The sequence below is a fragment of the Chelonoidis abingdonii genome, chromosome 1 (assembly GCF_003597395.2).
Source record: "Chelonoidis abingdonii isolate Lonesome George chromosome 1, CheloAbing_2.0, whole genome shotgun sequence".
Lineage (NCBI taxonomy): Eukaryota > Metazoa > Chordata > Testudines > Testudinidae > Chelonoidis > Chelonoidis abingdonii.
The window spans coordinates 16,187,444-16,311,886 of NC_133769.1; the positions used below are offsets into that span (position 1 = coordinate 16,187,444).

General features: G+C 44.4%; 3 protein-coding genes, 1 long non-coding RNA gene and 1 pseudogene across 5 annotated transcripts in view; 2 read left to right on the forward strand and 3 right to left on the reverse strand.

Annotated features, from left to right (window-relative positions):
- Positions 1–16,895, forward strand: part of OPTN (optineurin) — a 36,986-nt gene extending 20,091 nt beyond the window's left edge. For both annotated transcript variants that reach the window (XM_075064261.1, XM_032798322.2), the window contains exons 10-14: positions 2,771–2,864; positions 3,787–3,945; positions 4,719–4,849; positions 15,515–15,597; positions 15,913–16,895. In XM_075064261.1, coding sequence (XP_074920362.1) covers positions 2,771–2,864; positions 3,787–3,945; positions 4,719–4,849; positions 15,515–15,597; positions 15,913–16,037 — 592 coding nt within the window. In that variant the 3' untranslated portion in view covers positions 16,038–16,895. The remainder of the gene's footprint in view (positions 1–2,770; positions 2,865–3,786; positions 3,946–4,718; positions 4,850–15,514; positions 15,598–15,912) is intronic.
- A 10,696-nt stretch (positions 16,896–27,591) lies between these two features.
- Positions 27,592–57,348, forward strand: MCM10 (minichromosome maintenance 10 replication initiation factor). The gene is made up of 20 exons (XM_032798310.2): positions 27,592–27,710; positions 30,887–30,941; positions 32,300–32,632; positions 33,726–33,830; positions 34,524–34,661; positions 35,221–35,395; positions 36,529–36,694; positions 38,145–38,312; positions 39,281–39,397; positions 41,517–41,716; positions 42,938–43,038; positions 44,104–44,214; positions 44,301–44,418; positions 44,888–45,107; positions 45,928–46,069; positions 48,513–48,631; positions 51,911–52,024; positions 52,920–53,065; positions 53,535–53,577; positions 55,414–57,348. Exons 2-20 carry the CDS (start codon positions 30,935–30,937, stop codon positions 55,495–55,497), a joined length of 2,607 nt encoding a protein of 868 aa, XP_032654201.1. The 5' UTR covers positions 27,592–27,710; positions 30,887–30,934; the 3' UTR covers positions 55,498–57,348.
- A 17,191-nt stretch (positions 57,349–74,539) lies between these two features.
- Positions 74,540–87,207, reverse strand: LOC116835465 (phytanoyl-CoA dioxygenase, peroxisomal-like; annotated as a pseudogene).
- Positions 87,208–87,372: 165 nt separating this feature from the next.
- UCMA (upper zone of growth plate and cartilage matrix associated) lies at positions 87,373–100,368 on the reverse strand. Its single transcript, XM_032798305.1, has 5 exons — positions 100,237–100,368; positions 99,641–99,706; positions 99,424–99,519; positions 93,282–93,380; positions 87,373–87,908 (listed from the first exon to the last, which is right to left on the reverse strand). The coding sequence occupies exons 1-5, from the start codon at positions 100,292–100,294 to the stop codon at positions 87,811–87,813; spliced, it is 417 nt and encodes a 138-aa protein (XP_032654196.1). The 5' UTR covers positions 100,295–100,368; the 3' UTR covers positions 87,373–87,810.
- A 7,691-nt stretch (positions 100,369–108,059) lies between these two features.
- Positions 108,060–120,584, reverse strand: LOC142047790 (uncharacterized). The gene is made up of 3 exons (XR_012657040.1): positions 119,589–120,584; positions 109,334–109,417; positions 108,060–108,245 (listed from the first exon to the last, which is right to left on the reverse strand). It is a non-coding gene; the product is annotated as an uncharacterized LOC142047790 (long non-coding RNA).
- Positions 120,585–124,443: the final 3,859 nt, after the last annotated feature.

A 124,443-nucleotide genomic window follows, 5' to 3' on the forward strand; every position in this document is an offset into this window, starting at 1 on the left:
GCATGCACTCAACTTTATACAATCTGTTTTACAAAACTGGTTTATGTAAAATCAGAATAATCCTGTAGACGTACCCTTTATAATATGTCTAAGGAGTAACTGAATCTCAGATGTGTGCATATTCTTCCCCCCCCTCCCCTCCGTTAAATTGAACTTGTAGAGATTAATCTGAACTGGAACCTTGGATCCAGATAGCCTCAGTTTATCAAAGTTGACCTTTCAAACCTCTCTCTACAATAGGCCCAAAGTGGATCTTCACATCCAAAGATCCCCAACCTTTGTGAAAATCCCAGCTCTAACCTCTGACTTGTGCTGTTCTCTAGCTGTATACAGTTGTACTTTGCCGTCTCAGGGACATGTTGCTGATCTAAACAGATCCCTGCCTTCAAATATTGGGTACATTAACTTACTGTGTCCAGCCTGAGGACAGAAACACAAACTGGCTTCCCATGTTGGCTTTTTTCTTACAAAAGGTGAAGAGAGAGATACTTTGCCTAGCCTGTTACTGTATTTTACTAAGTTCTTCCTATGGAGCTGCATAGGAAGCCACAATGCATTTTTGAAAGACTGCACTTGGCTAGTTAGCCATATGCCGTCCCCAGAGTGTAGCATGGTGCCCATCTCCCAGTCAGCAGGAATTTCTGCAGGTTGGTAGTTTTGTCCAGCAGCCAGTTAGTAATTTCACTTGCCTGGACTGAGTTTAACTCCCCAGGTTGCTACACAATAGGCATTTTCTTCACTTGGCTTACAAAAGAAAATGGAAACTCAACTGAATTATTTTTTAAGGATAAATTTGAGGAACCTTCCTTCTGATGGTTACATCCAAATGATGGCTACATGTGACCAGCCATAAAACTGAACTACTCCAGTCTGACAGACATAGATGCAAATTTTAGGATAGGCTGTGAGGGGCCTTGAAAATCAAAACAAGCAGTTTATGCTTGCAGATACTGAGCAATGTCTACCAGGCATTTCAGTACCAAGGCAGATCGAGTGGATTATAATAGGCTCTTGTGAGCAGTTCCCTAATTTGTCACTTCTTTGGACTCAAGAGCCGCAATCAGTGATATGCAGGGCTTGAACACAGTTATGTTAAAGAAAGGCTTGGGAACTGAGCATTGCTCTGGTGAGAACAAGACAGTACCCTGGATACTGTCAAATGTTTGTAGACATGTTCACGTTGTTACTGGAAGCTCTCTGGTCATGAGCACAGTGCTCTAGAGCAGTAGTTTCCAACCTGGGGTCACAGACAAAGTGGGTCACAACCCCATTTTAATGGGCTCACCACGACTGGCATTAGACTTGCTGGGGCCTGGGGCTAAAGCCCAAACCCCATCACCCTGAGGCCAAAGCTGATGACTGAGGGCTTCAGACCTAAGTGGCAGGGCTCTGGTTACAGGGCCCCTGCCTGGGCTGAAGCCCTGGGCTTTGCCCCCTCCCAGCTTGGGCCAGCAGGACTCAGGCTTTGGCATTGTTCTCCCCTCCAGGGTAGCAGGGGCTTGGGCAGGCTCAGGCTTTGGTCCCTTCCTGGGGTCACGTAGTAATTTTTGTTGTCCAAAGGGGGTGCAATAAAGTTTGAGAACCCCTGCTCTAGAGGAAGCAACCCAAATGGCCCAGATGGCACCAGGAGAGTGGATGAAGTCTCATACACTCTAAGGTCAGAAGGGACCATCATGATCATCTAGTCTGACCTTCTGCACACTGCAGGCCACAAAACCTCACCCACCTACTCCTATAGTAGACCCCTAAACTCTGGCTGAGTTACTGAAGTCCTCAAATCATGGCTTAAAGACTTCCAGGTTATAGAGAATCCACCATTTACACTAGCTTAAACGTATAAGTGACCCAGGCCTCATGCTGCAGAGGAAGGCAAAAAAACAAGTTGCTCAGAAAGAGTGAGAGAAGAGGGCATGGGAAACACCAATGCCTCCAAACTCTGCTGGGGTCAGTGTTTTAGTAAGAAGCACCACAAATAATCATTACAAAACAATTAAAAGCTGTTAAGAAGCACTACTTCAAAAGCTTAGCTCAGTCCTTTTTATTTAATGAAGAGATGTTAAAGAGGTGACTGTTCCATGGTCTATAAGCACCTACCTGGATAGTATATGGCAATTTTAACAGAAAAAAGCATAATGAGATTGAATGGCTGGAAGCTGAAGATAGACAAAGTCTGACTGGAAATAAGGGACAAATTTTTAACAATGAGGGTAAGTCACCACTGGGGCAGTTTACCTGGGGACATGATGAATTCTCCTTCACTTGAAATCTTCAAGTCCAGACTATCTTTTCAAAATATATGCTGTATCTCTCACAGAAGCTATGGGCTTGGTGCTGAAATTATTGGGTGAGATTGTTTGGCCTGTACTCCAAGAGGCCCGATTTAAGTGATCAGAATGGTCCCTTCTGGGCTTGAAATCTGTGAAAAGACCAACACCAGAGACTTAGAGAGAGTGTATGGTGAGGGGTAGAAGGCTACATTTTATCATCAGACTGAAACTCCGTTTGTAAGTTGTTAGAGGTTTTAGTGGTTTTTTTGTTTTGTTTTTATTTTCCTGTAAAAGTAAAAAGTCAGACTGGGGAAAATTCTAATAGTTGATAGTCCTTCAGCTTTCTGGATTCTGGATCAGCATGTCTTAAACTCTGGGGATTTGCAAGTTTGACAGGGAGGAGTGATGAAAAATGCTAAAGTGGGAGCCAGTGGAACAATTTAACAAAATGGAAGATGATAGAAGGAGCTATTCAGATGTAATTTTTTTTCCCCTTTAAACAGGGCAAAATTTTCTGACTTGCAGCATACGTACAGCAAGCTTCTCCCTGAACTCAGTGATGCAATGAAAACCATTGAAGAACTAAAAAATAAAGAGGTAAACTGGTTATGAAGAGAAATTGCAATGAATTTTAGGGGAGAGAAATGAATGTGGGTTGTAACAATATTGTGGCCAACGACTTCATGAGTTTTCAGCTTTACCATACACAATAGCCACATAGATTCCATGGTCGTTAGTAAGGACAGACCTTGACATCTGCTGCTCCAAAAACATAAACGCCACCTCAGCTAAAGATGAACACATCTCTACTGTGTTAGTGCTGATCATAGAATATCAGGGTTGGAAGGGACCTTAGGAGGTCATCTAGTCCAACCTCCTGCTCAAAGCAAGGCCAATCCACAGACACATTTTTACCCCAGTTCCCTAAATGGCCCCCTCAAGGACTGAGCTCTCAAACCTGGGTTTAGCAGACCAATGCTCAAACCACTGAGCTATCGCTCTGATATCCTCTGTAGGCTGCAAGCTATGGCAATGGGACACAATTGCATACATTTCAGCAATTCTTAGTCTATCCCAACTCAAGAGCCAGAAGTTAAGCATCTAAATGTTAGTGTAAACTTAAGAAAGTAAGGTCTTTGGAGCAGGGATCATCTTTTTAGTTGTTGTTTTACAGTGCCTCGCACAGTCAGGTCCCAATATATGACTGGGGCTCCTGGAATACATATAATAAAGTACAATACATGTTGCAGTAGCTGGAAGAATAGGGTTAATTAAGCCTTAGCTTTGAACTTGGTTGCTTTTCCCAGTACTTTTAACAGAGACCTTACTCTTCACTTAAAAAAAAAAAAAAAAAAAAAAAAGGAAGATCTCCTGCATAGACTGCATAAAGAGATTCCTTTTGGGCTTGACACAATGGGAACTGTATATCTGGAAGCCGGAAGTAGCCTTGAGCTGACTGATTTTTGGGGGGCGGGAGCGGGGAGGAGATCAGGCCATTTAAATGAATTCTTCCTTGCAGTTGGCGAGAGTGGATAAGGCGGTGGTAGAGGACCTGAATAAAAAGCTAGAGCTGTTGGAGAGAGCTTTGGCTACAAAACAGCTACAGATGGATGAAATGAAGCAGACCATTGCTAAGCAGGAGGAAGACCTTGAAACCATGGCTGTCCTCCGAGCTCAGGTACGGGGTACCCTTCAGAAAAGTCAGGGAGGCTTGAATAGTTCTCCTTCCCACTGTTCAGAAATTAGAAGAAACACCCTAATGGCTTGAGCAATTGCTCTGAATAATTTAAAACAGACTTAAAAGAGTCCAGATATATAATTATCTTTTTGAGGTTCCCCTATGGATCCTTGTAGATTCTATACTTCTATGAATTCCCAGCAACCATTGACCTTAATGGATGGGATTTCTGGGAACTAAATGAGTCTGGAACATGACACAATTTTGCACCACCAATAAAAATTTGGTAGCTGATATAGAACAAAAATATTCTATTTTCAATTGCCTCCCTTAATGTTAGAGTGCTGGATTTAGTCAAATTAAATGAGGTCATGGATGTAAAGTGAATAGGAAGAAGGCTGGTCTTGAACTGGAACTCTGGAGTTCTGGGACCAATTTCTGGCTCTCCTAGAGATTTTCTGTTTGAGTTTGGACAAGTCACCTGGTCACTGTCTTTGCATCAGTCCTGCTTGTAAAATGGAGATGATAATGCCTGATTCCTCCCAGCCTCTCTTTGCTGTTAGCTATTGGGTCTTGGACTATGTCTTCCCGTGTCTATGTGCAGCTTCTAGCACAATGCAGGCACTGATTTTGGTTGGGGCTTATAGGAGTTATTGCAATACAAATAACATACTGGTTGGCAGTGTTGGCAAATGGGATTAATTTGTACACTGATAGAGTTAGATCTGATCTAAATAGTAAATGCTGAACATGATTTTATTTTTTCTGACCAGATGGAGGTTTATTGTTCTGACTTCCATGCTGAGAGAGAAGCAAGAGAGAAGATACATGAGGAAAAAGAACAGTTGGCTGTACAGCTGACATACCTACTACAAGAGAAACATACTCTTGAAAATCTTAGCAGGTGAGAAACTGATTAAGGGAAATTCCAAATATGCTTCTGACCCAGTTGTCTGGATCGTCTTATTGTCTCTTATGTTGGAGAACTGGCTAGGGGCTCGTTAAAATCAACATTGGCTTTAATGAGTGTTTGAAGCCACAACACACCTGTGCTTATCAATAAAGGTTAAAAAAAAAAAAGCTCTAGGAGCCCGAGACTTGGCTCTATAGTGAACTAGCTGATTTAAGCAAGAAATTAGCCAGATGACAGAACAGTGAGTGTGCGTGTGAGATTGATCCAAAGAGCTCAAAGCACCAAAATTAATTAAGCCATATGACCCCCCCTGTGAATTATGAAAGTATTCTACTTACTTGAGAGATGCGGTTAAACTCAGTGGGTGAAAACCTGGCCCCATTGATTTCAGTGGGGCCAGAATTTCACCTAAGGACTCTCTATAAATTGGCTTCATCTGAAACCCCATTTATTCAAATTTTTCAGGTCTCTTCTAAAAACTAAGTCAATAGATATAAACAGAAAGGTCTTCACCGAGTTACATAAGAACAGCCATATTGGGTCAGACCAAACGTCCATCCAGTACAGTATTCTGTCCTCCGACAGTGGCCACTGCCTCAGAGGGAAAGAATAGGCAATCATCAAGTGATCCATTGCCTGTAGACTCCTGTTCTTCCTCTTAGGTTAACTTCTCTAAGAGGAGAAAGCCAAATTGATATCTAAGCTTTTATTTTATGATGGTAATAATTATTTGTACTTGCATCATAAGATTGAAATTTGGCCCAGACGCAGGAATAAAAAATTTGGATAAGTAAGCCCAATATAAGTTAAATTCCCCCTGTGCTTTCATTTGAATAGTTTTTTCTTTCATTTCTGTCCTAAACTATAATACTGGTTATTCTGTGATTACTGGTACTGTGCTGCTCCCAAGAGACAGGTGCAGATCAGCCAGGGGTGGAGTGATATCTGGATGTGTATATAGTCTATGAAGTATAGTTTTTAAATACACCAGAATAGAGGCTCAAACTAAATATACCCCAAATTAAAAAAAACAACAAAAAAAACCAGGACCAAAAAAATGCCACTATGGCTAAAAAAGCAGAGTGAAAGAGGTGGTTAGAGGCAAAAAGGCATCCTTTAAAAATTGGAAGTTGGATCCTACTGAAGAAATTAGGAAGGAGCATCAACTCTGGCAAGTAGAGTATAAAAGTATAATTAGGCAAGCCAAAAAGAAGTTTGAAGAGCAACTGGCAAAAGACAAAAAAATAGTACGCTGTTAGTTTTTAGAAGTACATCAGAAGCAGGAAGCCTGCCAAACAATCAGTGGGGCCACTGGACAATAGAGGTGCTAGAGGAAGACAGGGCCATTGCAGAAAGCTAAATACATTCTTTGCATCTGCCTTCGCTGCAGGGAATGTGAGGGAGATTCCCACACCTGAGCTATTCTTTTTAGGCCACAAATCTGAGGAACTGTCCTAGGTTGAGGTGTTGATAGAGGAAGTTTTTGAAACAAATTGATAAGTTAAAAAGTAATAAGTCACCAGGACCAGATGGTGTTCACTCAAGAGTTCTGAAGGAACTCAAATGTGAAATTGCAAAACTACTAACTGCAGTATGTAATCTATCACTTAAATCAGCTTCTGTACCAGATGCCTGGAGGATAGCTAATGTAATGCTGATCATTAAAAAGGCTCCAAAGGGGATCCTGGCAATTACAGACTGGTAAGCCGAACTTCAGTGCCAGGCAAATTGTTCTTTACTGTACTTTCAGTCAGAATGATGACACATAAATGAACACTATTTGTTGGGGGAAAAGTCAACATGGCATTTGTAAAGGGAAATTATGCCTCACTAATCTACTAAAACTCTTTGAGGGGATCAACAAATGTGGACAAGGGTGATCCAGTGACTGTAGAGTGCCCCTCATGGGATAAGCAGAAAGGTTCCCTCGTGGGACAGTAACTAATTAAGTGATAGGAAGCAAAGACTAGCAGGAAATGGTCAGTTTTCAGAATAGAGAGAGGTAAATAGTGGTGTCCCCCAAGGATCTGTACTGGGACCATGTAATTCGGTTGCACTCACTTCTTATGAGCACCCCCTGGCCAAGTGCGTGTGCCTGGACACTCACTCTCTACCTGTTTGTGGTGAGCCTTGGATGACTCAGCCCTCTGGCCAAGTCGTACACTGTCTGTGAGATAAAAGCAAAGCAAACCCCTGTCAGAGTACAAGTCCAGCTCTGTAATGTGCGTGTCTGTCCCTGCTCTGAAATCAAGCAGTGCCCCAAAGCTGCTTCCCTGGAGGCAATGTCTTCGCCCTCCTCGGGCCTTTCCAGCCATAACTCTCCAGCTGGGCCGCTGTAGTTCAGTTCCCCCCTTTGGGGGTGCCTCAATGTCCAGGCTACTTCCGCCCCCCCTCCCCGGTGGCTTCGAGGAGGTTGCGGGGGGACCCAGGCCCACCCACTACTGCAGGTTCCAGCCCAGGGACCCTGTAGATAGCAGCTGTCTGCTGTGTCCCTTTATCTAAGTTATGCTGCTGCTCTAATTCCCAGGGCCACTTCCCTGTGGCCCTGTGTTGTCTTCACCCTTACCTCAGGGCCTTGTCCTGATGGTGTTCTCGCAACCAGCTCAGGCCTCCTTCTTGGTCTCCCCGGCTTCTGGCAGCACTCTCTCGTCCGAGGTCCTGCCAGCCCACACACCATCCATGCTTGTCCAGGTCCAAGAAGGAAGGATAGCTCAGTGGTTTGAGCATTGGCCTGCTAAACCCAGGGTTCTGAGCTCAATCCTTGAGGAGGCCATTTAGGGATCTGGGGCAAAAATCTGTCTGGGGATTGGCCCTGCTTTGAGCAGGGGGTTGGACTAGATGACCTCCTGAGGTCCCTTCCAACCCTGATATCCCGTGACAAGGAGCTGAACTCACTCTTGCTCTGCAGCTCTTCTTGTACTGACCTGTTGGATCCGGATTGGCTGCTTCTCACACAGCCACCTTAGGCAGCTTGGAGGACCTCTCTATTGCCCTTCGCTGGGGCAGGCGGTAGCAGGGGGCCTCAGGGCATAGTCCACCCCCTCACACACCTCCCCTTTCAGACAAGATTGAAGTGGTGCTCTTGCAGGTAATGTCTCTGCTTACCCAGCCTTTTGCCCTAGTTTCATAGGGTATTTACTCTCTCCAACCTTTCTGTCTGAAGAGTTCCTTTGCCTGTACCCCCATTTGTCATGGTTCTCCCTTCCTGGCCTCTCTTATCCAGGGAGCTTTAGTAGTCCTTGCCCTGGTTTTTCAGGGTTTCCCTGCTTGGCCTCTCTGCCTGGAGAGATTTGGCAGTCTCTCACCCAGTGGATCAGGGTCTTCTCCCTCAGTCCTTTCTACCTCTAGAGCTATTTACTTTCTGCCCTGGTTGCTCAAGGTCTTCTCTCCCAGGCCTGTCTACCTGGAGAGCTTTTATAATCTCTGTCCCTTTTGGTCAGGGTTCCCTCCCAGGCCTCTCTGTGAGGAGAGGTTTTCCAGATTAGGCTCCTTCCTTAAGTGGCTCTGTGACACACCTGTCAATTATGCCCTGCTTCTTCAGGGTACTTCTCTCCCAGGCCTTTCTACCTGGAGAGCTAGTAATGGTAATCTCTGCCCTCGTGCCTCGGTTTCTCTCCTAGGCCTCTCCACCTGGAGAGCTTTTAACAATTCCTTGCCCCAGTTAGTCAAGGTTCCTGTCAGACCTGTTTGTCTGGAGAGGTTTTCATAGCTCAGGCTCCCTGGGAGCTCCTTTTATTCGGTGCCAGCCTATCTCAAAGGTGGGCTCGACCAAAGTTACTCATTAGGCATATTCTTTAGCCAAGGGGGAACTTCTTGCTTAACTGACACTAGGAAGTTAACCAGGTCCTTGGCAATACCCCTGTCTTCCTCAGATAAATATGAAGTGACCGCAGCCTGGGGTCCCTCTTTTTGTAGGTACCCCATACAGTGAATATAACCTTTCATATTCAGTGGCATGTCGTAATCTGTCACGTGCAGGGCGTTCAAATCTTCAAAGCCTTTTATCGACTCTAGGGTGGTTACCAGGGCTGGGTTTTCCCCTGAAATAAACTCCCTTACTGTGGCCTCCTGATCAGGAGAAGAGTCCTTCCGAATGCATCTGCTTGTACATGCTTCAGAGTTAAGGATCTCTCCATTCAGGTTCAGGTTTCCAAAGACCAGGGACTGTACTGTTTTGCCAACTGCTTTCAGTACCTGGCTTAGCAACACCCACTTTGTTCTTTCCGTACCCACACTATTGTATGAATAACATCCAGCATGTTAAGACCACTTTTACCTTCCTTTTTCCTCTGGGAAGTGCTTCTCTTTTTAGCAGAGATCTGCTTGTGGCCTTGCTCTGTCACCACTTCAAGATTCTGGGGGTTTATAGCCAGAGTCAGGCAGCGGTCCTGCCTCAGTTCCTGCGACACGTTAGGTACATTTCCCCATGTTCTCTTCCCTCATGACAGAGACTGGGTCTTGCCTTCAGCAAAAGGGCTATTCAAACCCCATGACTGTTTTCCCATTTCTGTCCTGTGGGCCTCAATCCTGCTTCTTTGTCTAGCCCAGCTTTGCTAATTATGGGGAGGCCTGGGTCTATGATAGTATGAATACTGCCTTCCTGAGTTAGTTTTTCTCAGGGAAGTACCTTCTTATGTGACCCATTTTCCTCGTAATGGAAACCAATTGTCCCTGGGGCAGCCTTCCAAGCCCTAAACTGAGTCCTGATGATCCTCTGTTCCACCTTCACTACAGCCTGAGCCTCAGCCATTTGTGGCTGGGTGTCTTGGTCAGCCTGGCCTTCACTGGTCTCGATGGCTCTCATGGCAAGTGGTCTTGTTTTACAAGCCATGGTTATATCAGGATAAACACATCTCACCTTCCCCACTTGTCCATAGTACCTGCAGCTCCATGGTGGGGTCTTCCCACTCTTTCCTTTGCGGCCTCTGCGGTGGCTGAGCCTGGCTGTCATGGCTGCCAAGCTGTCTGCTGCACCTGAGACTGGTGGTCCTGGAGTTGCTGCTATTAAAGTCCCTCCAGGGTTTTGCCATGCTGCTGCTGGGCAGCTTGCTGGGACTTTGTAGCTCCTGCCATCTGCCGCTGCTGGCTGAGGGCTCTTATCTGCACTTCCATGATCCCGTTGTGTGCAGGGGCTGGTCTGAATAAATCAGTGTAACAGGGCTGCACTCACCTCTCACAAAAATCCCCTTACCAAGTATGTGTGCCTGCACACACTCTCTACCTGTTTTTGGTGGGCCTTTGCTGACTCAGCCCTCTATCCAAGTCATATACAGTCCATCTGTGAGATAAAAGCAAAGCAAATCCCTTTTGGAGTCCAAGTCCAACCGGGGTTTCTCAGAGTGCCCTCTGTAAAGTCTCTCAGTTCATCCTCACTCCAGAATAGAACGGCGGCCCAGGGCTCCTTCCCAGGAGACAATGTCTACACGCACACACCCCCACCCACACCCCCAGGGCCTTTCCAGCCACAACTTTCCAACTGGGCCACTGTAGTTCAGTTCCCCCCTTTGGGGGTGCCTCAATGTCCAGGCCACTCTCACCTTGGGGCTTATGGGGACCTGGGGAGGACCCGGGCCCACCCACTACTCTGGGTCCCAGCCCAGGGACTCTGTAGATAGCAGCTGTCTGCTGTGTCCCTTTATCTAAGTGACTCTGCTGCTCTGATTCCCTGGGCCACTTCCTCACAGCCCTGTGCCATCTTCACCCTTACTTCAGAGTCTTGTCCTGATGGAGTCCCCGCAACCAGCTCAGGACTCCTTCTCACTCTCCCTGGCTTTTGACACCACTATCTCATCCGAGGTTCTGCAGCTCCCTCAACCAGCCACACACCATCCATGCTTCTCCAGTTCTAGCAAGGAACTGAACTCGCTTTTCCCCTGCAGCTTTCTTATATTGACGTGCTGGGCCCTGATTGGCTGCTCCCCGCACAGTCACTCTAGGCAGCTTGGAGGCAGAGTGTGGCAGGGCCACAAGGCCTCCAGCAGAGAGCCTCAGGGCCTAGTCCACCCCGTCACAGACCAGTACTGTCAACATTCACAAATGATCTGGGAAAAGGTGTGAACAGTGAGGTGACAAAGTTTGCAGACGATACAAAATTACTCAAGATGGTTAAGTCCAAAGCAGACTGCAAAGAGTTACAAAGGGATCTCACAAAACTGGTGACTAGGCAACAAAATGGCAAGTGAAATTCAATGTTGATCAATGCAAAGTAATGTAGATTAGCAAACATAATCCCAACTATACATACAAAATGATGGGATCTAAATTAGCTGTTACCACTCAAGAAAGAGATGTTGGAGTCATTGTGGCTAGCTCTCTGAAAATATCTATTCAATGTGCAGCAGCAGTCAAAAAAGCTAACTGAATGTTAGTAACCACTAGGAAAAGTATAGATGAGAAGACAGTAAAATGATAATGCCGCTAAATAAATCCATGCTACTCCCACACCTTGAAGGCTCTGTGCAGTTCTGGTTGCTCCATCTCAAAAAAGATACAGTAAAATTGGGAAAAGTACAGAGAAGGGTCATAAAAATGATTAGGGGTATGGAACAGCTTCCTTATAAGAAGAGATTTAAAAGACTAGGACTGTTCAGCTTGGAAAAGAGATGTCTAAGGGGGGGATATGATAGAAGTCTATAAAACCGTGAATGGTGTGGAGAAAATGAATACAGAAGTATTATTTACCCTTTCACGTTGCACAAGAACCAGGGGTCACCTGATGAAATAAATAGGCAGGTTTAAACAAAAGGAAGTACTTCTTCATACACTATCAACCTATGGAATTCGTTGCTAGGGGACGTTGTCAAGGCCACACTATAATAGGATTCAAAAAAGAATTAGAGAAATTAATAGAGGATGGGTCATCAATGGCTATTAGCCAAGATGGTCAGAGAGACAACCCCATGCTCTGGATGTCCCTAAATCTGTGACTGCCAGAATCTGGGAGTGGATGATGGGATGGATCGCTCGATAAATTGCCCCATTCTGTTCATTTCCTTCTGAGGTATCTGGCATTAGCCTCCGTCAGAAGACCGGATATTGGGCTAGATGAACCATTGATCTGACCCATTGTGGCCATTCTTATGTTCTTATGCATGAGATCTTTGGGATTCCAGTTTTTATTCAAATCTAACAATAAAAAAATGTAAAACATTGTTATTGATAAGTAGGGCTGTCAAGTAATCGGAGGTAACTCATGCAATTAACAAAAAAATTAATCACGATTTTAAAAAATCACAATTGCACCTTTTAGCAAAAGATACCAATTGAAATGTATTAAATATTTTTGGATATTTTTCTACATTTTTATATATATTGTATTCTGTGTTGTAATTGAAATCAAAGTGTATATTATTTTTATTACAAATATTTCCACTGTAAAAATGATAAAAGAAATAGTATTTTTCAGTTCACCTCATACAAGTACTGTAGTGCAATCTCTTTGTCCTCAAATTGCAACTTACAAATGTAGGTTGGTTTGGTTTTTTGGCTATGTAACTGCACTCTAAAACAAAACAATTAAAACTTCACAGAGCCTACAAGTCCACTCAGTCCTACTTCTTGTTCAACCAATCGCTAAGACAAACAAGTTTGTTTATATTTACAGGGGATAATGCAGCACTCTTCTTATTTACAATGTCACCAGAAAGTGAGAACAGGCATTTGCATGACACTTTTGTAGCTGGCATTGCAAGTTATTTACGTGCCAGATATGCCAAACATTCATATGCCTCTTCATGCTTCAGCCACCGTTCCAGAGCACATGCTTCCATGTCGATGACGCTCGTTAAAAACATGTGTTAATTAAATTTGTCACTGAACTCCTTGGGGTAGAATTTTATGTCCCCTGCTCTGTTTTACCCACCTTCTGCCATATATTTCATGTTGTAACATTCTTGGATGATGACCCAGCACATGTTGTTCATTTTAAGAATACTTCCAATGCAGATTTCACAAAACATAAAGAAGGTACCAATGTGAGATTTCTAAAGATAGCTACAGCACTTGACCCAAAGTTTAAGAATTTGAAGTGCCTCCAAAATCTGAGCAGGACAAGGTGTGGAGCATGCTTTCAGAAGTCTTAAAAGAGCAACACTCCGATGCAGAAACAACAGAACCCGAACCACTGAAAAAGAAAATCAACCTTCTGCTGGTGGCATCTGACTCAGATAATGAAACTGAACATGTGTCGGGCCACACTGCTTTGGATGGGTATCGAGCAGAACCTGTCACCAGCATGGACGCATGTCCCCTGGAATGGTGGTTGAAGCATGAAGGGACATACGAATCTTTAGTGCATCTGGCAAGTAAATATTTTGTGATGCTGGCTACAACAGTGCCATGAGAACACTTGTTTTCACTTTCAGGTGACATGACAAACAAGAAGCATTATCTCCTGCAAATGTAAACAAACTTGTTTGTCTGAGCGATGGACTGAACAAGAAGTAGGACTGTGTGGACTTACAAGCTCTACAATTTTACATTGTTTTATTTTTGAATGCAGTGTTTTTTACATAATTCTACATTTATATGTTCAACTTTCATTATAAAAAGATTGCACTACAGTACTTGTATCAGGTGAATTGAAAAATACTATTTCTTTTGTTTTTTACAGGGCAAATACTTGTAATAAGAATATAAAGCGAGCACTTACACTTTGTATTCTGTGATGTAATTGAAATCTGTATATTTGAAAATGTAGAAAATATCCAGAAATATTTAAATAAATGGTATTATATCATTTAACAGTGCAATTAATCGCGATCAATTTTTTAATCGCTTGATAGCCCTGTTGATAAGTTATACATGCATTTGACAGTATCTGTGTGTTGGCAATGCAATCAAAGAGAGATGAAAATTTGAAACCAAAATCTCTCTGCAAACATTTCATATAATTGTACTCTGCTGTGTTCAGAACACTGAAGACAAATAGACATAAGAATGTTTAGACATTAAGGCCAGAAGGAACCATCATCATCTAGTCTGACCTCCCGTACATCACAGGACATAGAACCTCACCCCCACGCCCTACTTCAGTAGTTCAGCCAGAGACTACAGGCCTATTTCAGAAGTCCTCAAATCTTGATTTAAAGACTTCAAGTTACAGAGAATCCACCATTTACTCTAGTTCAAACCAGCAAGTGACCTGTGACCAACACTACAGAGGAAGGCAAAAAACCCCAGACTTTCTGCCTATCCGACCTTGGGGGAATTCCTTCCTGACCCTAAATATGGCAGTCATTTAGACACTGTGCATATGCGCATATGATGGGCAAGCTCCACCATCCAGACACCTAGGAAAGAATTATCTGTAGTAACTCAGAGCCCTCCCCATGTGGTGTCTCATCTCTGGCTGTTGGAGATATTTGCTAATAGCAGTTGTGGATTGGTCATATGGCATTGTAAGCAATCTCATCATACCAGCCCTTCCATAAACTTATCAAGCCAAGTCTCTTTGCCCCCACTGTTCCCCTTAGAAGGCTGTTCCAGAACTTCACTCCTCTGAGAGACAGAAACCTTTGCCTAGTATCACGCCTAAACTTATTGCTGGCCAATTTATATCCATTTGTTCTTGTGCCTAGATTGGACTTTAACTTAAGCAACTCCTCTCCCTCCCTGGTGTTTATCCCTCATATGTATTTAGAGAGCAGTCGTATCTCATTTCATCCTTTGGTTAGGCTAAGCAAGCCAAGGTCCATAAGTCTTCTCTCATAAGATTCCTCTGGTCATGCTAGTAGCCCTTCTGCACCTGTTCCAGTTTGAATTCATCTTTCTTCAACATGAGAGACCAGAATTTTACATAGTATTTCAGATGAGGTATCACCAGTGCCAAGTCCAATGTTACTAATGCTTCCCTATCACTACTGGAAATACCTCACCTGAGGCATCCTAGGATTGCATGAGCCTTTTTCATGGCCACATCACATTGGTGGCTCGTAGTCATGCTGTGATAGACCTTGGTGCATTGGTTGTTTTTCTCCTCTGTTGTTTACAATTTATAAGTCCCCAATTTGTAGCAAGAATGCGGGTTAGTCCCTAAGTGAATGACCTTGCACTTTTCACTGTTGCATTTCACCCTATTTCTATTACTCCTGTTTTCAAAGTCATCCAAATCTCCTTATATGATGATCTGGTCCTCTCCCTATTGACACTATCTCCCAGCTTTGTTCCCCTGCAGACTTTACTAGTACACTTTTTTTGTGCCAGGCCATTAATTAAAATATAAAATAAGATTTGTCCCAAGACAAATCCTTCACTGGTAACCTCCCTCCAGCCTGGCAGTTCATCTTTCAGCATAACCGATTGTAGTCTCCCCATTTCCTTACCCACCTTTCAGTTCACATATTAATCCCCATCTTCTCCAAGACATGTAGCCCAAAATATTTTCCTGTATAACTTTATCTTTTAACACTTAAAATTGTGCATTAAATGATTTGAGGCCTTAGAATGTTACAAAGGACAGAGTTCTCAGCACTCGTCCCAGGCCAGAAGCTTGTGTGTTGATGCCATACTACTTTAAAATTCTTCCCTTCAGCAGTTCATATCAAACAATCCTTCTGCTTTCCCTGTTGTTTGAAGTTAGACTAGATTTCTCTTCCTACCAGGCTTTGTGTGTGTGCTTGAAAATAAGCACCCTCTTAACTTCTTTAACCTCTGCAGAAGCTCCTTGGTGGAAATGCAGAGTCGTCACGGAGCCAGAGCATCAGTGGATCAAGATCATTCACCTCATCTTGTACAAAGAGGTAAATTAATAGATGATGATTGTTATGAGATCAAATCCTGGGCCTGGGCCTGGCCCTTCTGTCCCCAGTATAAGCCAGCTTCGCATTGCTGCCAGGCCAGTCAAGTGGGACAATACTGAGCACTCTCAGGACTGCTCCGTCTTAGCCCAGCAGCCTGCAGGGCCTTTTTGTAACTGAAGATAGGCCAGCAATTGCAACTCCCTAGCTACAGTCCACAGGACTATCAATCTGGCATCTTTTGCCAGCACTAAATTCACATTTTCACAAAAGAGTGACAATCTAGTTTAACATAGTTTTAATTCTCTTTCTCTGCAGGAAGTGATCCTCAGGACTGGCGGGAGCAGCAGAGGAATATTCCAGTACATTCCTGTCCCAAATGTGGAGAAATTCTACCTGACATGGACACGCTTCAGATCCATGTTATGGACTGTATCATCTGAATGCTGATCTCCAACTCTTCATAAATGGAAATTTTCAACTGCCAAGCAAATGCATTCTTGCCCTCTAGAATAGGCGCTGATCCTACTCCCTGTGAAGTTTTACAGGGTTATTTTCCACTGATTTCATTGACAACAGGGCAATACCACTTTTTCTTTAGCATTTCCATTTGCTTTAGGGAAGAGAGAATTTTCATTTTGTAAAATGAGTTGCTGATTTACGGAACTCCACATATGTCTGCTGCAGTGGAATCTTTAATCATCCTCTAACAACAAGCTCTACTTCTCATAGTTTATGATCACTCAGCAGAGAATCATTCTCTGCTATCTGACTGAATTCAGTCAAAGGGGAAAAGATAGATACACTTGATCAGTTTATATATGAGAGATGAAGTAGGGGGTACAGGGTTAATCAGGAAGCTAACTCATGTTTGAGAAGCTTATAATAAAATGGAATAGTTTTGTATTCATTACACACTTGAAAAGAATCCTGCTCTTGCGCTGAATAGCAGTTTTATTGAATTCCCTGCAACCAGGCTAATCTGATGTTAAATTCTTGATAACTGTAGTTTGTGTACTCTCTGCTTTAACCAGATGTGGGCAAAGTGTAAGATTAAACTGGTTGGGTCTGAAATATGTAGCTGCTGCTATATTAAAGTCATTTGGTTTTATAGAACAATATACAATTTAAAGAAGCTGTCTTTACTCCTCTCAATTGTAATAAATTCACCTGAACTTGTACAGTAGATCTCAAAATATTTTGCTGGAAACAGGTATGGTAGATGTAACTTAATCATTTAGGAGAGTTAATTGAGTTTCATGTTTACGAGACAAAAATAAATCTGTTGCAAAACACAAGAACCGACTTTGCAACTTGTGCATATTTTAGATCGGGGTCGGTAGCCTTTCAGAAGTGGTGTGTTGAGTCTTAATTTATTCACTCTAATTTAAGGTTTTGTGTGCCAGTAATACATTTTAAAGTGTTTAGAAGGTCTCTTTCTATAAGTCTATAATATATAACTAAACTATTGTATGTAAAGTAAATAAGGTTTTTAAAATGTTTAAGAAGCTTCATTTAAAATTTAAATTAAAAAGCAGAGCCCCTCCGGACTGGTGGCCAGGACCCAGTGTGAGTCCCACTGAAAATCAGCTCATGTGCCGCCTTCGGCACTCGTGCCATAGGTTGCCTACCCGTTTTAGATCGTCATTATATTCTGGATTGGCTTTTCGTCCATATGTATTTCCAGTAGGAAACTGTGTTGGGCTGGGTCTTTTGATGCTTTCAGAGATGCGTGCATGTGTTCTTAATTTTTAGATTTGATATTATATAAGCAATCACCATCTTCCTCGGGATTGTGGTAGGATTCCAGCTCAGCTCCTCAGTCGGCTGCTTTTGTTGAATTACCATTGAAATCTAGAATGCAAAATCTACTGTGACAGCAAAAAAAAGAAAGGGGAAAAAAAGCAGCAGGATCATACATCAAATAATGTGAAGGACTACTGGAATGAGGATTGTAATCGGGGGGGAAAAAATGGAAATTATATTGAGCTTGATCTTGTACTCATTATTCAGATGAAAGTCCCATTGACTTCAAATGGGATTTCTCCCCAAGTAAGAACTGCAGGATTAGAGCCCTGTCGGGACAGCTGATCGAATTATTAAATCTATTGCTATAAACTACCAATCCCCGAACTTGGACCATATTTGGTAAATGAGCACCAATGATAAACATGCATGCAATGCAAAAGGAATGTAATTTGTATGCAAACAGTTGATATCCCGTAGTTTTGAATTTTGGGTGTGAAGAATTGGCAGAGATGGGAGGCCAAAAGATTCTTGCGGAATCGATGCAGGTACATGGAAGAACTTTGAACACCCACAAGGAGGTCCGCCACACCCCATCCTCTTGCTATTTATGTAAAGGAGGTGTTAATTTATTGCTTGCATTCAGCCACTATGAATGACAGATCTCTAGCCCCTATTGGAATGGCTCTGGCTTGGTTCATTACATTGTGTGTAGAGTTCTGTGTGGATACAACATTTGCATCCACATCTGATCCACAAACATGGTCCACAGATATAAAGCAGAGATCTGCAGATTTGCAGGGCTCTATTGTGTGAATGTTCCAGATATATGTTGCTTGAAATTGGTGGGTTGCACAAAATCATACTTCCAGCTCCAGCCATCAGTAAGACAGGACACTAATGACCTCTCACAGTGATAGCTCAATTAAATCCATGCTACAAAATGCAAGTATCATTGATGGCTAATGGGGGCACTGTGGTTTGCCCTTATTTTTGAGGTTGACCATTAGGTAATAACCATAAATGTTCCAGTCCATTACTGCTCACATTAGTATTGTTCAGTAGTATTGTTAGCTGCTGTCATTAGAAAGACTGACTTCACAGGTGCTGAACTTCTGTTGCAGTCGGTGGAAGCTGTGAATACTTGGACCTATGAAAAATCAAGCACACAGGAACATGTACTGCAGTAGGATGACATGCCATCTGGTAGAGAAGGCAGTACTTCTACACCAATGTGAGGAACAATGTGCAAGCAAAGCATATTTTTTTTATAACTGATACTTTGCACTTGGTGTACGTTTTCATCAAAGGATCCTCAGGATACTTTACCAACACTGAGGCCAAGTCTACACTACAAAGTTTTTCTGACGCAAGTTACATCGGCATACAGGTGCCACAGTTAGTATATTGCTTGTCATATGCATACTTGGCTCCTGTCGGCGCAGCACTTATTCACCAGAAGTGCATGTGTCAATGCACAGTGTGGTGCACCATGGGTTGGTATCCCATTGTGCAACCCCCCACCAGCGTGCTGTCTTTTGGGTAGTTTTGTCAATGCATGGCGTGGTGGGGCAGAAATGACTTGTGCAGTGGTGACTGGAAGCAAGGGGTCTCATAATGTTCTTCATCTCGTAATATTATCTCTATCCCATAATTTTCATGCCTATTTTCAATTTCCCACAAATCCATGTGGGACTTGTCACTGTCTTCAGTCTCAGGAGTATGGAGACTGCATAGCTCAGCATTATTGTCATAAGTGTTGCAAGCATAGGACACATTGTCCTCCAGTATTCACAGAGCCTTAACAGGAATCATAGGGAACATAACGATTTCCTAGTGGTCAGTTTGCTGTGGGACACAGAACCAATTCAAGGTTGTAGGTGACATGCCCAGAGCAGCTGCAAATGGTGAAGTGCCACTTCTAGGCCCAAGAAATGAGCACTGACTGATGGGATCATATTGTAATGCATATTCTCAGATGTGTGCTAAGCTCCCTCAGCCAGCCCACACACCATCCATGCTTCTCCAGTTCCAAGAAGGAGGGATAGCTCAGTGGTTTGAGCATTAGCATGCATATGACAAGCATGCTAAACTTAGGGTTGGGAGTTCAATCCTGGAGGGGGCCATTTAGGGAACTGGGTTAAAAATCTGTCTGGGAATTGGTCCCCCTTTGAACAGGGGGTTGGACTAGATGATCTCCTGAGGTCCCTTCCAACCTTGAGATTCTATGAATTACTTTGTGTCTGTTTTGCAAATGAGGAAACCCAGGCACTAAGCAATTTAAGTAATGCTTCCAGATGCATTCAGAAGTCATTACTAGAACACAGGACACCTGGCTCTCAATCCCTTTGTTTGGTAGCCAAAGATGTTACTTCACTCATATTTCCTCCATAAATTCAGGTCATTCTATTGTTGACCAAAATGTCTCTGAAGGATCATCATAAGCTTGGCCATAACCTTCTCCAAGAATTCCTAGTGCCTTTGGCAGATGCAGATTCTGATAACTTTTGAATTAGTTCTCTGTGACAGTGGGACTTATGGTCTTCCTTCCTTGAACCCAATTTTATTGTGGTAGCCCTGCAGTTGTTAGAGATTCTGCATTGATAGCAATTTGTTTGAAGTACTGTCATTCAGCCTTCTTCTGATAGAATCTTAATGGAGCTGATTTAATAAAAGGAGCATTAATCATATCTGGAACACAGAAAATCAGTGCAAAAGGCCATTGTGAGAATTACCTATTCAACGATCAACCCAATGATGACAATTTTTAAGTGGTTTGAGTTAAGTGGGGAGCTCGCTGTGGAGTGCTTCTGCAACGGCCATGTCTACACAGCAGCAGCATAACTACGGGGCTGTAGCTGTGCTGCTGTAGCACGATAGTGTAGATGCTTCCTAGATTGATGGAAAGGGTTTTTCCATCAAGGTAGCTGATCTACCTTTCCAAGAGGTGGAAGCTAGGCTGGTAGGTACCTAGCTATGTGTTCATTGGCAATTAGGTCAGCTTAACTATGTTGCAAACAAACAGTCCAACAACCAACTCAGAGATGGACAAATTGTACCACGCACCAAGTCCTGTTACCTTCAAGTAGAGTGTGCAGCTATGCCCTCTGTTAACTGTGTCTGTTTGCTGCTCTTCTCTGAAACAGTTACCCCAAGTTTCTATATTTGAATTACTCCCTGCTTGAGCTAGTTTAGCTAGAGTGACAGGCTAAATTTGAATTACAAAATTCTATCTGTAGAATGTAAGAATGGCCATACTGGGTCAGACCAAAGGTCCATCTAGCCCAGTATCCTGTCTCCCGACAGTGGCCAATGCCAGGTCCCCCAGAGGGAATGAATAGAACAGATAATCAAGTGATCCATCCCCTATTGCTCATTCCCAGCTTTTGGCAAACACCACAGTTTTCTCTAGGCTGATTGTGAGGCCAAATGATTTTGATGCTTCAGCGAAGTGATTGACAATGCACTGGAGATCTCCCTCTGTGTGTGCTAGTAGGGCACAATCATCCACAAAGAATGCTTCTCTTATTAGTAGTTCTGTTACTTTTGTTTTTGCTTTAAGCCTTGTAAGATTGAAGACTGAGCTGTCATGTCTGTATCTGATGTATATGCCTCTGTTGAGCCCCATCTGTAGCATGGTTGAGAACTTGAGTGTAGACATGATTGAACAGTACAGGGGCAAGGACACAGCCTTATTTGACTCCCTTTGAAATGGGAAAGGAGTCAGTGACCTTGCATTCCCTCATGAAATAAACAAATGATCTCTACCAGTTTTGGTGGGCAACCAAGTTTGCTGAGGATCATCCATAATCCTTCTCTATCCAATGCTTTTGTCAGATTGATGAAAACATTGAACAGATTAATGTTTTGTTCCATACATTTTTCTTGTATTTGCCTGATACTGAAAGTCATGTCTATGGTGCTATGACCAGGTCCGAATCTGCACTGAGTCTCAGGTAGATTGACTTCAGAGATAGATTAAATCAGTCAGTTCAGGAGGACATGAGCAAAGATTTTTCCAGCGACAGGTAGGAGAAATATCCCTCAGTAGTTATTGCAGACAATTTTCCTGCCTTTATTTTTAAATAAAGGAATAATTGTGGCATCTTTAAAGTCTTATGGCATTTCTTCACTGTCCCAGATGTTAGAAAGGATCTTCTGAAGTGTTGTTACCACTTTTGGGCCCACAGATTTATATATTTCTGCCAGTATTCCATCTCTGCCCAAGGACTTTCCTGAGCGCATCAAGCTGATTGCCTTTTCTATTACTTCAAGTGAGGGTCCTGAGTCAGGATGGTGCTGAACAGGCTTTTGAGGTATCTGGTTAATAGCAGTTGTTTCAGTTGAGGATGTTGTGTTCATTAGTTGGCTGAAACGTTCAGCCCATCTCTGTTACATGTCATGTTTGTCTTTGATGACTGTCCTGCCATCAACCATCATGAGCGAACCTGTGCCCACCTTTAAACGTCCATAGACTAGCTTCAAGGAATCAAAGAACTTCTTTGTTTCATTTGTTTCTGCATACATTTGAGTGTCTTCTGTTACCTTCTCCTAACATTTATCTTGTATCAAGTGTAGTAGTCTTTGTGCCTTGCTTTGCAGGTGTTTAAATCTATCTCTCTTTGAGGTAGACTGCCAGATTTGGAAAGTCTCATTTTTTTCTTTCAAGAGTACTCTGATTTCATCATTTTCATTAAACCAGTCAAGGTGAACCCTTTTCTTCCATCCAAGGACATTGGTTGCAGTTTTTTGTACTACTGCTCTGAATTCCTCCCATGAGAAGGGTTATCACCAAGGCTGGTTTCTACTGCACTTTGTAGCTTGTCTTGATAGGATGCATGGTTTAGTTTAACGATATCAGGAGACATCTTGGTTGTTTTTGGGCGTTTCAGGCATGTGGGTATAATGTGTAGATTCAGTATTGACCTAATTCATTCTATGATCCATCCAGTATTCTGCCCACGCATGGCTCTAGTGTTCCTGACGTCCCTTATATCACATAGTCGGACAATGATGTAATCTACTAGATGCCATTGTTTGGATCTGGGCTGCATCTTGTAGTTTTATATTTGTCTGCCTGTCTGAAGATGGCTATGTTCTGCACACTTACTTAGGAGTAGGAGATCATTTTCGTTCATTTTTTCCAGTGCTATTTTTTCCAATGACACCTTGCCAGTTGCTGTTATCTTTACCTTCGCTTGCACTAAAATTTCCTAGGATGATTAGTTTGTCACTTTCTGGTGTTGACTTTATGAGAGAGTCGAGATCAAAGTAGAACTGTTCCTTAGCATCATCAGGGTTTGTTAAGGTGGGTGCATATGCACTGATGATGGTAGCAAATCACGACTTATTTAGTGGTAACTGGAGTTTCGTGAGTCTTCCATTAATGCCTATTGGAAAGTCTTCAAGACATTGAAAGAGTTTGGTCTTGATGGCAATTCCCACTCCATGGATTCTATCTTTGTGTGTGTGTGTTTTTTTTTCCCTTCCAGACAGTTCTGTAATAATGCTCTCATCTTCCAATCTAGTTTCACTGAGTGCTGCAATGTCAATGTCATACTGGGCTAGCTCTTTTGAAAGGAGAGCTGTTCTTCTTTCAGATTGAGAGGTATCGTCTTTGTCTATCATAGTCCTAATGTTCCAAGCAGCAGTCTTTAGTGCTTTTTTAGTTATCTTTGGTTTTCAACTGTGTTGAGGATGATCCACCAGCCGCAGTAAACTGGCCAGATTTAATTTGGGCAGGCAATGTTTGAGGCACCTTTTCTAGCCCCTGCCCTTACAAAGGGAGGGTAGTGCAATCCTAAAAAGGGCTGCTCTGTCACCTGGGGTGTTGCCGAGCTTCCCTGCTGCCTGTGGATCAGGGATGGGCGACTAATGTCCCAGGCTGCCTGCATGCAGACTTGTGGCTACAACTGCCAGGAATCATCTTCACCTGTCGCTTTACCACTCCCCCCTCGCCACAGGATTTTTGAAGAGAGATGTGCATGAATGACGTGTGTGTGAAGTTGATTAAAATGGGAGAGTCATTGCACTGGGACAATCCCATTCTCTCAGCTGCTGAAACTTGGCCCCGTGGCACAAAGGCTGTTACAACTGGAGACTTCTTTAGCTTCAGTGGATAGCCAGGACTTCTGTAATGCCCCATCATGACTTTCACCTTCCACAATACGTTGCTGCACTGCTTTTCAAGCCATTGGACCAAGATATGGTCTCTTCCGCCTTGGCTACCAGAAAGTCTTCGTATACTTGGCAGGGCAATCCCTAAATCACCGTCAGTTTCCACACTTCCGATTACCCTAACCTGGTTTAGCCCACCTGCCGAGGCAGTTTACCAGGGTGTGGCTGCTGTCGCATACTTACAGCTACTTGGTGCCACAGGTGAGAGTTGGGTGTACAGTGAGGACCAAAGAGGAAAAGAACCACTCCAGGAGTACGGCAGTTCGAATCACCCAAAGGTACTACCTCTCCCATACACCCCATTCTGTTCCTTACTGTAGTTTCAACCAGTTTGTCTGGTACTGAAGTCAGGATTACTGGCCTGTAATTGCTGGGATCCCCCCTGGAGCCATTTTTACATCACATTAACTAGTCTCCAGTCATTTGGTACAGAAAGTGTACCAGAAGTTCCTTCAGAACTCTTGGGTGAATACCATTTGGTCCTGGTGACTTATTACTGTTTAATGTATCAGTTTGTTCCAAAACCTCCTCTAATGACACCTCAATCTGTGCAGCAGAACTGCAGTGGTTCTTCTGGCGGACCGAAAGGTGGACATTTGGTGACATAATCTAAACTACCATTTTTGCCACAATGTATTGCTTTTGAGGAAAATGTTGAAACAAACACACTCACAAGTGAGAAAGTGAAATATGTAGCCACATTCGTGTGTTTTGTGCATGGATGAGTCCTTGGGGTGATCAACCTTGGATTATTAGGAGCATTGTCCATTTGTAAGAAGCATGATTCTGTCTAATATAGATAGGGTTGCCAGGCATCTGGTTTTTGACTGGAATGCCCGGTTGAAAAGGGACCCCGGAGGCTGTTAAAAGTCCGGTCGGTGGAGCAGCAGGGCTAAGGCAGGCTCCCTGCCTGCCCTGGCTCCTCGTGACTCCCAGAAGCGGCCACCATGTCAGTCTCTTTTGCACAGGGGTGGCCAGGGAGGCTCCATGCACTGCCCCTACGCTGAGCGCTGGCTTCACAGCTTCATTGACTGTGAACTGCGGCCAATGGTTGCTGCGGGGGCAGCACCTGTAGACACAGGCAGCGCGCACCACACACAGCTGCCTGGTCACCCCTGTGCCTAAGAGCCAGATATGGCAGCCGCTTCCAGGAGCTGTGCAGAGCCAGGGCGAGCAGGGAGCCTCTCTTAGCCGTGCTGTGCCACCAACTGAGAACAATCTCAGGTAAGCGCCACCCAGCTGCAGCCTGCATCCTCAACCCCCTACTCCAGGTAGGAATCCTCTCACGCACCCTAACTCCCTCCCAGAGTTCGCACCCCAACCGCCTGCCCCAGCCCTGAGGCCCCTTCTGATCCTGCACCCCCTCCCACACCCCAAACCTCTGCCATGGCCCTGAGTCCCCTCCCATGCACAAACTCCCTCCTAAAGCCTTCACCACCTCCCACACTCCAATCCCATCGCTGAGCCCCTTCCTGCACTCAAACTCCTTCCTGGATTCTGCACCTCACACCCCCTCCCACATCCCAGCCCCCTCCCCAGCCCTGAGCCCACTCCTGCACTCTGAACCTCTCAGCCCTAGCCCCACCTCAGAGCCCGCATCCCCAGCTGGAGCCCTCACCCGCTCCCACATCTCAACCCCCAGCCTGGAACCCAGAGCCCATCTGCAACCATAACCTCTCATTTCTGGTCACACCCTGGAGCCCACACCCCCAGTCAGAGCCTTCACCCCCTCCCACACCCCTGCCCCAGCCCAGTGAGTGAGGATGGGGGACAGTGAGCGACAGAGGGAAGGGGATGGAGTGAGTGAGGGCGGGTCTTGGAGAAGGGGTGGAACAAGGATAAGGCCTCGGGGAAGGAGCAGGGTAGGGAGTGGGGCAAAGGTGCTTTGTGCAAGGGAGAAATTGACTGAGGCCCCAAAGCTACACATATTCATTGGCACTATTCATATGTGTGTTTTCAGGATCTTGCCTGAGTATACATGCGAAATGTTGAAACAGACTGCTGTCATAAATAGATAGCTAAGGGTTAATATTTCTTTTACCTGTAAAGGGTTAACAAAGGGAACCAAATACCTGACAAGAGGACCAATCAGGAAACCGGATTTTTCAAAGCTTAAGGGAGGGAATTTGTGAGGGTTTTTTTTGGTCTTGGGTCTTTGTCTGTTATGTGCTCTCTCAGCTATGAGAGGATCTATTTCCAGTCCTCCTTATCTTCTGTTTCCCAGTTGTAAGTACAAGGTAGCAAAAGTATAGTTTTTAAATTGTTTTGCTGCATTTGCATCTGTGTATCTGTCTGGTGGAGTCTTTATGTGTATTTGGCTATAAGTACTTTAAATTGTATTGTTTTTGGGTAAGGCTGTTTATCCCTTTTCTATTGTTTATTCATTTTCTATAAGGAAAGCCCTGTATCTTAACATCTAGGTTACAGAGAACTGTTATTCTATTCTTTCTTTCTTTTTTTTATTAAAAGTTTTGCTTTTTAAGACCTGTTGATTTCTTTTTCTAGTTGACCCACCAGGAAATTGGTGGGAGAAAGGAAAGATGGGGGGGGGGGGGGGAAAAGCTGCTCTCTGTGTTTAACTCTCTAGTGTCCCAGGTGGGAAGAAGCTATTGGGGAAGAGAGATAGAATCTTTTATGTTTCTTGTCTTTGAGGTTTGTCTCTTTGGTGGAAGAGAGGAGACCTATTTCTGGTATGTGATGTAAAGAGGTTGCATCAGTCACTCTCAGGTTAGCCCAGAGAGGAATTCTGGGTTGGAGGGGGTGGGAATGGTTATTTCCTTTGTGTAAGACTCAGAGCCTCTGAGTCTTGGGGTCCCCAGGGAAAGTTTTGGGGGAGCAGAGTGAGCCAGACATGGAAATTCTTGGCTGTGGCAGCAGATCAGATTTAAGCTGGTAAAGCTTAGAGGTTCATGCTAGCTTCTCAGTTTTGAACGCTAAGGTTCAAATCGGAGTAGGAAAGTACGAATGGTGCAGCGAAGTGGAAAAGATAAGAATCCAAAAGCCCGTAAGATTATTAATTTGCTCTCGCTAGCTGGTTATAAGCAGGGAAGGGTTTATTTTTTTAAACTGCAGCCAGAGAGTTTTTTTTCCTTGCTCCCTGCTAGCTGTGCATAGGGAGGGCTATTAAAGGTAACGACGGTGGTTTGTTAAACAAAGCAGCCTTAAGTGGTCAGCAAGCACTCCAGCCAGACACATTTGTAAAAAAAAATTTCTGGAAAATTCACAATGCAAGCAAATTAGAAAATGAGATTTTTTTTTCATTCATTTCAATTATAATAATCCCTCGGTGCTACTTTAAATAGGCACAATGTAACCATCTCCCTTGGAATTACAGTTGAAGCATAGCAAACTGCTGATGGCTGGCTTGCCGATGAGCTGATCTGGGTTGCAAAAATTGTACAGAGTTGGGGAATGCTGACGTAGGCGGATGTAGGGCAGGGGTTTAGGCCAGGTGCCATACAGCTCCTCAAGGGCAGGGGGTATCATACTGGGGTGTCAAGCAGTTTTCCAATGAGGCACAGAGGTTGATGTACTGGAGGGCCATGCAGCTGCCCTTGGGGCATGGTGACATATTGAGATGCTGCAGCACGCCACTGGGCATGGGTTTGACATACATGCAGGCTGTCGCACTGCAGTAGGGTAAGTGTGGCAATCAATATGGCAGCCCTTCTGCATTGCACCACTGCTACACTTTGTGACGTGGGGCAGTCTGTAGGGTGACCTATTGGTGTGATGTCATCACCCTGCTTTCTGTGACATCGGCAGGCAGTTTCCCATGACATCATCATTAAGGTCAGCGGCTAGTGTTTTTTGCCCTGGGAGTTAGCACCAAGGCTTTTAGGCGGAAGAACGGGGAGTTCAAGACAGGCATTTAAGAAACATTAGTACCAAAGAGCCACCCCTCGAGCAGTAGTCATGCCTACCCCTAAGCAAGATGGCATCACTGGCTTCACAACGCTACTCTACCATACGCAGGGCTGAGCCGCCCCTAATAAAGATGGCGCAGATCGCACGGCTTGCTATTCTGCGGGCCAGAGACACATTACGCATGCGCAGCACTCCAGCTTCTGTCACAGGCGCGGGCACGCGGCAGCCGAGGAAACTGCGACTGCGTGTGACCCGAGAGGCGAGGGGGCGGGGCCTAGTTAGAATTTTGGCGGGTGACCCGGCTGAGGGGAGCGGAGCAGGGCGCGGTAAGTGCGGGGGCCTGCCCGGAGGAGGAGGATCTGGGGTCGTTGGGGGGGTGTCTCTGGGGGAGGAGAGATCGCGGGGGTCAGGGATCCGTGAGTGTCCCAGGGGCGGACGGGGGTCGCCGGAGAGGGGTCTCAGCGGCGGGAGGGGGTCGGAGTTGTGGGTTCCCGGGCAGGGATCTCTGAGGGCCGAGAGGGGGAGTCCACTGAGAGACGGGGTCTGTGCTGGGGGGAGGGGTCCCAGGTGGGGAAGGATCGGGGGTCTCGTAGGGGGAGGGATCCCCTTGTCATCTCAGGGGGAGGGTAAGGGGGGTCGCTGAGGGAGGAGTCCCGGGTGGGGAAGGATCGGGGCAGTCAGGGGTAGGAGGGGGCTTCAGGAGGAGAGGAGATCAGGGTTGTGGATTCCCGGGGGGGGCGGGGGAGTCCAGTGGGGGACAGGTTCCCTGCTGGGGGATGTGGGGTCGGGGTGTGAGGGGGCTCTGGCGGTGCCCGGGGAAGGGAAGATGCTGGGGGAAGAGTTCTGGGAGGTGTCTCTGTCTGAATGCTCGTGAGGCTGTGACCTGGGCGTGGCTCCACTAATTAGCTGGGTGGACCCTGGAGAAGATGCACATGTAAGATGAGGTGATGGCCTTGGGAGAAACAGGAGGTAGGTGGGAGGGGGCAGTTGGGTGAGAAGAGCGGGTGGGGGGAATTTGGGACGTGCAGGGCCAGAGGAAGAGATGACTTTCCGCAGCTCCAGGGCTGCGGCTGCCAGGTAGAGACTGCTGTCCTTCCCAGCCACAGCGGGGAAGAGAGGGAGAGACCCCTCTTCTTCCCAGCCCCAGCTTGGGGCCTGTCGCGGCGGGGGGAGGGCACATCCTTGGCGTTAGAAAGATAAGTTTACTGATATTAAAATATGAGTTTTGCGCTTTTATTTGTAGAACAAAAAAGTTAATAATAAAGGTTTATTTTATGTAGTGCTTTTATTCAAAGCACTTTACAATAGTTAGCTAACGGTACAAACAACATTTGGAAAGATCATTAAGTGGTCTGCAGAGACCCTCAGCAATTTTTAAGTGGTTCGTGGGGAGGGGGGAAGTTTGAGAGCCACTACATATTTAGCAGCCTATTATGTTTAAGACCTGAGGCTTGAGGGGGTATCCCTTCCCAAACTCTCGTTTGCCTTAAGTGTTAGAGCTCTGGGTATTTTGTATCCATATAAATGTTTAATTCCTTTTAAATCATACTAAATTCATCTGAAGAGAACTTTGAAAGTTATAATTTCAAGTGTTTATAATTCCTTTTCCTGTGCTACACCAAAAACATTCACCTACCTGTGTGATGGTAATAATGTGTCGGCCACTGTAGTCTCTAAGCATTATTAAGGCTATGTTTTAGTCACAGGTATTTTTAGTAAAAGTTGCGGACAGGTCATGGGCAATAAACAAAAATTCACAGTCGGTGTCCTGTCCATGACTTTTACTAAAAGTACTAATGAATAAAACTTGAGGGGGGGGGCTGCCCAGCGGTGAAAATTCCACCCCCCTGAGAGATGTACATATACCTACCTAACCCAAGGTGTAGACAACACGAGGCTGATGGAAAAAATTTTACATCGACCCTTCTCAGGGAGGTGGATGGAGTACCAACACTGGCGGACATAGGGAGTGTCTACACTGAAGTGCTACATAATCACATATCTTTGTGTGTGTATAAAAAACTATGCTACCTTATTTTAGTAGCTCTTGTTCTTCCTTCTCTCACTCTATTTTTTGTTGTCCCTTGTATGTTATCTTCTGACTTCAGGAGTTAAATTCTTTGGGGCCTGGGTCCATATCTGTTTTTCTCAGTAATGCTGCTAAGCACACTTTTGGGTGTTGCACCCCATTTTGTTTATCCCCTTGACTCTTTAGTGTGGACCAAATGATGTTTTCCTCATTAGATAAACTTTCCAGATTTTTGTTGATCTCTAAAGCAATGTTCAATGTCTGAAGAAATCTGCTTGTCCAGTAACCTATAAGAAGCGGTAGGAGAAACTGAGTTTCACCACCACTTATTTTCTGTCTAATTAATAATAATATCAAAGTTTGGTACTCCAGATTTCTGGAGAAGGGTCCATCTGTTTGAATCATCATATACTGAAATAAAAACAGGTCCATCTGTTTTAATAACTGTGTTGAAAGAAGCATGAGAAACCTAGAAAAAAGAAACAGATTTTTAAGAGTGAGAGTGATTAACCATTAGAACAAACTATCAAAGGAAGAGGTGGATTCTCCATCTCTTGAAGTTTTCAGATCAACATTGGATGCCTTTCTGGAAGATGCTCTGTAATCAAACATAAATTATTCGGTTCAATAGAGGAGTAACTGAATGAAACTCTATGGGTTGTATTACACAGGAGGTCCAAATAGGAGAGCCATTGGTCCCTTCAGGCCTTAAAAGCTATGAATCTATGAATGTGGTTGGGTGGTTTGTTTTTTAAATAAGGAACCTAATGTTCTGATACTGCAAAGAGCTCAGCATGGAGCTTAATTGACTTCAGTTCTTGACCTTGGGCCTGGATGTAGCTCACTGCAAGATCAGAATCTAAATACAGAAAAATGAAATGCAACATTGTAGAGGTCTTAAACCAAAATTAGAACTGACAAAAATAAGATGAGACACAAAAAGTAAGCATAGTGAATAGAGGAACTGGGAGAAGAAACGCTTGCTAAAGGGAGGTGGGCATAGTTTGTAAGTTACTTCTGAGTTACTTTGGTATAAATGTGAGCCCGTAATTCAGTGTCTAAAAAGTCACTGTGTATCCCTACAATAAGAAACCAATGTGTGCCTAGTTTATAGACTAAGAAATCATATGTACATGCAAAGTAGAGGAGATAAGCTCCCCATGCTAAGGGAGGCTGTGTTGTCTAATGGTTAAGTCGTGGGATTGGATTCTCATCCCTGCTCTGCCATTAATTTGCTATGTGGTGGTACAGAAGTGTAAATTATTTTCAGTTTGAAGCTTTGAGAGGATTATTATCATCTGTATGTAGGGGCCTGGTGAAATAATGAAGTGGCTGAGACAGCGACCATTGCTGTTTTAAATAGTTAAACACATTAAGAAATCTGCGATAATTTGTGTCCCTAGTTTATGCATTGAATCCTTGTTTTATTTGTTATGCAAGTTAACAATAGTGCTGCTTTTCTCTCCCTAACAGGTGAGATTCTTCCTTTGGGGACTCTGATGAAGCAGTCCTGTTGAAATCATGGATGGTGAGATCTGCAGTTTTCCTTTCCCCAGCCTTTCCTTTTGCATCTAGGGCCAATAAATGAGTGTAGTGAGTAAGTTAATGAGTTCAGAGAACATGGTTGTAAACAGCATTTAACTAGTGTAAAATTAAATCACAGTAATTGTTTATTAGCAGATGCTTTTGAGGTCCAGAGACTAAGGCTATGTCTACCCTTGCACTTCTGTCGTTAAAACATTTTTCGGTCGGGATGTGGAAAAAACACGCCCCTGACTGACAAAAGTTTCGCCAACAAAAGTGCTAGTGTGGACAGTGCTATGTTGGCGGGAGACACTCTCCCACCAACATAGCAACTGCCACTCTCTTCTGCCAGCACAGAGCGGCTACATAGGAGACTTTATAGCTGTAAGGTCTGTAGTGTAGACTTATCATAAATCCCCTACCAATCTATACAAAATGCCTCCATCAAAATCCTCTGTAATTGAGCTGCTTTGGCACATCTTCAGCATCAAAGGCTAAATCACACAATTGTTCTTTGCTCTGAATTTCATCTCCCCTCAGCCTGTTTCATTCCTCTTTCTCTACTCATGTTTCTTTATTGCCTGGTCCCTTCTGGCCTTGCACATATTTCCTTGGTGCTTGATTCCCTTCTTCCACAGACATGCTGCCCAGCTGCTTGGTTCCCATGCTTTCCTGAATATGCTCCTTCTCCTTTGATCCCATTGATATTTCCCGCTGATGACTGGCAGTTCCACCTCCACTATTGGGTCTGATCCCTTTGGACAGCTCCTGTTTCTACTTTTTCAAACCTGCAGACTCTTCTTTGTAATGAGGCTGCCAACAAGGAAATGCTAGCAAAGTGCGGCCTGCCAGTTTTCTGTGGGCCATTGATGGACCACAGTTTGGAAGCCTGTGCAATAAACCAAAAATTAATCTAGAACCAAAATAATATAGAGCATACCTAACAAGCTGTAGAAATCTCCTGTCATTCCCTGTGTTTCTGCCTTCAGCTACAATCTACCTTTCTTGATCAACATAGCTGACAATTTCTGCTCCTTACTTCATTGTTTCCCATGTAATTTTTTTTATACATAGCGAATTTTTTAAAGAAATAGTATCTCAGACACATTGTTTTACGTTAGACGAAGAGATTGGAAGCTATTCTATATTCCATTGTTGTCTTCCTTTGTCCAACAGCAGTTTCGCTTGGGGCTAACTTACGGTTTTATGAAAAAAAAAAAAAATCAGTGCTCTGATTACATCTAATTAGCGATTGACTTTTCTTTGTAATTAGATGTGATTGCAATATCTTGGGCACATATTACATTGCAGTTTTACTTTAATTGGGCTGCGGTGACTCTTGGTTTGATTGGTTTGTTCCAGGTGATGATGACTTGGAGCTGTTGGCCTCTCTGTTAGAAGAGAATGAGGCAGCTGAGGACGAGAATACTCCTGAAGAGACCACAGCTCACTCAGAGGAGTCTGGAGAACCAGATGAGTATGATGAGCTCTTTGACGCAGAGGATGATGCATCCTACACCGAGGAGGTTGATGCTGAGGAGAGTGAAGCCAGTGAGCAGAAGGAAAATGCATCTGCATTGTTTGGAGATGTGGATGACCTGACAGAGGAGGAGGAAGAGGAAGAAACTGTACAGGAAATACCCTGTTCTCCAGCTCTCAATCAGGAGAAGGAGAAAAACAATCAAGATTTGCAAGGTTTGGTAAACAGCAGTTTTTGTCTGATTTGTCATGCCCTTCAGGCTCATGACTTCCAAATATATATCATCTCTTTACAAGCTGTGGTGATCACTAGAGATCTGATTGGGGCATACCAGAGGGCTCACGGGATTGGTTAGGGGTACAGAGCCTTTCCTCTCAAGGTTTCCAGTTCAACTCCAACCCTGCTGGGAAGTGGTTGAAAGCTCTCATGAAGACTGTTAAGTGGCCTGGGTTAAGTAAACATATTGGGGTTAGTCCAGTTTTAAATGTCCACATGGCAAAATTTACCGTCCCAAATGCCACCTTTGTCAACAGAGAGACCAAGGACTGAATGAGCCATGGAGACTGAACTACCCCCTCAACCCTACAGATGGTTCTGGTTAGGGCTGAGGTACATTAGCACACCAGTACAGGGAAGCTTATGTGACAACTTGTATCCGTTCTGTGGATAAAGAGTTCTTTACCCTCTAAGGCTGTCACTCTGGCATCTTTCACCAGTACAAAAAAAAAAATCACACACTTAAACGTCAACAACAGTTTAAGTTGTTGAACGGCGGTTCATCAGAACTGCTGCTTGTGTGTTTATTGATCTTTGGGGCTGAATCTGATTGAGTTGGTTAAAGTCTTACCATAAAAATCAGCATCAGAGTAAATTAAAGTGGTAATATCAGTGCTATTGTGATTATGCTAAGCTGAGCCATGCGGACACAGACAGGTTATGAATCGCTGGTGTACGATCCAGTGCTGGTATTTTTGGGGCTGGTACTCAGTACTGTCACTTCATCGTTTGTATTGAGAGGAAATATTAATGCACATGGCATAGCGTCACCTAAGTAGTGTTGATTGTATGAAGAAATACCTTTGTTAAAGAAAAATTCAGCTCCAGGGAGGCTGTTGGGAAAGTCTGTGCTCCCTATGAGTCTTACAGAACTTGAGCTTTCTTTTTATCACGCTTCAGCCTTTTTTCTCTCTTCCCTTAGAATCACTTCTAAATTCCCTTGATTTAGTAAAGCCACTAAGATTCCAGTAATCTTATAAATCTGAATCTGTGCTGGTTTCCTGCTAGCTTCATTATTTTTTTCTCTCCTAGATGAACTGAGGAAATTGCAAGAGCAGATGAAGAAGTTACAGGAGCAGTTACAAATGACTGCAATTGGGCAGCCATCCAGCTCAGGCCCTCAGAAAAAAACCCTTGGTAACTAGGTTAATTAAACATTTCTCATGTCTCTGCATCCAGACTTGTATTTATAGTCAAGTCTTGCAGACAACTAGGTGTCTAAGCAAAAGGTGTCAGCTAGTAGAAGGGGGACATCCCAGTTGAGAGAACATAGGCCTGGATTCTATTCCTTGCTGCTACAAATTTCTTGTGTCACCTTGGGCAAGTCACTAAATCACTGACCCTCAGTTTACCCATCTGTAAAATGGGGATGATTCTCTGGAGAGTGTTGTGCTGACTCACATGCATAAAGCTCTTTGAGGTCCTCTGGAGCCCATTGTTGGTAGGCAGTGATACATTTCACACAACATACAGATCAGATTGCTTTGTGGTGTTACTGTGAGTGATACAGCTGTGTGATGAATGTGGTAGGGATAAAAGGGAAGAGGGTCATATTTGGGGCTAGCAATGTATGTTACCAGAGCTCCAGTTTAATACAGCTCAATGGTTCATTTGTACCTGTAGTCTTGAATCACTGTAGGATGAGTGTCTGGTTTCTACTCAGCTGTTACATTTCAAATGCAGGCTTCAGGAGCTGGCAGCTATATGGAAAGGTTTCCACATTGATTCCTGTATTTAATTTATACAAGGATGTGTCTTGTTTGGAGCAGTTGTTAGAGTTTATGTCCAGCCAATGAGGTCTCATTAATATTCTTTGTTTTTGTTGATCAGGTAAATCGCCATGTATTCCCTTCAAGGAAAGGAAAACTCCAAAACTCCAGGAGTCACCATGTTTCTCTGCTCAGATCACCAGCCCTGCTTTATCGATAACCAAATTGGGAGCCCAGAAACCAAAACATTCACCATCAGGTATAGTTCTTAGTAACTAGGTCTGGTGCAGTTAAGCTGCCTTAGCGCTATGCTGCTGTCTGGTAAATATTAGTTTGGGCTGTCATCTGAGAATATGAAAGTTACACTGTAGATCTGAGGCACCGGCTTAGTCTCTTAAAGGAACTCGCATTGCTTGAATCATTTACAAGTGAATAGGAGCTGGTCCTTGAGATTCCACTACAGGGAGGAATCCTGTACTGAGGAGCCAGGGCTGACTAGCTGAATAAGTTTTTTCCATTGCTAATGTGGGTAATATGGTCTAGATTGGTGTCTCCTAAGTTTAAGTTGCTGTTGTTGTCAGTAGCTACCAGTGTGGTGTCACCAACTTCTGTGAGCAGCGCCTGCCTCCTGCTCACAGCCGAGCTTTTACTTAGCAATCCTGGAAGTATTTTGGTTCAGGCTTCAGGCTCAGACTGGGCCTCTGAAACAAGAGTTTGTTTCAGGGTCTCATCTTACTATAGCTGTATTTTATAACTGAGAATATTGTTTTTCATTCTTTATGTAGATTTTCCTCCCCCCTCCCCCCCATTGTTTACAGAAAATAAGAATTCTCCTCCAAGGCCAATATCAAGTTCATCATTTCAGCCTCTAAGATCTACTCCTGGGAACAGGCCCAAAATGGCCACCAGAGACCAGACTCCCCAAGTGCAAGGGAGTTCCAGCATGACTGATCAGCCAGTCTCTGTGGAAACCTTCTCTGGGCTCAGATTAAGGTCAGTGACCCAAAGCTGTTCTGGGTATCAAGGGAAAAATTTTAAGTAATGGGAGAGATGTGATCTTTCTAATGGATTGTCCCAGAGGTGCTTCCTATGTCAAATGCATTGTGAATGTGGATCTCGGGCTGTCAGATCAGGGTGAAATTTTTGGTTGGCTGTATTTTATAAATAGCTTTCCCATCCCAGAATGAATATTAACATTATTAATATGTTAATATAAATGTTAATGATTATTAACATTAACACCATGTTAATGTTAATAATCTAGCAGCAGCACTGGTTGGTAGTTAAGTAATTAGACAGCAACATCTCTGCTGGCCTATTTACCATTGTTTGTCCTCATCTACAGATGCTGACCATGCTGTTCTCATCTAGAGTCCATTTTTAACAATGTAGCAGTCATTTTATTAGACAGTGTGCTTAGAACTGCTTCTGTCACAATATGTTCAGAGCTGGTGGGGAGGCAAAGGAGACATGATGGAGCCTGCTCCTGCTCCAATCAAAATGAATGGATGTCTTGCTATGGACTTCAGTGTAATCAGGAGGGAGCCCTCAGGAGCTGACCCCATATTCCCAATACTTGTGACCAACAAAAGGTCTCTTGTTACTTGAAATGGCTTTCCTCATTGGAAAGGGTGGTGAATTTCCAACCCGCACTCATGCTTGGGCAGCAATATGGTTCAGTCCTTGCTGAAATGAATAAAATTAACCACAGATACAAGTTTTAACTTGCTGTATTGATATTTGGACACAACTAAGTATGTCAGCAGCTTTCAAATATTTGTATATGTTTAACACCAGTAACTGACAGGAATTGTTTCAGGTGATCTAAGGTTGTATAGCTAGGAAGAATGGGATGAAATCAGGTGCAGAACATACTTTTCATGGACTTCTATTAACCTGTGGAGTGATCTGCCAGGGGGATGCTGGGTTCTTTAAGAACAGAGCACTATATATTACACTCCCAAGAACAGTCCTGCAGTGATGGTAGTTGGGGATGGGATAGACAGTCTAATAGGTTTCTTGATGTAATTTCATGAATACAAAAGCTATTTTGTACATGGTTTTTAGTCATCCCTTGTATTGGTGCTAATGTTAGTGGTCTCTGTATGCCCTATTTCTTAATGTAGAAAACCACGTGTGTCATCAGTGGAACTAGACAGGAAAATGGTTGGACGGAAGCTGATCAGACTGTCTCAGCTGCGAGGCAAACTGGCTGGGGGGAATCTGGAGGAAACAGACTGGGTAACATTTGGAGTCATAATAAAGAAAATCACCCCTCAGAGCTCAAATAATGTAAGCAGTTTTGTTCTATTCTCAATTAAATGAGGGTATTTTCACTGACAGGCTAATTAGATTTTGCACATTTTGTCAGCCAACTCCACATTCTTGTTTTAATTAAAACAAGCTGCTATATTAAATTTGAATATTCTAGGTAGTCTAGGTTAATTCAGTGCTGCTAGTGTCAGCTCTCATATGAGAACTGGATGTATGGCATGAGATTGTCATCTACAGAATGCTGTATAAATCTGGTCATTCTGTTATGGTACATGCGTTCTGTAGGATTATTTCATCTTCATTATGACTTACATTGTTATGAATTGCTAAATTCACTAGCTTTGGCCCCCAGAAGAGCAGCTACCTCTATGAAAGCAGAAGTCACAATATTAAATAGCACCAAAAAAATAAAAGCAAACTTCATTTTCATTCTTTATGCTCCAAATTTCAATCACTTCATCCTGCAGGGGGTCCCAAAAGGTGAGTTGATGTACTAGCTCATGAAATCATGAGATAGAAAAGATCTGTTAAGTCACTTAGTTGTTTTCCCTTCCAGTAAAGGATAGTTGCCTATTGTTAGGCTTGGCACAATTAAATTTTTATTATTTATAATTTTGACAGGTATCAATGTTTATTTTTAAGCTTTTTTTCCCTATTTTTATCCATTTAAATTTTCCCAGTTGCAGGAAATTATGGAAGGGACAAGCAATAACGATTTAATGACAGTAGACGTTGAGATTCAAAAAGTTAAAGGGTTATAACTGTTAAAAAAAAACAAATTGTCAACATCCCATGTCAAAATATACAAAGTGCATAGCCATAAATCAAACTCTAAGTTTTCAAACAAAATTTTCTTTGCGTATTTGTAAATTTCAGTTATTGTCATTGGAAATATTTTTTGTTGGTTTGCATGTAAGGTGAAATAGATGTTTGTTGACATTTACCAATTAAAACTCAATCCTTTCAAGCCTACCTATTTTACACTTACTAGGGCTTTGTTCAATCTTGTTCTAAAAGTGCCAAGTCATGGGGCTTCTACCAGTTCCCTTGTGATCATACTACAGGTTAGTATTTTGTCCAGCAGAAGTTTAATGGTTAGACACAGAGTTGAACACAAGGTCTGTGTTCTAGGTCCAACTTGGTGGTCTTAGACAAAACTGGCTTAATTTCATCATCCGTAAAATGGGGTTAACGCGTACTGTACAGGGTTATTATGGATTAATGAGAGTCTGTGCAAAGTGCTGTATAGCTATTAAGTATTGGTAACAGGAGCAAGAACAGCGGTCACAATTACATGTACAGTTACCTTTGAAAGTAAATAATGTTGCCACAGTATTCCCTGGCCTATGCTAAGTATAGAGAACAAAGGCAAAACAGTTAACGAGTTTTCTGCAGATTGCTGTAAACCTGGACAATATCAGTGGTTTTCTTATTAAGATCTTAAAGGGAAAACCAATGTCTGTTCCAGGGCAAAACTTTCAGTATCTGGCGGCTGAATGACCTGCGTGATCTGAACAGCTGTGTCTCGTTGTTTTTGTTTGGTGATGTCCACAAAGAACACTGGAAGACAGACCAAGGCATGGTCATCGGGCTGCTCAATGCTAATCCCATGAAACCTAAAGAAGGCTCAGATGAGGTGACAATGGGTTTTTTTTCCTCTTGGACTCATAATTTTATTTGGGCTGTCGCTGGGAAATGTTTCAAAACACTTTGCCCAACTGATGATGTAATTCACGGTGCCCTCGGAAGGAAAAGTGCTTGGAAATTCATATCCCACCCTGCAATGCAATCTATAAAATACCTCTAGCCTTACCACAGCTCCTTGTCTTGTTTCCCTGGAACCCTGAGCGTATAAAGCTGGAATTTCCTCTTCCTCACTTGACAATAAACAGATTATATGTCAAGAGGGGCTCTCATTTTTCTCCTTCCCAGTCTGGGCAGAAGACTAGGAGTTTTTACCCCCTTTTCCATTAGGGCCACTGTTTTTCAGTAATTCTCCCTGTACGTGATTTATGGGCATATAGTGGTATTTGACCCCTTGTCACGATGACTGCCATTCAACTTCTGAGGAAGGCCAACACCCCTTCTGGTACAGGCGCACTGTGGTGGACAGTGGGCTGGCCTGAACCCTCACTGTACAGTAGGCTAGCCTGATACAAATCTTTCAAATCAACTTCCAGTACTGACATCTGAAGCCCTCTGTCTATCCACAGAATGCATACAGCATGGTCCATAACAATGCAGCCTAGTCATACCAGTATAGCTAGGCTCTGTTCCAAGGATGACCATGTTGAGGGCTGAGCAGGCATTTGATCTCCATGCCTATTCAGTCTTTCGCTTCTCTGTGGAGACTGCCAGGAGCCGAGCCACTTGGTGGCTTTTCTCCTACAAACACACGTTCTCTAGAAATTAGGACTGAGGCCATTACTGGCTTTGCTGTCCTGTGGTAAATTACATTTGGTCACTACCAACCTAGACAGGAGCTGAACCAGTGACCTGGAGATCAAAGGCTCTGTTTCATTACCATCATTTGACCCATTCAGCCCCTCTCCAAAAATCTGTTTTTTGAGCCTTGGGTTTACTCTTTGTGCTGTTTCTTTTTAGATGTGTTTGTCTGTTGATCATCCCCAGAAGATCTTGCTTTTGGGTGAAGCTCTGGACCTGGGAACCTGCAAAGCTAGGAAGAAGAATGGTGACCCATGTACCCAGATTGTTAACCTGGTATGTTAATCTGTTAGTCTCTAGGCTGTCACTGAGTTGTTACTGTTATGGGTCACTGATGAAGGAAAATCTGGCTGGTGTCTTAGAGCTAGTGCTCTGATTCTGTGCATTATTATTGGATCATAACTTATAACTAACGTGTGTGTATCATTAGTTGTGTCAATGGGCCTGCGGGTGCTCTGCAGGTGGCTTGCCTCAGTTTACCCATCTTTCAGGGCTCTCTCAATCAAATTGCTAAAACTCTTCTCAAGGCCAGAAACGCACCTCCCTGGGGCAGGATTTATTAACAGAATTCAAAATAAAATTTTTCAAATCCCCATCAGATCTTGACTCCTCGTCTTCCTGCTTGGGGTCTCACAGCCCTTCTCCCCCTGTAGCCTTTTCCCAAAACTCAAGGTTCTCTGCTGGAGTCTACTTACTCCCTGCAGCCGTTCCCTGCTGTCTCAGGCCTCTGCTGAAGTATCTTATGCTCAAAGACCCTGCAGTCTATCTCTCTCTGTGAGCATCCCCGCTTCTCAGCAACTTCTTGTTGCTCTTTATAGGAGAATCAGAATAGTAGGACAGGAACGGTGCTCAAGAGATCATCTAGTCTAGTCCTCTGCACTCATGGCAGAACTAAGTATTATCTAGACCATCCCTGACAGATTTTTGTCTTACCTGCTCTTAACCTAGGTGGTTCTACTAACTAAATCCCACACCTCATCTTAGGTGTGGCAGACAGGGCTAAGGATATGAGACTGGCCGGCCCCAGGCCTTTAGGGGTAGGCTACCCCATTAAAAGTGGGAAGGTCAAGAAGGAGGAAATGAAATCTTAATCTAATCTAAATATCCTTTGGCCGTGTTATGCTATGTTAAGATGTCAGCTTTGACATCTCTACAAGGGACCCTATGAGAGTGCATCCCCTCTGATAATCTTTGGCTTCAGGTCTACCCAGATATATACACAAGCAAATGCATCTTGAAAACTGTTCCCATGTGACTGAGACTCAGTACATGCTCACAACTCTGATGTCAAGACCATATATCAAGAGTATAGTGTTGTAAAGAAGTGAGGGTTCTGGTGTGGGGAATATTCTAGTTTCCACTGGCGTCTGAGTTGGTGGTAGTTCATCCAGGCTGAGAGATCAGACAGATGTGGGGATGAGAAGAGAGGGGAATCGTCCGAGTAAGAGCAGAGCCAAGCACCCACAGGTAGGTGTAGAAGGAAAAGAGTACAGACTCAGTACAGAACCTTGAAGGATACCAACAGAATGGGGGAGGATTGGAAGTGGGGTAGAAGCATTTGGAGATGGAGGAGGACAGCAATTGTATAAGACGTTGTAACAACATTGGAACCTGCTTACACATCAGCACATGGAGACATGAGTGTGCAGTATCCTAAACTGCAACTGCATCAATAAACATCTAGTGCCAGCAATAACGAGCCACGGGGAGGACATTTCCTGGCAGCTAAACTGGCTGGAGGAGATGACTGGTTGTTGGCTAACAGGCACAATGTACCTGATCTGGAAGTTATTGCTACTGGAAACTCTGTACATAGAACTATATAGAGAATAATGTTTCAGCTTTGATGGAAAGTTAATGAACACCATGGGTGGAGGGTGCTGTTCACAGACAGACTAGGACAATCACTGATTTTAATCTCTGTTCTTTCCTGGATTTATATTGAAACATGTCTGTAAACTTTTTTTAAATGGCTGTAGGAAACATCTCATTTTTAGTGTTGCTTTTCTTCCATGTCTGTGCTTGTAAAGAAGCCATGTAACTTTGAGTCATGAGCCATGGCCACATACATACTGATGACCCAGGTGTCTGTGAGGTCAAACCTTGGACCTGCAGACTTGAGAATGAGCTATTCTAACAGGGAATATGTAAGACATTAGTGTGTGGGATCTTGTCTCTCTCTAGTGACTGGTCCCTGCACTATAACAGCCTTCAACCCACAGTGGTAGAGACCTGTGTGTGTGTTGGTCACATTCAGTACTTGCTGGTGACTCATGATGTCTGTACAAGCACAGCTTAGTTACAAAAAGATATTGTTGTTTTTCTCAGAGGAAATGTTATCTATCAATCTCCAGTTAGTCTTCAATAACAGAGCTGCCTTATTTCTTTCCTTCAGAATGACTGTGAATATTGTCAGTACCACGTACAATCCCAGTACAAGAGGCTCAGCTCGAAGCGGGCAGATTTACAGTCTAGCTTCTCCAGTGGCCGTGTTCCAAAAAGGATAGCTCGCAAAAATCCCAGCTTGAAGGAGAGGCTCTGTCAGGATGGGTTTTACTATGGAGGTGTTTCTTCGGCAGCCTATGCAGCCTCAGTGTAAGAGAAACTGGTTAATTTCCTTGTAACCTTTGGCTCTTTGACCGAATTCCCTTCCTAACTACGTATAAGTGTGTCTGAAGTTATCTTCAAAGAGACCAGCATTCCTTTGGGTTAACTAAAAATTAACCAAACACGAATCAAACTGCTCTGAGCCACGCCACATTTGGCAGGGAGCCTGTCTGGCCACCCAAGGTAAGCAGAGGCAGTGCTTGGATGGAAAACATCTTCCTATCCTTGAGTTGGTGTTGATGAGTTGGTATGTGATATGCTTACCTGAAAAGCCTTACTGCACTGTGAGGCTGAGGGTGCTGTGCTGCTCTCTTTCAAAGAAGGGATAAAGCTTAAGTCCTGAGCATTTAAATTATTAAACATCTCTGGGCATTTTTTTAACCATTTTTTCCTGGCCAAATGCTATCTTGGGTAATTACGTTCTGATGACACATCCCTGGAGCTTGTGTTTTTCACTTTCTAACCTAAATAAGATGTTGCTGTGTGTTATTAAAGAGCTGCTGCCTCGCACCTGGCAGTGGTGGACGAAGTGAGCTGTATGTATCTGTAAAAAGTGACAGAGTCCTGTGGCACCTTCAATACTTCTGTTAGTCTATGCGCAAAAACTTTTGTGGGTGAATGAGCATGAGCAGCTTATGCTCCAATACTTCTGTTAGTCTATAAGGTGCCACAGGACGCTGTCGCTTTTTACAGATCCAGACTAACATGCCTACCCCTCTTATGTATGTATCTGGTTGCTACTTCACATGAATTCTAAGACTTAATTGGACCTTTTCTAAATCCCAGTGAAGTCAGTGAGTGGAAAGACTCCCATTGATTTGAGTGAAAGCTGGATCATGCCCAATACTTGCAAATCACTTAGGATTCTCCTAACAATGCTACCTGATTACCTCATTAAATGACGTGTGTGGCTGTATGTAGCAATCTCTCCTGTCTTTTTCTGGAGCTAATATTAGCCAGATTTTATCAAAGTCTCTGTGTCTCCTTAATACTCAGAAGTGTATATCTAAATCGAGACAGAAATAGAAACCCCAAGTCTTTGAGATACAAAAGATTACAGCCCAATGTCCCTACTTGTGAGGGAAGCACCTGCTCAGAGTGAATGATGGGTAATTGGAGCATCTGGGGAGTTGCTGAGCTGAGACTCAAACTCCAGTACTGCTCCTCACCCTTTACTGCTTCAAATCTTGTGGGATTTTGTCTCTGTAGTGCAGCAGCTGCAGCCCCTAAGAAGAAGATACAAACCACTCTCACGAATCTGGTTGTAAAAGGAACCGACGCAATTGTACAGGAAACTAGAGAGAAAATAGGTAACTTCCTTTTTTCCTATCATATGCTTTCCGCCTGCTGTGTGACATGTCTGTGGAGCCCATGACGTGTGAGCTAGATTAGAGCCTCCGGAAAATTCTGTAGTTACAAAGATGGCCAGTCTGAATTCACTTCCCCAAATAATCGAAACTCCTCCCCCTGATATCACAGCTGCAGGGAAAAAGCTGCCCAGAGATTTTCCAGCTCTCTTCCGAGTGTGTTTTGTACCTCCCTTTTATTGTATAACCTCCCACATGCACATAACTCTGGGATAGAAAATTACTGGCCAAGTCTGGAACTTGCTCCATCGAGTCCTTGGCCAGCATGGAAAAGTTACTGCTAGACTGAGGGAGCAGTGGTAGTTCTAAGATCTCCAGCTGTGAATCACTAGGCTGAAAACAAATGACTTGAACCATTGGAAATAGGGTGTTCATGATTTCTGGGAACATTGAGTATATTCCGAAGAGAGGTATTCTGGGGTGGTCTCTGCACAGTCCTGGGAGGTGGGGACCTCAGAGTTCTAATCCTGGCTCTGAGACACTTCTTCCATGACATTGAGCAAGTCACTTAACCTCTCTGCTGCCATTTCTGTAAATAGGATAGTCCTTGGGCTGCCAGGGGAGAGAGGAAGGCTGGTCTAGTGGTTAGGACAGTAGTGTGGGACTTGGGAGACTTGGTTCAATTGCCTGTTCCGGTTGGTGTCTTTCTATGTGATGCTGGACAAGTCACTTGGTATCCCTCTGCTTCAATTCCCCCTTTGTAAAACAGGGATAATAGGACGTCCCTACCTCCCAGGGGTGTTGTGAGGATAAATGCATTAAAGATAGTGAAGTGCTCAGATACTAGAGTAATGGGCCCATCTAAGTACCAAAAATAAACAGGTGGCATTTTGGGAAGCTAATTTGTGAGCTCTGTTAAAATGAGAGTAATATGTGAGCACTGAATATTATGTTTCATAGCAATTCTTTTGTTAGGAATGTCTGATGCATTAAGTGTGAGTGCTGAAGCCAGACCTACATTTCCCTTCCTGGTTCTGAGTCTGTTGGGTTTTTTGTGCACTGCTCCAGGTATGGTGAAGAAACCCATGCCGTGTACTGATGAGTTCAAAGAATTGTTGGCAATGCCAACCTTTGGAGCACGAAACCTCTGCAAACACTTGGCCAAAGCAGATGCAGCAGGTATGTCCAAGTACTCCCATAACAGTCCCCTTTACAGAGCCTTGGCTCATTCCTTGCAAGTCTCAGTGTCTGTATGTTTATTTCAGATGCTCGAGGGAAGCAAGGATCTGCTTTCCAGTCTATCTCTGCTTCAGCATTGCTCAAACAACAGAAGCAGCAAATGCTGGAGGCCAGAAAAAAGCGATCAGAAGATATACAGAGGCGGTAAAACTCTCCAGCATCTGCTGATGTTTTACAGGCAGACTGTCTTGTAGGGTGGGAGGGTTTAAAGTTTTATAAAACCTAATCTAACCAGAATATCATGAGGCTTATTTCAATGAACAGCCATACGCCTCAGCATTGTGCCTGAGAACCAGAAAGGACAAAGCAGGGAGAATGGGAACTATGATTCCTAGGACCTGCCTACTCTGTGACTGACTTACCTACCTAACAGGGTTGCACTGAGCCTTAATGTTTGCAAAGTGGTTTGAGCTCTGATTAAGAGGAAACTGACCGGCCTAACTGTGCCATGCAATTGGGTGACATGCAGAATGCTTTTACAGCAATACAGACAAGGCCACTTTCATTGAACAATGGCTTACAACATGTCTTCTAAAGTCAATTGTACTATTTCAAGCTTTTTGATTTGCCAGGATGACCTATGACTATACTTCAGTGTGTTTTCCTCTTTTAGGTTTCTTCAGAATACAACAAAAACCAATAGCCCAGCTTTACCATCCTCCTCAGGGCTCTGCTCTCCCACCCCAGGGGCTGAATTTCCCAAAGCTGCAAAAATGTCAACCCCTCAAGCACCCAGGCTGGGGATAGGCTTCACTGAGGGCGATGACATCCTCTTCTTTGATGATTCTCCACCGCCAGTACCAAAATTGAATGGTTTAGCAGAAGCTAAAAAGGTAACAATCCCTTTGAACAGTTGGACTTTGAGCTCCTGACATGGGTCATGTTGCAACATGCAGCCTTGACTTCCGAGATCAACCTGTTAAGCTCTGTTGTGCCCCACTGTTAACTTCTAATTCCTTTTAGCTGTTAGTTTCCAAGACACATGCTACTAGTATGTCTTTTTGTAAGTATTCAAAGTGGTAGGATATCTGCTCAAGAAACTCTCTATTAGCCAGGATGGGTAAGGAATGGTGTCCCTAGCCTCTGTTTGTCAAAGGGTGGAGAAGGATGGCAGGAGAGAGATCACTTGATCATTACCTGTTAGGTGCCCCAGAGGGAGTGAACCTGGCATTGGTCACTGTCGGTAGACAGGATACTGGGCTGGATGGACCTTTGGTCTGACCCAGTATGGCCATTCTTATGTTCTTATCTGCAAGTTTCTTTTAGTGCCCAGTTATTAGAGTGATTTATACAGAAATCTCCAGTGATGTTTCCTTGCTGCTTTGAAAATGCAATTTTCTTTGTTCTAGCTCCTCTCTATCTTGTGCAGCATCTTCATCTGGATCTCAGACATGTAGCTCCATAACATGCCAATGAGAATTGTCAACCTCATTTTACAGATTGGGAAACTGAGTCAGAGGTTGGGAGATTTGGCAAAGGCTCCACTACTAGGAAGTGGCAGAGATGGGATTAGAATTTGGTTGGGATGCCCATGCTCAGTCTAGAACACCTTATTGCCTCTTCCAGTTGACATTTTCCCATCTGCCTTGGAATTAGGAATGTGTGACCTTGGATACGTGTGTTCAGCGTTAACATTTAGTTCCCATTTTCTAGCTGGCTGCTATAAACAAACTGCGAGCAAAAGGCCAAATCCTCAATAAAACCAACCCAAACAGTGTTAAACGGAAACAATCTGATCTTGCCGATGTTCTGGAGATCATGGAGAGAGTTGAGAAAAATATCCCCTCATCACAAGGTATGAAAGCAGAGAACTGACTCTAAAAAGTGAGTGCGTTGTACACACTACCCTCCAAGTATCACCAGGTGCTTTATGACTGACTATGTTCAGCTCAGCAACTGCTGCTGAATTACTTTTGTAAAATCACATACTGGGTCAAAGAGATTTGGGACTAAAACATATTTTAAAAGGCCTAATTCCATGATGGATCTGGTGACAAAGGTTGGGTATCCTGCTGCTATGGAGACAGAGCCTGAAAGCTCTAGGCTTCAATAGCTCCAGCCTCGTATATTCATCGTCTATGGTTCCCGTCACCATAGTACCTTAGCACCTCCCAAACATTCATGAATTTATCCTCCCAGCACCCTCCAGAGGGAGGGAAGTCTGACTCAGTTTCACAGATAGGGAACTGAAACTAAAGGACTTGCCCAATATCATGCAATCTAAATAATAATAAAGCAGCAAATAACTGGGCTTCTGTATAAAAGCAGTGCTCTTTTCTTCTGAGTTTGGTTTGCTCATTTTGCATTATGTGGAACAGTAGCTCAGTGATTTCCCTTTTTTATCTAATAGTGGAAATTCCACTCGGAGTGGACTATTAAAATAGATATCAATATTATCTTTCCAATTGTCTTGTTGCATTATGAAATGTATCTGAAATAGTATTGGATCACTACCTTTAAATACTCAGCATTCTGTTAGATTTAATCTGTCAGAGATCATGCCCAGAATTTTTTAACAAATTAAAAATAGGATGAGTGTTATTGGATTTCTTCTCTTGGAAAGAATAGAAACACAAAATTTGTAATTCTGGTTTTAAATCTTTAACCTAGTCATGATTTCTAGTTGTGATTTTTTTATTTTTAAATGTGTCTAAGTTACTAAGTGCTCCTGGATCATATATGATGCAAGAGCTGAGAGTACTTTAGAAACATCAACATATTTATTCATGAACATATCAAGTATGTTGCAATCATTAGCAGGAAGATGTTCTAGCAGAGCAAAGCATTGTATAATGCCTCACAGTTGTCCCTGTTTCCCTGAAGTGCGCACTGCTCCATTTGTCATAATGGAGTGTTAACTCTGAAATCAAGAGATGACAATTTAGGCTGGGAATTCCAAATGTGCCCAACTGACATAGGAGCAGGAGTCCCATGGACTCTGAGAGGCTTCTTTTCCTAAATCTCCTAATCCCATCCTAAAATGTCATCCTTAGTTTTCAGAGTTAACAATCCATCATGATGAATGGGGTATGCACAAGTCTCTTTGAAAGGCAAAGGGAATTGTGCTCCTAAGTCAGTTTGGCATTGTTGAAAATCTCACTTCTAAATTATTAGAGGGGTAGCCATGTTAGTCTGGGTCTGCAAAAGCAGCATAGAGTCCTGTGGCACCTTATAGACTAACAGACATATTGGAGCACGAGCTTTTGTGGGTGAATACCCACTTCGTCGGATGCATGTAAATGTCACTATTGCTGACTGCTTTGCTGCTGTTCATTTTAGCAGAAATACTTCCTGCTGCTTTACTTACCCTACAGCACTGCCCCTGGCTTCTTCAGTATCATGTCTGTGTAAGGCTGCCGAAATCTTCAGCTTGCTCCTCACTCTCCCCAAACAACTTTCCCAATGCTGCTGGCTGTCAGCAGTGCAGCATATTGCAAACGTGGGCTTATCATAAACTGACTATCCGAATAGGTAACAGGCACTTTGCTATCCTGATTGATCTTCATAGTTAATTGGTTACAAGCCTCTTCGTTTTAATGAGGCTGCTGCAAGAATTTCCAGTCTGCTGCACCAATGTTCTGCAGAATCCAGGGATAATACTGCAGAATTTAGGTGCAGCTTGGCACAGAATACACTGGGCTTTGATCCTGCTCGGGCAAGGAGCCTCACTCTGTGTGTACAATACCTGCTGTTCTAGGCCTGTTTTCCTCCCATTGCCTCAAGGTTTTAGAGTATTTGTAATTGTACACAAATTGCATACTTGGCTAAATCTCATCAAGGAAAGTGATTTAGTGGCTACAGTGTGAGAGCGATTCCTAGCTTTTCCTTCCAGCTCTGCTACTGACGTGCTGTGTGAATTCTGGTAAGTCACTTAACTTCTGGTTGAGTTTGCCTCTCTGTATGATGGGAATAATATTAATCTCATAAAAGTGTTGTGAGGCTTAACTGTTTGTAAAGTGCTTTGAGATCCGCAGAAGAGGAAACTGACATTGTTAGTAGCATTTTATTTTCTCTTGTGATCGGACTGGAAGTTGGCCTAAGATCTGTAGCTGCTGCACTAATTACACATCCTATTGTCATTCACTTCTCCTTTACAAAATATTATTTCATACAACTTGAGACATCGCTTCGAGTGCTTGTTATTTGTAAAGTACAAATGGATGGTTATGCTTAGAAAGCAGAGCATGATTTTAAGCTCACCTCGTGGCATAAACAGCAAACCTGTCTTGTTTCTCTAGCTGCCAACGAACTAGAACCTGCCCAAAAGAAACGTCGAGAACAGCTGGCATATCTGGAGTCTGAAGAGTTCCAGAAAATCCTGAATGCCAAGTCCAAGCATGTGGGCGTCCTTAAGGAGGTAAGTGCTTTGTACATATACTTGCAATGAGAGTTAAAGTTCAGGATCATTACAAATAATCAGACACTCTAATGTCCAAACCTAGGTAGGGGTACATGAGCTTTTACAAAATCTACATTGAATAGAAATGTTTCCACAATTTAAAAAAATTCCAGTGAAATCTGTTTGTTTGAACTTCCACATTCCCTTGTAGACACTACAGCATTGTGTGAATATTACTTCTGGGGGAATTCTGTGCCACTGCACAATGCAGAATGTGTGAAGAAATTAATGTTCTGCACAGAATTTTCTTCCTGCCCCACCCTCTACAGAAATGCAGTGCTGCTGGCCACCACTAGGGGCTACTCAACCCAGCAGAGCCCAGCTCATGTGCCAGGGGGACAGGGACGGGGAGGGAGCTGGAGGAATCCCAGCAGCTGCAGTTCCTGGCGGAAGGAAGGAGGCCATGGGTAGGAAATGACCCAGCATCAGGTTTTTTCTCCCTCTGGATCCCTGGGCTCTTGGGGGAGGGGTTGCAAGTGTCTGGGCTGGGGCTGGGCTCTGGGGGAGAAGGGGTGCAAATGTCTGGGCTGGGGGCTGCCCTGCAGCTGGGCTCTAGAGGGTAGTGGGTGAGGGTATCGGAGCTGGGGGTGGACCCTGTGGCTGGGCTCTGTGGGAGAGGAGGTGCAAGTGTCTGGGCTCGGAGGGCGGGTGCAGGGGGCATTGCTCGGCTCTGGGGAAGGAGCGAGGTGGGTGTCTGGGATGGGGGGCTGTTGCTGGGTTCTGGGGGCAAAGGGATGTGAGTGTCTGGGCTGGACGACTTGCCCTGTGACTGGGCTCTTGGGGGTAGGGGATGAGGGTGTCTGGGAGGGTGCTCGCAGCTTGGCTCTGGGGGAAGATGGAGTGCGGGTGGTTGGTTGTGGGGGGCACAGCTGAGTTCTGGGAGAAGGGGGGTGCGAGTGTCTGGGCTTGGGGTGGGGGTTGCAGCTGGATTTTGGGGGGAGGGGGTGCAAGTGTCTGGGCTCTGGGGGCTGCCCTGTGGCTGTGCATGGGGAAGCGGGGGGCAGGCGGTACAGGTATCTGGGCTCTGGGGGCTGCCCCAGGGCTGCGCTCTAGGGGGTAGGGGATCCAGGTGTCTTGGCTGGGGGGGTACCCCACAGCTGGGCTCTGGTGGAGGGCGTGTGGGTATCTGGTCCCTCGGCTGGGCTCTGGAGGGGAGGGGGCAGAGAAACAGGAACTAGGTTGTCATAGGAGTTTCTTTAACTCTCTATTCCTAGGGGATTGATTTTTTTTGTGTCTGACATAGTTGCTGACAGGTATTTTGAAATAAATTACCAAAATAATTGAAACTGGTGTGATTATATTGTGTTTTAACAAATAAAATATGCAGAATTTTGCAGAATTTTAAAATATTGTGTGCGGAATTTTTAATATTTTGGTGCAGAATTCCCCCAGGAGTATAATATATGAAAGCTAGGAGGTAAAACGGACTAGTTCATTGTTCAAGCTGCATGAGGTGCAAAAAGTCAATGAAAACACAGTGCTGGTTGCAGTTATGTGATTCTCTGGTGTGGCTGACAAGGCTTTTGAGAGCCCAGGCTGACTTCGCATAGCTCCAAATTCTGTTCTGCTGCTGCTGGTGTAAATCTGGAATATCTCCGCTGAACTTTGGGTCTCCACTGCGGATATGTCTTCACTGCGGCTGGAGCTGTAACTTCCAGCTCAGGTAGACATTCCCCCGCAAGTTTTGCTTGAGTTAGCATGCTAAAAATAGCAGGGTAGCAGTGACGGGATGGGCTTGCCACCCTGCAGACAGTCCTGTCTGAGACCCTAGGTGTGTACTCGAGCAATTGGCCCATGCCATGCTGGCTGCACTGCTATGTTTATAGCGCTGACTTGATCAAAGCTAGTGCAGGAGTGTCTGGCAGCAGTGTAGATTTACCCTGAGAGGAGGATTTGACCTACTCCCTGTCATTTTACTGCTAAACTGATCAAATTTGATCTGAAGTCAAGGCCAGAGACTTGAAACACCAAAGCCGGACTAGTTCCTGGTACGAGGGCATTTATACCTTGTCAGCCTTGGTCCCTGTTTCCCTTTACTCACTCTTCTGCAGTTAGCTGCCATCTAGCACCCTGTCTGTCCCCACCTGCGTGACATGCACTCTGTACTAACAGAACATCAGCTTGTGGCCTTCCTCCTCTTCCTCCAGTCTGGCTCGCTCCCCACCCATGCTCCAGCCATGTGGCCTCCATCTCTCCCTTTCTATAAACTATAAGGGGATTGAGGTTTCTCTGGAATCTACTTCTCCCCTGTGCACAACTGAGAGTGTCAGTTGTCAGCACCAGGAGCTCCAGTCATAGGATAGGACCCCATTGTGCTAGATGCTGGACAAACAGAACAACAAGACAGCCCCTGTGCCAAAGAGCTTATAATCTAAGCAGTTGTTTTATAGCAGGCCAGCTATTGCAAATATTCATATCTATGGAGTCACTTTGCTCTCCAGAAAATGGACACATGCCTATTTCAATCCACTTCTGTGTTGTAACCATGACTGCGGGCAGAGCAGTTGCAGAGCCCAAGCCTTTGAATAAAATGTGGGCAGTGGTGCAGGTGATCCAGTAGATAGCGCTCTTTCATCTGAGTCAGTATCATAGAATCATAGAAGATTAGGGTTGGAAGAGACCTCAGGAAGTCAGCAAGTCCAACCCCTGCTCAAAACAGGACCGACACCAACAAAATCATCCCAGCCAGGGCTTTGTCAAACCGGGCCTTAAAAACTCTAAGGATGGATGTTCCACCACCTCACTAGGTAACAGTACCGTAAAAATTCCCCAGGATGGTGTGAGGGGCACTGTGCGGCTTGAGATACTAATCAGTAAAGATCTCACAGCACTCTTCGTAAGAGTCTGAATGCTGACTGTGGTGGCCTGGGCAAATTCCAGTTCAGGTCGTCCTGCATGCCTCCCTGCACTTAATACTTCAGTACAGAAGTGAGTACTGTACCCAAGTTGTGTGTTAGCTCTTATAACAGCATCTGAGATCTACCTGGGAGATGGCTGCATTTCGGCAGTGGGTGAAGTGCAGCATGTGCATTATATACTGTACTTTTTCAAACAAGGAGCACACACGAAATGGATTATTCGGAGCTTCTGAACATTCATCTGTCTTTCAGAGATTTCAGTCTCTCCAGGGCAGTATGTAGCCATCCTGTCCAACCCACTAGATGTGGAACTGCTTGCACTGTTTCTAGGTGTTCTGTTTGCATATCAGACGACAATGCCTCTCTTGTGCTCTGGCAGGCTGAGGCTGAGCTGCAGGAACTTTACTTTGAACCTCTGGTGAAAAAAGAACAACTGGAAGAGAAGATGAAGAACATTAAAGAAGTGAAGTGTCGGGTTGTGACGTGTAAAACGGTGAGTGACCCTGGAGCAGGCAGGTGCATGGAGCAGGCAGACTGGTTTGAACTGGATTTGAGTGAGGAGTTCAGCTGCTATCTCTGCTGAAGCCTGGATTGGTGATTAGCAAGAAAACTACTTGATCCTTATGAATGTTCTTGATTATACCTGCTGGAGCAGTGAGTGATATGGAGGGAGTTAGAGCTTTGGTGAAATAGCACAGACTTTGGTATTGCATTTGAGATTTCCAGAAGCAAAGTTAAGTGCCCCTTTGTGTGCCAATGGGTTCCCAGCACATAAGTCACTCTGGGGAAGAGCTGCTTCCCAGCAGCTCATTACCAGGTTGTTTCACTTAGATCAGACTTCTTGATAGTCTCCCGTAATTCTTGCCAGTCTGACTTTGTACTGGACTGTGGAGTATTCTAGGACTGGGTGAAGAATGAGCTCCGGTGCCTTGGAACATAGCAAAAGGCATCCTAAAGACTAGATACTTTAATCTGCATTTCAGTGGCTCCATTTGGAAGGCAGAAGTGGTGTTTTACCATCGTTTAAAATGCCATGGGGCGGGGGAAGTTTCATCCTGCTTGAATAGTTTGAACCGCTGACATAATTTCACTGCTATCTGTCTTTAGCTGCACAGAAGGTTATCTGTACTCTGCACTTTGCAGGGAATTGGGCCAAATGTGACAAAAAGTGATAGTGGAGAAGGGAAAGGGGCAGAATGGGAAGGGTTTGGAGGCAGTGATGTTATCAAGTGAGCCAGTCTCTCTGGGCATGCATGAACAGGAGGTGGGCGGGGGGACATCCTGCTGATCCTGAATGAACACTCTTCTCCTTGGACAGCAGAACAACACCACTTTCACTTAGTGTCCCTGCTTCTCTCATAGTGTTCTCTCTGTCTCTCTCCTTGCAGTGTAAATACACCTATTTCAAGCTCCTAGAGTTGTGTGTGAAGGAGAATCATGAATACCACTGGCATGATGGTGTCAAGCGATTCTTCAAGTGTCCCTGTGGAAACAGAGCCTTATCTCTTGACAGGCTACCGAAAAAGCCCTGCAGGTAGGAGAGGCTCCCTGCAATATGTTGACAGGTTCAGTTGCACCAGCCAATAGTCTGAGGATGCTTTATCCCAGTAACATTAACATGTGCTAATGCCCAAACTGTCACTCTCCGCTGATAAGCGTTATGGGAGGGATTTGGGTTAACTAGAGATCCTCTGTACAGGGCACCAAACTAACCCCAAATCTACATTACAAACTTATATCAGCATAACTACATCACTCAGGGGTGTGAAAAATCTACAACTCTGAGCAATGCAGTTATCCCCACCCAACCTCCCGGTGTAGACAGCACTATGGGGGCGAGACAGCTTCTCCCACCGACATAGCTACTGCCTCTCATGGAGGTGGATTAACTATGGTGATGGGAGACTCTCCTGTCAGTGTAGTAGCATTTTCATTAAACGGCAATAGCTGCACCGCTGTACATGAAGAGAAGCCCTACCTAACACTCCATCTTCCTCTTTCAGTGCCTGTGGCCTCTTCAGATGGGAACGCGATGGAATGCTCAAGGTAAGCCTGGGCCAGCGCTTTCTGTTGCACAGTGTAAATCGGGCTGCTTTTGTTAGCAGGTTTTCCCAAGCTTTGCTTTGGCACTAATATGAGCTGTCTGAGAACGGGACAACTTCTCCGTTTAAAAAATAGCCAGGGCCCAGACCACCACATGCTAAGGTAAAATGTAAACCCTTCCACTCCTCCTGAAGTATCTGTAGTGCAATGATGTAGAGACTGACTTGTCCATATGTTGAATGGTAAAAGGCCTGTGCCATCACTGTACGCCCCCTTATGGCCAGGTGTGGTGCTGCAGATGTGCCCAGCCTTACTTTCTCCAATTGGTGTCAGTAAATTCACGGACAAGGGGAAGCCAAACACCAACTAACAAAATGGAAGGAGCATTTGTAACAGCAGATCATATGGCGTCCCTCAGGTTGCTGGCTCAGAGCTCTCAAACTGCAGGTCCATAAAGCATTCTCTGAGCCTGTTCAGGCCGCTCTCCTGGACCCTGAAAGAGAGCGCGACCCACCCATTGCAGATTACAATGCTTCTAGTCCCCTCGACCCGATTCAGCTTCCTTATCCTGTTTAAAGAGGCCAGCCCTAGGGAAAGCCCCCTTGATTACAGCCAGGCTGCTTTGGTTTGAGCTCCTGCCTGTCCCTTAAAGGGGATAGTACATTCCACGTAAACGTTAATGCAAATTTACAATGACAGCTTTGTTTTTCCATGATGTACCTTTAAACTAGTGGTTTTCAACCTTTAGTCATTTGTGGACCCCTAAAACATATTGAACGGAGGTACAGGCCCCTTTGGAAATTCAACCTGTGATCCACAGACTCCTAACACAGAAGTCTTGGACTGAAAACCAACTGAACAGAATTCAGTTACAAATGTTGCATGTGCTCAGCACGGCATTTGACGTGTTAGAAAGGGCACTAAACTGTGGGCTTCTATGGTAACAACATTTCCAGGTTTTGACCTGTAGATGGAGTATTCACGTACAGTACTTTTGATTGATCCGAAAAATGGCATGCCTTTTCTGGGATCTGAAACTTTATTTTCATAGTCACCTTTCATATGGATCCCTTAGACATAGTCTGCGGACCTCCAGGGATCCATGGACCATAGATTGAAAACCACTGACTTAGACCACCAAAAGCCAGGGAATTCCAGGCTCAGATGGCTGTCCTGTTCTGGAAGGGTTACTGACCATTTAAAAATGATACTGTTGTAAACATAAAATATATTGCTGCCTTGCTTACAAATAATACTTTAGATTTTTAGATACTTAAGATTTTTCTGTTTTAACATTTCACTATGCATGCTGTTTTGGAGAAATATAAGAAGGGAACAGTTCTAATAGTGAAAACAGACTAGTCAGTTTCACTTTTGAGTTTCACAGCCAGTTTCTAGTCAATTTCATTTTCCAAATTCATTTTTCATGAACTAACATGGTGATATTGTTTGGGTTGAAAAAGTAGAGAGACTGTTAACTAGACGGTTTCCCTTCAGCTCACACAGTTTTCAGTAGGCTTTGTAGTGTGCATGTGTAAAATCCTGATATGGGACTACCAAACTTCCACTATTATGCCTCAGAATTGTACATTTCTCTATTTTTTGCCATCCGTAGTTTATTCTTTGCTTTTTGTTGTGTTTGTTCCTTATTTCAACTGGCATGGTGGAAGGTTGCGTTTGCAGGATTGTCTGTAGGAACTCTTGAAACATTGTTATCTACATAAACCATAAAAATTATACTTATTCAGATAATTTAGCCCACCCCAGGACTCTTTTGATGATGACATATTGCAGCTGACTTAGCTTGGATTTAAATCTTCTTCCTTTGTATGCTTCTAGGAGAAGAAAGGTCCGAAGATTGGTGGAGAAACGCTTTTACCAAGAGGGGAAGAGCAACCCAAATTTCTTAATAGCCTGAAGTAATCCACCAGTGATTTTCACAACATACCTCTCATTTTTTGTCTCCGAATGAATCAGTTGTTTATCATAAAGCAACTGGGTGCTGAGTTTTGCAACAAACAAGCGGGGCAATCGATTTCTTGGGACAAGGTCTTTCCTCCAGTGTACGGATTGGAGTGGCCAGCTTTGAACTTTTTAAACTGATTGAAGAAACCTCACGTGAATTTCTCGTTCATGCCCCATTCTTAGGAAAGTGGTGTTCACATTATTTAATTTAGGGAAGAGACATCTAGTATCATGGAATCTGAACCAAGAAGTGGTTTCCTATGGATCCTGAAGTTCATATAGAACATTTCATTAGAACTACCCCACCGGACTCGTAAGATGTAAACAATTATGATCTTGGAGGGACCTTTGAAACAATCTGTAAGTACTTGTAGCTTGTCTGTAGTCCATCATGGGGAACACATCCATCATGGTGTCTCAATTCAGCTATTCCAGTCCTAGGATGTGTTACGTCACATTGTTACAGGGTGCTTAAGCAGCAGCATGTAGCAGGTTGAACTTATAGAGGTACATGATGTGGCATGACACTTTCCATTGTTTCCAGAAATCCACAGGGCAAATTTCAAGCTGTTTGTGTGAGTTCTTAATGTGTAAAGTTTTCAAAAGTACCTGAGTGGCATAGGCACTTGACTTTCATCTAAGCCATTCAGGTGCTTTTGAAAGTGGCACCCCGGCCTTCCAGCTGATTGCACCACATGCATCTAGGCTGCCTGGTGTCGACTGATAACATGTTATCTTTACAACTGCACTCCCAGAATGTGCCACTTATAAAATGGTAAATTTTAAATTCTTTTAATGAATCAGCCAATATTTTGTCAGTGGCTTTAATGAGCAGACAAATAACAGATTATTTTAGATAGCTTTTAACCCTTTTTGTAGACTTTTTTAATATTTTCTTTTTAATGGATACAAATACCACAGTCTTCAGGACCCTGTAGGGCCTGAATGTGTGAAGCAGCCATTTGTAGAATATGATGTGCTTCGTACTGAGCTGCGTGAGCTCACCAGTGCCAGGTCTCCTGCAGAGTTTCCCTAGAAGCACTGGATGTGTTGGTCAAATGTTACCCTATTTGACAATCTCCTTGGAAACAGCCCTGGTTTGTGCCATCCGGGTCCGTCAGGTTCCTAAAACCATGAATATATTTGTAAATGTTCAGACCAAACTCCCAGAGACAACGTAAGGTTTGGTTTACATTTAAAAGGTATGTCAGCATAACTACGTTGGTCAGGGGTCCAAAAAAACCATTCCCAGACCTAACAGCTGTGTCGATAAACCCCCTAGAGCTGATGCAGCTATGTTAAAGGAAGAGCGCTTCTGTCTGTGTAGCTGCTGTTGTTCGGGGAGGTGGTGTTCCTTCACCAACAGAAAATCTGTTTACGTAAAAGCTGCATCTACGCTAGGGAGCTATACTGACATATCTGTGCCAGCGTAGGCTCCATCATGTAGACATACCCGAACATGTCCAGTGGACTTCTAGGTTGAAAGCTCTCATATTACCCTCTTTTGCACAAGATATGCAGATGAGGAGTAAGTAATTTGAATTATAAAGACTTATCTGTACACTCTGCAACAATTAGTGTACCCAGTTGGTGCTGTTGCCTTCTGTCTTGCCCATCCTATGAGGTTCAGAATCATTGCCTTTAATCCACTGTGTGAAACAGCTGACAAGCGGGGGCTGCCATTTATTGACGATTGTAAATATTTAATTGTGACACTTTGGTGTCTCGGAATCTTTGTAAATACACTGCACAAGAAAGAGCTCCAGGGATTTAAATGTTAAGTTTGTATTGCAATAAATAACTCCTGAAGAGCTTTTGGTTTTTGATCAATTCTTTCAGGCAGGTTGACAGACACAAGGAGCTAAAGTACTTGGTTTACCCAAGTACATACTTGACTGGTGACTGAGAGGAACTGGCTAAACAACATTCTCTCTTTCAGGCCTGAGCTTAAAATTTAGGTTGACGTAGCTGTGAGCTCAGGCGTGTGACAAATCCACACCTCTGAGTGCCATAACTATGCCAACCTCGCCCCTGGTGTAGAAATAGCTATGTCAGCAGACTAATGCTTCCATCAGCCTAGCTACAATTGCTCTGGGATGTGGACTTCCTACATCAGCAACAAGCCCTATGTGTAGACATGGGCTCAGAGTGGTAGGAGTTGAGTGCCTATGCACAAAATCTGTCACTACAGAAATTAACACTAGGCCATGATCTACAAATGTAGATCTGCCTAGCTGTGTTGCTCGGGGGTATGAAAAATTCACATTCTTCTTCGAGTGCTTGCTCATATCGATTCCAATTAGGTGTGTGTGCATGTTCGTTGGAAGATTTTTACCCTAGCAACGGTTGGCTGGGTCGCCCCCTGGAGTGGTGCCGGATATATACTCCTGCCAGCCCATTGCCCCTTTAGTTCCTTCTTACCGCCCATGACGGTCGTTAGAACTGTGGAGCGCAGCGTAGCTGATCTTCACCTCCCTAGTTTTCCTCTTGTTTTCTCTATAGATAATTGTAGATAGTTTACTAGTTTTACAGTTACAGTTAGTTAGTAGTATTTTGTATATAGATAGTGTATATAGTTGGGGAGGGAGATAGGGGATTATCCCCCTTCACCCCGGTACTGGGACCCATGCCCAGGTCACCGGGCTTCAAACCGTGCTCAGCGTGTCTCAAGCCAATGCCAACGGGATCCCCACGACTCCTGCTTGAAGTGTCTCGGGGAATCCCACCTACCTGATAAGTGCCGCATTTGCAAGGCTTTCAAGCCTAGGATGAAGAAGGAGCGGGACTTTCGACTGAAACAGCTCCTAATGGAGGCGGCACTTAGCCCGATGCCCTTGGTACTAAGTGCAGAACAAGCTCTCGGTCCGAAGCACTCCTTTGGCACCGGAACGCTCCGGCACCATCAAGGAACGTCGGCACCGGCCTTCTACAGTACCGATACCATCACGACACTGCTCGCTGTCTCTGTGGCCTAGGAAGCAGCACAAACCACCTGCTGCTTCAGCACCGTCCGTGCCTCCACAAGAGCAACAACCCAAATCGGATCGCCCTGCCAAGGCATCTGTCGTGGCACCGCAAGTTGCAGCACTGTCGATTCCGGTTCCACAAGGGCCATCGAGTCCGGTCCTCCCAAAGCTCCCCAGTGCGCACTGTGGTTGAACTTGGTCTATCGTCCACTCCAGAGACCTCCACTGCACATGAACTGATCACGCTGATGGACCTGGACTGCCTCAGTCCCTGGCACCGCCGGTGCCGGTCATCCAGTCAATAGGCAAACTTGCCTTGAGACTTCCCTCTCTGGGAGTAACTGAGAAGCGTCGGTCCTGATCTTGGTCCCGCTGACGATCCCGATCCCAACGTCAATCCCGGTCCCGGCGCCACTCTCCATCGCGGCACCGGTCGTACTCGTGGCATCACTCTGCCTCTCATACGCCAGCCCGGTACAGTTGGTACCGATCTGGGTCTCAGCACCATTCCCGGCACCGGTCCTCTCACAGATGATCTCGATGATGTAGATCCTCGTCGAGATCCAGGTCGGCCTCCCAGCACCGCTATAGTCATCGGTCCTGATCACGGTACCACCGAAGGTCCCGGCACCGCTCCCCTGTTCCATCCCGCGACATAACAGTTCGGGACGCCGCAGCTCCTCAAGGACTCTCAGCCCCACCTTGGCCTCCAAGACACAATTCATCATCATCTCAGGAGGGGAGTGGGTTATTATGTCCAAGGTTGTGACAAAGAGGCCACTGATCAGACCTACGCTGAGAGTCAAGATCCAGATCAGGGTCCACCTCAGTGGTCCTTCTGGACACCTTGGACATACCATCAGGCCCAAGGTGCTCCCTCAGCTGCCCCTCGGTCAGCCCACTCTGACCATCGCGTGCCTGAGGCAACCGTGAGCCGTCCTCCTCCTATGGGCACTGATGACTCTGCTGTCCCTCTGACCGACACCCAGGCCCCACCTGTATCTGATTCTGGTCTCCAGGACCCTTCACAGCAGGAGCTCCCAGGATCCACTCATTCCTGGTCTTTCCTCCTCCTCCTCCTCCTCCTCTTCACCTGATGAGGCAGTGGCAGGCACATCCTTCTCTTGCCCTCCACCAATAGACGTGAGGGCTCATCAAGACCGTCTGCGTAGGGTGGCACAGAATATGAACTTGCAGGTGGAGGAGGTCCCAGAGATAGAAGATCTGGTGGTGGACATTTTGTCGGCAGATATGCCTACCAGAGTTGCCTTGCCCTTTATCTGCACCATTCAAGCAAATGCGGATACGATCTGGCAGTCCCCGGCATCTATTCCTCCCACTTCCAGAGGGGTGGAGAGGAAATACATGGTATCATCCAAGGGCTATGAGTATCTGTATGTACATCCTCACCCTTGCTCCTTGATGGTACAATCCGTTAATGAGAGGGAGCATCATGGCCAGCAAACCCCTGCCCCCAAGTCCAAGGATGCCAGGCGCCTAGACTTGTTTTGTTGTAAGATCTATTCAGCGGGAGGTCTCCAGCTCAGGGTAGATAATCAACAAGCTCTCCTGAGCAGGTACAATTACAACACCTGGACCTCCATGGGGAAATTTAAAAAACCCGTTCCCCAAGAATCCTGTCAGGTGTTTGCAGCCCTACTGAAAGAGGGGAAAAATGGTGGCAGGGACCTCCCTTCAGGCATCCTTAGATGCAGCGGACTCTGCGACCAGAACTCTGGCCTTGGGAGTGGCGATGCGACGCATCTCCTGGCTCCAGGTGTCTGGCCTTCCACCTGAACTGCAGCAGACAATTCAAGACTTGCCCTTTGAAGGCCAGGGGTTATTCTTGACCAAAACTTATCCTAGGCTTCAAAGCCTGAAGGACAATCGAGTAATTATGCGCTCGCTGGGGATGCACACCTCAGTAACCCAGCGCAGACCCTTCCGCTCCCAGCCTCAGCGCACCTACCCCAACCCTTGGCCACGGCCGGACTTCACTAGAAGGTGTGGCCGGGGTAACCTCAGGAGGCAATCTGGTCCCCAAGGGGGTCAGAATCGGGACCCGCCTAAACCACTGGCGGAGCCCAAACAAAACTTTTGAAGGTGCGTTCGAGGACGGAGCACCAGTCTCTTTTTTTTTTTTTTTTTTTTTTTTTTTTTTTTTTTTTTCCGGACCCTTCTCCACCCTTCCGCAACTGCCTCTCCTATTTCCTCCCTGCGTGGTCCTGCCTGACCTCAGATCATTGGGTCCTTTGCATAGTGGAATTGGGATACCATCTTCAGTTTTTTTCGCCCCCCTCCTCCCCCTCCCCCGTCCCTCTTCAGGGACCCCTCTCATGAGCAATTCCTCTTACAGGAGTTCAGATGCTCCTGACTATCGGAGCTATAGAAGACGTACCGAAGGACCTGAGGGGCAAGGGGTTTTATTCCTGTTACTTCCTATTCCAAGGCAAAGGGAGTCTAAGCCCACCCTAGACTGCAGGGACTCACAAATTCATGGTAAGTTGAATTCCACATGGTATCCTGGGAACCATCATCCTTCTGTCAAGGTTTTTTCCCCACTTTGAATTAGAGTACAAGAAGTGGGGACTGCATGAACATTCTAAGCTTAATTACTAGCTTAGGTTTGGTACGCTGCACCAGCCAGAATTTGTGTCTGGCACATTCTGTCCCCCAACCTTCCTGGGGAACCCAGATCCAACCCCTTGGGTCTTAAACAAGGAGAAATTAACCACCCCCCTCCTTTTCCCCCAGACTTTCCCCTCCCTGGGTTGTCTTGAGAGCTTCACACAGATCCAACTCCTTGGATTGTAAAACAAAGAGGATTAACCTCCCCTCCTTTTCCCCCACCAATCCCTGGTGAGTTCAGACCTCTCCTTTGGATCTTAAAACAAGGAAAAATCAATCAGGTTCTTGAAAAGAAGCTTTTAATTAAAGAAAGAAGGTGTAAATTATCTCTGTAATCAGGATGGAAAATGCTTTACAGGGTACTCAGATTCATATAGACTAGAGGGACCCTCCCCCCTAGCCTTAGATTCAAAGTTACTGCAAACAGAGGTAAAAAATCCTTCCAGCAAAAGAAACCTTTACACGTTGAGAAAACAAACATAAGACTAATCCGCCTTGCCTGGCTATTACTTACAATTTTGAAACATGAAAGACTGATTCAGAAAGATTGGAAAAGCCTGGAATGATGGCCTGTCCCTCTCAGTCCTGAGAGCGAACAACGAACAAAAACAAAAAGCACAAACAAAGACTTCCCTCCACCAAGATTTGAAAGTATCTTGTCCCTCTATTGGTCTTCTGGTCAGGTGTCAGCCAGGTTTACTGAGCTTCTTAACCCTTTACAGGTAAAAGAGACATTAACCCTTAACCATCTGTTTATGACTCCTTTCTTTGATTCGGGAGACTGGTACGCTGCCCTCGATATGAAGGATGCGTACTTCCACATAGCAATTTACCCACCGCACAGACGATACCTTCGCTTTGTGGTCAACCAGCAGCACTTTCAATTTGCAGTTCTTCCATTCGGCCTCTCTACGGCGCCAAGACTTTTTACAAAATGTATGGCCATCGTCATGGCCTCACTCTGCCATCGTCGCGTACAAGTCTTCCCATACCTCGACGACTGGCTCATTCGGGGCACCTTGGAGACGCAGGTGCACCATCATGTGCATTTCATCAGAGATCTGTTCAGACAACTCGGTCTTATGATCAACATCGAGAAGTCCACTCTGGGACCCACACAGAGAACAGACTTTTTTGGGGCGATCCTGGACTCCAATCTTGATAGAGCTTGCCTACCACAGCCCTGCTTTCAGGCAATGGTAGTGATAATTCAACGCCTCCACAACTTTCCGATGTCGTCAGCTCGCTTGTGTCTCGATCTCCTAAGCCACATGGTCGCCTGCACTTTCGTGACCAGACATGCCAGACTACGCCTCCGTCCACTTCAGACCTGGCTCTCCTCAGTGTATCGGCCGCGCCGTGACAGCCTGGACACAATTCTTACTGTTCCCAAGGAAGTCTTAACCTCCTTAATTTGGTGGCTGAATCTCTCCCTGGTCTGCACAGGGATGCCATTCCATGCACCGCAACCTTTGATGAGCCTGACCACAGATGGATCATCTCTAGGTTGGGGTGCCCACCTTGTGGGACTCCGCACACAAGGCCTCTGATCAGCACGAGAAGTGACCCTGCATATCAATGTGAGGGAGCTGAGGGCGATTCGTCTGGCGTGTCAAGTGTTTCGAGAACATCTCCAAGGCCGTTGTGTTGTCTGTGAACACTGTAACACAACGGCCATGTTTAACATAAACGGGCAAGGCGGAGCACACTCCTTCCTCCTTTGTCAGGAAGCAATTCACCTCTGGGAGTTTTGTATAGCCCATTAGATCGATCTGATGGTGTCCTTTCTTGCAGGAGTTCAGAACTCCCTGGCAGATCACCTCAGCAGGTCCTTCCTAGCCCACGAGTGGTCGATTTGTCTGGACATCATCCATTCTGTCTTCCAGAAGTGGGGATTTCCTCACATAGACCTCTTCGCCTGTCTCGAAAATCGGAATTGCCACGTGTTCTGCTCCTTCCAGGGACGCTCCCTGGGCTCCCTCTTGGACGCATTCCTGATATCGAGGCAAGACCATCTGCTGTATGCCTTTCCACCGTTCCCGATGGTCCACAAGGTCCTACTCAAGCTCCGCAGAGACAAGGGCCACTTAATCCTGATTGCCCCAGCGTGGCCGAGACAGCACTGGTACATGACATTACTTGACCTGTCGGTGACCGACCCAATTCCCCTACCACTCTGGCTGGATCTCATAACTAAAGAACACGGCAGACTATGCCACCCAGACCTGCAGTCCCTCCATCTCACAGCATGGATGCTGCATGGCTACATCAATCCGAGCTGTGTTGCTCCACCTCGGTTCAACAGGTGCTCCTGTGTAGCAGGAAGCCTTCCACTAGGTCGACATACCTGGCCAAGTGGAAGCGTTTCTCCTGCTGGTGCGCTCAGAACGATACTGCCCCCATGCAGGTACCAGTCCCTACTATCCTGGAATATCTCTGGTCCTTGAAACAACATGGCCTGGCGGTCTCGTCTATAAAGGTGCACTTGGCAGCCATCTCAGCTTTCCATCCAGGGGAGAGCGGACATTCAGTCTTTGCTAACCCTATGGTCACCAGATTCCTTAAGGGCCTAGAGCGCTTGTACCCACAGATTCAACGCCCATCCCCGACGTGGGACCTCAATCTAGTACTTTCCGAGCTCAGAGGTGCCCCCTTTGAGCCGCTGGCCACCTGCTACCTGCTGTACCTTTCCTGGAAGACAGCCTTCCTCGTCGCCATTACATCAGCAAGGCGAGTGTCGGAACTTCGGGCCCTCACAGTGGACTCCCCATATATGGTGTTTCATAAGGACAAGGTACAGCTGTGACCACACCCCGCCTTCCTCTCTAAGGTGGTATCTGCCTTTCACGTCAACTAGGAGATCTTCCTGCCGGTTTTATTCCCGAAACTGCATTCCTCATGTCAGGAGCAACAATTGCATTCCCTGAATGTTCGTAGGGCTCTCACCTTTTACATTGAGAGAACAAAGCCCTTTCGGAAGAGACCACAACTCGTCGTAGCGATAGCAGACCGGATGAAGAGCCTCCCACTCTCCTTGCAGTGAATTTCATCTTGGGGACGTCTTGCATCCATACCTGTTACGACTTGGCTCAAGTTCCAGCTAGCCATCTCACCGCCCATTCTACTTGGGCTCAAGCTTCATCTGCCGCCTTCCTAGCCCATGTACCCATCCAGGAGATCTGTAAGGCAGCGACCTGGTCATCCATACACAACTTCGCTTCACACTACGCGTTAGTACAGCAGTCCAGAGATGACGCGGCATTTGGTTCAGCAGTGTTGCATTCTGCGACATCTCACTCCGACCCCACCACTTAGGCAAGGCTTGGGAGTCACCTAATTGGAATCGATATGAGCAAGCACTTGAAGAAGAAAAGACGGTTACTCACCTTTGTAACTGCTATTCTTCGAGATGTGTTGATCATATCCATTCCAACCCTGCCCTCCTTCCCCTCTGTTGGAGTAGCCGGCAAGAAGGAACTGAAGGGACGATGATGGGCCAGCAGGGGTATATATCCGGCACCATAGTGGCGCCACTCCAGGAGATGACTCAGCTGACCCACCGAGTGTTGCTAGGTTAAAAATCTTCCAACAAATGTGCACACGGAGCGCACACCTAATTGGAATGGATATGAGCAACACATCTTGAAGAACAACAGTTACAAAGGTGAGTAACCGTCTTTTCCTGAGCCCCATAGTTAAGGCAACCTAACCCCTGGTGTAGACGTGACTAGTTGACGCAAGAATTCTTCTGTTGATCTAGCTACAGCAGGTCAGGGAGGCGGATTACCTACAGTGATGGAAAAACCCTGTCCATTATAGCACCCAATAATGTAGACATGCCCAGATTTATTAATATCTTCCCTCAGTGTACAGCTAGGGAACTGGAAAGAGGTCCAGACTTTCTTTCTTCAACTAAGGTAAAGCACTGAAGAAAGAAGAGCTGTCTTTGCAAAAATTGTTTCTAATTAAACTCCAAAACCAGAAAGCATTTGCACTGGGCTTCTGATGTTAAAGAGCTTCTCTGGCTTGTCCTTTAAATTCCATCAGTAAGGTTGTGATGTGTCATTCCATATTTGGAAATATTCATTTGCTATGACTATGGCACAACTGAGATATACTTTATGCAAGATGGCTCATATGAGATATTGGATATCATTGGAAAGACTATGATTTACTAAATCCGATTATCCTATTTGTATGCATGTATCATTTCTGTATCTGAAATTAGGAATATTGACTATCTGTATTTCAAATATGCTACTTTGGGTGATGCCTACTGCTAACACTTCAGGTACAACAATTGAAAAGCCTGACAGGGTGGATGGCCCATCAGCAAGGACAAGCTTGGCCTTCCTGTGAATGCTCCATTCTGCCACTGACTCGTGGAACCTGTGGTCCTACAGAATCAAGTAGTGTTGTCACCTGATAGTAAAACATTACCTGGGACTTCTTGTAACTTTCCACTGTAAGGGTAGGGGGGTCAAGTTTGGGAAACAAAGGATTCCTGCCTTATGTAAATCCTATTTAAGGGTGGGGAGGAAGGCAATCAGGACTCCTCTCCATGGCCTGTCTACCCGAGGAAAAAACTGAAGGCAAGGGGGGAGTCTGAAAAGGAATGTAACTGGAACTCTGAACCACAGAAGCTTTGCAAACTGCCTGTAACAATATCTAGGGTGAGAAATACTGTTTGTAACCAATTTCTTTAGTAAATCTAGCTTAGTTTGCGTGTTTGATTTCATTTGCTTAGTAATCTGCTTACTTCTGTTTGTTACTCCTTTTACCACTTAAAATCTGCCCTTATAGTTAATATTTATTTATTATTAAACCCAGTTTCTGTAATTTCTGACTAGGGGGGCAAGAAGTGTGCACACCTCTCTCCATGTGGAGGAAGAGGGCAAATTTCATATAATTTTAGGTTTGTACTCCAAGGGGGGAGGGTGGACATTCAGTTTAAGATACAACTACTAGCTATTTCAGGATTAAAGTAAATCGACTTGACATGTTTGGAGAGGAATACAAGCCTTTTAAAGGTGTTAAGTACATCACAAAAGCAGGAAAATTCCAAGTCCAGACATGAGAAGATGCTCTATTTACCAGAGCAAGTAGCATAGTTGTGTGGAAAGCCCTTTAAGCTGAATCTTCTCAGAGCAGATCTCTGTCTCTCTGTGCAGCTGGGTGTGGCCCTGCCTGCATACTTGGCTGGGAAAGGCTGGGGAGCCTAGCCCAGCAAGACCAGGTAAAAGGGGACACAGGCTAGCAGAAGTTGGCCTCGGAGGTGTCCCAGCACACCAAGTGTCATCCCAGGGCATCCAGCCTGTCACAAAGGTGTCTGTACTTTTATACTCTTGGGGAAACAATTTCTTCTTCAAACTTCTAGTATTGCTATCACCATGGTAGGCACCTACCTAGGTAGGATAGTTTTAAGAGAGCCAAGAAATGAAATATCTCAGACAGGAGCATTTCATTTCCTCAGTGGTGCTCAGAGCACTAATGTTAATTCCCTGTGCACAAATGTGTTAGGGATGTGGCACAGTGCCATGCTTAGCCTGCAGAAGCAATGGACGAGGCAGGGGGAGGGAAGGATCAGGAGGTCTTAGGCACTGGTTTCAGGGTTTGGGTGATAACATCCCATGTCTCAAGGAAGGGCATCAGACAAGAGGTGCCCTAGAGTCCCAGGACTAGAACCAGTGACTAGACTCTGCCTAGATCCAGTTGGCTTGGAAGCATGTGGGACCCGGCAACTGGGTCCACTCACAACAGGCCATCCACTGGGTTAGTGGGTTGGTTTGTAACAACCCCAATTCTGCAATCCTTTGTGGCCGCAAAGGATTGTGGGTCACAGCAAGAAATGACAACTGTCAATTTGGTCTGGGTGAGAAAGGGGTTAGAAAACCTTGTTCTAGTGGAGTGAGTGGGGCCTGGCAGGCATGAACTCCTTGGTTCTAGTTCACCTTGCTGTGTGGCTGAGTCCAAGTCACTTAAACTCTTTCTTCCCCTCTCTATGGAGGATAACATACCTCAATCGTAGAGGTGCGGTAGGGATTAATTAACATCTGCAAGCACAGAGATTTCTTTGTTGGACCATGTTATCAGATATTCAACTGATAAGTCCTGTTAAATCAGCTCGGTAATAATTATAAACATTCATCTAGTGGTATCCTTCATGGTAAAAGTACTAAGACTCCCATTGACTTCAATGGCCTTTGGATCAGGCTCTAAATGATCTGCGCCAAAAGGGGTAAGAAATGTTTTGTTTTGTTTTTGCAACAGTGTTACACTATTGACTCATATTTAGCTTGTGATCTACTATGACCCCTGAGATCTCTTTCCACAGTACTCCTTCCTAGGCAGCCATTTCTCATTTTGTATGTGTGCAACTGATTGTTCCTTCCTAAGTGAAGTACTTTGTTTTTGTCCTCGTTGAATTTCATCCTATTTACTTCAGACCTATTTCTACAGTTTGTCCAGATCAATTTGAATTTTCATCCTATCCTCCAAAGCACTTGCTACCCCTCCCTGCTTGGTATCATCCACAAAACTTTAGACATGTACTCTCTATGCCATTATCTAAATCATTGATAATGATATTGAAGAGAACTGGATCCAGAACTGATCCCCGCGGGACCCCACTCGATATGCCCTTCCAGCTTGAGTGTGAACCACGGATGAATACTCTCTGGGAATGGTTTTCCAACCTGTTATGCACCCACCTTGTAATAGCTTAATCCAGGTTGTATTTCCTTAGTTTGTTTATGAGAAGGTCATGCAAGACAGTATCAAAAACTTTACTAAAGTCAAGATATGCCACATCTACCGCTTCCCCCTATCCACATGGCATGTTACCCTGTCAAAGAAAGCTAGGAAATATTTACCTGGCCATGGGATTGTTTCTTTTTTTTCCAGATGCAAACTGCCAACTATGCGTATCAAAAAGGACGGGAGCAGTTCAAACCCTTTTATAATACCTCATATCTAATCAAAATGGGCTAAACATTTCTTCCCTTCAAACTTGATATCCCCTTTGGAGCACTAGTTGAAAAGAAAAACCTGCGTTGCTGAAATGAATCTTCTTACCTTGCCCTTTACAAATGCTTTGGAAAAAAATGAAACCTTTCACATTTTAACTTTCTGCTACAATCAGTTCAGTCTCATTAGCTATTCTAGCCAAATGAACAGTATCTCATTTTAGTGCTTGGCTGAGGTGGTTTTAGTGATTCATTTCAGTGCAAGGGCTGGAAGGCAGCTCTTTTAACCTGTTTGCAGCGTGGTACCCACACAAAACTTCCCTGAAATTGTGCTACTGGAGTCATTTTCTTTATTTTAAAAGCAGGTGCTGGTTTCCACACAAAGGTGGGTGTGGTGGAGGAATGCCCTGGAAAATGCAGTAATACTTGTGCATTGGTATTTAATCACTGCACTAACAGTGGAGCAGCGAGTGGCAGTCACGCTGTGTAAACATGCAATGCTGGATTGCTGCCTGTCAGTGGGAAGTCATTTTGCAGTGGGAAATGCCACTGTGGGGGCAGTTGTCATGCAAGTGTGTAGGGCCATTAATCGTCTCCTGCTATGTAGGACTGTGACACTTGGCAGTGTGTAGGATCTAGTGGATGGCTTTGCAGCTATGGGGTTCCCGAACTGTGGTGGAGAAACAGACATTATGCTCATCCTTGTTTTGGCACCAGAACACCTTGCCATGGAGTATGTCAACAAAAAGGGGCTAATTTCCCAAGGTTTCTTGTCTCTTCCCCCACCTATGCTGAGGGCAACAAGAATGCTGGAGCTGAGGAGACTGGTTCCCAGGCTAACAGGGGGAGCCTGCGTATTAAGGACTATGACCAACTGCAGTATCCAGTGGGGTGAGTAAAACTGCTTAGTCTCGATATTGCCTACGGTTGAGAATTTAGACTGCATGCTTATCTTTTATTTTCTTTTGGTAACTACTCTGATTTTTGCTTGTCACTTATAATCACTTAAAATCTATCTTTTGTAATCAATAAACTTATTCTCATGTTTTTCTTACCAGTGAGTTTGACTGAAGTGCTTGGTAAATCTGCTCAGGTTTCAAAGGTGTGTCCACTTTCCATTGATGAAGCGATGAACCAATTAATAAATGCGCATTGCTCAAGAAAGGGTCCTGAGCAGTGCAAGATGGTATATTGTGGTGGTATGAGGTTAGGAGCTGGGGGGCTTTGGCTGATGTCTTTCTGGGTGTGATTTGTGAGTGGCTGTGGGAGCATTCATGCAATCTAGCTGGGTGTGGGACTCCACATATGATTGTAATGAGTGGTAACAGCACCTGGAGGGGTTTGCTGTTTGTCACCAGTAAAATATTATGAGTGACAATCTAGATTAGTGAGTTAAAGAGGCAAAGTGGTCCCACAGTCCAGGTTTCACCCCGGGGATCCCATCACACCTCCGTTTGCTCAGATTGAATGCAATTAGATCACGATCACTGGTCCTTAGGCAGCCACCAACTTCCAGTCCAGTGATTAATGCATCTTTATCCATCATAATGAAGTGCAAAATGCGATAACTTTTGTGTTAGAAAATAATCTACAATTTTTAGAAACTCTAATGATGTTTTACTATTGGCTGTATGAGACCTCCAGCAGTTGTCTCTCAAAATGAAGTACCTCATAAGAACAGTTTTCTCTCCAGAGTACAGAAAGGTCTTCAAAGAGTAACTCATCCTGTTCTCTGGTTTGATTTGGTCATCTGTAACAGACCCCACCACAGTATCCCCTCTAGGGCTTTGTTGGCACATTGACCCATATGCATTTGAGTTCCTGTGGCTCTGAGTTATCAGTTTTTAAACAGGTAATGGTCTGTTTAATGTAGACTGTCAAACCCTCCACCCCTTTCAACCAAGCTTTCTTTCTTGACTAAGTTAGGGGGATTTTTAACATTCCCATTGTGACAGGTTGTACCCCCGGGGTGCAGTCTGGGAGCCGTTGGAACAGCTGTGCCCCCTAACAATTCAGCTGGCTTGGCCGCTCTCACACTGCTCTGCTGATGACACACAGCCAGCCTCCCAGGCCCTCTTATCATCCAACATGACACCAGATGGCACCACACACCCACCGGAGTCACTTTCATGCTTTACCTAAGCCACTCATGGATTTGCAATGGAGGCATCAGCCAATTTCCCCGCTTCCCAGCCTTACACCTTTACTGGAGTATAAGCCCAGAATTATGCCGTCTTGCACTGCACAGGTGTCTGTGCGGTGCAAGCTCATTAATTAATCGGCTTTCCCCTTGATGTGGGGAGGATATGCACCAAGCCTGTGTTAACTGAGCTGATACACTTCACTCAAAAACCCACTGGTTACCATAAAACAAGTTTATTAACTACAGAAAGATGCATTTGAAGTGATTATAAGTTATAACAGATCAAAGCAGGTTACCTAGGAAATAAAACAATCGTAAACTAAGAGTTATACAAACTAGATAGGGTTTGAACAGGGCCAGTGCAACCATTTAGGCAAACTAGGCAGCCGCCTAGGGCTCCTAGTGGTTGGGGGCGCCTAAAAGCCCCCTCAGGTGAGGAGGTGGAGGTGAGCTGGGTGGGGGGCGCACGGAGAGGGTTGCCCGCAATAACGAGGGAGGGGTGCACAGGGGAACAGCTCCCTGCCCCAGCTCACCTCCACTCTGCCTCCTCCGCTGAGCACACAGCCCAGCTCTAAGTCTCCTCCAATCAGCCACGCAAGCTGGGCGGGGAGGAGAATTAGAGCAGCGCCGACGTGCTCATGGAGGAGGCGGAGCCGAGGTGAGCTGGGGCGGGCTACTCAGGCAGGGTTAGCTTCCGCAGGAGGGCTTCCCAGGCAGGGTTAGCTGCCGGGGGAGGGGGGAGGTCTCCCCAGGCAGGGTTAGCTGCTGGGAGCAGGGGGAGGGGGGAAGTCTCCCCAGGCAGGTTAGCTGCCATGGGGGGCTGGGGGGCAGAGGGGTTAGCTGTCGCGGTGGGGGGGTAGCTCTGCGGGGGGGGCTCCCCGGGTGGGGGGCTGAGTTAGCTGCCTTGGGGGGTGTGGGGTTAGCTGGGGGGGGTGCAAGGTGGAAGTTTCGCCTAGGCACGAAACTTCCTTGCACCGGCCCTGGGTTTGAATCAGCAATAGCTCACACTCACTGATGCTAGAAGCTGACTTACCGATTATTGAGGCCCAGGCTGCATTTGCTGTGCAGCCTGGGTTCCCTTCCCCCATTCCAAGTCCTTTTGTCTTCCCGAGGGTTCTTTCAGGTGTTGAGTTGTGGGGAAGTGAAGACAAGTTATGATGTCAATCCCCATCTTTTATAGATTCTTACAGCTTGCTCGAAAGTCCATAATATGACATGAGGGGTCCAGCCCCCGTTGGCCAAACATTCTCCATTGCCTACATGCTCCCTCTGAGGAAACTTGCTTATACAGAGTTCGTGTGTTAGTGGATTCTTCCCTTGATGGGTGTTGATGACAGAAGTTAACACTGTCTGGCTACTCCATTGTTGTACCTGGAAGGCTGCTTTTGGGTGTTTCCTGCCTCACATCATACCTTAGTAACTTACACATAGCAAGGTTTCATAACTTCACATGCAATGATAACACATTCAGTTCAACGAAATATTGATGTTTAGCAGATCAAGACTTTTAGACTGATACCTCACAAGGCATGCTTTGTACAAAACATATCATAATTATATCACACTGGTGGATCTGGTATTCAACCCCCTGCTTAGCAAGTGCAGTTCAGTTGACGGTAACCAGCACTTAATTTGTAATGAAAGAGGTGCTGGAACTGACGCAATTAGGTGCCAGGGCTCAAGTAAATTTTTTACTTTCATAACTGATGTGGCAAACCCAGAGCTCCTGCAGCTATGAACTGCCAAGCCTAGATATGCTGGGCTCAGCCCTGGTAAGTCCTAGAACAAACTAAGCACTGAGTGTGACCCCCTCAATAAGGACAGGCTAAGTACAGTTCTGCTGTCCTTTACTCATACAATAAGGATAACAACATTTTATTACCCGCACATTACTTTTTGCTATGACCTTTTGAGATCATGTTGAGATCATAAGTTAAGCAGGACTAGGTAAGAGCAGTATTTGGATGGAAACTCTGGTAAGAAGAACCTAAGGTGCTACAATCCTGATGGAAGTGGTGGTGGGTCAGCAGATGACCTTTCCTCTGAATCTGTAAGGAGCTGAAAAACCTTTGCATTATATTCAGAATAAGATCGTGCTTCTGAAGTTGTTGTCTCTTAAATAAGACTTAAAATGGACCAAATGTAGCTGAGTAGGAGTGTTTGCCCAAGTAAAAATTTGTTGAAAACACTAAGTTTTATCACAGTCTGCTTACCCTGTCATTTCAATAGAACTAGATACTGTCCACTTCTTATCCAAAAAAGTACTGTATTGTTAAACAGTTGTGGGGTTTCAAAGGTCTTGCATTTCAGTAGTGAGTGAAATAATTCCTATATTTGTTACAAGTTATTATTCAGATTATAGTAGTTCCTACATGCACTGAACAAGACAAAGGTCCCTTAGTTGTAGATAGTTTACAAACACTTAGACAGACAGAATCCCTTCCTCACAATCTAAAAATAACACAAGACCCAACAAATAAATGTAACAATAAACAGGCTGGAATGGAGGAGAGAAATGGTAATAAAGCCACTCGATAACATAGACCAATGTTGTGATAATACTTTCTATAGCATTTTGGGTTCCCTCTGGATGAAAGACGCTATGTATATTCTCTCTCCTAGTTTTTCCTCAGTGTGAAAATCCCCTGTAAGGATTAGTTATCCTAGAACGTTTTATCCCATTTTTGTTTTTAAGATAATGAAATGAACTAATAGTATTTGCAAACAATCAGTTCCATTTTCCTCATGCCCCAGGGGATGCTGTAAGATCTGTAAGTACATTAAGTGTAGAGCTGAGCAAATGAGTGATCAAAAGATTTTAACCTCTTTTTTTTTTTTTCTCTTCATAAATTTGTCTCTGAACAGCTCATGATTTTCTGAAATGTATTTATTATTCAGTCAGTAATGTTTGCAAGTGATTCTTGATTCATAGATTGTGCTGGAGTATTGTATCTGATATGGAAAAGTAGAGCTGTGTTGGTTAGGTTTTACTGAGCACATAAGCCAGTTGGTGCGATGCTTTTCCCTTCAGCTCTTAGGCCTGTTTTAGCTAATATATATAAGAGTCTAGTATAGACAAAGTCCACTGCCCTTAACACATACTAAATTGGTTGAAAGAGCTGAGCCAAATATGGAATTTCGATCCCCTGTGAAATTACAAGATTTCAAAATTTGATTTAGTCCCAAATCAAGATAAAATGTCAATGTTTTTATGAAACAAAATATTCCAGAATATTTCATTTCAACCGTATTGAAACAGTTTGTTTCAACTTTTATGTTAATAAGTCAAAACTGTTAAGTCAAAAGGAAATGTATTGACTTTAGCAAAAAACTGTTCTGACCATATCCAAACTTTAAGAAAATTTCGACACAATCGTCACATTCCTGTGATATGTTTCCATTTTGTCAAATTAGCTTTTTCTGATGGAAATGGCTCCTGAAAATTTTCTATCAGCGCTAGTGGTTTGAGAACTGCTGAGTTAAAGACCAGGCTAAACTTGATCAATTTAGCATATGTGGAATTTATGCACCTTGTCTACACTAGACTTTTGAAAAGTGTTAACTAATATGTGCAATCATTCCGCCTTAAATCCTACTCCGGACAAGACCTTAGAGTCATGTGTTGTTGTAAATACTTGCAATTATGAATTTGAAATAAGCTGGCTGAAAGTATTCTCCAATATTTCTTTTTACAATTTTCTATTTCCATTTCTTTGCTGACCATGAATATTTTAGTGAATCATTTTATTCAAACACAACAGGGATATAAACATAATAAAACAAATTTGTTAAAAAATCCATCTGAAATGAATATGCATTGAAATTGCATACAGTAGTTACCCACTTTAGTTAGATGGGCTCAAAGCTTCTTTCCTGAAAGTGGCAATCTCTTTTAAACATGTCAGCCCCATTCTCAATGTAGCAAACCATTCCTTGGTGCTTTAAAGAGAGAATTAGACATTTGTGGTATTATTCTACTCTCACTTCAGGTCTGTCTTACACACTGACTTTAAGGAAGTTACCCTTGTTTTCCATTGGTGTGAGAGAGAGGAAAACTAGCTCACAAATTTTGTAATTTAAGTAAATATTTTAATGCATCACTTAAGAATTTTGCTGCAGAATTAAATACATTTTCAAACACTAACTAATGTGGATAGACAAGGGGAAAACTGCAACAGAATTAGATCAGAGTCACAAAATCTAAACTTGCATCTGAAATCTATGATAATATTTTAGAGAGACTATTAAACATCCGTAAAATACCAGAGCATTTTACTCTTATTCATTTTGTTGGAACATCAGACTCTCTGTAACTTGAAAAAGTTTCCTCCTTTCCGGAACCCTTGAGTCCTGTTCATTCCAGAGCCATGGATCATCAGGGGATGGAAGAATACTGTGTTTCCCTTCTCCATAACGAGGCAAACCCTGAGAAGGTGTTTATCCTATTGAGAGATTCCATAGTACACCTTATGAAAACCACCCTAGAAACAAACAGAAACTGAATTTACTTCATGGGAGAACTAGCATCCATAAAACTGCTGCTGCATCTCAGCTTTGGAAAACTCTTCACTATTCTATTTCAGGTCTTTGATTGACACTGGAGTTCATGTTTACTAACCAGCTATGTCTGAGGCTCCCAGCTGAGTGGTAGATCCTATGTATTGCATGTGGTGCTTTGAACACATCCAGGGAGGATGATGACATTATGTGAAAGAGACTTTGTCATTGAAAGCTCAAGAATGAAAGTAAGATTCCATATGAAAATATTCTTAAACCACATTGGATCAAAATCTCCAAACCATCATCTCAAGGCAGGAGGAAACACTGAGTGAGCTCATTGCACACTGCTGTTAAAGCATCTCTTAGGCCATGCTGTGAGAGTTCGCTTGGCAGAAGCACTCAAACTAGAGCTCCTTTCATTAGAAAGAAGTGGGGGCTGCTGGCTGAGCATTTTCCATGAGGGATTTTGGGCACTAGAACAAGTTTCCCTCCACTGATCCAAAATAATCTGTTGACGTCTCTATATAGGAAGGAGACCTTTGGATAGGCAACACTCTTTGGTTTTTCATATAAACGAATGACTTACAGTTGGTCTTTGAGCACATAACCAGAACCAGAGCAAAAACTTTCTCTAACTCCCTGGGGCTGAGACTTAGATTCTTTAGACACACTGGATACACAAATAGTCTCAAAATAAAACAATTTAGGGACAGCCAGACTGGATCAGATCAAAGGTTCATTTAGTCCAGTATTCTGCCTCTGACAGTGACCAGAACCAGATCCTTCACTGGAAAGCATAAGAGCTTTCTTCTCTGGACAGGAAAGGTTAGGTGACAGAGGATGGATCACATGACGACTGCTTGTTCTGTTTATTCCCTCTGGGGCACCTGGCATTGGCCACTGTTGGAAGACAGGATACTGGGCTAGATGGAGCTTTGGTCTGACCCAGTATGGCCATTCTTATGTTTTTATGTTCTTAAGGTCTTGGCTAACAACAGTGAAGGATTTGCACAACTCGTCTCCCACTTGTTATGAATAAAAAGAAAACCAACCTCCAAAAAACAAGACTTCATTTAATTTCACAAGCACTTTCTATTCCCACTTGCAATTTTACCTGCCATTCAGGGTATTGGTGCTTTTTCAGGGAACTCTTATGTGTTCCTGGCAATGCACTCAAACAGCCATTGCTGCCATCTATGTGCTCCACGGCAGTCCAGGCACACATGAAGCATTCTTCCAGCCTGATGGGGAAGTACTGTGAATCCTGAGGCAGGGGATGGCGAGAACTCAGACTAAAACCCAGATCAGTCTTACCGCTATGTGAAAGTTTCTTACTGTTCACATCATGAACTTTTGACCAGCTCTAATAGTTACACAAGTTTCGGAGATTTCAAGGCCCAAGCAGACCATTATGATAATCTAGTTTGATCTTTTGCATAACACAGGCCATAGAATTTCACACAGTAATTCCTGTGCCAAGTCCATATCTTATAGTTGAGCTACAGCATAATTTTTAGAAAGACATCCAATCGTGATCAAGTAATCACGAGGCTTCAGTTTTCCCAAAACATCCTTGCCAAAAAAACCCCAAACTTTCACATGAAAGAACCCCCATAGACTGTAAATACTGCACAAGCTGTGAAGCTAGTTCCAATCAGAATTTACCAAATTTGCAGAAAACCTTTTTTCACTTTCTCCCAGCTTGGCCTAATGTCATTATAAACATTTCATTTTTAAAAACAATTCCCCCTGAAAACAGTTTGTGATTTAGATGTAAAGCGTTTCCTGTCCTATTTGCAAGCCTAACATTGTGCCATTGTCTGATAGCCAAAAATAGAACTTCACCAGCCTGTTTTCATTGTCTGAGCTGTATGAAATACAAAATGCAAATACACAGAATAAAAAGTAAATTAGATTCTCAAATTTATTTCACTTTTAACAAACTGGCACATTAATAACATCACACTTTACGGAAGGACATTTGCTTGATTTTCTCACTGCTGTGTGCAAAATTGCACATTTAACCAGTGGATGCTATCACCAATTGGAGATTGACTTAATAAACTTAGAAAATAAGGCCATTTACTCTGAACTTGATAGTGACCTTTTATACAGAACTAAAAGGCTTTTTCCCTTCTGAAACATCTCCTTACTAGAATCTGGAGGTTTATTTATCAGCATTGCATGCAGTGCCTTCATGTTTGGCCCTGGGAAGCACTCAACATATTTTAGGATATATGGGAAAAAAATGTTTTAAAAATCAAGAAGTCAGTGTTGTAACATCCACTGAATCCAGTGAAAATGGATTATCTCTTATAGTATCTACTGCTTTGAAAATGGCTTAGAGATTTTAACTATAATATTTAAGCATCTTATATCAGGTTAGAGTGATGTCAGCACTAGAAGATGTTACACATTTGTTGGTAATTTCCTAAAGTTGCCCCCAAGACTTATACTTACACATGCTTAAACTTAAACACTCGAGGAGTGCCATTGCCTTCCGTGGAATTACTTGTGAGAGTAAAATGAAGCATGGGAATAAGCATTTACAGGGTTGGAGCCTTTGTCCATAAAGTATATATGGTCTACTAAAGTAACATCACCCATACTGCAACTAGCAATGCACATCCAGCCTGATTACAGAGAAAGGGGTAAGGAAATGCAGACAACAAGGAGAAAGTGAATGAAGTGGCAGACCAGTGTAGACTCAGGCTAGATTAATTCGAGCTCCCTGGGAAGGAGCTGTTTCTTGGTTGCATATCTGTGCAGCGCCCGGTGCAGTGGAACTCTGGGGCATGATTGGAACCCTTAGGTTCCTATGGAATACAAATAAACAAATACAGAACTAACAGTACATTCAAGGTCTCCTCCTTGAGCCTAATCCCAACAACTGTCCATGCTCAGACACTACCTCCGTTTTAGGGATTCTACCACTCTGCAGGCACTCACCATTTCCTTGAAGTACTCCTTGGGTTTGTTTTTACAGTACTACAAAGGTATTTTTATTGTGTTTAATTGTTATTCAGTGCCCCAACCACCTCAGAAATGGGCTGCTTCATAAATAAGCTTATTAACTAACCTACAATAATGCTTTCATTCAAAGTTGCTTCCCTTCTGCATTGAAGGATTAGCCAGCAAACTCAGCATGACATGTCGCTCGTATTTCTCCCTGAGATTCTTTCCATGGTCAGGTAAGACATGGCTAATATTAGTGTCACCATGAAGGTTGCTATAATTAAGGTCATGTGAGTGCTTGTCTTGAAGGCTGTTTTTAAACTGGGTGTGTAAAATTTGCTCAGGACTGTCACAGAGCAGAACAAAGCAAAATACCCTGGCTGGGATTTTCAAATGGGCATATGGGATTTATAGGCCCAAATTGCATTTAATTTAATTGGGAGTCAGGTGCCTAAATCCTTTATGCTCCTTTAAAAATTGCATCCTACAATACCAGCCATTCTTGGGATCTCAACTCTCCTAGCATTTACCAGAACTAAAATGTTTTAGCAATTTACCATCCAACTAGATCAGGTCTAGTCCCACGGGTACTGTGCAGTTCCTTCAATTGTTCCTTCAGCTGTGACTCGGATAATGCACTCGATCCCAGGATGTACTTGTGCTGTTTCTAACCCTTCACTAGTGATGTCACTGGGGGAGCCAATTGCAGTAGCCGCTGGCTTTGGAATGAAAATAATTTTCCTCCTCTTTCTGTGTCTGGCCCCAGATGATGTGCGGGCACATGTGTGCGATTTCTCACTCCCACAGCTTTCCCCAGCACAACAGATCTAGCTGCAAAGGGTGCTGTCAGGAGACTCATGCTCAAATCAGAGTCCTCCACTCTTCCTTCCTTACCCACAGCGATATAGTGGGATGAATGGAGCTTTCAGTGCCGTTCTCCCACCACTTTGAGCTCTCCTTTACTAATGCTGTGTATAGAAGTATTCGCTGCAGGCTATTTACTTGTATTTGTTTGCTTCAGCTAGACCAATAATGAACATCAGGTGTCCAGTTATAATCCAGTTGATATGGCACGGAAGGATGAAATAAGTAAATAATGCTACCACAACAGTGCAGCATACAGCACTCGTTTATCCGTTCTGCATTTCCCTATACATTCCACATCCGTTCTCTTTAGCAGTGTGAGATGACTTGCTGAGAGTGCGGAACATCTGTAGGGTATGTCTTGGTGGAAAAAAGGGTATGTTCTTCACATGTGTTAGTTCAATCAAGTGGCTTTTCCATCACCTTATGTTCTCTTAAGATGCAGGCTAACATATAGGGTTCAAAAAAAGAACTAGATAAATTCACGGAGGATAGGTCCATCAATGGCTAATAACCAGGATGGGCAGGGTTGGTGTCCCTTAGCCTCTGTTTGCCAGAAGCTGGGAATGAGTGACGGGATGGATCACTTGATGATCACCTGTTCTGTTCATTCCCTCTGGGGCACCTGGCATTGGCCACTGTCAGCAGACAGGATCCTGGGCTGGATGGATGTTTGGTCTGACCCAGTAAGGTCATTCTCCTGTTCTTATATTTGAAACTATGTTAATTGGTCCAGATCAAACCTGAGAGGAGCCTAGGCTAGAACAGGGCTTTAAATATATTAGTGTTAGAGGTGGTTAGAATATTGGGGGAAGGGGGTCAGTGGAAAATTTTGGCTTTTCATTGAAAAACTGAAAGCCCAAACTCCAGAAATTTGTCATTTTTGGTTTTCAGCAGTTGTACAAAAAAAATTGTTTCCTGCTAAACAAATCAATTTTCAGGTTTCCTACAAAAATCCAGGTTTTTCTGAGGAAAGCAGACACTTAGAGAAAAAGTTGTTTTCTCCAAAAAGTAATTTTCCTTTGAAATGAAGCTTTGATCTATTTTTTTTCAATCAGCCACAGTTAACCTGCATCCCATTCCTAGCAAGGCTTTTCAATGGTTTTCAGCTAATTCACTTGAGCTAATATGACTGGAAATACATATCCTCAAGACAGGGCCTTTCAACCACAAGGCATCATCTCTCTTTTTGCAACTCCTGGTACACAGGAGCCTAGGAAAGATGAGTGTTAAATAGTAGTACCCATTCCCATGCACTTTGTAAACTGCACATCTGAGAGTGAACTGCAGTAAAATCCACTTAGTTACTTTGAGAACTCACATATTCCTTTTTCTGAAAACAAAAGCTTCCTAGTAACTAGTCATTTTAAATATATATGCCAACAGTTATTTGTAAAACCAAACCCCACAAGAATGTTGGGTTTTTTGACCTGAGCCAAGGACCAGTATCTGAAGCACTCTTCATTTTCCTGGAAATTCTGAATTTTAATAACCAATTTTTCATCTAGAATGTTGTTTGATTTAGCGGCGTCCCAATCTCCCAATAACATCAGTCTATCTTGCATCTTTCTTGCAGACATTTATAAACTCAGTTCTGGAGGGTGGAGGCGAAGAAGAAAACACATTAAAACCATTTTAGTTTTCAGACATTGCCATTTCACTATTTTAAAACATATTACCCCAGATTCTATGCCTTGGCAGTTTTGTGTTGCCAGAAACAGGTGGAAAGCTGCCCTAACTGGGTAGCAAAGGATGTTCCCTGACACAGGGGACACCTCAACTGTGGTGCAGCCAGTAACTTTAGGTAGGCTTTTTGAGCATAAGAACGGCCATACTGGTCAGAACAATGGTCCATATAGCTTAGTATCCAGCCTTCCAACAGTGCCCTGTGCCAAGTGCTTCAGAGGGAATGAACAGGACAAGACAATTATCAAGTGATTCATCCTCTGTTGTCCTATCCAAGCTTCTGGCACCCAGTGGCTAGGGACACTCAGAGCATGGGGTTGCATCCCTGGCTATCTTGGCTAATAGCCATTGATGGACCTAGCAAGGCAAGGTAGCATGCCAGGGACATGAGGATGTGAAAGATGTGTGGCACTAACAACACTCTGCCCTATCCTCAGCCAGTGCATAACTTAGAGCAGCTAAGGCCTTGGGTGGCCCAGGATTAAATGAGCAGAGGTTGACTCAGAGACAGCTTCTTTCCCGTACTAGCAGACCAGAGGAGAAAAGCAGGGGGCCAATAACCTGGGCCATTTGCGTGTCTCAGCTGATCTATACAGTTTTCCCTTGGCAGAGCTGAGGACCTGACCCACTTTCTTTCTGTTATTTAATTGAAGCAATAAGTCCTTGATTACTGAGATGCTTCTGTCTTGTGACAATCCAGGACAGGCCAAATTAGATGTGGTCTGAAAGAATCTGATTGTGTTGCTGCAGCTTATCACCCTGTACCTGAAGCAATCAATGTCTTCCTCAGAAACCAGACTCTTAACTATAATGTAACCATTTTCCTCACAAAAGCATCTCTCCTCTAGGGTCAGAGGATCATTCTCCAGGCTGCAACTGTGAGGGGAATAAAAAAATCTGCAGGGAATTCATTTAGGCAAGTGATCTGAACAGAATGGTCTCAGCAGTTAAAGGAAGAGAATGGAGTTCATTTAAATATAGACAGAATGTCAGCAGTTAATGTTACTAAATCTCTGTAACTTGATACTAGGCCCATTGGCGAATCTTCTGTGAGGTTCAGACGAAAGACGGATGATGCCATGGAATGGCTGAGCCTGCCTTGTGCACAGATGGGAGAAGATTCTTGTGCAAAGTCGTTTCCTTGGGCAGATCTTGGAAGGATGATGGGCCCGTGAGTTCAGAGCTATGGACCTGCATGTTTGCAAGATTGTGTTCTAAGGGCCAGATTGTCAAAGGAGTCTAAACATGCAGGTAGCCCCTTAGTGGGATTTTCAAAAGCACCTAAGCAGGTTACGTGCCTAACTGACATTGAGTTAGGGGATTCCTACCTAAGTCTCCTGTTCCTTGTCCCCTAACTGTCCCCTCCTGAGACCCCCTCCCACCCTAACTTCCCACCCAGGACCCTACCCCCCTGACAGCCTCAACCCTTATCCACACCCCTGCTCCCAGACAGCCCCCAGGACTCCCACTTCCCGCCCCCGACAGGACTGCTAGAACTCCCGACCCATCCAACCCTCCCTCTGCTCCCTGACTGGCCCCGGGACTCTCCTTTACCATGCCCATGCCAGTCAGATGCTGGCTCCACGTGGAGTGCTGAGGCAGCAGGATGGGGGGAGCTGTGGGAGGGGCAGCAGCAGCAGCGGCTCACACTTCTGGGAGCCACGGACCCTGAGCACGGTGAGGGGGGAGCTGGGGGGCACGCCTGCCACTGGTCTGGGGTCCCAGTTGCCGGCCCCGCTCAGCCTCCTGCCAGCCTGGAGTTGTGTTCACTCAGCTGGCAGCGGGCTGAGCGGAGCTGGGGGCTGAGACCCTGGATGGCAGCTGCGTGCCAGGTAAAATCAGCTCGCGTGCCACCTTTGGCACGCATGCTGTAGGTTGCCGACCTCTGGTCTAGACAACCACACAGACTTCTGGCCTGCTGTGACTCCAGACCTCACTGTGATTTTTGATCTCCAGTCTCTGACCCGCCTGACTCTGACCCTAAAACTTTCCTCCTGATTCCAGCCCAGTATTACAACTGCTATCAGCTCTCTGACCCCAGCCTGATTCTGTCCTGGTTCTTGTGTATCAATCCTGGCTCTTCTCGCTAGGGAAGAAAGCTGCCAGGTTGTCACTGATCCCTTATGTACTGATTATTGCTGTGACCAGTGCAAAGCCCGGCAGCTTGTTTCTGTCAAACCTACAATAAGGGCTAGATTTTCAGAAGAGCTCAGCTTCTATTTAGGCACCAACATAGGTGGCCAGATTTTCAAGACTGTTCATCACAGTGGGTGCTGAATGCTTTTGAAAACCTGGCCCCAGTTGTGGAAGTAGAGAAAGAACTGATGGATTTGAAGGGGATTTCAATGCAAATAGTCCCCTCTGTGAGCAAAAGTCAAGCTAACTGTAATCCTAACAACGCGAGATTTGTAGAAGCAAGGATTGTGTGAGGCAAGTAGGAAAGAACTGTGTGAGAAGTTGTTGTGACCTTGTGTTAGATAAGTATGGAATGCAGACTAGAGTCTAAATAGAGGTGAGAAAAATAAGATATCAGGATGACCTATGTATAAACAGAATGCAGCTGTTGCTTATTATTGTATGTAATCAAAGGTATAAATGCTTGCTGTAAATGTTTACCTGGAGAGAGACCTGCCTAGGTGAGGGAAATCCTGTGTCCTAGTGCACTCTCTCTCTCCATGTAATTGCTAGAGAATTAAGTATCTGACTTGCTGCACCCAACAAGAGAGTGAAAACTCTGTTTTTCTCTGACAAAATGCACCCCTAAGCGAGTCACAACTTTTCATTAGTTTATACATGATCTGTTTTACTTAGGTAAAAGGATCCCGGTGCCGCCGAGATGTGCACCTCTTGTCAGTGGAGACGCATATTATTATACTATCTTTCCCTTCACCATTCCCTCCCTGCTGCTTGTTACCCCCATGCAGTGTGTATTACAATTACATTGAGGTTGGAAGCTCTTTGGAGCAGGGACCACCTCTTCCTAGCACTTCAGCGAAGTGCCTCATATGATTTGGAACCCTATAAAATAACAGTGATAATGGTTGGAGACTGGAGCATTTGGCAGTTCTAGGAAGCAAAATTGAGTGCAGAGGGTATAGGAAGTGCACAGAGACAAATAACCTTCCCCAAAACTACTCATCTGAAGGGGCAAACTGAGTGGAGCTAGTTTGTGGGAAAGGTGCCTGTCTGGGGGGATGGTAGAGGAGAGTAGGTATTTCTTGGGCACCCCCATCATGCTCAGCACGGTACAGATTTATACGAAGACAAAATCCCTGCCCCAAGGGCTCTATTATCTGTACAGAAAAGTCCTGTAGAATTTAATCAGCATGAAACTTATAGGATTCTATAGATATTGAATAAAGTTCAGTAAAAATTACTCCAAAACCCAGTAGAAGTCCTGGTTTAAACATTCTCTAGAAAGGTTTTGAGTCCAGGACTTTCCCATAAGCGAGGCAGTGCCATCCAGTGGCTAGGACACTGGCTGAGAGTCAGCAGGTCTGAGCACTAACAAGCCTAACCCTGCTTTATAAAGAGCTTTGAGAGCTACAGATGAAAAGCACCAAAAAGATGCTAGGTATTATGATTAGTAAAAAAATAAACAAACCACGGAGACACACCATCTATGAAGCCACTGGGGTCAGTGTGTCCTTCCCACCCACCTGACAAGACAGTCAGCGAGAAAATCCTCAACCCAACCTGCAAATTTAAAACACACTTTCACCCATTCAGCGCTGGACGGAGGTCCACAGCACAGACTTACAAAGGGATAACATCTCTCCGTGGGAGGGATACCCAAGTACCAGAAGGGGGAGAGATTGTTGCTGAGTCCAGAGCTGCCCAGGCCCACCCCTTCTCCCCAAGCCCCTGGCCTTGCTCTGCCCATTCCCCACAAGGCCCAGCCCCGACACCACCCCTTCTCTACTTCTTTATTGTTTTGCCTTTTTGATCCCTATTTCTCTACTATATGCATGGTTTGGGGGGTCCTAGAGGAAGTTCTTTTGGCACCAACTCCAAGACACAGCCCGAGATCAGAAATGCCGGACCTGAACACCCTACCAACTATATTGTGCAGAAACTGGAGTCCCCAGATGACCTGATCCTGGCTGGTCACCAGGAATTCATCTGTCTTATTGTGAGTGGGGAGTGTTTGCTTAGCACATGTGCCTTCTCGTTTGGTAACTGTTAATAAATAGAGGTTCAGGATATTACTGTGTAAGGCTTTTTCACTGCTAAAAGGTCCCGTAAGCCCACAGAAGGTTGTGCCCTAAGCCCAGGGTAGGGGGTAAGACAATGCCTAAACTACCTGTGTTATGCCTTGAGCCCAGGGAACTGGGTAAAGGTGGATATACTAGTGAGCCTGCCTAGTGCCCATCAGGGGAGAGAAGCCGCGGCCCTGCGCTTGCCGGGGACAGAGAACTCCAGGCCCACTGGCTGCGGGGGCCGGTGTTCTCTGTCCCTGGCAGGCACAGGGCTGCAGCTTCTCTCTAGCTTTGTAGCCGGAGAAAAGCAGTGGCCCCACCTCTGCTGGGGCCAGAGAACTCTGGGGCTGCAGGCTGCAGGCACCGGTGTTCTCTGTTCCTGGGAAGCACGGGGCTGTGGCTTCTCTCCAGTTTCTCTGGGGCTGCAGGCTGTGGGCACTCCCGTTCTCTGTCCCCAGCAGGTGCCAGGCTGTGGCTTAAGCCGGAGAGAAACCACAGCCCCGCACCTGCCAGGGACAGAGAACTCCGGGGCTGCAGGCTTCATTCTATGTTAAAGTAAGAATAATAAATATATTTGGACCAGCAGTTTAACTTTTTAAAAATAAATAAGATGAAAACTGTTTGATATTTATTTTGTAAAAACTCCTTAATTTTTCTTACAGATAGATAAAAAAGAGCAAATTCACATGGTAAGGTGAAAGCGTAATTGCTGAATAATTTAATTAATACCTTTTACATGTAAAATTACCCTTTTTATCTTATGGATTCATATATTATGTATATTAAATATGATTTTTTTGTATTATTTAATGTACAAATACAAAATAAGCCTTGAAAAATTGTTGGTGCCCGCCACACTCTTCTGAAAACATAAATGTGCTACTGGCCACAAAAAGGTTGGACACCACTGCTCTAGAGCGTGTAGGTAACACCAATAGCTTCTCACATAAGCCTTACAGTCCTCAAATGAGTGAGCTGAGTGGTAATGCAAGCGCTGATGGATCACCAGGGATGCTTTACTGACATCAGTGTTGGCTGGTCAGGGAGGGTGCATGATACTTATCTCTTTAAGAACACAGGACTGTCCAGAAAGCTGCAAGCAGGGACCTTCTTTCCCAGCTGGTGGACTACCACTGGCAATGTTGAAATGCCAGGAGAGATCCAGGGGGATCCTGCCCCCTTATTCTCCTCATGAAACCGTACATCGACCACCTCAAGAGCACCAAGGAGCGGTTCAGTTACAGGCTTAGCATGCAGAAGTGCTGTAATAGTAACATATACAAGTCTGCCTCCTGCCTTCATAAGATGGCCAAGCATTATGAAAGCTGTGCCCTAATTTTGTCAACCATTTTTCATTTCATGCAATGTTGTGATCACATGATAATTGATCTAACATGAATTAACAGCCCCATTCCAGTTCCCAGTGGCTGAATCCACACGCCATAACCTACTCCTATTACTAGGCCCCCCACTGATCAGTCTCAACTGAAGGAAACTGAATTACTATCTGATCCCTGCAAGTGATCCTGACTCATCACATTTACCCTACATTGGCAGGTGGTACAGCCAAGGGTTTTACAGATCTCTGAGTAGAGAGCTCCAGGTGCCTTTCCCGGTTCAGTGCATTTGGAAAAGAAAGTAACTAGCTCTTAGCACTAGCATTTCTGCAGGGATTTTCCTCTTTGGTTAATAGCAGGATAATTAGCCAGAGCTGCCAATGGTGCTGTGCTTAGATTTGCAAGCTAGCAACATAGTTAAGTGTTTGATCTTCCTCACTGAGATATTACATTTTAAAAATGTGTCCCCTCTGCCTGCCCTTGGTTCTCCACAAAGATATTATTGTGCTGGGGCATCTTTCCATGTGTTCTCCTTTCCTTGTTCCTATAAGAATTGCTGGTTTGAGAAGGTTTCCTCGTGAGAGAAATTGTCTCTCCATGCCTGCTCCCCCTGAACAACTGCCATAGGCTCTGATTGATTTTGCCCCAGTTAACAGAGTTTCTAGTATACAGATAAGAACAAAAGAACGGCTATACTGAGTCAGACTAATAGTCCATCTAGCCAGTATCCTGTCTTCTGACAGTGCCCAATGCCAGGTGCTTCAGAGGGAATTACCAGAACAGGTAATCATCAAGCGATCCATCCTGTTGCCCGTTCCCAGCCAGGGGTGCTGGAACAATTTTTATAGTGGGGGTGCTGAGAGCCATTGAACCAAACTGTAAACCCTGTATATGATGGAAACCACTTCAACCCAGGGGGTGTGGCAACACCCCCAGCACTCCTAGTTCCAGTACCTATGTTCCTAGCTTCTAGCAAACAGAGGCTAGGGTCACCATCCCTGCCCATTCTGGCTAATAGCCATTGATGGGCCTATCCTCCAGATGGAAGACCCCTAGTGTGATCTTAGCTTGTACTAGCATGATGGTGGAGCACTGGAATCAGTTACCTAGGGAGGTGGTGGAATCTCTATCCTTAGAGGTTTTTAAGGCCTGGCTTGACAAAGTTGGTTTGATTTAGTTGGTGTTGGTCCCGCTTTGAGCGGTGGTTGGACTAGATGACCTCCTGAGGTCTCTTCCAAGCCTAATATTCTATGATTCAATGGAGCTACGTTTATTGATAAACAGCCATTATAGAAAGTGAAGATAGTTTTGTAATGGCTGGCTAGAAAAGGAATAAGGTAGAGGAATGTAAGTCTAAGGGTAGTTTCAAACTTTCTTGTTATTATTTTTCCTGCATATAACTTACATCACTAGCTGCTTATGCATCTTGAAGGGACTGATGATAGTTAAAAAGGAAGTTATACTCTTTCAAACATACAGAATTTCCATTATTTATAAGATTAGTAAGGAGGAGTAATATTGAGTGATATTGCAGAAGCTAACACTACTGTTTAATTAAAAACTATTAGAATGTAAATACAGTTCCTTTTTTTAACTTAAAGTAAAACATTACAGAGACCCTGGGATTACAGCAAACATAGCTTTTCTTTTCAGTGATTCCCAAGATACAGTGATTTTAAAAAAAAAATTCTTATCTGTTTACATGGGACAAATTCTAAACTATCCTGATTTATACATGTCTCAAGGACCTCATTCTGTCTGCATTGTTCCACTTCTGTGTTTTAAATCCAGATTTTGTCACACATACAAGCACCTCAAAATACAAAGCAAAGCAGCACCCTATGAGAAGCTCTATCCATTAAAACAGAGACAATGCAAATAATATAGGAGGAGGGCTTGGTGCAGTAGATTGCACAGTGGGATCCATGACATGACCAAGACTTTGGAAATGTGGTTGCTTCTTTGGTGTCCTGTGAACGGCTTAGTCAGCAAATATTTAACTTCTTTTTTAGTTCACACTTCTCACATCTAGATGTGGTGACGGTTGTACATGTAAGATGGGTAGAGACCATCGTAGTGATATTGACGCCATTGCTCGATCTGTTCCCGGCTTCTCTCCTGCTGCTCTGTAAATGGGGGTAGGAGGGGAAAGAACAAGAGACAATGTGAACTGCGATGCATTTTCTGACAGCCAACTAATCTAATGCCAATCCAGCATTGAAATGGTGGCAAGGACTGTTGGCTCTCAAATCTCCAACTGTGCATCCCTGTCTGTCAAGCTCTGTGTATCATATCAAGGGAGATTGTGAGGTAGTTTAGGCCCAATATGCTTCCCCAAAGGCTGAGTCTTTGAATGTAGGCATTTGACCCATTGTAAGGACAGTTGTCACTTGCAATGTTCAACTCTGAATCCTCATTTTGTGACTCAGGTCCACCTCTGATCTGGACGCTTTCGTCAGCCCCATCTTTCAGATGGGGTTTTAAAAAAACAAAAACAAATGTCAGTGCAAGTCTTGGTCAAAAGCACGAACTTGCACCTATTTTCATGATACATCCAGGTGATGTGGCACTCATACAGTTTGGTGATGGGTGCCAGTGCCAGTATAGGAACCTAGAGAGATTTTTGCAAGATTTCCTTGCAAACCCCAAGCCTGCTCAGTTTTCTTGAAACAGGGTCTAGGTTTGCTCAGAAGTTTAGTGTTCATGAACATTAGCAAACCTTTCAACGTGCAGAGTTTCTAGACTGTAACAAACAAAACAAAACAAAACAGGTAAATCACATGGGTTTTGTTGTGACTGTTTTGCACAGCATTCCCCTCTTCCTACCTCCAACGTATACTGGATCCAGGCTTACTATTTCAGGTTGCTCTATCTAGGTACCTACCTGCCCCATCACTACAGAATCTTTGTATTAACCTTGCAAATACACAATTAATGGGACGGTTTTAATGTTCACTATGAGTGATATTGGGGAGGTGGTGAAAGGTTGCCTTACATTTTATTTATTTTGATGTATGTTCATCAAATCATTCTCGAATTATTCATTAACCCTTTAGCTGCTGGTCCACCATAGGCCATGGTGCAACCATATATGCAACTGAAGTCACCGGAATGATCCTTGCTGGCATATTTGATAGCACAGCAGGATGCATCCTGGCGATGCTTTGACTGTTGGGTTCTAGATGAAGTAAGTTACTCTGAATGTCATACAATGGTGTCACTCACATTTGCCAACTGGGCTTTGAGTGTTCCAGGTACATCCCCGTATGTCTGGACCACATGGCTGCGTGAAGTCCAGATTAACTAGCTGATGGATAAAGACTGCTGAAGCTATTGTCAAGTTAGCCTGCACCTGCTATGCTGCTGAATGTAACAGGTGGGTGCTGATCACCCATTAACAAGTTTAAATTCTGGACTTCACATAAACTTTGGATAGGTGCATCTTAATATCCACACTCTAAGTACTTATTAGGTTGGACAATGCCGGTGTTCTAAGGTTAATTTCAGTAATATGGCACAGGCCCACAGAAGCACAGCGTGTCCAGCGCCAGGGCTAGCAGGTAAAAGATAAAAATGGTCATCAGGTTTTTAGGCTTAAGGCTACATTTAATTTCCTAAGGGCAGGTCTACACTATGGGGTTAAGTTGACCTAAGTTATGCAACTCCAGCTACGTGAATAACATAGCTGGAGTCGACGTAGCTTAGGTCAACTTATTGTGGTGTCTACACCATGCTGGGTCGATGGTAGAAACTCTCCCATTGACTTACCTTATGCTTCTCATTCTGGTGGAGTAGCAGAGTCAACAGGAGAGTAATCGGCGATTGATTGAGCGAGTCTTCACAAGACCTGCTAAATCGACTCCTGGTGGATCGATTGCCACAGCATTGATCCACAATAAGTGAAGACAAGCCCTGAGTCTCTTTTTTCTCAAAGGCACAAATATAGACATTCTCCAAAGCACCATTTTAAAACAGTGTGGATAGAGCACTGGACTGGGACCCAGGAGACCTGGAGTCTATTCTTAGCTGTGCTACTGGTCTGCTGGGTGGCCTTGAGCAAGTCATTTCACCATTATCTGCCTCAGTTTCCACATCTGTAAAATGGGGAAAATGATAGTGACTTTCTCTGTAAAGCGCTTTTAGATCTACTGAGGAAAAGTGCTATATAAGAGGTGGGTATTATTTATTTTAACCGGAAAGTCAGACTATTTTGTCAATCTTCTCAAACCAATAGACTGTCATATTCTGTACATGTGTCTCCATGAAAGTTCTGACATAAAACCAAAAATGTAATAAAGATGGGGCAATAAAAATAACTAATGCTTTTGAGTGAGTTCTTACCATTAGAATCATTTTCCTCTTTAAAAAATGATATACAGCAGCACTGCTTAGAATTTGTCTGTTAGCCACCTCGATGTGAGGTTTCAGAAATACCTCCATGGATGTGTTTATTATGCCATCAAGTGAAAACCACTCCCTTCCGTTGCTGTCTTTACTTTTGACAACTTCACTGAACCGTCATCCCAAAAATGGTTTTCCCTACTCATTCTCTGGAGGGAACTAAATGAAATGTCTGTAAGGTCACTTGGTCATTTTTTTGGGAAGGTCTGTTATGGAATGTTTTCTTACCGCAAGTATAGTCTCCACTGTACAGAAAAAATATGGAGGAGTATCTGAAACACCATTGTCATAGGGTCATCCCCATCTCATAGTAATGGGAGTGCATCACACAAGAGCACTGGATTTACTAACTGAATAACTGCGCTGTTAATGTCCCCCATTCATGCCCTGTCAATGAGGTCTTGGGTCTAAAGTTTAATATGGGAAAAGTGAGAAAAGTATAGGAAAAAAAAAATATACACAGAAAGAAATGCTGCAATGGCTGGAAAAAAGACAACCACGAAGAAAGAAAATGGTTCGTGTTTTATTTAAATGTCTATTTCCAGAAATTTGGAGGAACTATTTAGTAGCATACAACTAGTCTAAAAAGTCAATTTAAAAGTAATTTTGCCCTCTTTGTTCTCTTCAAGAACCCCTTCTAGACCGGATTATCTCATATTTTTGTTGAATAAATGTACAAAAAAACTGGACGTCTTTCCACTTATATCAATACAATGGCTAAGAAGCAAAAATATTTTCATTAGTGACTTGAATAATGGAGTGGAGAGTATGCTTATAATATATGCAGATGATCCCAAGGTAGGAGGTGTTGCAAGTACTTTGGAGGACAAGATTAGAATTCAAAACGACATGGATAAATTAGAGAATTGGTCTGAAGTCAAGATGAAATTTAATAAAGATAAGTGCAAAGTACTACATTCAGGAAGAAAAAATTAAATGCACAAAATGGGAAATAACTGGCTAGGCAGTAGCATGGCTTAAGAGGATCTGGAAGTTAGAATGGATCCCAACTTGTATGTGCATTAACAGTAGAGTTGTATGTAAGACATGGGAGATAATAGTCTGCTCAGCTCCAGTGTGGCCTCAGCTGGAGCTTGTGTCCTGGGGGAGCCACACTCTAGGAAAGTTCTGGACAAATTGGAGAAAGTCCAGAGAAGCGCAACAAAAATGATTAAAGGTTTAGAAAATCTGACTAAGAGGAAAGATGGCAAAAAATTGTTTTTTTTGGCTTGAGGGAAGAAGGCTGAGGGGGGACCTGGTAACAGTCACCAAATATGTGAAGGGGTGTTATAAAGAGGACAATGATCTATTGTTCTCCATGGCCACTGAAGATAGGACAAGAAGCCAAGGAGATTTAGATAAGATATTAGGAAAAACTTTATAACTCTACGGGTAGTTAAACTCTGGAACAGGCTTCCAAGGGAGGTTGTGGAATCCCCATCACTGGAGGGTTTTAAGGACAGGTTGAACACCCACCTGTCAGGGATGGTCTAAGTTTACTTGGTAAACGTGAGGGGATGGACTTGAGGACCTCTTGAGGTCCCTTCCAGACCTAGATTTCTATGACTTTGCCTTTGTCTAACATTGTTCATTCAGGGATCCAGGAGCGGCGCCAGGGTTTCTGACGCCCTAGGCAGAATTCAGGGGTGGCATTTTGCATGCTCCCCACAGGGCGCGTGGGAGCGTCCGGTTATGCTCCCCTCGCTCTGCCAAAGAAGGACCTTCTGCTGAAATGCCGCAGGCAACAGCGGCAGTCATTGCCGAAATGTCAGCGGTAGCTCAGTTGCCTGCTGCTGTTTTCCGTGGCATGTCAGTGGAGGGTCCTTCTTCGGCGGCATGACGGGAGTGGAACCCGAAGCTCCCGTGCTCTCCGTGGGGAGCGTGCAAAATGCCGCCCCCCCGAATCCTGGTGCCTAGGCAATCGCCTAGGGTCGCCTAATGGAAGCAATGGGACTGCAGGGATCCGAAAGTGTTTTACAAGCATTAATCAATCAGGCCCCTCAGCTCGTCTCTGATGTAGCCTAACTTTACAGATGGATAAACTGGGCAAGTCACTTCTCAGTGTCACACACCAAGTCATCAGCTCATGTTCTGGGCTTCTGCTCCAGTTTTTAGAGCACAGGACTGAGAGTCAGGTGACCTGGGTTCTAGTCCCAGTTCTGCTGTTTGACCTTTATCAAAACACTTATCCTCACTGTGTATTGGTTTATCCATGTGCTAATCTTTAACTGATAAATGCAGAGAAATTGCTAGTTAAAGATGCCTCTCACCTCCTTGTTCCATGATATTGCATGCAGCCGGCATTTAAAACTACCCACTCTTCAATCTCCTTTGCGGTTTTGTACAGTGATTCTATTACTAAACACAGGGTGCTACTGCCATGCACATTCCTCAGATGGAAATGTTACCATGCAGGATGCAAAGCCCAATTGAAACCAGAGAGGTTTCAGATATGTGGGATGTGGAACGCCCCCAAATGATGGCCTCCAGGTACAGTGTGTGGCCTGGAGGAGTTGCTGCTCATACTGGTTAGCAGTGACTTTATAAGAGTGGTCGGCTAGCTAGAATGTGTGGAAGCAGCGAGGAAATGCAATCCAAGAGACATTCTCCATTCGTAAATTCCCATCCCAGTAAATGGAAGCCTCATTCCAGCAGCCCCTTTTCATCTTAAGGCAATAAATAAAACCTCACGGAATAGGCTTTTGCAGTGGCAGTGACGGGACTCCATAGAATCACTCCTAGGAAACACAAACCTGGAATCCCATTAGATAGTCCTATCTAGAATTAGAGCATCACCAGTAGGTGGGGCTATAAATCATATGCTATAGGACAGAATATTGAGCCTGTGGGAATGAACTATGTGAAACCTCTGTAGAATTTGGCAAGAGTTGCTCTCTTGAGCAAAGAGTTTGATTGCAAGTTCTTTGGGGCAGAGGCTGTCATTTATTATACATTTGTACAGCACCTAGCATAACAGGCCCAACCTCATTGTGGCCCTTAGGTGCTGCTACCATATCAATGTTAAAAAACAGTGATAAGAATAACATCCTGCCAGCCTCCATCTAAAGTTTCATAATTTGTTGTTTTGCTGTTCTTACCTTTATGTTCTTCCTTCACAAAATTCTCAAACTTGTTCCTTTGCTCTTCAAAATACTCCCTCCTCTGCTCATCAGCAATCAGCATTTGCCGGGTCTCCGCTGTGTAAGAGATGTTTATCATATTAGCAGCAAAAAAATCTTCAGACGCCAAAGCATAACTTTTGTCCTCAAAACCCAATGAATCTGATTAGTCTTGTATAGCAGCACCTGTATCCTGGGCTTTCACTGGAGGGCTAGCTGCTAAAATCCTTGTTTACAGCAGGCTTTCTAAGAACTAGACAATCTGTATTTCATCATTCCATTGTGCAGCACAATGAAACAATACATGCAATGATGCTGGTAGAGAAATTGCTAGCTCCTGTGTTATGCCTTTTAAATTCCATAGGTAAAACACAGGTTGTTCCAATTTAGTTTGGTGGATTGTAGTTATCATATTAGTCCAATGATTTAAAACCCTGTGACAAATGTCTACTAGTTAAAACTTCCTAATTAAAAGTCCACAATGAAAATGAAATCTTATGACATTGGCTGGCTTTGGGGTATTATTACAATGTAAAAATGCATACCATGTTTGTTGAAAAGTTTGCTACATTTTCAAACAGAGAGGAGCCCAAACTGAAGCCTCTGATACAGTCAACCTTTAATTTCAGGGTGTGGATTGGAATCAAATCCTCGATTCAGAACTTGATTGTGTTTTGGGACTGTGTTCCCAATCTTTGACCCTGCTCTGTGCCCTTTCAATTGTTCTGAAAGGGAGACAGAGAGCTGGCTTAAACAGCTGGCTGGAGAACTGCCCTTGCACAGCGGAATTCCAGGGTAGCAAAGATGGCATAGCAGGCTCCTCCTCTCATAGCATAGTCATCTCCTCTTCTCTGGGGCATGCTGGGGCAGGAGGTGGTATGGCAAGAGTCCCTTGTGCTCCAGCAATCCTGGTTGACAGAATAGCTCCTAGGGGGCTATAAACAGACAGCATAATTTAGAGTAGTCTTCAAGTCTCTCTAAACTGCACTGGAGGCCAGACTGTTCCCAAGACTGGTGAGGCAGCAAGATGACCTAATACCCTTCTGGATCTTTGGATACAGCCCCAGATTGTGGAAATCTTGTGTGACTTTTTTCAGTCACACTATTTCTGCCCAAGCTGGCAGAAAGTGAACAGGAAAAACTAATTTTGTGAGATTTCTGCCATTTTGGGTTGAAATCTCATTAAAACAGCCCTGGTTTCGTCATTTGTACCTTGCCTAGTGATAATTTAGGATCCAATCCTAGAAAGTGTAGGTCTCTGCCAGAAGATGAATTTTTCTGGAAAGTGAGTTTTAGTTGGAATTTGATAAGATTTTTGGCAAGGTATTTTGATAGGAGATGCAATTGTTGTGCATATCCTCAAGATGCTCGTACTTCATCTGTTTCTTATGTCCATGTGCTTATACATATATCTTACATCATTTTCTTTCCCTCTATTTCTTACATCACTCTCTCTCTCCTTTTACCTGTTGGCTTGCATGGAAATGCAAAGTAAATAACCAGTTTCTATTTACAGCCATTCTTAATATATGGCTTTATAAATTAAGGTCTTGCTCAGTGGATGAGCAGACCTAGATAGAGTAACTTTGGCTTAGGGACCCAAGAGAATTTTTACCAGCTAATTTGTTGAATCAATTCCCAAAGAGTTCAAGTGTTTTTTCAGGCAATAAGCAACATGAACAAGATAAAAGCTCCCACCACAGATCATGCATTTCCCCTGTACTAGTGCTTTGCTGCAGAGGTACCAATCCACACTTGTGACAAGGAAGGTTGAACTCTCAAGAACCAAGCCAGTCCCGTCCCACCCTATTATCAAATAGGATGCAACCAAAGAAAAGGCTCTCAGACAATTGAGTAAATCTCATTGTACATATGGGACTGTGAACGGAACTGAGAGAATCCTGAAGAATGTTATTAGATAACTGAGGGCACAAACCAAAGGAGCTTGTTTGAACCACAACGGAGTTGGCTAATCCTGCCCCTTCCAAAGATTGCTATGAGTCAATATTATCTAGGAGAGATTCTGGAAGGAACACTTGTAAACAAGAGCTGTGACCACTTTATAGAAAGCCTTTGCCATACACTTGTATGGTTCCTAGTGTGACACTGACAGACTCTGGTTGTCGGCAGGCGGGATCAAAGCAGGGACCTCTGGAGCTTAGTGCATGAGCCTTGACTGCACGAGCTAAAACCCCACTGGCTGTTAGCTCTGACTGTAGAGCAGACTCATTTTCTCTCTCTCTTTAAGTGGCCTCAGTGCCACTAGATGGGACAAAAAACCACACCCAGGAGATGCATGGGTTACACTAGCACAATGGGGCACCACCTTGAGGGCAATGTAAATGTTAAATACTGATAATCAAGACTAATCCTATAAATAAATGAAACAGTTTGTACTGATGGCCCTACGTGTCATTAGCTGAAAGACTATAGGTATTCAAAATAGAGAAAGTCGAACAGGTCTCCTTAGCCAATGCAAAAAGAACATGAAAGAACAATATTCCAGTCTATTGCTTCAGAGACAGAGCAAAGTGAATTTCAGATGAGTAGAAAGAAGTGAGGGATGGAAGTGCAGGGATTTTATGTTCTCCTTCTCATTGGCATCACTTTGAATGTGTACCAATGCTGGGATACAGGTCTTTGCTTGTTAGAGGATGGAGAAAATTGCCCTTACATTTAGCATATGATCATCTATGTTGGTACTCAGACTCGGTTCAGATGTGGTCTGATTAGATTGGAAGTTTAGCAGTCTTCAGATGGGTTTCAGGTTGGGTTTGGGCAACTGGAAATATCCTTATTTCAGGACAGTGCTGGAGAGGCACAGGCTCCTTGCATTTTTTTTTTTTTTTTTTATGATGAGTGACAGGAAAAAGACTTGATGGGTCAAATTCCTCTTTCACCTACAGCGACATAAATCCAGTGTAACACCATTCAGAGTAACTGAAAATAAAACATGGGCCAATGCCTCTTTCTAAAACATCAGGCTACAGAATAAGGAAGATGTACTATAAGCTTCCTGAATGTGCCTCAGTTCTGATCTGTCATGGACATTGCCAGTCAGATCCAGAACATCAGGACATCTCCAAGGTATAATTTTCTGTTCATGCTAAATATTCCCAGAAGATTGGGACAAAAAGCACCATGCTCCTCTTAACTCCTAACATAAGGAGGTGATCGGAATGGTGCACTGATGAAAGGCTGGTAATGTAACCAACTGTGCCATCTGATGCTAGTGTTGGACAAGAATGAGTTCATCCTAACTATCTTGAGTGGGAGGAAATTGTTCTGGTTTGCAACAGCCAAAGCCTGGCTGTATCTCTATCTAGATGCAACCCTTTATAGAATAAACTAGTACTTATTTGATGGAGGGCGACTAACCTATTTTTACAGGACACAAATATCATGAAACTGTTTAATTTATTAAGCACTTTATTGCCAAGCACATGTGTGCTGCACACGGTGAGAGGGGAAGCCATGAACAGTAAAATCATAATCTGGGCCTAGTGTCCCAGCTAAAGGTCCCCATCACCAGATTACTAATGCATGGAAGAATGGATGGAAATGGAAGTTCTTGGTTAAACTGGATTAAACAGAAAGGATATACAATGACTCTGTGGACTTTGGCTAGACTTTATTAGGAAGGGAGTTCTACAGATCAGACCCTACCACTACGAAGCTCTGGATCTCAGCCTGATCCCAGGTTGAACAACAGGAGGCTGATCATGGACAATCTCGCTGCTCAGTTATTTGATGGAACATCATCCACAAGTAATGACCATATAATCTGCACACCTGTGCATATTTAATAAGACCAATGGGCCCAAATTTTGCTCTGAATCACAGCAGTGTAAACTCATTCACTTCAGTGGAATCGTGTATTGGAATAGTGACTTTCATTGGGTTTACCCTGATGCAAATGAGAATACATTCTGACCCAATGGCTTTATTAAATGTCTGGGAAAATAGGTTACATGGTGTCACGGTGTTGGGACTTACCACCTCAGCGCCTCTCGCTGGTTACCTCTGGAATTAGCTCAGTGCATGGGGAGCACCTTCTGCTGGTGATGCCCTGTCCATCATCTGTTCCTTGCTGGTGTCTGGACCTACGTTGCTCCCTGCTCAGCGGCGTCCTCTTCAGGACGCTTCCCTCTGGCAGTGCTCCCTAGTCCATCCTCACCCCCTTCCGGGGGCGGGGTGGGCGGGTAGCAACAGTCTGTGCACTGGCCTCCGTGGGCAACCACAACCTCCAAAGTCTAGCCCCTTGTTGCAGTTTGTTTCAGCCACCCTACTGCGTGGCCAGGTGCAGTACAAAGGAGAAGAGCAGGGGGACCCAGGCCGGCCCACTACTCTGGATCCCAACCCAGGGACCCTTTAGGAGCAGCCTCCCTGCCCTGCCCTCCTTCTCTCCCCTTGTCCATTTGTCCCTGGGCCACTTCTCCTCTGGCCCCAAATACTCTCTAAGCCTTTCTATCAGGGCTTGCAGTCTGGCAGGTATTGAGCCCTACTATGGTCCCCTTAAGCCTGCCCAGCGCTTCGCTGCGCTGCGCTGCGCTGTCTGAGGTGCTGGTCTCCTGCTCCAGAGACAGACTTTCTCCCATGAAGGTCTAGGACAGACTGCCTGCTGCGCTTCTGGGCAGCCTTTATATAGGCCCATGCTGAGCCCTGATTAGCTAGCTCCAATCTCAGCCCTGATTGGCTCTCAGTAAGCCCTTTCCTGATTGGCTGCTGGCCTGCGCAGCCTTTCTGGCCTACTCTAGCCCCCTCTCACATGGGAGTGGGGCAGCCACCCCACCACACATGGTAGATTGCTTCTGGACAATAGCCGATCAAGTAACTGAGATCAGCAATGGAATGGCAGAAGGTTAATCGTGCTCACTTTATATAACCCTAAAAAATTGCACCTCATTAAAATATTACATTATCGGTTACCTCACTGCAAGTATTGTTTTTATAGACTCTGTTGTAACTTACCTGTAATGTTAGAAGGAACACACGCTATCCTCCTCCTCCTATATATTTATTACCCAATTACATGGACACTACCTGGTAATTACAATGTAATTAAATAGTCAACGGTTAACATGCTATTATATAGTAAATATATGATATTTGTGCCCTGTATTTTAAAGTGTTACCAGTTAAATCAGCCCTCCCTTGCTCTTTAACTGAGCTAATTTTCAGATTATTACTGAAAGGTTAACATCTCTCCCAATAACCTAGCGGAAGTTTTGCTGAACCAGAGGACACATAAATTCACTGACTTGGGATTGTTATCCTCTTCAGTGCTTCAGCAAACAAGCCATGTGAATTCAGTTATGCTTTCCATCCCATGTGGAAATAAAACGGTGTTGCGAAAGCCAGGTGCATATTACTTAACGCTACATTTGCACATGTTTTCCAAGAAGAGCTGAAAACATTCATTCAGCTCCAGGCCTGAAACCTGCTTGTTATTTATCAGCTTCCATAAGATGACAGTGTGAAAGGAGCTGAGGAGAGGAACTAAATAGACCCCTATATTCACTTCACCGTGCTGTCCTGCACCTCCTACAACAGCCTGCTGAGCTCGGCCTGCCCTGCTATATGTCTCAGCCCTTTTGAAAACCAAAGAATTGGCATCCACTTCAGTTCTATTAGCCAATTTCAAGAGATTTTGTAGATGAAAAATATTTCATTTTCCAAAGTTACCTCTTGCCTCATTTAAAAAGATGCCAATGAACAACCCTCATTTTGGAGAATTCATTAATGACTGATCCCTTAAGCCCACCCAGAAATGATTCTATATGCCCTAAATCTTCCAGACTATAAAGTTCATTTTTTGTCCTTCTCCCATATTATTTTTATTCAATTCATAAAAATTACATTTCTACCCACTCTCGCTCACATACTAATCCCTCTGGCTGCCCCACCTCCCAATTGCTCTTTGTAGGTACATTCCATAATTTAAAATGTAGATAATTGAGAAGAAAACTGTTCTAATCCAAAAGAAACAACAACAACTCTGATCAGTGAATAAATCCTTGTAGAGAGTAGCAGGCAACTTAGGACTGTCTCAAGGGAAGCGGGAGATGAAAGAGGGGCAAAGAAAATACAGCTTTCCATAAACACTCCTGAACAGCCTCACCATTGAGCTCATCTCTGGATTTGGTGGCTCGCTTGCCACGCTTTTTGAAGAAGTTAGAGGCATCCGATCCTTGTATAAAAATCTTCTTTTTCACACCTGAAAGCAAAGAGAGAGGACTCGATCGGCCATGGATGGTAAATAGGGGCATCAATGTACATTTGAAAGCCGTAGGAGCAACTTTTCTCCTCTCCCTCCCAAAATTTGCAGCTCCACTTACTTTCCTTGTCCTCTTCCCCAGCTGCCTTCCTGGTGCACACAGCAGCGCTGTCGCTTTCCTCAAGAACTGGATGACAACAGCACAAACACAGTATTGAATTCAGTGAAGAAATGCAGCATCCCACAGCAAAAACCTCAAGCAGATGTTGAAAGCTGCTACCTGCTAAAACCCTAAAAATCCTGCAGTCCAATAACAACCTGCCTGGGAAATTCACTTTTACACAGCAAGAGCAACAGTACAATCAGCAGCTATGTAAATACATATTTTTGTGTTCCCAGTTTTTATTTTCGTAGAAAATCATAAAAATAGCAATTAACAAGACCTATAAAGACATTTAGTCCAGTTTATCCCATTATATTAAAAAAATTGTCTGTGTATTCTTAGTGTAACTTGATGCTTTAATCCTTTAGAGATTGTAATAGATTATAGTGGATTAGATCAGATTCTCACATACTCTCATGCTCATATGACTAGCAATGTGGAAATGACAGTGTTCTTATGTTACCCCAATGACACAAGTTCAGATTTCTATCATTCCTTTCCCTCCTGAAATTCTGTTTCCTGTTAGCATTATTATTACTCTGGATCATACATACCAACCAAGAGAACAAAAGTTGCAAGGCAAGAGAGAAAAAGGATTTCTTTCCAGTTCATCTTTGTTGTGCTCCAGTTGACTCCTCAGAAAAATAGTGAATATCACAAGAAGTTTCTTGAGATCTGCTTGCAAATTCCTCCTGTTAGCTGGAAAAGGAAGCAGGGAGCTGGGATGTCGGGGGGGAGGGGGAAGGAGGGGCACTGGGTATCACTTCAGTTGGCTGCTCCTTGCCCCACCAAAGGCGGTTTCAGGCAATTTGAAAACATTGATATAAGATATATCCTGTGGTCATCAGCATTTTGATGGAAGTCAGAGTTACAAACTGACAAGCAGCTGGGATGGCCTGGCTGGGAGATGACTATTATAAGCAAAAGATTATACAGCATATTATTTTTGTCATCTATTGTATATAGTTTAAAGTGCAATTAAACTCTGGGAAAAAAACCCTTTGTACTCGCAGATCTGCTCTCTGCCTGTATCAGAGTGAGTTTAGTGACTATACGAATTTTTAGTGCTTTTTAAACTTTTTTAGCCCTCCAGAGTCAGCACAGCTATGAAAGGAGCCTGATTCTGTTGCTGCTACTGCACTACTAGCAGAATGGTTTATTGTGTTCATTCATTTACACCTGTGCAAGTGCCATTGAAGGCAATGTGACGGCACAAGTGTCACTGAGGACATAAACATTAGGGTCTGAATTCTCAGATGCACAAATGCCCTTTCACATAGCACTGGCAGCATAAAAGGGCCTTAAAATTGGTGTACATTACATAGTGTCTGGAATTCTATCCCTCTGAGCTTCTGGAAAGCCATTAAGTATGTGCCCAGAGCTGGGAATATGTAGCAGCAGCACAGTCAAACCTTGTTTATTTTAACAGCATGTGGAATATAAAAATAATGTGGATAAGGTTGTGAGGAGTTTGGCTACCTAATGAGTAGGGTATCATACAAAAGCTCATGCTCCAATATGTCTGCTAGTCTGTAAGGTGCCACAGGACTCTTTGCTCCTGATGAGTATGATGCAGGTCAAGAGATATGACTTCATTTTAAATAAGAGGAATTTTTGGACAACTGTGGCTCAGGTAACCAAAGTTTTAGTGCAACACCTTGTCTGACGTTTGGATGGATGTTTGAAGAAATCCAAAAGAACCTGAATATTGCCTAAGGGCTACTTTTGAGCTTCTTATATTATCATATTGCAGGACACTTATCTGTGGAAATGGCTTTCAGAAACTTCCATTCTGGAAATAAGACTAACAGATTTTAAGGCCAGTAGGAACCGTTACAATCATCTCTTGCATAGTACAAGCCATAGCATGTCACCCAGTGATTTCTGCATCAAGTCCAACAACTTTAGGCTAAGCTTCAGCATATTTCTTAGGATGACATCCAGTCTTGACTTACAGACTTCAAGCAGTGGAGAATCTATCACATCCCTTGTTGGTTTATTCCACTGGGTAAGTACCCTCACTTTTAAATATGTACACCTCATTTCCAGGTTGAATTTGTCTAGCTTTGGCTTCCAGACATTGGATCTTGTTATACTTTTGTCTGCTAGATGAAAGCGCCTGCTAGTAACAAATATCTATACTTTCTGCTGTATCAGTACAGGACCGTTGGGGTGGGGGCAAGAGCGGTAATTTGCTCAAGGCCCCGCAGGGGCCCCCATGAGAGTTTTTCATGGCCCCTGGAGCGGGGTCCTTCACTTGCTCTGGGGGTCCCGGAAAACTCTTGCAGGTCCCGGGCCCCCGGAGCTTCTTCCACTCCCGGTCTTTGCCAGCGGAGGGTCCTTCCGCTCCGGGGCGGAAGGACCCCCCGCTGGCGAATTACCGCCAAAGTGGGACCCACCGCCGAAGTGCAGTCGGGTCTTCGGTGGTAATTCAGCAGCGGAGGGTCCTTCCGTTCCGGGATCTGCCGCCAAAGTGCCCCGAAGACCTGCAGCGGGGACCCTCCGCTGCTGAATTACCACTGAAGACCTGGCTGCACTTCAGCGGCGGATCCCACTTCGGCAGTAATTCGGTGGCGGGGGGCCCCTGTCGCGGGTCTTCGGGGCACTTTGGCAGCGGGTCCCTGAACGGAAGGGCCCCCCGCCACAGAAGACCCCAGGCCCCCGGAATCCTCTGAGCAGCCCTGTATCCATATATAAATCTGTGTGCATTAGAGAGAAATTGTAAATTCAAGAAAATTAATTATAGGAAGGTAGAGGGGAAAACTGCAACATGAATTAAAGTCAAGAAAGATAGAAATTCAGTTGGTGGCATCAGTTCACATTGCCTGTTATATCAGAAGGGAGCACTGAAACAACCTGAGGGAAGGGAAAGGGGTGTTTTACATAGAAAAGGGGGTGATCTCGCTCTTTCAATGATGAATATTGAGAGGCAAAGATTCACATGCTGGACTGGACATTCCAAGGGTCAGAAAAATTGTGTTGGCAGTACTCAGGTAATGGAATATACATGAGAGTTTGAAAATAACCAATGTGAATGCTAGAGCTGTGCACTTGGCTTTGTAGCCTGAGAGTTCAGTGAATGTGTGGTTTATATTCTGAATTCCCTGCAGGCCTTGACATTGTGGCACAAGTCGGGTGTCACACTTCTTATGTATAGTATGTGAAACGGGTAAGTCCCCAGACTTGTCTGGATCCTGGATCCCATCTGCTTTTATTAATGATAAATTACCCACCATAAAAAATAAAAGCAAATATTAGCTTTGTGTTTCCTCAATTAAAATGATGTACTTATTAGCCACCTAAACAATTAATCATATAGAATTATTTCATCGGGACATGTTGGCGGAAACACAATAGCACACAGTACAATTTGCCACACCGGATCACACAAAGCCCAGCATCCTGATTCCAGTAGTGGCCAATACCTGAAGAAGATGAAAAGAGCCAACAATGGAGGCTTGCAAAGTATGGAAATTCTATTCTCCCACTCCAAAGCATGAGATTTGATTAAACTTATTATTTCATAAAAGAAGTGAGACTAATGAACACAAAGTTAGCCACACAAGGTGGGTGAGGTAATATCTTTATCTCTGTGTGACTCAAAAGCTTGTCTCTGTCATCAACAGAAGCTCATCCAGCAAAGATACTACCTCACCCGCCTTGTCTCTTCTATATCCTGGAACTGACATGGCTACAACTACACTACATAAAGTTAACAAGTTCTTTTTTTCCCTCCTGCTGCAGAGTTGGGCGCTGTCGGGGTCAACAGCTGGATGGGAGTCTTTCAAGGAAAACCCGGGATGCTGGAGGAAGTATTGCTGGTGGTTCATCAGTAGCTGGCACGCTTCCAGCCGATTACTGAGCCAACATAGCAGCAGCAGATTCTATGCTGCTGAAGGTACTTTAGGCTTCTGGTTGCGTTATTAAATGAAGGTCTTGAATATTTGTGATCCTGAACCATTCCATTGTATTTTTTGCAACAATTAGGAATATTAACCCAGGTTTTTTTTCCACACACTCAGATAAAATGGTGATAAAATACCTGAACAAACAGATTAGATTAAATTAATTACATTCTATTTACATAAAGTCCTCCTATAATTTCAGTATTCTTCTTCACCCCTTGAACAGCTGTTGCATCATGCACCACAGGTGGCTTCCTTTCATTGGAGGGTATGGTGAATCCTATTATTATAGCGGTTGCTTGTCTGTGACCTTCATTACAAAGGATGAAAACCATCTTCTGTGATAACTTACTGTTTGCACATGCTCATAATTTTTGAAGTAACTGTTAGGGATAAATATTTCCATTCTTGCTCTCTGCCTAAAGGGGAGTTTTCTTGGAAAATTCAAGCTAAATTCTCTCTCTTTCTTGTTCAGCACACATGAAAAAAATATTTAACAAAGAAAACTTTTTGTCAACGTGATAACAGAGGAAATGGTTGAAGCTTGAAACTTGACCAGGACATAATCCAACTAATGAGGCCGACGTATAAGATATGTTTTTTTTTAATTTAAAAAATTTATGCAGTTGCAGTACTGCCATTCCCAAATGCCAACCCACACAAATATTGAAATTGGCTTAAAAATAATGATTTTTTTTAAAATAATGCTTTTTTTAAAAATAATGCTTTTTCTTTTAAATAATGATTTTTTTTTAAAATAATGATTTTTTTTTTTGCGTTTAGGGTTTGGGGCCTTTAGGGTGCACTACAGTCATGTTTTCAAGCATTTCTCCACAACCTGGAGAGGCTAGAAGCTTCCTTGAAAGCTGAGATTCTTGTGCAATCACAGGACTCCAGGAGCTGGGATTTAAGACCACCACCAAATGTCATGAGATTCAAAATAAAATCATAACACAGACTATAACCATTTGAAACAAAGAATAATAATTCAGCACAATACAGAACTGAATTCTATAGATGAACACTCAGAAAACAAATCCTAAACCTGGTGCCCAGCCCAAGTTGGGCTGGGTGCTAGGCAGATGTGCATGGGAAAAGAATCCTGTGCTGTTGTGTAAAGGTGTGGGTTGTCCCCATACACCCCCTGGGAACCCAGTGTGGTGTTGCAGGTATGCTCTGCCTTAATTTCCTCTGATTGGGGCAGCAATACATTTTCTATAACAGCCCAAGGCAAGGAGAAGCCAACATATCGTAACAAAATAGCGCATCCCTGTTTCATAAAGCTTCAGAGCAGAGGAAATTACAATAAATCATTCATGAGGAGCTTGATTTACTGCTCCCGAATTTAAAAGCTACAAAACCAAGACTGAGTCAGTTTAGGCTGGTCTCTTGTGGCGGGATCCACGAAGGGATTTAGGCATTGTAATTGCTGAGCGTGACACCACCTAACTTTTAGGCACCTAGAAAATCCAGGAACAACCTTGCAGTCCACCAGGCCAAGTTACACACCTTGGCTCCTTATACAGTGAATGGGGAGAGAATGGCGCCTGAGAACGGGCTCCACAGCAGCTGGCTTGCAAAGCGGGGAGCAATGGGAGGGGCTGACCGGAGGGTTCTGTGCTGAGCCCCACCCCTCTCTTGGTGACAGACCCTTATCCCTGCTGTCCATTCACCAACAGACAACGCTTTGGCGCCGAAGGGGTTCCTTGCAGCAATGAGTTAGGCCCCTGCCTCGTTCCACACAGAGGAGGTGGAGGGATGGTGGGGCCGTTCCCCTTATACTTTTAGCTCAGTGGTTAGAGTAGGCCAGCCAACAGCAATTCTGGGCCCCAGGGCAGAACAGTCAATGGGCCCCTGAGCTGCTGGCTCTTCCACATACCCACCCGGCTGCCTTCGCCGTCACCCGTACCACCCTGCACACGCCGAGGAGCATAGGCACCAACTTCCAGCATAGGCGATCGATCCCCCCACTCCATCCTAGGCCCCTTCCCCCAATGCTGTTCTGCCCTCGCCCCCAAGGGTGCCCATATACAACTGGTGCCTCCCCACAGTCAGGGGGCACGATCTAAAGGGCAGGTCATGTGTCCCACCCCTGCCAGCCTAGGGCCACTGCGCTCTACCCACCTCATGTTACCTGCCGGGGGGAGCACTTAGTTCTCCTGCTGCACCTGCCCTCCCCCCGCAGTACGTTCTGCTGCTCTCCCAGGCGGGCAGGAGCCCAGGTGAGAAGCAGGAGGGAGCCGCTGTTAATGTCGGCCCCACACAGTCGCTGCTCTGCAGCCTTGCCCAGCAGCTGCCTGAGAGAGCCTGGCTGGGGCGGAGGTGGCTTCCGCTCCCCACCCCGGCTCAGTGCTGGGGACCCCAACACTTGAGCCTGGGCAGGGAGCGGGGACGAGCTGATGTGGAGGGGTTAACAAAAGTAGGACTTAGGCACTTAAACCCTAAGTCTGGGGTTTGGGTCCTAAATACTTTTGTAGATCTCACCTCTAAAGCCTGAGAGAGAAAATAGCTCCCACAGGCTTCTCCCTTGCTCAGCTTCCTGGTTAAATAGCCCAGCCACCCTAAGGATTCCTTGATTATGCCCCAGGCTGTTCCAGCTGTATGCTCTAGCCTGTCCCTCAAAGAGGTAGTTAACTCCTTCATATACGGTCTGGTTTGATTAGCTTCTATTGACCTTTATGTGCCCCTCCTCCACACCCCCCAATAACCCTGCAGGAGGGAGGACCAGCAAATCCATGTAACCCCTGCTTCACCATGTGAATACTCCATGGGAGGTCCCATGGGGGAGTGGAGGGGTGTTCTTGTTGTGATTCCCCCAAAAACCTCCTGTGCTTTCACAGTAGAGCCATACCATTTCCACTGCCTGGGCACCCTCTGCTGCCATGAGGCAGGAGACAAAATGAGCCCCTGAAACAACCATGCACTGTCAGAGATGTGTTACTAATATTTTAACAGGAGCCTCCCACAAAGGTTTCCTCTTCACCTGTGGTAAACCTATGGAGTGGGGCCCATGTACTCAAAGGGGAGAGGAGAGGGAACGGGAAACCTATTCATGCACTTTCCTATTTAAACAGGAACCTTTCCCCTAACCACAACCATAATCAGGGAAGAGGGCAAGAACGCTTGGCAAACACACTTAAGTACTGCGGGCAGGTGTTTTGACAAACATTCCAACTAACCATGTCCCTCTGATTCCCAGCTGTGTCCCAGGACTACGTCTACCTTTCCAGGAGATCATCTCTTCCCCCCTCCTCATACTCACGCCGTGCTCCGCTTCCTCTGCATAGGCATTTGCAGTGGCTGCTGCCTCGGCAGGCTTCAGGGAGAGAGTCAGGCCAAGGACCGCTAGAGGACCAGGAAAGAATTGTATCTCCTGCTTCAACCCTTGGTGAGTGTCTCTTGTTGGGAAGCTTAGGTGGCTCTAAGGGCAGAGAGCTGTTTCCCTCCTGGCCCACTCTGAGGTATCACAGCTGTCCCCCTTTCCCAGGCAGCAAAGGGGCAGGCAGGATTGAAGATGCTGGCTCTGCTCGGTAAGAAACAGCCCAGGCTGGGAGGGGTCATCTCTGTCCTCTTTCTCCAGGCAGGAAAGAAGGCGAGCAGGAATGGAAAGGACATGGCTCTGGGGCAAGCAACTCCCACTTCCCCATCTCTGGGAGGTGAGTAATGGCAGAAGGGCAGAGCACCAGATGGAAGATAGTGCCTGAATCCCTAGAGTCCACACCTCGTCCCCTTTCACTTCCCCGCAGGGTACAAATGGAGGGCATCAGACACAGCATGGACACTGCTGAGTCTGGACAGTGCATAAGGGGCCTTCAGGGCCAGCTCTGTCCTTATGCTGACTCCTCTGTAACAGTCCCCTCTCCCCTCAGCAGATACCTACTCATATCCCAGGCTGACAGATCTATTTTTGTTTATCCTTCCATCTAGTTTGAACTGAATTAGCTCATGATCACTTGAACCAAGGTTGTCCCCTACAACCATTTCTTCTATGAGGTCCTCACTGCTCACCAAAACCAAATCTAAATGGCATCCCTCTCTTGTTTGTTCTTCAACTGCTTGAAGCAATCCATCTGCTATCACATCCAGAAAAATCTGAGCCCTATTATTCTTGCAAAAGCTTGTCCTCCAGTCTATATCTGGGAAGTTGAAGTCTCCCATGATCACACATTTCCCTTAGTGTTTACTTCATTAAAAACATTAAAGAGGTCTCTATCCATATCCAAATCAGATCCCGGTGGTCTGTAGCACACCCCAAGCACTATCTCAGGGGAGGCTCTAGGAGGCTTTCCACCGTCAAGGCAGCTCTCAATCTCGTGTCATTGCGCTGCAGGGTGGGGCGAGCTCAGCACACAGTCCCATGAAAGTGGTTTCTCATCCGAGAGTTCTGCAGCCACTGCTCGTCATCCCAGACTTCCATGACGATGTGATCCCACCTCATGCTTTTTCCCGAGCCCAAAAGCAGCGTTCCACGGTGCTGAGCATTTCCGAGATTGCCAGAAGCAATTTAGTGTCATATGCGTCAGGCGACTCGCTATCATCGTCAGACTCCTCATCACTTTGGATCTTAAGGAATAGCTCAACTGCCAAACGTGATGTGCTAGTGAGACTCGTCAGGATACTCCTCAGCAGTTCGGGCTCCATTTCCCACAGAAATCGTGCTGCACAGAAACCGTTGAGAGAGTCAAGATGGTGCCAAATGTGGACGGAAAAACAGGGATTGCTGGGATATGAAGCGATGCATCACGGGGCGTTAGAACAGGAAGCAGAATGACCTGTACCCTCTGTCCCCTTCCCACAACCCACGGTGCCAAAATGGCGCCAGAATGGGATGAGGTGCTCTGTGGGATAGCTGCCCATAATGCACTACTCCCAACACCGCTGCAAATGTGGCCACACTGCAGCGTTGGTAGCTGTCAGTGTGGCCACACTCCAGCGCTTTCCCTACACAGCTGTACGAAGACAGCTTTAACTCCCAGCGCTGCACACCTGCAAGTGTAGCCAAACCCTAAGAGACTGATGTGCAGAGGTTACAACAGAGAGGCAGCAGAAGGTAACTGATAGTCATCCAGTGAATGAGTGACTGACGAGGCAACAAGCAGCTGGTGAGGAACCGCAGCTGGTGGAGAGGAACCATGGCTGATGAGGCGGCCAGGCACTGAGGAACTGTGGCTGGTGAGGCAGCCAGCAGAGAGGAACCAGGACTGGTGGGATGGCCAGGCAGCGAGGAACCGCAGCTCAGTGCTCAGATGGCGCCTTCTTCCCTGGGAGGAAGGTGAACTCACACACATGCACCTCTGAACTCTGGGTCCTCACTGACCAAGAACAACCACTGTGAGTGGGGTATGGTGAGGGAGCAGAGAGGGGCACAGAAAAGGAACTTTTGGTTGCAGAACTCAAGAACGTGAGGAAGAAGACACTGCCCCACGCACACTGAGGTGGGTATCCTTCTCATAGTTTTATGATTATGAATCCTGCTTGTGGCATTTTTCCTAATTAATATTGTGTGACTTCCCTCCTTTCATTAAAAGTTTCTTTTCTACACTCAGACTTTGTGCTTGCGAGTGGGGGAAGTATTGCCTCTCAGAGGCACCCAGGGGTGGTGTGTAATTTTCCCAGGTTACTAGGTGGGGGCTTGAGCTGGTCCTGTATTATATTGTTGAAAAAGAACCCCCAGATATTGAACCCAGTCCTGCTTCCTGCCGGCTCCACCTGGCAGAAGGGTTACACGTACCATAATAAAACATACCTCATTTGGAATGTCCACATTTAAAGGATGATTCTGCTTCCCACACTTGAGGAACAATGCTATGAAAATCCCATTGTGCTGGAGCTGTGTGAAGAATAAGAATATTTATCCATGTTTATCTAAAAATTTCCTTTGAGTAATAAGGTCCACAGATCTGGGCCACCCTGCAGACCAGTGGTTCCCAACCAGGTTTATGTGTACCCCTCGGGGTACACAGAGGTCTTCCAGGGGTACATCAACTCATATAGATATTTGCCTACAAGATATTTGCCTTTTTATGTAGCCAACAAGCTACATAAAAAGCAGTAGACAAGTCAGTACAAACTAAAATTTCATAACACAATGACATGATTATACTGTTCCATATAGTATATTAGGAGTTCTCAAACTGTGGGTGACTTGCTGGGACCCAGGGCAGAAAGCCAAAGCTGGAGTTTTAAAATGAGGTGAATCTTAGGGTACTCAGACAAACCGGACTTCTGAAAGGGGTATGGTAGTCTGGAAAGTTGAGAACAACTGCTGCAGACAAATGGATCACTCAGAATAGAGATGAAAACTGACAATGAAGAATTTGGGTTTGTTGTGGGAGTTTCCTATACTCTGCCACAGACTTCCTGTGTGAGCTTGGGCAAGTCACTTGGTCTGTCTGTGCCTCAATTTCCCATCAGGGAAATGGAGATAATAGCACTTCCCTGCCGCACAGGGCTGTTGTCGGGATAAGTATGTTAAGGATCATGAAGTGCTCATACACGCCCTTATTTCCATTGATTTCACCTTAAACTATGGGTGCTCAGTACTTCTGAAAACCAGGCCCAAAGCGTTCCAGATTGATGCCCAAAATCAGTCAGCACTTTCGGCTTTCATGGCTGCCCATGGTCACACAGGAAGCCTGGGGCAGACATAGGATTAGAAGTTAGAACCCACGATGTCTCCATACTTCCAATTCTGTGCCTTAGGCACAGGTGTATTCCTTCTGCCCTACCAATATATTACTGTGTATATTGCTCAATGTATGCCATGACTTAACACAGGATATGCAGCAAGGGCAAGTTAATGTTTTTGTGGGAGCTTCAACTTTTGCATTTCTTGAAAGTTTGGGTTGCGTTATTGCAATACTGCAATAATGCAAGATATCATTTTATTCAGTCATTTAATAAAGCTTGTAAAGACTTCAGGAACGATCTGATCTAGCATCTTTCATCCAATGTAGGTTCATTATTACTACCACTAAATCCAGCCACAGAATTTTTCTCCATGACCTTCAGATGAAGTCAATGGTTAAATACACTCACAATTAACAATCCATGCCTTATTTCTAGTCTGAATTTGTTTAGCGTCAACTTCCAGCCATTGGATTGTGCTATATCATTCTCTGCTAGATTGCAGAACTCAAATTAAATATTTGTTCCCTATGTAGGTACTTATAGCCTGTAATCAAGCCAGGCTTTAACCTTCTTTTTGTTAAACCAAATCGATTGAGCTCCTTGAGTCTGTCATTATAAAATAAGCTTTCTAATCCTTTAATCATTTTCATGGCTCATCTCTGAATCCTCTCCAATCAATCAACATTTGTCTGGAATTGTGAGCACCAGGATTATACACAGTATTTCAGCAGCAGTTGCATCAGTGCCAATACAGAGGTAACGTAACTTCTCGACTCCTACTTGACATTTCCCTGTTCACACATCCCAGGATTGCATAAGCTCCCAATGTGACACTAGCTAAAAGAACTACTGTTCTGCTGATTGTCCACCATAGCCCCCAAATCTCATTCTAGATCACTACTTCCCAGGATAGAGTCTCCCGTTCTGTAAGTATGGCCTACATTCTTTGTTCCTAGATGTATACATTACATTTAACTGTATTAAAATGCATATTGTTTGCTTGCGTCCAGTTAATATAATGTCCCAACACACACACACATCATATTACTACCATGCACATAATATCCATTAATGTGGGTATACTGTGCCTAACATATGTATTGGCTAACATACTATACCTCTAAGAAAATCCTGCTCACTTTACTCATGCCAGTAATGCCAGTGAATTCATGGAAGTTCTGTCTACTAAAGTTCTGCAGGATTGGGCATAAAATGGATTAAAAGTTGCTGAGAGTCCACAGATTATTGGTGAATGGGCAGCTTGACACTTTGAAAGAAAGAGAGAGAGGGCAGTTCAAAGCTGTCCCTTTGGGCTAGATCGGGGTGGCCAACCTGTGGCTCCAGAGCCGCATGTGGCTCTTCAGAAGTTAATATGCGGCTCCTTGTATAGGCACCAACTCTGGGACTGGAGCTACAGACACCAACTTTTCAATGTGCCAGGGATGCTCGGTGCTCAACCTCTGGCTCTGTGACAGACCCTGAGCCTGCCCTGCCCTCGCTCCTCCCCCCGAGCTTCCTGCGCACCATGGAACAGCTGATCAGGTGGTGCAGGGAGGGAGAGGAAGGCGTTGATCGGCAAAGCTGCTGATGGGTAAGAGGTATTGGGAGGTGGGTGGGGAGGGAGCTGATGAGGGACTGCTGATATATTACTGTGGCTCTTAAACAATATACATTGGTCAATTCTGGCTCCTTCTCAGGCTCAGATTGGCCACCCGTGGGCTAGATCCACACAGGGGATTTAAACTCATGTTGCAATGCCTAGCTCCTGCCACCTAGTGCAATCCACTGTCATAAACAGATAGTAGGAGTTAATAGAACAGAAGGGTTAACAAGTTCAGTAAGCCTGGCTGTCACCTGACCAGAGGACCAATCAGGGGACAGAATACTTTCAAATCTTGAGGGAGGGAAGTTTCTGTCTGTGCTGTTAGTTTTTGGTTGTTGTTCTCTCTGGTTTCTAAGAGTGACCAGACGTGCAACCAGGTTTCTCTCCAATCTCTCCGATACAGGTTCTTATAAGTTTAAAATAGTAAGTACTAGGTAGCTAAGGCAAGTTAGGCTTATGTTTGTTTTCTTTATTTGCAAATGTGCATTTGGCTGGAAGGAGTTCAAATTTGTATTTTGCTGAAAGGATTTTAATTTGTACTTGTATACTTAGGCTGGAGGGTATTCCCAGTGTCATAGCTGAAAAACCCTGTACCTAATCCATCTTAAATTTACAAAGATATTTTTACTGTTTTCTCTCTTTAATTAAAAGCTTTTTCTGTTTAAGAACCTGATTGTTTGTTTTTTTATTCTGGTGAGACCCAGGGGACTGGGTCTGGATCCACCAGGGAATTGGTGGGGAGAAAGGAGGGAAGGGGAGAGAAAGTTAATTTTTCTCTCTGTGCCAGGATTACTTTCTCTCCCAGGGAGAGTCTGGGAAAGGGAAAGAGAAGGAGGGAGGAAGGTGAATGTCCTGTTTTGTGATTCAAGAAGTTTGAATCACAGTGATCTTCCAGGGTAACCCGGGAGGGGAAGCTGGGAGAGGCAATGGTGGGGGAAAGGGTTTACTTTCTTGTGTTAAGATCCAGAGGACCTGGGTCTTGGGGTTCCCCGGGCAAGGTTTTGGGGGGACCAGAGTGTACCAGGCACTGGAATTCCTGGTTGGTGGCAGCGCTACAGGTTCTAAGCTGGTAATTGAGCTTAGAGAAATGCATGCTGGTACCCCATCTCTTGGATGCTAAGGTTCAGGGTGGGGAATTATACCATAACATCCACACTCCTGAGTAAATATCTAAGAGTGAGATTCGCAGAAGCCAGCAAGCTGAGTTGGGAGTCACCTAAACTAGCCAACAGGAAATGCTGAGGCAAGGGGTGTGGTCTATACCCCTTCCCTCAAAGAGAGTTAGGCCTCTAACTCAGGGCTGCTGGGGGTACCTCTCTCTGTTCAGAACTCACGGCTGTGAGCCCTCTGCTGGAGGTAGGTATCTAAGCCCTTTCTCAAAAAATGTGAGACTATGCCTGCTGTTAGCCCAGTGATCAGAGTACTTACTGGGCTGTGCTAGACCTGGGGTCAGATCCCTCTTCTGCCTGATGTGGAGTAGGGATTTGACCCCAGGTCTCAGGTGAGTTCCTTAACAACAGGGCTACAGGATATTTGGGTGTAGGGTCTCTCCTGTTGAATCTGTTCTCCTTTGCGTAAATATAAATCATTAGGCCACAGAAAACACAAGCTGGACTCCATAGTCCTCTGGTAAGGGCATTCAACTGGGATGTGGGAGAGCCAAGTACAAGTTCCCCTTCCACTGACTAATTATTTATACAAAATTGGGACAAGGGAGTTGGTACATGAGTGTTGCACTGTCAAAAAGGCCAGCCAATCTAAATATTCTAATAGTAACCATTGTCGTTGCCATTCTTTGAACCTTGACCATATCATCCCTCTGGCTCTCATTAACTCAGGTAACAGTAACCAAAAAAACAACAGTGCATGCCAGATGAGGGAGCTTAATATTAGGTAAATATCATGTCACTAAGACTATCCATATGACTTTATTCTCCCTTTATGTGTGCACCCATACAGCTTTCTTTACTGCTGCAGCACACTAGGCAGGTTAGTTTAATTATACCTGTCAGCTCCTTAAGAGTCTGTTTTACATGCCCCACTTTCAAACCCCATCCATTCCAGTAGTGTTGTACCTGCTGCCCTACATTTCAGATTGTTGTAAGACGCTCCTTTATGTAGCTGGGTAGCATTCTCCATCCCAAACAGAGGCACATTGTCACCACCTAAACCAAAGGCACATGTGAGCAGAGTGACTTTGCTGGCTATTGTTTAGTGAGAGAAACAGTAGAAAAGACAGAGAAGAAAGTATCAGATGTAGCAACAGAAGCATTAGTAGCATGACCTTGAGAAAAAGCTAAATGGTAGAGTTTTTAGGCAGAATGTTGGCTGGAAGAGGCTTGGAGTTGTGCGCAAAAGGTTTTGATGCTGTAAGCAAAGTAACTATTTTCTGTTTGATCCCTCCTGTGTTCAGGGAAAGAGGACTTTGTACACTCTAAAAATAAACAGGGTTGCATCAAAGACGGCTGACTTCATCATCAATTTATCCTCCTAATGGAATCAATCTGCAGGGCCACAAACTTTAGTTAACTGCTCCGGGTCAAAAATGGGAAACTAAAAGTAATATTTTTGGAGAAGAGAAACAAATTTCCTTTTCAATTGGCTGTTGCATAGCTTTTTACCCCACTATCATTTCCTGTTGTATTGAAATAATCCATCCAGTCAGAGCAGATTTTGCATCTGTTACTAGCCCTCAAAAACCTGCTGTTAGAATACAAGTTACTTTGTACCTCTAAGATGGGAACTCATCATTAATCTGCTATTTGTGGAAGTAAACTGATTGCATGAACCTTTTGTTTTGTTGCTTGGCAACGCTTCTCATTAAAAAAACCATCAATGGGGGGAAAGTGTGCATAGTCTCTTTCATTACACAGTGAGCTGTCTTTAGCTGTTCAGACTGTTCAGGTGAAAATATACAACAGTCTATTGGGGACAGTCTGTTTTCAAGTCAGTATTTATTTACTTGTATTTAATATGTAATCCGTAAATAAATGGTATGGCCTAACCTCTTAACACTGATGCCATTGCACTGGAGCCAATGCATCAGTTATAGCGTAACTGAGAAAATTTGGTCTTGTAGCTTTACTGACAACCTGAAATGGGACTGCATCCAAATTCCATATCTCAACATCCCCAGCCCTTGGCAAAGTTCTGATCTGGAACCCAGCTGGCCTATAATGACCTGAACCAAAGCCTGTGATCTGAACAATTCAAGTCATTGAGAAATTCAGCTCCAAACTTTGTGGTTTGGACTCATTATCTACTGAGAACTAAAACAATCTTATTTTGTTGTAACCCTTCTGACAGTCAGAGCTGGGAGCAACAAGGGGCAGGTTCAGTAGCTAGGGGTTCCTTTTCAACTGTAAGCAGAGTCAGCTTGAGCGCTACCCTGACATCTGGTGGTGAATTGTAGGGAGTGTGGAAAGAATCTCAAAAATTTCAACGGGTGTGGAAAGAATTGCATTGGCATCCACCTCACACTTAGCATAAACCCACAGCAGCTTGGGATGGTGATTTTAACAGCTCTGGGATCCCCAATTTCTTTGTTATTGGGGCAGGAGGAAAAAAAGTTTGTCACCCTGATTGTGTGAATGGGGAGCTGTGGGACTGCTTTGTGACAGACAATATTTCAACTCAGTTGGGTTGGTACTTGCTAAACATGGGATAGGGGTTCCAAAACCCTATGAATTGAGAGAGGTTGGGATTAGTGTGTACATGTTGGTATAGCCCTTTTGAGAGCCTGGAACAACACAATTGCACCACCTCCTCTCTCAACTGTTAAGAGTAGAGCTAATTTGATTCCATTAGGAGTCCATCCAGAGCTGCTGAGCTGAATCATGTTGAGATCAATGGTGCACCAGGGCTCCCCTAAAGCTGAACTGAGTGCTGTGTTAACTAGTGGGGGAGTCTGAAGACCTAATCGTTAAGTGGAGGGCAGGGCAAGCAGTTGGAGCAGCCCATGGAACAGTGAGCAAGTGAAGCAGTTTTCAAGGAGCAGCGCAGCTGGTGGTGGTGGAGCTGGTTGTGGTGAAGGCTGCAACAGAACTTCGTGGAGCAGTGGCCTGGCCCATGTAAGGTGCCCCTTAACACCCTGTGTGACTCCCCTGACAATTTCCACCAGGCTTGTGGGGGGTAAAACCTCTAACAGATAAACTGGGGTGGCACTGACCAGAGATTTTGGGTTCTTGGAACTTTGGGGGATTGGACTTAAGACCTAAGGGGAAATGACATTGCCAAACATACTGGGAGGTGGGTTTTGTTTATGGTTTGTGTTATAACCCTGTTTTGTGGTGTTTCTCATGGGATGCCGCATTAATTCCTTTCTTTATTAAAAAGATTTTGTTACACTCAGACTCCATGCTGTGAGAGGGGAAAGTATTGCCTCCTAGAGGCGCCCAGGGGGTATGGTATGTAAGTGGTCCCAGGTCACTGGGTGGGGGTCGAGCCGGTTATGCATTGTGTTACTGAAACGGAACCCCTGGATACTGAACCCGGCCCTTGTTGCTGCCATCTCATATGGGCAGAAGGGTTACAAAAACAATACACAACAAAACCAACGTAAAGCCCCCACCCAGTGACCTGGGACAATTACACACCTCCCCCTGGAGCCTCTGAGAGCAATACTTCCCCTCTTGGAAGCACAAGCTGAGTGTAGCAAAAAAAAAATTAATAAAGGAGGGAATGTAACTTGGCATTAATTTGCGGAAAACACAGTAAACGAGGTCAATAACATAAAAACCATGAGCAAAAGACTCACTCCAACTAAGTGGGCAGTGTTCCTTTTACCCTCAGGTTCTAAGTCAGCAACCCAAAAATCCCTTTAATGCACCCATCCCTTCTCTGTACCCCATTCACAGTTGCTGTCCTGTGTCAGTGCAGATCCAGAATTGAGAGGTGCATCTGCAGAGTTCACCTCTGTGAAGGGAGGAGGATAAGGAGGCACCTTACTCACTCTGCTGCTCAGGCACTCGCTTGCTGGACCTCTCTGCCAGCCACCCTGCCAGCTAATCACCTTGCCTCTCCTCCAGCCACCCTGCTCACTGATATGTCTTCAGGACCTACCTCTTAACAGAGCTCTCATTGATTTTGGCTGTTAGTCAGGGAGACACTGTCCCAAAGCAGGTCTAATACTTAGAGCTAGATATCAGTGATTTTAGTTCTGCAATGTGTAATGAGACTCTCAGTTGAATCTAAATTAGCTCTATTACACAGTGAAGAGAATAAATGTCAATAGTATCTACAGCCTTTAAACAAGACCCACACCACAAAATACAAATCCATACCTCACCTCCAAGGTTTGGCACCAATGTCCCCTCCCCTGCCTAGTGAGTGCTATTTAGGTGAGGGTGAGTCCCTCCATCAGCGTATATCAGGTACAGTTCTGCTACCCTCGATTCACACAACAAGGATTACACCACTTTATTGCTCCTGCCCCAATAACAAGAAGACTGGGGATCCAACACCAGCCAAAAGAGATCATTTGGGGAAGCAATCCCATCATGCTGGGCATCTAGGCAGGGAGGGTGTGCCCATGCAAACAAGATCAGCTCATGAAGTCATCTTCCACAGCTCACCACTAGATGTCAGCAGAAAGCTCATACAGACTCTGCTTACGCTGTCGTCATGCCAAAGCTTAAACCCCCACGCCCTTTGATGGCATTTTCCCAGGGCTCTGAAAGTTAGTGATAACGATAATGACTGACATTCACATAACGATTTTTGACTAAAAGCTCCTGAAGCACTCAACGAAGTTTACCAGCCAATTAAAAACTCTGTGGGACTACATCTAGTTATATTGCCCTGCTGGCCTTGGTTGCATCAGTGAGTCTGACTGTACCTCCGAGCCTGTAGGGGCAGCTGTGCCATACGACAGATTCACTCCCAGGGATTTTATCAAGCAGGAGCAACTTTAAGTTCCTGGCTGGATTGCTCCAATTTCTGAGCTGCTCTGGCCAGCTCCAGGCTCCCTAGGCAGAGTGAGGGGTTCCAAGTCAACTTGAACCATTTTGCCCTGGCCCCCTTAGGCAGAGTTTTTTCACCACCAGGCCCACAGTCACCTGTCTATACACTAATGTTAGGAGCCTGGATAATAAGCAAGAGGAATTTTATGAGCATAAACTGGACTTAGTTGGTATTACTGAACTGCGGTGGGAAGATTGGCATGACTGGAATGTTAAAATCACTTGTTCTAAGCTATTTAGGAAGGGTTGAGTAGGCAAAAGGGGTGGCACTCTGTCAAAAAATGGCATTACGTGTTTCTAAGTCACTGACACCTCCTGAATGCTTCTGGATCAATGTTCTAACAGATAAAGGACAAGGCGGGGTACTAGTTGGTGTCTGCTACAGACCACCAAATCACACTAAGAACAAGAGGCTCAGCTTCTTAACCGCCTATCTATATTATACTGGGATGGGAGGAAAAAAACTTGTATTATCATGAGGGAGTTCAGTGTGAGTGATATATGCCTGAGGTCTCATGCTGTCAGTACTAAAATGTCTATGGAATTTCTAAAAGTGATAGATGACAGTTTTCTAACTCAAAAAGTGTTGCTTCCAACTGGGATAATTCTATATTAGCCCCCATCTTGACAGAGAAAGATAACTGATAACAGAATTAAAAGCTGATGGTTACTTAGATGGAAATGACTATGACACGGTTATATTTATTATGTACAAACAGAACAAAATCTCAACAAGCTATATATATAGTTGGTGCTTTAAAAAAACCAGTTTCACAAAGCTAATTTTAATAATTGAGCCAAATCAGCTGGGAGAAAGTTCCAATCATCATTCATATTTTTCTGTTTAAATTCTTTCTAAGAATATTTTCTGAGATGCCACAATTTGACAGAGAAAGAAAGCTACACTGGTTAAAAAAACAACCTAGGGAAAGTTGATTCAAATAAATATAACTAAGAAACTAGAAGCTGCAACCCATTAATAAAGGACACAAAAGAACCCAAGGAGAATCTATGGCCAGCAGAGAAGACAATAAGAAGGAGGGTTGTTTTTGTAAGTACATCAGGAACAAAACAATACTTAACAATGATACTGGTCCATTACTAGATGTAAATGATAGAATTATCCATAGTAATACAGAAAAAGTACAAGTGTTTAATAAATATCTCTGTTCTGTATGTGGGGAAAAGCCAGATGAAATACTCATGTTTATAAGCTGATGATGAAATACTTTACATTCCAACAGTAACTAAAGAAAATTTTAAACAGCAGCTAGTAAAGCTAGAGATCTTTAAATCAGCAGATCTGAATATCTTGCATCCAAGAGCTTTAAAAGAGCTAGCTGAGGAGCTTCCTGGACCACTAATGCAAATTTTTTTTCATTAAGTCTTGGACAACCAGGGAAGTTGCAGAAGACACGAAGAAAGCTAATGTTGTGCCAATATTTAAAAAGCGTAAACAAAATGATCTGAATAATTACAGGTCTGTCAGCGTACTCTCAATCTTCAGCAAAACAACATAGCAGCTGATCCTGGACTTGGTTAATCAAGAATTAAAGGAAGGTAATATAACGAATGCCAATCAACAGAGGTTTATGGAAAATAGATCTTGTAAAACTAACTTACCTGTTTCCTGATATTATAACTTTAGTTGATAAAGGTAGTAGTGTTTGTTACCAGAATTTGGGCCAGCTAGTAAGCTTAGGGAGGATTAATGACCCACCAGAGTTTGGCAGAAAGCAGCATGTTTATTATATTGATAGCTAAGCTCAAAAGAAGCAGGGGGGTTACACTCATATTTGCATACTCACGCTCCCAGGACAGGCACGGCACTGGAGATGTCAGGATCCTTCAAGGTAAGTGTCCCACAGCACAGTGATAGATGGTGCGATGAAGGTAAGTCTTCCTGAGGCATGATGGAATGCAATGCGATGAACCACTGGCCAGGCGGTCCGGGCGAAGGGCCTTCACGGGAGGTACAAGCTTGTGAGTGCACTCCTGCGCGCATAGCCCCTTCCCCTTTTAAGGACCTGCTCCTCATGGCCTGCAACTAGAGATGACTTGCCCACATCTGTTGGGTCACACTCCATCTCAGCCAGTGTCCATGCAGTCTCCAAGCATTGGGTGTGTGAGTGCTGCTTAATTAGAGTCCCAGACACCTTGTCTACATGCGTCTGATGAAGTGGGTATTCACCCAGGAAAGCTTATGCTCCAATACATCTGTTAGTCTTTAAGGTGCTACAGGACTCTTTATTGCTTTTTACAGATCCAGACTAACACAGCTACCCCTCGGATACTTGTCTACCCGGAAGCTCTTCTGATCTTCCAGCTGTTCAACCAGCCCATTCATCCCACAAGCATTCCAGGAGGGAGGGGCAGGGGGAAAGCCACTTCACAGGTATTCAGAGAGGAAGCGGAGACAAAAGGGGGTGGGGGGAAGTACAACAGACCTTTTGAGTATACAGGTTGTACATGGCATAGTTATACAGCACATACAGATCACTGCTGCTCCTGCAACACTGTTGATCTAATATAGTTAGGTCATCTGCAAGGCATTTGACTGCACAACAATTTGATTAAGAAACTAGAACAATACAAAATCAAGATGACACATATTACATGAATTAAAAACTGGCTAACAAGTCTCAAAATGTAATTGTAAATAGGGAATCATCATTGAGGAGGTGTGTTTTTACTGGGGTCCTGTAGAGATTGGTTCTTGGCTCAATGGTATTTATAATATTATCATCAATGACCTGGAAGAAAATATAAAATGATCACTGATAAATTTTGCTTATGATACAAAGATTAGGGACATGGTAACGAATGAAGAAGACAGGTCACTGATATAGACTGATCTGCATTGCTTGGTAAACTAGGCACAAGCACAAAAGGTGAAACTGCAAATGTTGGAACTGTTCAGTTTCATTATCTGCGCGGTTTGCAGCGTGCCACGGGCATGGCCCAACTCCCCTCCATCCTGTTCGTGACACCATGTAGATTGCCATGTATTCGCAGGGGCGAAAGGAAAGTCAGTGGATCCATTAACGACAGAAAACTTTTGGCTGTTAGGAACTAAAACTCCCTTGATCAAATCACTTTTACACCTTCAGTTGCAGTAAACTGCTTGCACAGATTACCATAGGATTCCTTTTCCAAGAGATCTCTAAACAGCAATTCATTCCCTCTGAAGAATTCTGCCCTTCCTGCTTCACCTAGACTTGCTCTAAAGGAACACTTTCCTGAGAACCACAGACTCTTTCTGGGTCTCATTTACATTCAGAATCCCTCTGGCCCATCAGGCAGATTTTTACACAGTCCCTTCCAGGCAAACTATAGACTTTCTAGCTAACAGCTAGAAGCCTTTTCCTTCCCTTGGCGTCACGAACAGATGGAGGGGATTGGGCATGCCGTGGCACGCTGCAAACCGCCGCAGATAATGAACTGAACAGTTCAACATTTGCAGTTTCACCTTTTTACTAGCCAAAATTCGACCAATCCAAAAATAGAATGGATCGTTCCCTTGGCTCGGGAAAAGCTCTAAAAGGCTATACTGTACCATTAACCCTGGCAGATACGGGATGCCTCCTTAGTGCCACCTGAGCTTTAGGTGTCAGCCAGCCGATTGTTCCCTGCAGCCTCAGTGCACGGAGACTGTGGAGAACCTCGTGCTGCAGATCCCTCTCAGCTTTGGAGAGAATGTAGCCGCATTGTTAGAAAATCTGAGGTACCATTCCAAATTGATTCCCCACCTCGGGGTAATACCTGCTGATCCGGCACGCAAATTATTATGCCAAATGATAAAAATTAAATTTAATTAAGAAAACCAAAAAAATTGCGACCGATGAATATAAATCTGAGAATGTTTCTCAGAAGAAAATTCAAGTAAATGGTCAGGTGGAAGCCCTAACTGAGAAAGAAAAGGTAAATTTGTAATGGGTAATGAATTATTAGCTAGTACAGCTTGTAAAAGTGAACCTAAAATGGGTAACTGTGATTTGCTGGAAGTAGCTCAGTGTAGTTGAAAAAGAAGCAGCTTATCTGTTGGAGTGGCAATGTGCTTGGAGGAAAGTCTGAATGAGCCTAGGCAGCCTGGTGAGCTTATGGCTGTGTCTAGTCAGCAGTTTGGGAAAACAAGGATAGTGGAAGATGAGTGTCCATATCCCTTACCTGTTCCTGTGTGGAATTTTTCCCACCGTCAAATGTAACAGTGAAGGAAATTGTGCCTGTGTCTGTTAGGGGTATTGATTGCCTTATGGAGGAGCTACCTGGTACTCCAAGCAGTTGTCCTGTAAACAGCATGTGTGCTGGGACAAGAGGAAATGAATCCTAAGTGTGTGTGTCTGGTGAATGAGAGATGGTCTCCAGCTTTCTGTGTCTGTGGAGCAGACAGAAGGTCTTTGTAGTTTCCAGTTGCTAATGTGTACGGCTGGAAAAGGGTGTAGCAGCTCTGTCTGAGCAGGTGCATCTACCCTAGCCAGGGCACAAGGAGAGCAAAAAGTGATTAATTGTTTACCTACTAACAGTTTTGACAACTTGTAGCAAGAAGAAGAAAGATTTCTGAAGCCTGGTCATGGCCAGGAAGGAAAAGCTTCTAGCCTGTTAGCTAGCGAGTCTATAGGTTTGCCTGAAGGGACTGGGTAAAAAATCTGCCTGATGGCCAGAGGTGATTCTGAATGTAAATAAGACCCAGAAAAGAGTCTCGTGGTTGCTCAGGAAGTGTTCCCTTAGAGCAAGCCCTAGGTGAAGCAGGAAAGGGCAGATTTCTCAGAGGATGAATTGCTGTTTTAGAGAATCTCTTGGAAAAGGGAATCCTCATGGTATCTGTGCAAGCAGTTACTGCAAACCTGAATGGTGTACAAGTGATTTGACAATGGGGAGTTTTAGGATAGCTCCTAACAGCCAAAAGTTTTCTGTTCGTTAATGATCCACTGACTTTCTTGTCGCCCCTGCGAATATGTGCAATCTACAATATAGACGATCTGCATTGTTGGTAAACTAGCACAAGCACACAATATGCACTTTCAGTATGGCAAATGCAAGAGAAACTAGTCCTTGAAAGCTCTCCCTTAGCTGAGCTTGGATATGCGTCACTTCTAGTAGGAGGAAGAACAACATAATGCTCCTCTTAAATTGCAGTGTTGATGCATCTGCCCCAACTTGGATTATTTATTGTCCCTGAATATCTTCTCAACTATGCAAACCTTTTGATCACGGATTTGGAAAGTGTTAGTCTTGGGATTTTTCCTCCGCGCATTTGTTATTGAGCTTGAACTTCCAGACAAATATATTTTGGCCTTGCCTATTCTGTATAGATAGGCTGAGTCGATACATTTAAGTCCGCATGTGACTTTGCCACTGGCTTTTCAAAATAGAAATAGGAGAGAAGCCATTTTCTTTATTGCCCACTGAACAAAGTAACCAAGGGGAGCACGTGATATAGACTCAGACTGAGACTACAAATTCATTGCTGGAAACCAATCTGTCTTCCCTGTGGGTAGTATGGTTAAGAAACAGGTATTGAACTATAAACAAAGGTTGCTAGTGTTTAAACTTTGACATGCTGCGTAACTGCTGCATGTAATTAAGCTCACGATAATACTTTATCACATTGTTATTATGCTTTGCTTTATCGACTGTAAAAAATGTTTTATTCTGAAACTGTGAATCCCAGTCAGGGGTGGAATGCCATCTCCTGCTGATTATGTAGCTCATCTTAATTAATTAGCCTCTTTACAGTTGCGTATGGCTACTTCACTTTTCATGTTCTCTGTTATGTGTTGTGTGTGTGTAATATAATATATATATTTCTCTATATGTTCCTTCTATGCATCTGATGAAGTGAGCTGTAGCCCACGAAGCTTATGCTAATATAAAGTGTTAGTCTCTAAGGTGCCACAAGTACTACCTGTCTTCTAACCCAAGAAGGCCTTGAAAACTGAATGGCCACTGTGAAAATTACAATTAAAAAAGACTTTTTTGAATTCCCCTTCACAACCATGAAGGAGGCTATGGTGCAAAAAGGCTCATCCATGCACCTATCCTGGAGAAGGAAATAAAAACAGCTAGCCAGAAAAAAAAAAAAAAGATGAAAATTTCTTTTGGACTCAGCAGAAACAGAGATCTCCAGGTTAGCTTAAAATACATTCAGAGCAACAGATTCTTGCAACTGGTCACCTTTTGACCACAGACTGTAACTCAAGTTTCTTCCAAACAGGGGTCGCTGCTTGGTAGGGAAAGCCCCTGGCAGGCCTGGCCGGTGTGTTTACTGCCCTGTCCGCAGGTCGGCCGATCACAGCTCATCCAGTCAGCATGGTCACCAAGAAGCAAGTCATGCCTGACTACAATTTGCCTTCTTATGATGAGATAACCAGCTCTGTGGATGACAGCGAAAAGCAGTGGAGATATTATTCCTTAAACTTTTGCAAACTTTGATAGTCTCCACAGTGATTCTTGCAGCCAAGTTAAAGAAGTATGGACTGGATGAAATGACTATAGGTGGATTAGAAAGCTGGCTAGATATTGGCTCAACGGGTAGTGATCAATGGCTCCATGCTAGTTGGACTAGGATCAGCAGAGTTCCCCCGCCCAAAGGGTTCGTCTGGGGCGGCGTTTTGTTCAGTATCTCATGAATTGATCTAGAAGATGGCGTGGACTGCACTTCAG

What these genes read in the sequence shown, in the direction of transcription:
- UCMA (XM_032798305.1), bottom strand. Translation starts at nt 100,294, where the DNA reads ATGAACTGGAAAGAAATCCTTTTTCTCTCTTGCCTTGCAACTTTTGTT. An exon ending in AACTTTTGTTCTCTTGGTTG is followed by an intron (nt 99,707 to 100,236) that starts GTATGTATGATC and finishes GTTGTCATCCAG; the next exon opens with TTCTTGAGGAAAGCGACAGC. An exon ending in TGGGGAAGAGGACAAGGAAA is followed by an intron (nt 99,520 to 99,640) that starts GTAAGTGGAGCT and finishes CTTTGCTTTCAG; the next exon opens with GTGTGAAAAAGAAGATTTTT.
- MCM10 (XM_032798310.2), top strand. An exon ending in CCCCTCAGAGCTCAAATAAT is followed by an intron (nt 36,695 to 38,144) that starts GTAAGCAGTTTT and finishes TGTCTGTTCCAG; the next exon opens with GGCAAAACTTTCAGTATCTG. An exon ending in ATGTGGGCGTCCTTAAGGAG is followed by an intron (nt 48,632 to 51,910) that starts GTAAGTGCTTTG and finishes GTGCTCTGGCAG; the next exon opens with GCTGAGGCTGAGCTGCAGGA.